The 144,179-nt window shown below is 43.1% G+C and overlaps 1 protein-coding gene across 1 annotated transcript; it reads left to right on the top strand.

Annotated features, from left to right (window-relative positions):
* Positions 1-24,416: 24,416 nt before the first annotated feature.
* Positions 24,417-103,869, top strand: LOC138293931 (vitellogenin-A2-like). Its single transcript, XM_069233209.1, has 35 exons — positions 24,417-24,456; positions 24,568-24,588; positions 24,702-24,853; positions 32,211-32,462; positions 33,161-33,322; positions 33,410-33,558; positions 36,731-36,881; positions 37,849-38,006; positions 38,087-38,252; positions 40,247-40,372; positions 41,125-41,343; positions 44,867-45,090; positions 45,195-45,292; positions 47,369-47,493; positions 58,925-59,026; positions 67,177-67,296; positions 67,387-67,576; positions 67,723-67,816; positions 72,991-73,176; positions 73,870-74,017; positions 81,828-82,053; positions 82,189-82,361; positions 83,654-84,187; positions 84,395-84,445; positions 85,611-85,712; positions 85,965-86,177; positions 86,283-86,425; positions 89,932-90,070; positions 90,160-90,295; positions 90,675-90,861; positions 94,868-94,956; positions 97,021-97,118; positions 97,209-97,368; positions 101,733-101,894; positions 103,572-103,869. Exons 1-35 carry the CDS (start codon positions 24,417-24,419, stop codon positions 103,685-103,687), a joined length of 5,412 nt encoding a protein of 1,803 aa, XP_069089310.1. The 3' UTR covers positions 103,688-103,869.
* The last annotated feature ends 40,310 nt before the right edge of the window (positions 103,870-144,179 follow it).

The raw sequence follows: 144,179 nt of genomic DNA, 5'->3' as shown, positions 1-144,179 counted from the left end.
TTTGATCAGGGTGGGCATCCTACATGATGGAACGTATGGTGATCATAATACATTCACAGTACAACACATATGATTGGCATGTGTGTTCAGACAATTTGTACCATGTACATGGTATTGAGAAGGTAAGTGCCTAGCCTGCCTGCTGATCCCCTAGGCCATGTACTTTGTCCATGCTACATAGGGCAGGACCGTATCTATACGGGTGCAACATATACTGTTTTTGCCTAAATCATGGGTCAATTGGTACTTCCTGCCTTTTGTACGTTGTGGATCTACTTTGCCATACTTACCTTTGCTAAACTGAGTCTGTTTTGACAGATTTTGTAATGGATCAGCTCATTTCAGCCTGACTTAATTGTGTAGCAGGTGTTTCAGTTGACATTCACATGTTGATGGAATGGGATGTGCTGTTAGCCAATTTGCTGGACTCTAGGTGTATATGTCAATCATGGGTACATTAGGAGTAGTTTATGTCAGTGTAACTTTAGTCATAAATTGTTTGGTTACACATGTCTGGACAGTTGCTAGTGATGTAGGTATTTTGATGTTGTCATATAGAGGTTTCTCCTCAGCATGAATAGTGGAATAGTATGTGGCCTCTATGCACATGATTAATATTCATTGTACTGAAGGTGTTGGTATGCTCCCTGTGGTTGTCTGTGGGTATATCCTGTGTGCTAAGTAGGCCTCTATTGCTGGACAAAACGTTGTTGCCTATGTGTCAATGAGTACGATAAGTAGGTCCAGATACTCTGTCTAAACCTTTGCTAAACACTTTTGATAGCTGTTTAGCTGACATGGTACATGAATGTATGAGCCTCACAATTTGGGTATGCCATATTTAGTGATTTCATCTGAGGTATTTGACATTGTGAGTCACTTTCATGGAACACGACTGCTGGTGATGGACTGGGCAAGTGTGGATTAGGGGTAGGCATGATATTGTGATATCAGTTAACACTATTTGCTAAGGATGATTTGTTGATACACAGTAATGATCTGTACAGGGAGAGACTCTTTAAGTTGCCAACTCATCTTGTGCATGATTAGTTAGTGCCACAGCTGAATTGATGGGATGGTAATGTAGTGGTCAGGTGGTTGGCTTATGTTGTAAGTGACACTGTTGTCATATAGGATTGTTGGAAGTATGTAGTTGTAACATGAAGTAGGCTCCAAATTGTTCCTACCTGTGGCTTTCTTAGACATAGATGTGATGTTACTGTTATTTATGGTGTAATGTATGTGTATGTAAAGAATGTGATGACGCTACCTCTTGCTCTGTTTCTCTGCGTCAGCATTGGCAGGTGAAGGAGATAGGGCACAGCCAAGTGGGGAAGTTGCAGGCCTCCAGTCATGACACCACAGACACAGAGGGAACCAGTGGCCTGGAGGGCAAGGGCAGTGCCACGGGGGAGACAGGATCCAGTTCATCATCTAATGAATCCTCCTTCAGTGGGCACTCCCTGGTGGTGGCGGACCCATCTGGGACCACCCCATTACCATCTAAATCCGCCACCCCTTATTACCTCCACCCTCCCTGTAGCTCCCCACCCAGTTGGCCGTGACCACTCACCCAAGAGGGTGGGTGTCTCCTTTGCCGCAGGCACCTGTGCCCCTTCCAGCCCTGCTTCCCTCACTGAGGAGGCTATTGACCTCCTGAGGTCCATCTCTGTGGGTCAGTCGACCATTGTGAATGCCATCCAGGGACTTACAACTCAGATCCAACAGAGTAATGCATTCCTGGTGTGCTGGCTGGCCTCAGAGATCCTTTCAGGCTCTGGCCTCCACTCTGATGGCAGCCATTTATCCTTTGTCTCCTGTTCCCCTCCACCTTTCTCTTCCCAATCCCAAACCTCTCTTCCCTGACCCAGCAGAGCACACAGACAGACAAGCATGCATCCACCTCAACATCCAAGGGTAGCTCAGGCAAACACAAGCACCACAAGACACACCACCGGCCTTCACACAAGCAACATACACCTGTACACACAGCAACAGTCACAACCGGCCCTGACACCCCCCCACCCCCCAGCATCACTGACAGCACACCTGACACACCTGCAAACACCACACAAACATTCACAGATCCAGCCACTACAGCTATCCCACACACAGACAGCACCACAGCAGACCCTCAGATATCCAGCCCAGTCACCACACCCACAGACACCACAACCACAGACACCTACATGCAGCATATCCACCATACCTGCAGTGGCCACCCCAACAGATAGTCACCCACCCACCACTGAATCCCCCAGCACCTCCACTCCCCCGCCTCCCAAGATAAATAAACAACCTCACTCACCCACCCAACAGACACCTACCACCCACAAACATACCTTGCATAAACATTCTCCCACCCCGTGATACCCTTAAACAGCCTTTGTCCCTCCCCAAGTCTGGCTGTTCCACCTCCAAAACCTTCCCTGCCCTCCCTGTAAGTACCCATACCCCTCACCCCGCCAAGAAGTCTACCCCTCCACAAAAAAGCCAACCCTCCCCTACACCTAATACCAAGCCAACCCCCCTCTCCAAAGCCAGATCCCAAAGGCCCCCCCCACCACCCAGATAACCTTTGAGGTGCCTGCCTGCCCCAATTATGCCCCTACCTATGGCGGTTATATGGCAGTTAGGAGTCAAGTTCGAGGTACACATCAGTGCACTGTGTGCATACAGACTATTTTGATGAAGGACTGGCCTATGGCCTTTGTCTTTTACAATAATTTTGCTAAGCAGAATAACTTAAACCAACATGTAGTTGGTTCCCTGGTTACAACTTTGTCATGCATTTCTTTCCCTAGTATGGAGTTGTTTGTGGCTGATATTAGTTGTGTGTTTCTATGTGTGTGTTCTGCTTGTGCTACATTTGTTGTTCAGGCAATATGTGAGGTTGTGTGCAGTGCTTTTGTCTAAAAGTGGTGTGGAGTGTGTTGTGTGATGGACATTTGTGTGTTCAAGAGTTATTGTTGTGTTGGTACTGTGTGTTGTTTGTATTGAGATGTGTTTGTTGGTGTGTCTTTATGTGCTTTGACTGTGTGTGTGTTATGTGCATGAAATGTTAGATACGATGTTCTGTGTAAGTAGATCAGTTAGAAGTATGATTGTGTATTTGTATGTATTTTTTGCCTGTTGCTGGTATGTTGTGATGTATGTGTGATTTGTACCTGGGTTATGTCCCCTGTGGGTCCCTGCCAAGAGATTGGAGATGGTGTAGTTGTGTTGTGGTTGTGGCGTGTTATGTGGTACCATGTGAGTGTGGGCCTGTGCAGTGTTTCCGTACATACCTGTGTGTGTTTGTGATGTGTTTATGTGCGTCTTTGTGTGGTGGCTGTAGTATGTTTGTTGTGTATACATGAGTGTGTGTGTGTGGCTGTATGTGAGTGTGTGTTAGTGTGCTGTTACTTGTGAGTGTCTCCCTCGCACCACCTTCCCGCATGTATGTTGTGTGAGTACACAAAAAATGACAATATACAACAGTAACAGGTAAGTGTGTTTTCTTACCGTTGCTGTTGTCATCGTTGTTGCAGATTCCTAAATCGTTGGGTGAGCAGGAGCAGCGGTAAAAAGTCTTGTTCTGGTTCCATGGCGGCTCTGGACGAGTATGGCTTCCTGAAGGTGGGTGTCTTCTTTTATGTAGTTGGTTTCCACCTGGGTTTCCGTGGTGGTGTGACCAAGGTGTAAACCTTGTCAGTGTGCAGTCTCATAATGTGTCTGCCAGAAACATGATCTCCACTGGCCTCCAGGTGGCTACCGACATCCGTGGCGGCTATACCGCACTGGCGGTGCCGGCGGTGCTTTGGCTGTATTCTGATGGGAATACTACATTGGTCATAATTTGGTGGTCTTCTCAGACGCCTGTTGACCGCCAAACTCGTAATAAGGCCTTTTATATTTAACATCAAAGGCCTTCTCACATCATTTCCTTAATCCTGAAAAATTAGCTTACATTTTTCTACGAGACTTGGCACCTTATGCGCCCTCATAATTTTTAAATCTTGGGAAAAATATGAGAAAACATGGCTTTGGATCTAACACTCCATATAAGACATTGCCCCAGATGCATCTTCTTTGTGCCCAGGGATCCTAATTATTCTCATGTTAGATAATCTGCAATAATTTTCAAGTTCCTCTTGTTTATTCCAAAGTGACATAATCTTTCTTGCGTAGTGATGTACCAGCCCGTAAATCTTTGTCAGTCTGCCCTAATAGTCTGTAATTTGCTATTCCATTTCATCCACTCTGTTCAAGATCTGTGGTATCTCATTGTCCATCCTCGCTAATTGCTCAGAGATTTATATATTAGTATCTTTCTGGCGTTACTTGATCTGTTAAATTTTCATCAATATTTCCTTCAGCATTGAAAGCACTTCTCTGTCCGTTGTCTTACTTTCCTGCATTGCAATATCCATTGTGTTTTTTACCTCAGCTGAGATGTAGACAGCTCAGTTTGACTCAGCAGAGACTCCATGCTGTGGGGTTACCATTGCACTGTGAGACATAGATTCACTAATACAAACTGAAGAGGCCTTTTCCATACTACTTCCCCAAATGATTTCCCAATTCCTGCTGAAGTACTGGCAAATTTGTTGTTATGAAACAATGGAAAGCGTTCCTCTATTCTCCTACTTTGAGGATTTTGTGAAGTAGTACCTGGTATTTTTGGCACTTGGGTATTGCTGGAATTGGCAACAGAGCTGGTATTTTGCACATTTAAATTTGAGAGATCAGAATTTAGGCCTTCTGCTTCTTTGAGAGCTGTCTTTTTGACACCTCTATTCCTTTTGCATGGGCCAGAGACGACTTATCATATTTAGCTATAAAGTTCCCTGTAGGCATGGCAGTGAACTAGTCAGTATTTCCTCACCTCCCAAACACAAATCACCTTCCTTCAAAACTTCCATAATACCTTCCAAAATATTGGATCCATGTTTGGGGCTGTCTCCAGCCTGCAAAATCCCTATACAGCGACCTTTATTCACAGAGGTTGTTGATTTAATTGCCTTCATACTTTTTGAAGGATTAGAAAGTGTACTTTGAATTAAGCTCCCGGAACCTGAGCCCCAGGGAGTCTTCATTCATTTGACCACTACTTGTTGGTGTCAAGGCTCTTTCATTCAATTATTTGTACACAGTGGCACATTAGCAATGCCAGTTCTGTGCCTTAATAATCTTGATGGCTTTTAACTCATACCCTAATAAGAGGGGCTAAAAATGTACCCCTATTGGTGGCGGTATTGATACCATCAGTCAGCAGATGCAACAAAGTTTGCTTACTGACTAAGCAATGTAGGTGACTCCCTATACTTTCTTGCTCCCAGGTAAAGGCCAAGGAGCAATGATGCTTTCTGCTATTGTACTATTGTGGCTCCAGCCCCACCATGGCATGGCTAGCAAGGAAAGGGATTTTTTAGCACACTCCTGACATTTAATATCCTCTGAAGCTGTGGAGACTGCTCTCCTTAATGTCTGTCAACCATGCGTCATGGAGTGCAGAATCACTGTGTCGATATTTCCGAAGTAGTCAAACAGGAAGGCAATTTATCTGGTGCATCACACCAAGCTGCGGCATACTCAGCGATGAAGAGTTCACAAAGAGCACTGGGAAACAGAAGCTATATGCAGGACTGTAATCGCTGAAAGAAAAGTTGACATGATAACAAACGTAGAACTGAGGTCAAAGTGCAGTATTAAAACCACACTGATATCTTTATTTTATTTTTAAAGTAAGAGGTTTTTTAATCCTCATTGTCATCCTCTGATAGTTACCTATGCTCCTTAATGTTTTCTTAAAGAGCACACCCAAGTGTAGGGTCCTGTATTGGGGAGACACCCAAGTTGGATGGTGCAGGCTGAATGCCTCCCTAGACTTCAGTCAAAAAAGGTTCCAGCTATAACCCTGGGTAGGGGTAGTTGAGACAGCAGAACTGAGACAATGTTTTTGTTTTGGCTACTCATGAGATTTAAGAAACAGTCTACTTTTCTTTTAAGCCCTTGTTGAAAATTTATGGTTGAAAGGTTAATGTTTTGTAAACTAATATTAATATGGGTGAAATGTGGTTTGATGTCTGGCCCTTGAGACTGCTCTTTGATGTTCTCTGCAATATCTGCAAGAGAGTTACCTGCCCCAAGCAGCTATATATTTGTATATTTAACGCTCTCTGTCACATTTTCTCAGGGCTTAGGTATCTCCGAGAGTGTCTCCTTCTTCGTCAGTTCCTCGATGTTGGTCTCCTGTGACATGTGGATGTGCAACTCAAAAAGTACTGATCGTTCTTTGGCATCCACAAGATTGTAATGCTGTCTTCTTTTTCTGGAAGGAGGTGTGGTACTGTACTTGAGACACTCCCACATCGTCTTGCCCTGTCCAAATTATCCATGATGTTTTATAGAGAATCTTCATCCAAAGAGTGAACAGATGGCTCTAATGACTCAACATGAGTGTTGAATGCAGTACGTGCAGTCTCTGGACCTAAACAATATTTTAATAAATTAACGGTCCAAGAATATTTAACTGTGCAGGGCCGTGAAGATATATCAATAATTCTGTTATTCTAAGATTGGTCCTGCTATGAGGCTAATGTAATGTATGTGCAGGTAATGCTCTCTCTCCATTGACCTAAGTAAGATTCCACACATCATTGAACTTTAATGAACACACCAGGTGTGCAGTCTTTGTCATACATAGTATTAAGGTTCTAGATATACAAATTAGCCGTTGTAAGAAATGAGGATATTGGTTGATAAGTGAAGGAATACCAACTCAGGTAACAACCACAATCCCTGTCAGGGTGAACCACAAAACCACAAAAGTCACTAAATTAACCTTTCCTTAATCGTCTGATAGCTTGGCACAAACCATTCAGGTTTAACTTAGAGATAATGTGCTAATGATTTAAGCAGCACACAAACAGTAATAAAGTGAAAGTACAACACATGAAAAGTCCCAAACCAATTTGGAAGACTAGAGTACATTTTAGTAAAAACATTATAACAGAACAACAAAGATCCAGTAGAACGAGAGATATTCAATTTTAAAGTTTCTAGTGCAAATAGTTTCTAAAAGCAAAAAAATGCAACTCACAGTGATCGAGAGACCGGGGAAAAGTCACAAGTTTATTTGGACTGTGATGGAGCACAGGTCGAATAGAGGGACCAGGTCAGTCCCACTGAAAACTTACCTTTAAAGTCCCGCACACAGACTTTCATTCATGTTGGAGGAGGGCACAAGGAGGAGGCTGAGTGTTGGGGATGTTCATCACTGTCATGCAAATTGGAGGTCTGGATCGTGGGCTGATGTTGCTGTAGCACAAAGTGCATGTCTCGCATTGCCCATCGCTACGGACATTCGTTGTTTACGTGAAGAGCAGATTTCATAGTAGGTTCGCATTGACTGGAATTGTGGGCAGCAGAGCCTTGGTGCACAGGGGCCCATTTGCGGTCAAGAGGGGACCAAAAGTCAGCATTTTCAACTTTTCTTCAGTAGGAGTACACTCTGATGCCAGGTAAGGGTCTAGGACCATGGTACTCATAGTACGTCCCGCGGGCTGCGAGCGGCCCAGCAGACCTTCCATGGCAGCCTGCGGACCTTTTTTCCTAAACGTAGACTCATAGAGTCTACAACTACGTCCCATTGGTAAACACAAAAGAGGGCCGCTGGAGCATGCGGGATGGCAGCTTTGCTGCACATGCCTCCCATTCCAGAGGCCCTCTTCTGTGTTTACCTCCCGGAGCCGGAGCCAGGGTGACATCACACGCTTGTGGTAGTGGGATGGAAAGACCCTTTAAAAGTCAGCTGACTTTTAAACGGTCCTTTGGAAGCTTCCCGCTACCTTCACCGCCTGCATCAATGTCTCTTCACTTTCCCTGATTTAAAGGTAAGCCCACATGATCTGCTCTCCTATGGGTGGTCGGAATCGGGGGTGGTCGGGGATGGGGGGGCAGGTCAGAGGGGCTGTATCGTAATCAGTGCTTAATTTGTAAATAAAAATGTGCCGGTGCCCAAATCCCTCCTCATAAACATGCAGCTGCTGCAATTAAATGTGCAAACACGGAATACTGAGGCAGCGTAATCCTGAAGCCATCTCGGGCATCTTCAATCCATATAAAGCCACTCCCTGCCCCTTTCAGCTCACTCTTGCAGCTTTCTGCTTTCTTCCTTTGTGACGTTTTTTGGTTTTCTCTTCCTCCGTCTTTCCATATGTGTCTTTTGCTTGCAATAAATGCTTGAGGCAGAAAAATTTGCGCTGGCCCTCAAAACAAAGTTCTGGTGCTGGTGCTCCACACTGGAAACAACAAGCACAAATTAAGCACTGATCGTAATTCTAGTCTGCCTAATTTTTATTTATTTGCATTCTTAGAAGCTGAAACCTAACTGTAGTAATGTTGGTTGAAGTGCACAGCAACTGCCGGGGTTCTAATGGGTTAAGCTGCCAGTTTCATGCATTAGGTTGCGCCTCAAAAAGTGTGACTTCTGTGTGTGTAATTATGTTTGAGTGTGCATGCCCCTGATGTGCTTACATGTGTGCCTTCATGTATGTGGAGTAGGAAGGGGTGTGTATTCCTGTGCCTAGGTTTCTGTGGGATTCTCGAGTACTGCATCTTTCCTACGATATTTATGTATAGTATTTTCCACCTGAAGTCCCATGAAAGCGGCAGCTCTCGAAGCATCTTTTTTGGGGCAGGCACCAGAAGAATTCTGGAACATTGTGCCTTCTGACAAATATCCTGTTCTTTTTAATGTGGCCGAGAAAGTAATTTGTATGTTTGGGTCAACATATGTTTGTGAAAGTTTGTTTTCCACAATGAGCCTGTTGAAGAGTAAACTCAGAAGTAAGCTAACAGACTTATATCTGGATCTCAGTTAAACTTGTGTTGAATATCCGCTTAGCGAGGATTAGCATGCAATGCCTCTTAAGAAAACTATTGTATAATGAAAGTGAATTGTTAAACAATCTAGCTTTGTACTTACATCTGGCTTCGAAATACAGCATTATCTAGTAATTTTTTTTACACCAGTAGCCCTGCAACTTACCCCTCCCCCTCACCCCCCCACAGGCCCATCAGTGCAGGCCTCGGCCACACACCAGACTGTCATTTTGGCTCCCGGCAAAAAGTTTGTGAGTACCCATGGTCTAGGACCTAGTGCGCACCATTGCAGATTAGAGACTCACTCCAGCAGAGGTCAGCAGGGCTCAGGCAGGTCCAGTTGCAAAAACAGGCAGATCCAGTTGCAGCAGGTCAAGATGGCAGTTGCAGGGAGGCTTTGACAGTTTGTTATGTGCCTCTAGCTCACACAGGGTGGTCAGCCAACTGACCCTTCAAAACACTCTGAATAGCCTAGAAGGAAGGCTAGCTGGTCCAATCTTTCTTCTCAGACTGCAAGGCATTCCTTTAAGCAGCAGGGCAGGCCTCTAGCGGCAGGGTGGTCATTCTTCTGTAACTTTCACAGGTTCAGGAATATTCTGATAGGTGACTCTGGAGGTTGAATATTTATATCAGGTGCCAGCCTTTGTGTGGGGTGACTCCCTGTTCCCCCCTACATCTGTTCTGGAAAGTTCTTCCCCATCACCTGTCAAGGCTCCAAACTGTCTTGGAGTGACAAAAGGCAGAACAGGCCTGATGATAGATTCCCTTGTGTGTAGATGAGGCAAAGCCATTTACAGAAGAAGAAGGGATGGGTATAACTCCTCAAAAGTTATCCTGCCAGGATGCCATATTGTTATAAATGGGGTTCCTGGTTGGCTCGGGCAGGCACATAAGCCTGGCAGGACCCACTACTCTAGTCAGAGCAAGAAAGCTATACATCTTAGATCACCCCTATCTCACCCCCTTAGAAGCTTGGCACAAGCAGGCAGGCTTATCCCAGAGTCAATGTGTAAAATGTTTGCACAACACACACAACCCTTTGGCACCATAAATACACCACAAAAAGAGACTTCACAACAAGTTATGCAAAAATAAACTATATTGAATAAAAATCATTAGACCAAAACAACCTGAACCAATAACACCTTGCCAAACAGGCAATTGTCAAAACCTCATCATCGAGATTGCTGGTAAAAGAAACATTTTCATGTTGCACATCATAACAAACACACCCTCCCGATGTGTAGAATGCAGATCCCCAAATATGTCCATTATCCTAGCCAGGTAATAACAACATAATAAATCACATCAGGTCACACAATGTAGCATACAAACATATGAGGGCACAATCATAAAAGGGAGATACAGAACATGAGGTAGGATGAAGTCGAGAAAGCCCCCCACAAGGTATGTGCACGCAGAGGGGATGGGGACCCACACTTCCCTGGTTTTCACAGAGAGACCTCCATAAACACCACTAGCTCCCGTACCAGGGGAATTACGAAACTCTGACCGAGCCTCTGGGCCCTGGAGCTACCCACAGTGGGAAGCTCTGTGCACTGTCTAAACCTGATCCCTCTGGGGCCAGGGAACTCCTGGTGGAGTGGGAGATGCGGTAAACCCACTTCATGCTCATACTAGGCCAGGATGCTGTAGTGACTAGGGTAGCTCCCAAGAAGCCTTCTCAACACGGGAGTGGCCATGCTGCATTCCTTCCGGGACATGGGGAGGCTGTATCTACTGCCAGGTCGGTCCTGCACAGGACAACCTCTCCGCTGTGTGGGACCTACATCGGGGCGAAGCTTCCTTCTCCAAGAGAGGCCCTGGCCTCACTGGATGGTAGTGCTGGACACACGCTGTCTGCTGACACATGGCATGGAGTGTGGGAGGACGTTCACCACACCCTCCTCATAAAGCCCAGTAGTCTTGCACCATACATCTTCTCGCAGTGCCACACATGTACCGGTTGCCAAGAAAGGGAGGTGCAGTCCACCCACTCGGCTTTCCGAGCCTCTCACACAGACAGGGGAAGAGATGAAGGTCCAAGAGTCCTTGGAGAGCACTGGGGCACCAAGGGCAGGAAGAAAATGAACAGCAGGCCAGCGCATCTAGCAGCAATGCAGAGTGACAGTCCCTCCAGCCACCCAACAACCAGTAGGTAGCAGACCAGTCCAAAAAGGCAAGCAGTCCCAAAAGTGATTCCTCTGCATTCATCTGTTCCTTCTGGCAGCATCTTGTGCCAAGTCCATGCAGTGTATAAAAACATGGGGAACAACCCTGTACTTGTCCTCATGTTGTCTTTGATCTCAGGGGGCACTTCAAAGGACCTTTAGAAGTGCACGACACTGCCTTCAACCCCAGCCCTGGCTCCAGACATCCGTAGAGGGTAAACAAGCCCTTTTCTTTATGTAAAGGCAGGATGCAGCCTATACAAATGTAAGAGCGCCTCGCCTTTCCCAGCCCAGGAAGACCATTCAGTATGCAGATGTAATCCTGCTATTCCTCCACTCTCCCTGTGTAATGGCTGTCTGTAAAGTAAGCACAAAGCCCAGCTGTCACTCTACCCAAGACATGGATTGGAGTCAGACTGCAAAGCACAAGAGTGATAAGCACTGTGAAATGCCCACTTTCTAAAAGCGACATTTCCACAATGGTAATAAAAATTCCACCTACACCTATAAGCATCACTATCATTCCAAACATACTAAACATAGCCACTCTACTCATAGATGAGAAATTACCACTTAGACATATATAAGGGAATTTCTAATGCAAACGTATGACAAGCAGCACTCGCTGTAGTGAAAAAAGAAATAGGCTTTTTGTTGCTACTGAGACATGTAACATGTAAAGATATATGTCCTGCCTTTTACATACATAGTACTCTGCCCATAGGGCGATCTAGGGCCTACTTTAGGGGTGACTTAGGTGTAGTAAAAAGAGAGTTTAGGCCTTGGCAAGAAGTCAGGGTGGTAGTAAACTGCACATGCAGGCTCTGCAGTGGCAGGCCTGAGAAAAGATTGAAAGACTACTCCTGTGGGTGTCGCAATCTGAGCTACTGGCCCAATAGTAGCATTTAGTTTACAGACCAGGGGTATATGGTATACCACTTTATAAGGGACTTACAGGTAAGTTAAATAGGCCAAACAGGTGTAAACCAGTTATAACAAGTTGTAAGGGAGAGAGCACATGTACTTTTGCACTTTTTAACAGTGGTAAATTGCCCAGAGTCCTAAAGCCAACAGAAATAGGATCAGAAAAATAGGAGGGGAAAGTCTGAGATTAACCCTGCAGAAAGGGCTATTTCGAACACAACCCCCCTCCAGCCTAAAGCCAGGGTAGACCAATCAATACCTTGATTGGCTCCCCTGCTTAGAATGATAGAATGTGGACAATGGCCCGCAAATGAAGGAGAATGTGAAGTGGCACTTACCAGTTCTACACCACTCTGTACACCCGTTGGATCCCTCTGTCTATGCTCTTCAAACCCACTACACTAGTCCATGGGTAACCCTTCTCTTCATCTGTGGGCCCCTTCTGGGAAGCACATAATTTTAACCTGCTCACAGAGGCATCCCAGTAGGCAAAGACTACCACCATGGCCAACAAAGTAATGTGGCCCATGCCACCCCCTTGGGTATGACTTCTGTTCCCAACCCTAAGACAACTCTGCCCATAAGGACAGCAACCACCAGAGGGCACTGGCAGCTATCAGTGGCAAAAGCCAGGTCCTAGACCATGTAGGTGTCCCTGCCCTCTCTGGTTTCTCAGAGTGGGGTACGGTAGCCACAGGTACATTGCATACTTTCTTCACTCCACCTCCCACCAGTTCAGGTGTGGTATCCTGAGCCTAGTCCTCCAACCCAGGGTCTGTATCCTTAGGCTGGACAAGGGGCAGGGATAAGGGTTCCCTCCCCATGCTCATCCTTCTGGGGTTGCATACCCTCTTTTTGGGAGTGGTACTTCAGCATCCAGAATTGTCAGGGTGTTTGCATCAGCCATCCTGCTCAGCTCTGCCACCAGTTCAGGGGTTCCACCCTGCAACTGCTCTCCCAACCTAGAGTCTGGACCCGTGGGCTGAACTGGGGTCAGAGGAGAGTCCTTCCTCCACCTGTCCCTCCTTCTAGAGTTCCGCACCCTCCCACCAGGATTGGTACCCCAGAAGACAAAACTGAAGCAATGCTTGTGACATCTGCCTCTTTCCCCAGGTTAGGGGTGATACCCTGAACTTGCAAGGGTCTGCACCCTTGGCCTGAATTGGGGTTAGGGGAGAGTCCTTCCTCCCCCACTCCTCCTTCTAGGATTCCGCACCCTCCGCTAGGAGTGGTACCCCAGAGGACAAAATGGTAGGGACGCTGGTGATAGCCACCCCTTCCCCCAGGTCAGGGGTGATACCCCAGACCTGGTTCTCCAACCCAGGTTCGGTACCCTTGGGCTGAACAGGAGTTAGGGGAGAGTCATCACTCCCCCTCTAACCCCTCCATCTGGGCTTCTGTACCCTCCTCTTTGGAGTGGAACTGCCAGATGTGCTGCAAATAGAAGTTCAAGTGGCAAAGGAAAAATGTGTTAGAATAACCTACTTGGTGTAGGTAACCTCTGCTTCCTTGCCCCTTCGACACCTAGTTCCTTCTCACCCACAAACTGATACTTTTCTTTGGTGTTTTACTTTTTCTAGACTAAAATGCCACCCAAATTAAAAAAAAAACATATCACTGTTTCCACTTATCTATTTTTTATTGTTTTTGTGTGGTTTGCCATTATTTTTTGATTGTTCTATATTTTAAATGTTTTTAAATTTTAATTTGTTGTTTTCTTGGCTTTAAAATTGTTGCTACTGATTCACTTTAATGCTACTTTTACTGGAGGGAATGGCTGCTGCTTTTGCCACAGTACCAGGGTTTGATTTTACTGAGAATAGTTCTGGGGCCTAACCCTGGTGTCAAGTTTTTGTCAGGTTTCTTATTCCTTGACTTAAGGAAAGCATGGAGATTAGATTGTTTTCTCTGCGCTCACCAGGGCTGATGGGAATGGGGTATCACATGAATTCTCAACCAACTTCCAAGTTATCAGTACTATCAAAGTATACATATCCATGCTTGAGATAACCCTGAAAAACCAATGGGTGCCTCAAACAGTGCTTATCTATTAGGGCTTCTATAAGCTTACTGGAGGCTCATCCATGGATGTTCTACAACCTGGTGCAATGTTTTCTCTCTCACAACATTGGAGCCTGCAAGCAAAGATATGTCATCTCTGCTCTACACAGGGTGTCCTTTGACCAAGGAGATAATAGACTGGACACATGGCTTTTTCAAAGTTGCACATGGTTGAGCTAAGGGAAAGAAATGTGATAGCTGACATTAAAACTTTGGTGAATCTTTGAGGAATAAGGGATAAGTAGCGAGTTCTATGAACATCTGGCCTAATAAGCAAAATGTATAACATATTCATTAGTCACGTTGCTTAATAATAATAAAGGGACAGCATACAACTATCAAGATGACATTATTAACTGGAACATGGTTGACATTCATGGACGGGTAAAAACGGCTGAGAGATTTCAGTAAAATATTGGGGCGTGAGTGGGTTCATATTATGATCACATCTTCCTCCTTCCATCTCTCTTACAGTCTGACTCAGCTAGAATCATAAGACCCTAACATTCCCTGAACAAGAGACATTCCATAACTAGAGATGGAAGAGGTACATACATTGTATATGAAGATACCACACACCTTCCCCCCAAAGAAATAAAGAAAACAGAAAACAAATCGAAAACATAAAACTATATACATATTCATAATGATATAAAACAAAACTACATTAAGAAAATAACTTAGAACATGAATAAGGATTACATTAGAAAGAAATCAAGCACATTTTTTTTTTTAAATTACAACACGACTGAGATTCCAAATCCTCCCATCTCTAACTTTTACAACATTTTTGAACAATTTCATTACTCTAAACGGGCCCCAGAACCTGCTCCCACTTTTGCCTAAAATGGGTTTCTTGACCAAAACGTTATCACCAATCTCAACCTTCACAGCACATGCACGTTTCGTTTTATCAAAATATTCCTTCCTTTTTTCCACAGATTTCTTTTCATACATGCTTCTACGCTCATCTTGAGACCAAGAGATAGCTTTATCCTTATCCCCAGTGACCCAACCAGGAACAAGCATAGTATTAGCCTTTCTACCTCTGAACACTCAAAAGGAACAGCTCCTGTCGATGAATGTGGAGTAAAGCGGTAAGCTATCAGAAATTTCTTTAAGCCTTCTTTCCAACATCTTCCTGCTGCCACTTCTAGCTGCACACACTCCTTTATGCATTTGTTGAATCTCTCAACAATACCATTCCCTTCGGGATGATACAGCGAGCACAACTTGTGTTTAATACCCAACTTCTTTAGATAATCTTCCATTTCTTTGGATACAAATTGTGGACCATAGTCTGTTAGCATAGCATTGGGGAAACCTTCTCGAGCAAAAATTTCTTCGAGCAAACTAATTATCCTTTTGGTCTCGACACTATTGACCAAACCAATTTCCACCCATCTGGAAAATTGATCAACCAAAACTAAGACATAACTACTCCCTCCTTTACTATAGATGGGTCCCACATATCCATGGCCACAACATCCCACGGTCTGTTTGACGGACTCCTTATACCCATCGAAGGCACTCTCATCTTATAGATCTTATCGCTGTTGCAACAGTCAGGACAATCCCTGACCACTCTTTCTATACTTAAATCCATACCTGGCCACCAATAGTTCATACGAATCCTAGCTTTAGTTTTACTAATGCCCTGATGTCCAGTATGTCCTAGTTGAATGACTTTCTAAATCAAAGCATTTGGTACCACTAACCTTCCACCTCGAAACAATAATTCTTCAGAAACAGACAATTCATCTTTCACCTTCCAAAATCCCTTCAAAACCTCAGAATTTCTTAAACTTATAAAATTCCACTTGTCCTTAAGGAAACCGCATACCCTTTGTAGAATTGGATCATTGGCAACTGCCTGCACCCATTCATCCTGACCAATAACTCCTTCTGTAACACTACACACACTGAAATTTTCTTCTTGCTTATTACACTCATCTTCCTCTGAAATTGATGTAAGTCTGGACAAGCAATCAGCAGTGTTATTGTACGCCCCAGGAACATAAAACATTCTGAAATTGAAATCCTGAAGATTAACTACCCACCTACTTATTCATGAAAACTTCAATCAAAGGTTTGTGATCAGTATAGACATGGAAGAGTCTTCCCCACACGAAATTCTTGAATTTGTTAATAACCCATGAAACTCCTAGTGCTTCTTTTTCAATAGTAGAGTAGTTCACCTCTGAACCTCTCAAAGTTCGTGAACAGTACACAACAGGTTTCCACTCATCCCTTTCACCTTTCTGTAAAAGTACACCTCCCAACCCCTTAGTGCTTGCATCTGTCATAATGACACACAAGTCATTAGGATTGAAAGATTTTAAACACCTTACATTGGATAATTCATTCTTAACAACTTTAAACTTGCTCTCACACCTCTCATTCCATATATATTCTACACCCTTTTTTAGCAACTTACGCATATTGTCAGTCTTCGAAGCAAGATTGGGAAGAAACTTTCCATGAAATTCAACCATACCAAATAAATCTTTCAACTCTTCTTTGTTCTCTGGTGAGTGTAGATTCAAGATATTCTCAATCAGGTCCCGTTTTGGGTACAACCCAGAAGAAGTAATTTTATGTCCCAAATATTCTAATTCCTCTTTACCAAAATGACACTTACTAAGCTTCAATGTAAGTCCATGATCCCTCAAAATACTCAAAACTTTTTTAATTCTCTTTTCATGTTCCTCCTTAGTTCGTCCAAAAACCAGGATATCATCCTGAAAATATCTCACACCTTCCTCAGAACCAAACAAATCATGCATTAATCGCTGAAATACCGAAGCAGCCGAGACCAGCCCAAAAGGCATCCTTACAAATCTAAATGTTCCAAAAGGTGTGATAAATGTGGTGAGGTCCCTCGAATCTACATGGAGCATCACTTGATGATAGGCCGAAGCCAAATCTAGAGTGCTGAAATACTTAGCCCCATGCAACAAAGACACCATTTCCGTGATATTAGGAAGAGGAAACAGATCACTCACAACAGCCTTGTTGAGATTCCTCAGGTCCACGCAGAGTCTGATCTCACCAGAGGATTTGCGTGCGACAACTATGGGAGAGACCCATTCTGAGGCTTCAACCGGTTCTATGATGCCACTCTGACATAACTTGTGCAATTCTCTCTCTACATCATCTCTCACCGATATAGGTATAGGTCGTACTTTACACGCTACTGGTACAGCATTTTCTTTGAGTTTGATACAATGTACATATTTAGTGAGACACCCCAATGAGTCTTTGAACACATCATTGAATTCATGTACAAAGTTTGGTATACCTTTCTCATAGACATCAGCAGAAGTTTCACCCACAATATTAACACTTTTCATAAAATCATTCCTCAGCAACACAGGTGTTGAATTGTTTGGATCTAAAATAACTTTGAGATCCTTCTGATGTGGCCAGCTTAAAACACTATCTCCTTTTACCGGAACATAAATTTTCCCCACCGTCAAATTAGATTTGAAGGTAATCTTAGATTCAAAGTACCCCCTTAACTCTATAGCTTGACCACCATAACCCCCCGGAATTACATCAGGGTCTTTCAATTTCACACTTTGACTCAAATATTCCTCAAACATTTCATTAGAGATCAAAGTTAGCCATGCTCCTGAGTCAAAGAGCACTTCACATTTAATACCGGCGATGGTCACAATGTCTTTGGGATATTTTTTCTTTGCACCTTGCTCATCCACCATCAAAACACAATCTTGTACCATTTTGACAGAAGAAGAAAATGAATCCTTTTGTGACCTGCAGCATTTCGCAAAATGGCCACGTTTCCCACACAATTTGTAAACAGGCACTAACGGCAGGACATTTCTTATACGATGCAAAGTGTCCCAAATTTCCACACCGAAAGCATTTAGTATCTTTATACCTAGATTTTTGAATTTGTGTCAACTTAGCTTCATCCTTCCCTCCATCAATTTCCAAACAGGTGTTTTCCTGTAGATCACTCTTTGGAAATATTTTATTTACTGAAGGACATTTGTTTTTATTCAATTCTCCCACACAGGCCAAAGTGTGCTCCACTCCCTTAGCAATTGTCACCACCTCTTGTAGAGAAGGATCATCTTTACTCCACAGTTCTTGTCTAATTTTGTCACTGGAACATTTCAGCATAAATTGATCCCTTATGCGTTCTTCAAGAGTTACTCCAAATTTGCATGTCGCAGCTAGTTTTCTTAAGGCTGTTATATACTCCTCTATAGATTCATTCTGTCCTTGTTCCCTCATACCAAAATGATATCGTTCTAAAATCGTACTAATCTTTGGAAAATAATGAAGATCCAGTTTTTTTAAGCAAAGCTCAAATTCATTTAAATCCGTCCCATCATCATCCGCTTCAGGTAAAGTTTCAAAAATTTCCAGTCCTTCACAACCGAAACAATGCATGAGGAGTGAAACTTTTCTTTCATTAGATAAAGAAGAACCACACACCCTTGTATAATGAAGAAAGGATTTTTTCCATTTAGACCATATGATAGGTGCTTCTCCTGGTACAGTCAAGAAAAAAGGAGGTGGTGGAATATTCTGCATTTCTGTCAGTTCAATACAATATATTTTTTATACAATGAATATTGATTTAATCTATTTTCCTGTGTTTTCTTTTTTTTTTTCTTTGTATAAAATTGTACTTCCACCTTTCTTTAAATATCACTAGTTATTTTGTAGAACAATACCATCCTTTTAACAAAAGCGAAGCAAAAATGTTGTTTTTCATAAGGAGTTCGCCTTGTTTCACTGTATTTCCTAGACTGGCTTGAAAGAAATGTTGGAGGTGTCTGCGGTTAATATGCCCAAGGGACCGCCCTGAACACTTCGTGTCGAATGAACATGGTAAGTAAATTATGACAGAGCGCACTTTGTTTGTAAAAGCTCTCCGCTCCGCTCAAGCGCTTACGGTTGAATGCGCGCTCTGCTCCAAAACACAGCGCGCGAGAAATAACACAAATGCTCACGGCTGTATGCGCGCTCAGCTCAACACACACAGCGCGTGATGAATGCGAGTAGCGCTCGCACCTGCAAGCACAGAGTTTTCAATGCAGTTCAAAAGTACACAAACGTCGAGTGGATGCACGCGCTTTACTCGAAGTGTGTATTCCAAAAAAAACTAATACAACACACATTAGAAGTGTGTAATTAAAGTCCAGTCATATCATCTTCCTTGTATAATATATATATATAATTTTTCCATTGTTTTAAAAGCAAATTAGCTTACAGAACTTGCAAGGAAAGACTTACAGTTGCAAATTCTGTTCAGGATTGTGATGAGCTTATAAAAAAAAACTGTAGAATTCTTCTCACCTCCTCATGTATATTTCCATTTTGATATCTTGATCCAAAAGATACTCCAGATTAAAAAAAAATAGAGAGACCAACCGACATTGGAGCTCCAATGTAGCCATCTGTTCCGTTGAGATATCCTAATGAATGCATCCCATCCTCGTCGCCAGTGTAGAAATGACTTCCTCAGATGTTTGTATCAAGATATTCTTTATTAAGTCCAGTATAGTTATCTCATCCACAAAGATTGGTCCAACAGCTCTCATCACATCTTCCTCCTTCCATCTCCCTTACAGTCTGACTCAGCTAGAATCATAAGACCCTAACATTCCCTGAACAAGAGACATTCCATAACTAGAGATGGAAGAGGTACATACATTGTATATGAAGATACCACAACATTCATGGACGAGTAAAAACGGCTGAGAGATTTCAGTAAAATATTGGGGCGTGAGTGGGTTCATATTATGATTTGATGTCTACACACACGCTTCGTGCAGTCAGGCTTTGCACACGTGCCTTTAAAATGCCAAACAAGAGAGAGGGGTTACATTGTGAGACTACATTTTGGACAGACATAGGGTTTAATGATTCAAGCCTCAATTTACGACTCACGAGAAGGAGAAGTAGTGACTAGTTAAGTATTCTTGAGGACGCTTCTGGAACGTCCATCACAAAAATGATAATTGATACATTCTATTTCTAATGACAGAAATGAACGTTTGCAAGGCACACATTTGAGCTTGGTGTGGCCCGCAGGAAAGATAGTGCCAGAGACTGGGGTGAGTCTGCGGTTATGTAGATTGGCTTAGTGAAGCTTAGCTTTGCGGATCAGATGTGCCTTTTAGTGACCTTTATATCCGTTTATTTCCCAGTTATGGCATCTTTTTCCTGCAGTACTCTATTGTGCACAACTAAACAGCACTCTGTTTTCCAGTATTTATATCGAGTAAGGGACACACATATCTTGGCCCACTTCTCCCCTCAAGGAGTAAACTGACATCAATTACTAACACTGGAACGCGACTTTAAACAGCCACAAATTTTATAACTATTAAGCAGCAAGTCAGATTGTCCCCGGCAGAGACTGGGGTGGGGCGTTTGTTAAGCACGCTTTTTAAACATAAGCCCACACCATTTACATACCCAGGAGCATTATTTCACCATAGCAGTAAATAATGTATACTTCCCTTGGGAAAGTGTTTGCTACTTATTGTAGTGAAGGAAAATTGAGTTAACACTCCTAATCCCACCTGTACTTACCTGGAAGAGGTATATACTGCTTAGGTAGAAATACGTGGAGTTAAATATAGAAAACCTAACTTAAATGGCGTCTATTTTTTTTTACTATTTTGACCTAGACAGGCTGTACGATCGATATTCAGGGGGTCAATATTCAGGGTACACATCATAACCACTGCCTCATGGTTGCTTAGGAGTTACGAAGGGGGGGAGGGCGGTCGAATTTTTTTAGCTCAACCATTCCTGAAACAAACCCTTGGTGATGTCAAACCTACCAAGGGTCTTCCTCGTGCTCCATTTGGTTAGTCCACTCTGCACCACCCACCCCCTCCCACTTTCAAAAGGAAAACAAAGATTAATTTGCCAGCTGCTGACAACTGCACATGCCATTTACCCATCACCCACTGGCAGTGAGGCCATGCTGAATGCTTTGAGGGGCATTAGGCATGTTAGCACGTCGGTCTAAACTTATAAGGGGACACGTATAGGTTGATGAAACTTTTGACTCATTTGAGATGTTCTTACCATAGCTCCAGAACAGAAACAACAATCAATATATAATATTCAATTATTATTAGTCAAATCAATAATCAATGGAGTCAATAATTATCACGCACCATGGCTTTTCAGCCATGAATAACTACACCTTTAGTAAAGTTTAGTAAATTTATTTCCCTTATATTAACAATGCTAAAGTCCTGTAGCTTAATCTCAAGATCAAATGAAACGCATATAGGAACAATACTGGTTGACCAAAATGACGGAAGAAACGCAATCTAAACAAAGCTTGAATCATGACACATTCTAAGGCAACGGTGCATATCAATAGCAAAGTCAGCTGCAATAGAGATATATGATGCATAAATTCAGCAAGATAGCTCATCAAACATTAGTCCCTGTAAATTTTCAGTCGTCATGTGAATAGCCTCAACTAAACCAGATTAGCATCAGCATATGGGGCTTCATGCAAAACAAGTTAGAACACAAATTTAGGAAAAACATCTAGTTAAGGAAACTATCAAAACAGCGCAGTTGGTTCCTAGAAAGAAAAAGGCATAAAATTAAAATTCTGTCATATTGTCATATCTACCTATCCACGGAATGGGTCAGCAAACAGAATCAGTCGTCGTCCTCAAGTCATCAATTGATCAGCAAAACATCAGGCTCTCAGTCAGAGAGTATAAGCCCAATGACAGAATCGCGAATCTTTTTGAAAGTCTCTTCTTCTCTCAAAATCCGCATAAGTCTGAATAATTCTCCTCTGTCGCGTTGTTATATTAAAGTCACCTAAACTATCCCCTAATTCCCTATTGGTTAGTTAATCGTATATTTATACACTACCCAATAATATTTCTATCCCAAATCTTTGAATTCTAATATTTTGCTCCTCACACAAAGTTGATTGGTCTGCCTTACGATGTCCTGATCATCCGGCTCCTCGTGTAACAAATTTGTTGCATCTTCATCTCCAGTCAGTGTCTTCATTGTGCACGTCCTGGGAAAGTACATCTCAGACACATTACACACATTTCGATACATTGCGAGGGACATCATCTCCTGTCCGTCAGTTCCCATAGAAAGCTTTGGTTAACCACTTTTACCAAGACAATGAACATTTCACAGTTTAATTCACTCTGTCAGCATTTTGTTAACCACTAAGAAATACAACTTCTGCATTAGGCATGGCAAAACTAGGACAAGGCACTCACCAAGTTAAGGCCTACAATTAATAAACTAGAGCATACTTCAAAACCCTAAATATGACATATTACTACATTAATCTAATACATTTTCAATATTTCCTAAGTATTAACCAATAATTAGTACATTTCGTGAAAACTGGTGGCCATTCTCCGAGGTCACATTTTCAAACGTGAGCATTATTTTTCTCTACGTTATTCATTTTCTACATAATTTATTATTCAAAATACATAAGCATTCATTAATAATTTCTATTTAAGACACCTGCTTCAGCAGGCACATTTTGCTGGAATTGCACATGTGGCAGTATTGCTTTGTATGGACCAACCTTATACACAGATGTTAAGAACCCCTTTCCAGTTTATGATAATGATGATGATGATGATGATGATGATGATGGTGGTGATTAGGAGAATAGTGCCCAGCAATCAAGAATGATGTTCTGGTTCTAAGGCACAGATAAATTAGCTCTGTTTTGGGGAAAAAAGGTTTTTAAAAGACATTCTTAATCCTGAGAGTTCCAAACAAGCCAGTGAGCACGGATGAAAAACAGTGCACAGTACATAGGGATTCAACTTTTCCTTAAGAAAAAGACGTGCAGTACAATAAATGGCACAACGCCCAACAAATTGTATCAGAAACTAGCGCCTTTAAATGACGGAGGCTACTGTAAACGAAAAGCAAGTGTGATGTGCGATCAAACTGGCAAACTCTGCAAACGAGACCAGCGGTGGCATTTTGCGCCAACTGAAGTTAGGTAACAGGACCTTGACTACTTTAACAGTACAGCCAGCTACAGATTACTGCTGTGCCATAATTACCACATCGTGGAATTGCAATTATGGATAAATTCCGGTGGCTCGGACATTGCTGCCAGGGGAAATCCTTCTCAGAAAAAATACTGCTGGCTGTACAATATAACCAGCGGAACAAATATATCAGTGCTTTAAGCAACAGAACAAATACAGTCGGTGATAAGAATTAAACCTGCGATTGCAGATGGGCAAATTTCAGATGGCTAAATCAAATACTTTGATGTCCCGGGCGGAGAGGGGAACAAACACTCCACCATCATTGCTTGAGTGATCACACATAACCATAGCTTAGTACTGCAGATTGGTGTGTTTTACCCCTTTGGGTGGTAAATCCTATGAACATTGGGCAGTATTTTGGGCAGTTTGGGGAATATGCAACAGTAATGCAGTTACCATCTGGGATAATTCATTTAACACTACTGGTATGTTCACACTAGGAGTAACCGGGTCAGCAAATTTTTATTGGTGGCTAATAATTCATTCTCCTGCAATCTGCATATTTAGCACCAGCTGTAATCCTACTGCTTTTCTTAACAAGACCCATGGTGTTTATTTCCAAGCAGTGTATGTCACAAGTTTCAATTTCCCTGATACGTGCAAAATATTTTCTTGAAATATTGGAACATTCCACCCATGAATAAATCAAGAAATTGAGGTAACATTACATTGTTTAGCTTGGTTCTTTTGTAGATGCCATTCTGTTGTAAAATGCTTGATAACTGTCTGCATTCAAAAGAAAATCTTTATTAATGAAAGATACAAACAGTTTGCTCCTTCTCAATGCAATTATTTTTGAATAACATCAGCATCCAGAGTTCATGTACAATACATATAAAATTCAATAGATTAGAAATAACACGTAAAAGTGTTGCCTCCGGTCAAATTGTCGCCATTTCGTGAGTTTTCTCAATTACTTGGAAAGCTCATAAAACACACAAGATATCTCCTAGGTCATGTCACAATAACCGGAACAAAGTTATTGTGCCTTATCGATCCATAGTGAGTATGCCAAAATACACGACCCACTTCCAACAACAACAGATAACATTGAACCACCGTAATTATTTCATGGTTTTTACAATTTAAAGGTTTTCTAAAAGTTCAATTAATTAGAAACCTTTCTATAAACATGGAAAACGGCACTCTGGCAGGGTAAGGTGTTGCAGAATACATGTCAAATGAAAGCTAAATGTCCTTGTGAATGAAAAAAAGCTTGGCCTCTCTGATAAAAAACATATGATTTGCCAAAGCTCTACGTCACAGGTCTATTGATTCCCTATAAAAGCAACTGAATCTTTTTTGGGCTCCATTCGCCATTACTATGAGGGGAATCATCCTAGCTCTTCTGCTCGCCCTTGTGGGTACGTTCAAAACTTTTTTTCATGAGTTAAGGTGTATTGAGTAATGATATCTTCTGTACATGGAAATTACTTCTCAGTTCTAACATCCCTATTTGATAATTCCCCTTACAGGCAGCGAGCAGTACAACTATGGTAGGTCTGTCTCCTGTTATCTGAAGTGCGTTTTAAACTGTGTGTAGTATGCTGAGAATTAGTGCAGAATCAGGAGAACAGTACACTTTAGTAATAGTTTCTCTACCTTTCAGAACCCATCCTAAGCCAAAGTAAGACCTATGTGTACCAGTATGAGGCCCTAATCCTGAACGGACTGCCGGAGAGTGGCACAGCCAGATCTGGAGTGAAACTGAACTGCAAGGTGGAAATTAGTGGTATTGCACAGAAGGCGTATATGCTCAAGGTATTGGAGTACTAGTATACTTAGATTACTTAAAGCTGTGGTTGTGAGTTTTTTGAAAAGTAAAACACATTCGATTTTAAAACCGGAACATGAAAGACATTCATAGAATATCATGAACATTTTGTTAGGTTTGGTATTCATGAAGCAACATCTCTTACAAAAGAACTATGAAGACATAGCCCCCTGCTGAGTTGGTTGAGGCTGGTTTTAGAGTTGATACATTTTGTTAAGTTTTTCAACAAACAGCCCTAACATCATATTACAAAGTCATAAGGCTGTCACTAGAGCAGACATTCGTAGATGGTGTCCACAAAACTAGTAAAGAGTTGCTCGTGTGAAGGTGCGAAGTAGGGGGGGACAATGAGACCTCATCGAAGCGTCACGTTGCTCATTATGGCAAAAGTTCTAACACTGCATCTGTCTAGTTGTGGTGTATCTAATGCTGTAACGAATGCAAACTAGCAACAAATATTAGCAAATGTATACAAGACAGCAGGTGAAATTGAATCAGCAGGCTAATATCATCTATGAATGAGTAAAGAGACTGATAGAAGAGGGAAGAAATTAGACAAAAGTTGCTGGTCAATTGGCATAGTAGATCAACTTTGACAAACAGAGCAGTAAGAAAATGAGTGTATGTAATTCTCGAAATATACAGAGGCAGTATTAAGACCCCCTATGACATAGGCGTGATCTAGTGGCTGAGTTGCCGAATTTCGAACCTGGGAGCCTATCTTTTTTCGTGGCCTCGACACTTGACTGAAAATGCTATGATTCTGGGCACATCTCTTAATTTCCCTCTGCCTAATAATTGCAGGTGTGTGAAAAGTAAGGTAGTTGCAAACATGGAAATGTAATGTAACTATTTATTTAAAAATCTTCAGATCAGCACTTTATGTTGCTGTCTCCACAAAGCTGTATTATTAAGCTGCCATCTATATGTGCAAAGTCACACATTCCCAGCCAAAAAAGAAGCAATGAGATCGTTTAGGGTTTGGAGGAGCATAAGCACGTCACTAGATTTCCTTGCCTGAGACTGCTATGCAGATCTTGGTGGTCTCAGGTAAATAACTTGCTCAGTGGCCACCATAGCAAAGAAAAAACTCCCTGTACATATGGGCATTGTTGTTGTTTTTAGCGCAGTCTTGCACTTTTGGAGTTTATTGTTAAAAAAAGGGGGTGCTGAAAGGGAGTAGTAAACCTGATGCCCCCTTGGCATTGTTTTAGGTCTCCAGAGCAACAACTACATTAATGGGGAAAGAGGGAACTGGGGGTTTCTAAATACAGTGGGTGGCCCTTTGCATGGAAGTGGAGTGCCAGATGAGCATTTGAGGGTATAAATGAACCTGCAAGTCTTTTTGTTCAACGACAATAACAGGGGTATCAAAGTGATATCTACTAAACAGCCTTTATTGTTTGTCTTTGCAAAGGACACCTCCAGCCCACTCAGTACTACAAAACTGCTTCAGTTATAAATCCGGATACCTTTTTTTAGTGGATTTTGATTATATATGCATTATTAGCAAGAAATCCATTCCATTTCCAGGAATGGGTAGAATCTAGTCTTGCGAGGAACTTCTCATTCCCCTACACACACTAAAGAAAGCGGACGGGGTGCAAGAGACCAGAGATCGCTTCCAATGTTTTCCATAAGCCATATGAATGTGAAAAGGTCCCACAATATATGTTACAGAAGCAGCTGTATTTAGTGTCCCTTGCATTTAATTTGTGAGTGGCAGAAACCTAATTCAGTGCAAGTATCGAGTGACTGTAACTTACTGGTTCTTCTATTGATCTGTAGTTGGGTTTTTTAACATTGGTTTAGTAGTGGTGGAATACTATTTGGTTTAGTAGTGGTGGAATACTATTTGGTTTAGTAGTGGTGGAATACTATTTGGTTTAGTAGTGGTGGAATACTATTTCTCTATGCGCATAGGTTCTCTATTGAGATGCAACAGGTACGTTGAGGTGGAATTGAACACAAACTTGTCAATTTCTAAATTTCTAAAAGGGGCCTCTGAAGATCACCTTTTTATTGATATTGGATATAGGATTATAGGATGGAGGTATTGCACCTGCAAAGATATCACCAATATCATGATGTCCAATGTCTATACTCAAGAAGCAATTAGTTCACTTGCTTAAACTTACATGAAAATTGTTTATCTTTTTTTGAAGTTCAGATGCTCTGCATTGGCTAAGATAATATCCACAATAATATTAAACTGCATTTGAACTGGAATGGGTAAATACAGGGAATAGGATGAAAACTCAAGAGGGAGAGCTACTCTCTATTTATTTCATATTATGAGACAACAGAAAAGAAGAGTATGACTCTGGGGAGTGGAAGCATAGGCCAAGAAATAACTCTGACAAATAGTTGAGTCATTCGTGTGTGTGCTGAAAGTATTCCCTGTTCTCTCGCAGACATAATTCCCTAGTAGAGAGTTAACCTTAATATACAAGTAATAATACAACTAAGGTAACAACAGTAAGAACGAGCAGCCATGTTTTCTGTACCATACTGTCTTTAAAAAGATGCTGACTTGCTGGCCCACTTCTATTTAATGTACGCATCCTAGAAATGTAAAATGAAATGATACATGTGGAACTAAGGGCCCAGTAGCACACGCATACAATTCTAGATTCATCACAAGCTAATGCTTTTCAACAATATCAGTGCACCTTATCGTCTCAAAACAGGTGGCTGCGACTGCATCTTTAAGGATGGAAGACACGCTTTTCTTAACAAAACCTATAACTGAAAAGGGCGATGCAGCGTCACTGCTGCAAGGTTACCAGATTTTGGCCGCAATGGTCTTTCATTTTCAATGTCAAATGGCGATAGAGTGATAATTCCTGAAATGTCAGGTTGGTCACCTTTCAGTTGATAAACAGGAATATCTTTAGTTCTTTCAAGGAGCCGAACAAACTTTGTCTAAAATGTGTAATGACAGCAGGGTTAACAAGTGGGCAAATAGTGAAATGTAAGTGCTTTTAAAAAATACCATGACAGATGGGGCTGCACTGTGGCAAGTGATCCAGCTTATATCAAGGTCGGGGGTCCCTGTTTGGTGTATGCGAGTCTGTGATTGACAGTACAAAATGAGCATGACATGTCGGGTGTCTTAGCTGTCGATGACATGATCAGCTCCAATATTAGACCTAGAAGAAAGTCAAAAATGATTTCAGGGCCAAATCATGTGATAGGTCTCTGCCAACTAACCATTACATAAGAAGGAAATTCCATGATTCATGTGAAGGAGATCTTTGAGTAATAGTGCAAAAACATCTCTGCAACTTCCCCTCCAGTAAATGAAGAGAGAAACTGGGTAATTCATTATTAAACTTGATTATAAACTAAGTAATCGCAAATACAAACCAAAGTTCAGATATCACTCCGAACAAACACATTAATTTCAACCCAAGTGAGACCGTGTAGAGGAGAATCTCTGCATATCACGTTGAAGTCCAATGTCACTTATGACAGGCTGTATCAAGCTCTGTTACTTTATGAGAAATAGCCTCATATCTACGCTAATCTTGAACAGAGGCGCCTGTTACATACAGGGCCGGTTTTAGGACTGTGGTGCCCTGTGCAACAGTTTATTGTGGCGACCCACCCAATGACCTCCTCCTCGGTTTCACTCTCTACCACCCGGCAAATGTGCCCCTCATCTCTCCATCGCTCCCCTTTCACATACATTCATGTGTTTCAAAGCACTTGTAAAGGTTGGCTTTACTAAACTACTCAGCTAGCCACATAACATATAGGGGCATATTTAAGAGCCCCTAGTGCCATTCTAACACCACATTAACATAATTTTTTTATTCTAATGTGGTGTTAGGAGGCCAAAACTTCTGTGCCATATTTACAAAGTGGAACAATGCATGCATTGCACCATTTGTATTCCTTTGCGCTACATTATGCCTGCGCCATGCATAAAGTATGCAAAGGTGGCATTCCTCTGTTAGGGAGGGCCAAAAAATGCAAAAAATGGCGAAAATAAATCTGACAAACTTCTTTGCATCATTTTTTTCCCGCACTTTTAATGCCTGCTTAGAGCATGCATTAAAAGGAGGCGTCTGTTGGTTACAATGGGCCTCTGGGTGCTTTCCAGGATTAGCATCAAAAAAATTTATGCTAATCCTGCAAAGCGCCAGACTAGTGTAAAACATTCTGACACTAGTCCCCTAACTACCGCCATGTTGCACCGTATTTTAAATACAGCGCACACATGGTGGTGTTATGGGAGCGCTAAGGGGTGCAAGAAAAGTGGTGCAGCACTGTGTGCAGCGCCACTTTTTTCAAATATGCCCCATAGGGGAATATTCTAGAGCCCCTAGTGCCATTCTAACGCCACATGTGTACATTTTTTAAAGCTAATGTGGCGTACCATATTTACAAAGTGGCACAATGGAGGCTTTGGGCCACTTTGTAACCCTTTACGTTACATCATGCCTGCTCCAGGCATAATGTATGCAAAGGGGGCATCCCCCGTTAAGGGGGCCAAAAAAATGTTGCAAAGAAATCTGACAGATTTCTTTGCGCCATTTTGTTCCAGCACTTTTAACCCCTGCTCAGAGCAGGCATTAAAAGGAGGTTTCCATTGGTTACAATGGGCCTCTGGGTGCTTTGCAGGATTAGCGTAAAAAAATAATTATGCTAATCCTGCAAAGTGCCGGACTAGCATAAAAAATTCTGGTGCTAGTCCCCTAAGTACTGCATGGTGCTAAAGGACGCAAGAGAAGTGGCGCAGCACTGTGTGCAGCGCCACTTTTTTCAAATATGCCCCATAGGGCAGTGCTTAATTTGGAAATTAAAAGGTGCCGGTGTCCAAAACCCTCCTCTGAAACACGCGGCTACTGCAATTAAATGTGTGAACACGGAAATCAGAGGCAGTGTAATCCTGAAGCCATCTCAGGCCTCTTCAATCCATCTACAGGCACTCCCTGCCCCTTTAGCTCACTCTTGCGGATTTCTGCTTTTAACCATTGTGACGCTTTTTCGTCGGCCCTGGTTACATATAATCTTGGGCTACAAGATGGGCTGCCTTCATGCCTTCAGTATACTGTCATTGATAAAATAAAATACTCCTTTAATATTAAATGCTATCTCTTCCGAGGTTTCATATTGTGCCCGCTTTATTATCTAAATATGCAAGACAATGTTTTAGATTTGCAAAGTGAGAAAGGTCTCACATCATGGCAGGTTTTAGTTTCTCAGGGCCTCATTTAAGGTTCAATGCAATGTCGGGAGTAAGACTGGTATAGCGGAGGCACCATGTCTGCCACCACAATGGTGGCTAGCCCCCTGAAGTCAGAGTTCCAAGCCATATTAGAGTACCTTATTCTACTAACGTGACTCCCATCATAGAGGTCGGTGCCACTTCTAAAAATATAAACATGCTTTCAGGTACCCCATTTCATGGCATCATGACAGACTTACCTCCACTTATGTTACTTCTGAAGACAGGCACCAAACCGGAGGTCTTTCTTCAGAAATATTATAACTATTATTTATCATGTCCTGCAGCTTTCTTTTATCATGTGAGAGACATTTTGGCACATTTCTGCCCAAAAACACTAAGGTTGACTTTTTTGATGCAAAGAAAGTTCACACTTGTGGAAAAGTAAGAGTTGTGTCCACCGCAAGGATTTCCGCAATGGCGGCAGCGAGTTCTGACATCAGGAAAATCACTGTCGCGTAACCTCTAAATCAGGAAGGGGAACTGAAAGGAGGGTGTACAGGACATTCCTCGGTTTTTGGACGATATCCTTTTACGACCTATATCTACATGCTGCCCTCAGTGGTTACACAGCTTTATGGATTTTAGAGAAATACCCTGACCCCAAGAACCTTTCAATAAGTTATCGTTTAAGACTTAGGTCCATGTCAAAATGTATGCACACACTCAGAGACTTTTTAAGGAATAGGCAAAGTGGACTCTGGCCCAGGCCCCAGCCTTTCAGGGGGTCCCCTGATAAAGCCACCTCTGTTCTGCAGAAAGTCTTGCCCTGATGACCTTAAATAATTCTTAAACAGACTGTTTTAAAAACCGTTTTTCAGTAATGTATTTTAATGTGGGTGGTGTGCCAGGGTTTATTACAGACATTTTGAGGAGAAATGTTGTGTTTGTTTCATGCAACATCCATAAGAAAGGTTTCTTTTGGATCAGAACAGGACCACACATGAGAAATGGGAGGGTGTTACTGAGATTATTTTCAATAATATGAGTGAGCTGCTGCTGTGTTACAATATTAAAAGAACATGCCACACTCCCTAAAGGTTAGATGTAAACACTTATAGAATTAGGACGAGTGTGCCTGTACACTGTCAGTGATCTGCCCAAAGAGGGCATGAAAGAGCTCAGATTGGATAATAAATTCGATGCTGTTCCGAACATGAGCCCTCTAAATACTTTTGGGCCATGGCTCCCAAAATCCATAAGATGTCGCTGCACACGCTAAGGATGCTTGAACAGTCTAGTGTACAATTATCATCAGTATTGTTACCAACACAATAATAATTAAAGGGAAATACACTACAAGTACTGCTAATACTAATGATTTTAATTCTGTTATAATCATAATGATAATAAAGGCACATTGCTACTCAAAATGTCGACTAGAAGGTTAAGTACTCTATAATTTGTACTCCTCTGTATGCGTTGAAGTACAACCAAGCTGTGAAAAACTTAGTGGGGTTATTTTGGAGTACTTTGAGTGTTATTTACAAATGGTTGTGTAGGAGCCTGCCCACTTCTCCACAATCTTCCACTGTGCCTGTGGACTTTTGCAATTGTAAGTACATTGATGCAGTGCTTTGTTCCACGTCGCTCCACACAATCACCCTAACAAAACTTTAGTAACTAACCATATATGATTCTAGGAACAAGCAAGCTCACAAAGTAGTTCCCTAAAGCAGTGGTTCCTATCCTTTTGATTTCTGTGGACCCACCACTTTATCATTACTGGAACCCGGGAACCCCCACTGAATCATTATTGGTATCCAGGGACCCCCCAATAACTCATTACTGAAAGCTGGGGACCTAATCTGTTATATTATTACATTTTCTAAGCAGTCACAGACCCCCTGAGGAGGCTTCGCTGCCCCCAAGGGGTCCCCAGACCACAGGTTGGAAACCGCTGCCCTAAACCATGACCCATTTCTAAACTAGTGGTGGCACATGTGCTACCCTGTATTCATTGCAATGAACAAATTCATGAATTAAATTAAAAATACGTTGGTGAAATGAATTAAAGATTAGCTATAGTAAATCCCCACTTGTGCAGCCAAACATATTGGCTTCAAATATATTTATAAACATGATATTTTTTCCAATTTTACTTATAGATAATAGCTCCAGAAATCAAAGAGTACAATGGCATCTGGCCCAAGGATCCATTCACTCGCTCATCAAAGCTGACCCAGGTTCTCGCTGCTCAACTCAGCAGACCTGTGAAGTTCGAGTACAGCAATGGACGAATCGGTGACTTTTATGCCCCGGAAACTGTTTCTGAAACTGTGATGAACATTTACAGAGGGATCGTGAACATGCTGCAAGTTACCATCAAGAAGTCGCAAAATGTCTATGACTTACAAGAGGTTGGTAGGAAATGCGATGGTGAAAGTAGAATTGAGAAATCAATGTGATACCTTATAACTATAATTAATTTCTTCTGATCACTGCTACATTTGAAATTAGTGACAATTGTAGTTTCTTCTTACATATAATCAGTGCCTGTGTATTGCTGAAACCTCCGAAAGGCATTGATTATATTAAGCCAAATGAGTCTATGATTGAAGGGTCAACCATGTTCTCCAGCGCTTTTGTGGTTGCTAGCCCAGTAGGAGGGGCACTGTGTCATTAAACCATGGGAAGGAATATACCCAGAGAAAATGTCAGTTTCTTAGACCTTCGCAAAAATTCCACTCTTTAACGATTGTTTTGTCGTTCTAATCATATTTTCGTACAACCAGCCACAGTTGTATGTTACGATATTGAGGTCAACAAAATCCACATACAAATACCACATCCACTTCACCTACTGCTATATCAGCAGTTCACATATATGAATATAAATTTATATTTACTCTTCTTAACTCTACATCCGCTTACATTGAAGATATACTGGCAGTCCATGTAGGTTTGATATTTTTGTCATGTGATATATTACATGCCATTCCGGGCCCCATCTCAGACCTTTTGCCACACTTTCCATCAACTGCATACCACTGTTTGGGTACGCTAACAATGGATTGCTCAGAAGAGAATTGTAATCTTTCCCTGTTGATTTCCTCAGTCGGGAGTCACTGGTGTCTGCCACACGAGGTATGTGATCCAAGAGGACAAGAGGGCTGATCGCATTATTGTTGTGAAATCCAGGGACCTGAACAACTGCCAGGATAAAGTGGAGAAGAACATCGGCATGGCTTACGTGGAGAAATGCGCTGCTTGCCAGCAGGTTTGACCACTTCTCTCTCTGTACTATGCTATATCAGCTCTCCATTTATGGCACAAACATTTATCAATATCAATGGTTTTTAAATAGAAGTCAAAAAGTTTAAGAAGAGCAGCAACGTATACATACAAGATGAAATACAGCGACGGTGGTGCTCTGATCACTGAAGTGACCGCGAGACAGGTGTATCAATTTTCCCCATTCTATGAGCTTTATGGGGCAGCTATTATGGAAGCCAGGTAAATATTCTCCAAAATTATCAAGTTCGTTCAAATATTTAAGCTATAATATATTTACCAACAAGATATATTTGAAATCAATCTTTAATTTCAAATTCTATAAGACAAATCATAGCGCTTACCCTTTAAAAATAGAGGGCCAGATGTACAAAAGCTTGTGTTTGCGATTACCAAATAGCTAATTTTTGCAATTCTCCATTGGATAATCGCAAAACATATTTAAAGTAGTATGTTGCACATGTTTTGCGATTCCCAGTGTGTCGCAAATAGATCTACCTCATTAATATTCATGACGTAGGTCACAATTTGCAACCCATTAGGAATGGCAAAAATCAGAGGAATGGTGGCCTACTGGGGTCAGAAGACCACCAGGTCTGTGATTGCTTTTAAATAAAGCAACCTTTTTTTTAAATGCAGTCCGTTTTCTTTAAAGGAAAACAAGATGTGTTTCAAAAATAAAAATAAAAGGTTTCCTTTTCATTTTTTAAGAGTCGGCAGTGTTCCCTAGGACCACTGCCGACTCTTAAAAAATAGTTTACAACCATTCTCAAAGGGGAAGGCGTCCCTTGGGGACCCCTTCCCACTTGCGAATGGGTTACCACCTCCTTCAAGGAGTCGGTAAAATGTGAATTTTTTCCAACCACAGTTCGGTCTCAAAACATTTACACTTACCAGTAAAATTCGGTATTAGGAAGGGATGCCCCAAGCAAGCTCCTTTCTTATACCGAATCACAAACCCTATTTGCGATAAGGTACTAGGTTACCAAATCGCAAACAGGGCCTCTGTACATAAGAAAATGCTTTTTGGTCTCAAACGGCCCGGTTCTTTGAATCGGTCCGTTTGCGACTGCTAAAAGGTTTTGCACATCTGGCCCACAATTAGCTGCTTCTGGAGTGTACATGTAGAAGAGTCACCTCTGCAGAAATGCAATCACATTGCATACTAATGCTAGAAAGTTACTTTTTGGCTCACACTGCGTTCTGCCTCTTTGTTCTGCTTTGGTTAGCCATTGCAACATTTTATATAGTGTATGTCATTGTAACTAGAAACAAAGCTGAACCAATATACAAATATCCATAAACTAATTCTATGGAACAATAAACATTGTATATATTTAAAATTGTGCAAACATCTTGAGAAATTGGATTGCTGCAAATTCTCAGAAGCATTCTAGTCTTAATCTTAGATTTTCTCTTTTTATTTCCTTCCGTCGATATACATAAACTGGTGCTAGTCTCCCGTAGACTCATATGCCCGCAGGAGGCATAGCAAAAGCGGGTGAAAGGCTAACGTTGCGGAGGTTATTGGCCATTTTTTTAAAGGATTATAATGTTTCAAAAACTGAGTACAATTAAGTAACACATTTTTAACTACTTGAAGCAAAGTAAACAGGTTTGCCTGAAAGGTTGTTTTACTTAGCCAAAAATTTGGTAGACTGATTTGCCTCGTGGTTGATGTGGTAGTATGTGAAAATATCAAGGAAAGGGGTTGCTGATGAAAATATTCTATTACTAATTTTAATTTTTATTAGCTAACATATTTGATAGACTGTTTTCTGCTGGGGTACATTTTTCCAGACTATTTTTTTCCAAACGGTGACAGAGATATAAAGACCCTTACCAAATTGCTTTGTTCCTACTTTTCCTTTATATATTTTTTTAACTTCACAGTTTGCTATTTCTCTCTTCCTCAACCTGCACTCGTCGTTATACGTTTTGCTCTTCTGGCTGTTTTCCTCAATAGTGCTTTATAGTGTAATAAATCAGAGATACACGTTTTCTGTTTCTTCTCTTCTGTCAAGTTACATACATTTTAACTCTGAAAATATCACAAATTAAATTAAATTATTGTGGATGTTTTCTAATTATAATTTTTATTGTCAAGATTTTGATTTGGTATTGTTTGCTGCTTTGTGGGATCGAACAGAGTTGAGGAGCTACATTAGTGGACGTGACTGAGCTTCATAAGGGGCTACATAAGCGATCTAACTGCAGAAAATATTAAGGTCCCACACAGTCCTTCCATCAAAATAAAAGTGACCCACTACTCCCACATTTGCTAGGGCCACACATGTGTAGACTCTCCAGTCCACAACTTTGCTTTCTTGGGCATGTAGAGCCAGATCTACAAAGCTTTTTTTAAAATATTTTCTAAGGGTCAGAATCAGTATTTCGGGCTGTTAAGAAATGCAAAATGGCCATTTCTGATATACAAAGGCCTTCAGGAAATCTCATTTTGTGATTTCCACCCTGAAGAAATTGCAATTAGCGATCCCATGAATAGGAACTCACAAATAGGGATTACCCATTTGTGATTCCTATTCTGATGTACAAAGCATTTCCTAAATGTGATTTGGGCATTTAGGAAATGCAATTACCATTGACTTGAAATTGATGGTAACTACATGCAATTTAAAAAAAAGCACCCCAAAATGCTTTTTTAAAATTGCAATAGAGCACACACATGCCCCTTGGGCATGTGCGTGCTCTACATGTGCACCACAATTTTTGGGGTGCACCCAAGGGGGCCTTTTCCCCATTGCCATCGTTCGTTTTGTATTTCCCAAATAGGAAATCGCTATTTGGGAAATGCAAAACTGGCCTATTGACACGAATGCAATGGGATTCCTGATTTGTGATTTCCTAATAGCAATTCCTACTCTGCAGGAATTGCTATTAAAAAATTGTTATCTCTTTAAATAGCGTTTTGCATTTCTTAAATAGCGATTTCTATGATGTCGCCATTTCGGAAATGCTAAATTTCATTTTAGTATTTCTGGCAATTATTTTATAATTGGGTCAACGTGACTCCAAATTATTGAATGCAAACAAAACAACCTAAACTGGAGGAACTACTCAGGCCTGCAACTGGGAAAGTTGAGAGCTCGTAATGATCCTATTTAGAAGATAATGTAAACTCGCAAATCCATATCCCACCATAGATATTTAGGCCCATATTTCTACTTTTTTAGTGCCGCATTTGCGTCATTTTGTGATGCTAAAGCGGCGCAAACTTACAAAATACAATTGTATTTTGTAAGTTTACGCCGCTTTTGCGTCAAAAAGCAGTTCAAATGCGACACAAAAAAAATATAAATATGGACCTTAATGCCCAATGAGAAGGACTTTAAGTAGTAAATGTTATGTGTTTGTTTGCTATATTTTCTTTCAGACAAGTGCTCACATTTGTTGAAACTAAGAGCAATCGAGTGAACACTCCTCAGATGGCGCTCCAGAACCGAGGTGGCCTTCATTACCAATTTGCTTCTGAAGTTTTGCAGATGCCAATTCAGCTAGTTAAGACTAGAAGTCCTGAGGCTCAGGTATGTACAGCTCAATTAAACCTTATCCATACAAGAAGGAAATAGCAATTCAACCTTTATTGTGAAATTATAAATGATTTGCACAGTTACACATAACACTAGAACTGATGGAAGACTGAAGAAACATAACTTCTTATTATTTCACGTCCTAACTTCAACCATACTGTACATTTTAGTGACTACAAAAACTTAACCTGGCCCAAAGAGTATAAGCAACATTAATACATTTGTTGTACTCTGAGTTTATCGTTACTCGTATTGTAAAATACATGTACAATAACAATTACTCATGACAATATTAATAAAGCTATGTGATCATCAAGTAAGAATTCTTCCACATATTTCAATAAATATAACCTCTTCTCATGTGAAATTCAGTTCCATTGCGAAACAGGTTGGTACCCATTTTTCAATTAACAGAAGCATTTAGCAGATATGTCCTTTGGCTTCCTGTGCCTGGGAAAAAAAGCTTAACAGCCACGTGCATCCTCCAAATAGCTCCCACTCTTCCGATGGGTGTTATGTGCATTGGACCTAGGTCCAGGTGCCCAGTTGTCATGAACTAAAGCCTTTTAGGAGTCTGAAATGCAAAGAACAACATTTCTGAACACACACTGCAATACTCATTACTGTATGTTTCCTTCAAAAACTCAAAATGCTTACTTTCTTGTGGTACTCCCTCTTTGCTCGTGGTGTATATTTGCTGGAAGTTATCCTTCTCACTATCATGGAAATCCACAATGCCAATTCATTCAAGTTTTATCCTGAGTCCAATATTAGAGCTAAGTGATCCTAGTTTTACCTGCATGGGTTAACCAGGAAGTTGGCTGTCTTTCTAAACACGTCCTTATTCTACCATGACATTATGCCTTACACCTCGAACATTGCTGCACCTTATATGTTTGCTTATCCTCTTCAATACCATTTTCTACCACAGACTAATGTGTTTGATGTGTGCTTTATATAGATATCGGAAACCTTGCAGCACTTAGTGCAGAACAACCAACAACAGGTGCACGCTGATGCACCGGCCAAATTCCTGCAGCTCGCCCAGATTCTGCGCACCGTGGACTATGAAAATATCCAGGCCATATGGAAACAATTTGCAGATAGACCTCAATACAGGTAAATGGTGCTCACAAGTTCATCTTGAAATGATGGAAATGTTTCTTTGTGACTCAGAGTCTTTGTTTGTTGGACTGCAGGCGTTGGTTGCTCAACACTATCCCAGTTGTGGGAACTATTGATGCATTGAAGGTTATCAAGCAGAAGATCCACAACCAGGAGCTAAGCCCCCGGGAAGCAGCCCAGGCTGTCACTCTGGCTGTCCAGTTCACCAAAGCAGATCACCAAACCTTACAAGTAGCTCAAGTAAGTAACTTCATAGAACTTTCTCAGATTTGTCAAAGCTGCGGGTTCTAGAGAAATAACACCTGACGTAAATTTACTGTCTTAAATACTGTTTAAAAAAGAAAAATCATCCTACTGGGTGTATATTGTCGATGATATTTAGGGCACTGTATTTATACCAAACTACGATATTCGGACAAATATATTCTGGTGCCACACCATTCTGAATCCATGAACCCAAATTTGTATCTTCAAATCTGTCAAGTAAAACAGTGCTTTTTTGTTTCTAACTTTTGGGTGTCGTTGCTTGCCCCTAGCAATACTTCACATTTTTGGAGTCTGTTCCTACTCACCCTGGGAATTACACCAAACTAATTTAAAGCACTCCTCTGAGTACAAAGATCCAGTGTCATGAAGAGGGCGAAGGAACACCTGACAGATATCCTGTATTCCAAATTTAGAGATGCCCATCGACCCATAGACATCTCTCTACATTGACAAGAGCCACCATCATAGCAGTTCCTTTCAAAGTAGGAAACGTTTGACAGATGGTACAGTCAGACTTGACAGCCAGCTGTCCAACATTTCCAAAGCTTTTGTTTTTCAAAAACAATCTCTTAAATCGGGAGTTTGTTTCTGAAAAATAAAAAAGCCTATGCCCCCACACTCTGGGAGTTTTCTCCCAGGGTGTAGTGTTCATTATTAGCTTTTCCTGTCCTTCACCATTAAGAGAGAAACAGGAAAAAATAAATAATGAACAGGTCAAAAACACCTAATGCTAATCTAAATAGAGTGGATGGTGTGATGTGCTTCCCATGACAGCCCGTACCTTTTTGGGCCATTGAAGGACATATCCCCTGATGGAGTCAACAGGGGCTCCTTTGACGAAATACTTATGGTCTTACTGACTTTAAATGAGACGAATAGACCATCAGTTTAGTGGGTAGGAAACTAGATGATATTTGTGACGGTGTACCCTTTCTGCCAAATTACAAATCATCCTCTAATTTTGTTGTAATTCCATTCATTGTTTTTGCTGCTACAGCGAGCAATGTATCTTATGCATATGTGCATTATATATATTCCTACTGAAATTATCTAAATCTGTGACAACAGAATTTTCTAGATACAATGGATAGTTCCACATTGTCATATAATTCGTTAGCTGGTGTACATTGAATTAAAATTAGGTTTCTTTCTCAAGTGAATCCTTTGATAAAGTCACTCTGAGAAAGAATTTCAAGGTGCTATAACATATGACAATGTTGTAAAAAGCTACCAGTCAAAAGTTGGACAAAACAAGGGAAGCCATTAGAGCATCTAGAGAGACGCTTGGACTGAAAGTAGATACAATTCCAGTAGACCTGGGGCTTGTTTGCATACATTTGCAGAGACATTGACAAACATAGTAACTTCACTACATGCCCAACAGCCCACAATGACTGACCTGCAAGAACACTTCAAGAACCTTTCAGAGCTGGTCTACTTTCTACAAAAGAGAGCAGAGGACACTGAGGGTCATTCTCGGTGCAGCAGCATCTCTATGGATACCAATGTAGACATCCACTTTCCACTTGCACGGTTTAAATACTAGTCACTTGTTATGTTTTACATAGGTTTATATGTAGGCGGAGGAATGAGTTCTGCAAAACGAATAGGCCAACATAGACCATCTGCGACAAACATCGTTCAGGAGTGGGTTTTGTTGAGACATTTGAATTTGTTAAACACAAATAATTTACAGATGAGCACCAAAATACAATGTAAGACATAATGATGTGGTAGTGTCGTGGGAGATGTTGGACCTGCGATGCTGTGATTGTTGCTGAAAAAACAAGTACAATTGTTTTAAAACAGTCCTTTAGCATGTTTTGTCCAGGGTAGTTTTAAGACAAGATAATTCCAGCCATGTCGACATAAGGCCCTTGGTCTGTCCATGCCTCATTCTTGCTGAGTCCATGTCTATACAGAATACATTTTATGCTCACCATTGCTCTCTGTCTTTGTTCTTGCAGGATCTAGTGACCGTTGTCAAACATCAGAAATACCCTGAAGTATTCAAAGCTGCAATCCTGGCATACGGATCTATGGTGAAAAAGTATCATAGTGCACACTCCTCTGTTCCCGAGGCTGCCCTTTCTGTGAGTAATACAGTTCAATCCCAAATACTATGCAATCCGTTTATGTTGGTCAAACGTAAGTCAAATTAAAAATGTTGGCTTAAGAAACATTACAAATTTGGCTATTAGTTCCGAGATGACGTTCAATAAAGAAGGATTTTTTATTTCCACTTATAATGTGTGCACACGTACATACATATATGAATTTACAGTAATAAAGGATTTTGTTAACTAAATGAAGGCATTCATTCATGACTACTTACTTATAATTTTTATTGCACATGCCTAGCATCACAGACTAACTTTAACCCTTGTGAGTCTCCCATCTATACGTAATGCAGAGGGGATGGGACTGGTCCTCACAGTGTTAGTAACCCTGACAACAACCATCTTTCCGAGAACCGGGCCCAGCACCTGTAGTGTGGTTAGATTCTTTCAAGCAAGTGTATCAAAGAACTAGAAGCACAGGGATATTTGCTTTGGTCCCTGTATAACCTTCCCCAGTATCAAGGCACAGAAGGAGTTATAACAGCAAACCCACGCTGTATTGCTATCAAAGGCGGTGCCTGCATACATAGGCATGACATGCTGTGAGTGTGTTTTCATAGTTCTTTCGAAGCGTGCAAATAAACATAATTGCTGGGATTAACAAAAAAGTACTACATAATTTGTGATTGAGTGGATGAAGATCTGTGTTTCTTCAGTGATTGGCATGAACGCTAGGTTGCATAAATGTGAAAAGCAGGAATATTAATTGTGTGTTTCCATTCTAGCCCCTCCACGAGCTAGCAGCGGAGGCAGCGAACAATGCCCATGAAGAGGACATGTCCCTGGCTCTGAAAGCTATGGGTAATGCAGGACAGCCGGCCAGTCTCAAACGCATCCAGAAGTTCCTGCCAGGATTCTCCTCCAGTGCACTGCAGCTTCCGGTCCGGGTTCAGACTGATGCAGTGATGGCGCTTCGGAACATCGCCAAAGAGGATCCCAGAAAGGTAAGAGAGCAAGAAAAGAAGGACAATAACTGCCCTAGGAAAGACTACCCTAGATTGTCAACTGCCTCCTTCAATGTGCCTCAGCCAGTCTCCGTGAAAGATCTGACTCAATCTTTGTAGACACCATTTGTTTAATATAACCGTAGAAAAGAAATACTGCTTCTGTCTTCCTTATTGTTAGGAAATATTTGTTGACGTTGCATCACTAGTACCTTTTTTCATCTTTGATGGAAACGTTTGATTTCTATTTATTTAAAATGCATGTGCTCTATAACCGTGATATTGTCACATTTAACCTTTTATTGGCTATTGAGGCAATTTCCAGCCTTTCTCCATTTCAGGACTTTAACCTCTATGTGCCTGAGTTGACAAAGATATCTATGACTGATACCCCCATCTTCGCATTGATGCAAGTCTCCCTGCTCATTAAACTGGAAGACACCTATTGTTCCATTGCTCCTTTCAGCTTTGAATAGAGTCTTAGAAGGCGCCCATATTCATTCTCCACTTTTCCGCAACATTTCTTCTCACCTGTCTTTCACTTAGTATTTCAATGGGTACATTGTCTTAGATTCCCCATTTTCAGCCGCAAATAAGGATCTTAGCAATAGGCCACTAACCTCCACTAAGGTCCAGTTAGGTCTCAGTAAATTAACCCCAGCTCAATCTTTGGTAGATTGGCAACGAGCGTCAAGGCTTAACTTCGGAGACAGAGTGTAAAGCATTCAAATATCACAAAACAGTATTTAAATAAAACACAGGAAACAGTTTAAAAATCCAAAACCAATTTATAAAAATAGATTATATTTTTATCTTTAAAATGACACCAAAACAAATAAAATCGGATGAGGGGAACCGGAGATATGAATTTTTAAAGAATTATTATTTTTTAGCGCCTAGAAACAAAAGCGCCAATCGGGTCATCTGGTTGCACCTCGACCGGGGCAAAGTCAAAGTTTAAGGCCGACCGCGATGGAGCCCTGCTCGGCTACAGGCCGCGGGAGGCCTCGGTTAAATGTTTACCTTCACACTTTTTTTTCAAAGATTTTCTTAAGCGGGACGAACCTGCCAGTCCAATCCGACCTCCTGGAGCCCTTCTCCAGATACGCGATGCTGGAATCTTTGGTGGAGATTTTTACCTTCGGATTTAGTCGTTTTTTTGAGGTGAAAATCCTTCGACCGGGATAAACCTGGATCTTGATCCGACGTTCATGGAGCCCTCCTCGGATACGCTGGCTGGGAGGTCCCGGTCAACTTTTTACCTTCGGACTTAGTCTCTTTTTCTGAGATTTTCTTTACCGGGACGAACCAGCAAATCAGGCCGGGTCGCGGTTGAGGCAAGCCGGCTAGAGTTGCTGCGGCGGGTCGGTCCCTCTATGGAGCTTTTTTACAAAAGTTCTCCAAACTTCTCCAAACTTCTGGGGCTTCTCCCAGATGTCCTTTTAAGGTTCTTTTGGGGACCACAGGTCACCCCAAGGGTCCAGAAGTTCTGAGATGGTCCTTGGGGGGTGCGGACTACAACTCCCAGAATGCACCTGGCGCAAACTCCTTTTTGGCCACTGGACAGTGGTCAGCTGGTCGCTTTCTTCAGGAGTTGGTGCAGGGGATTCTGAATAGCAATTTTTCACCTGTAGCAAACAGGGAGTCCCTCCTTGAACCAGTTGAAGCCAGGCAAAGTCCTTCTTGTGGTGAAGCCCAAGTGTGCAGCTGGTGCAGTACTTCTGAGTGCAGGTTCCAGGTGCAAGCGAGGGGTCCAGCAGGGCAGTCCTTCTTCTTCTGTTGTTCTTCCTTGTTGTATGTGGTAGGAAACTGAGGTGTGGGTGCAGGTCTGCCAGTTTTATCCTTGCTCCTGGGTGAAAAGCAGGGGGGTCCTGGTTCTCCAATCAGGTGCAGGGTCATACCCCCTGTGATGACCACTTCCTGGGAAGTGTGGCAAAAATCAATCCCAGGAGGCAACATTCTCTAAAAATCCCTCATGGCTGAATCTGATTTTTGGACGTTACATCTGGCTGAGCCCACCCACTGGTGTGGCTAAAAATCACAAACACCCCCCTCTCCTGCCCTCTCCTAAGCTAATCAAGGGGGCACCTAGTTGTCTGGGGTTGCAGGATGTGGGGGTGTTGCTGGTTGCTCCAAATGTCCTTCTCTGCCTTTGAAGACCAGTTTGGCAGCCCTCCCCTTTCATGCCTCACCATCTGCTGAGGGGAGATTCCCTCCCACAGGCACATTCCTTTGTGTGAAGCCAGGCCACTTCACACCTCATCAAGGTAGCTTGGCCAAGCTGCTAGAGGCTGGCCAATCAGAGCACAGCAGCAAAAACAATGCAGGGCTGAAATGGGCAACTTTTCAGGTAAAGTTTAAAACTCTTTACCTGAACAAGTTATATTAAATCCCACAACTGGAAGTTGTGGGATTTATTACAACAATCAATTTGATACCAAACTCTTGGTATGCATCATTTAAGGAGACTTTAAAAATTAAAATAAAGTCTCCCCATTCTAGCCTATGAAGGCCATTTACTACAATGAGGGAAAAACTAATTTGACTGTTTTTACCTCACCAGGGCTTATAAAACGATTTTTATAAAGTCCCTGCTTATAGTTACATGGCACCCAGCCCTAGGGGCACATAGGGCACATCTTAGGGGTGACTTATATGTAAAAATAAGGTAGTTTAAGACTTTGGAACTACTTTTAATTCCAAAGTCGAATTTGCAAGTAACTTTAATTTAAAAGCAGCCAGCAAGGCAGGCCTGCCTTTAAAATGACACTGGGTACCTCCGCAGTACACCTATGGGTGCACCACCTATGCTGTGGTCCCTAAACCTACATGCCCTACCATATACTAGGGACTTATAGGTAGGCTAACTTAGCCAATTATAATTAGCCTAATTTGCATATCCATTTTACACAGAGCACAGGCCCTGGGACTGGTTAGCAGTACCCAGGGCACCATCAGAGTCAGGAAAACACCAGCAAAAAGTGGAAAATGGGGGCAAAAAGTTAGGGGGCCTCTGCAATCAGCCCTGTTTTCTCACAGGCCTGAAATAGTGTACCCTCTTGGCCTAATTCAGGGTCCCATATTGCATTAAGGTCCCCTCCCAATATGATATCACTTTCACTGGAACCCATCAGCTAATCAAGAATCTTTGTGTGGAAGGGTCTTGAGCTGTGTAAGGGGTGTATATATTAATCAGTCCAAAGTTCTACCACCCTAATTGTATATACACTTTCAGGTGTTGCTCCCCTCGATCTTTCTCGGCTCTATTTTTTCCCAATTTCGTTGCTTACATAGTATTGCTAGTCTTGTGGTTTTCAAAATTATGTCAGGTATTGTTTACAGCTCATGTGAAATTGGTCTTTGTGTAACAGTTGCTAACAGCTACAATCTGGTTGGCACCGTCCTTGCACCAGCATTCTTGGTCTCATATTAGTCACCCCTACTTCACAAACCTCATTTTGATAGAGACAGAGTGCTGCAAAGCAATCTTGGGGTTCCTCAAGTATTTTAATTATCTTCATAGGTTCAGGAGATTCTGCTCCAGATCTTCATGGACCGCCGGGTTCGTACTGAAGTCCGTATGATGGCCGCAGTGGTTCTGTTTGAAACTAAGCCTGGCATCGCCTTAGTGACCACCATCGCCAACATCGCATCAAAGGAGAGCAAAGTGAACCTGCAGCTTACTAGCTTTGCTTATTCTTACATGAAGGCCTTGTCCAAAAGCCGAGTCCCATCTCTCCACCAAGTGTAAGTGTACTAGTGCCGGTAATAATGGACCATTTCATTGAACGTGTACCATTCTTCTAATGTGTAATGAAATACTCTAATTATATTGATATTCTTTTGCTCAGGGCCGCTGCTTGCAGTGTAGCTGTTAAAATACTGAACCCAGCACTTGACAGAATGAGCTATCGTTACAGCAAAGCTCTTCATATGGATTCCTTTAAGTGTGAGTATATATGCTGTATTCTGAAGGTTTTACTGTTTTTAGCGAAATGGATGGAGGAGGGATTCTCTGGTGCTTTTAATTTCCCAGACTTTTGAATGATATTGTAAATTTGACTTCGGAATTTAATTTCATTTATGATGAACGCAGTAAAAACAGAATAAAATAGAAGTTGATGGTTATTTTTTATTAATAATGTCCTGAGTGCTGCGGATCGTGTACCATACTAAATGTATCAAGGTCGCCCTTATTGCAGAACATATCTTACCAATGTTATGGCTGAAGCAGTAATGGCAGACAAAGTGATGATTGCTGTATAAATTCCATGGCAACTGCCTGGAATCTACAATAGATATGTGGTCTGTTCGCCACGTGCCTGCATCACTCCCACATTTTCTCCATTGCTTTGAAAATCGGTCCAATAAGCAGTGCTCTTTCAAATGCTAAGCCTCGGGAACCAAAATTCCTGGGGGTCTCTCTGCGAGGTGTTCCAGTGCCCTTCAAAATACTTTCCAGAGTAAGATCACGTTAAGTCCGGCTTCACTCTTGCAGTTTTTGTGCTCACTACGGACACTGCAGTAACAAAACAATTATGTCGGTAACGAGGCAGGTGCTTTACATGGGCCTGACAGTCATTCAGATGAAGTCCACGCTGGAAGGCTTAACTGAGTCGGTTGTAGAGCAGACAAGAAAATCCTGTTCGGCGCAGGCCTTTCTCCGCCCATTGGTACTCAGGGCCGGCTTTACTGCATTAGGAGCGGTGCGGCCGCACAGGGTGCTGACCTTAAGGGGGCGCTGTGTTTAGCAAGTACTTACGAAACTTGCGATTTAGAAGCACCTGCTGAAAAGTTCATTGTGCATACAGTCTTCTGGAAACAATGAAAATGTCAAGATATTTCTTGCGATTAATGTTCCTGCTAGGGAGAGAGAAAGATGGGAGTTTTGTCGAGCCAGCTTTTACTCGCCATTAAGTAGCTTAGTGGGTTAATATGCCTGTTGCAAAAAACAGATCTGTATTCTATGTGGACAGCTGAGTTGATTAGTAAAGCCAGCCTTTACGCCTGCTTTAAAACAAATTAATGTATGTGAGAGAGGCTACGGAGAGATGAGTGGCACATTTTCCAGGTGGTAGTGAGTGAATCTGAGGATGTGGTCATGGGGAGATTGGGGGGGGAGGCACCAAAAAAAATAATATTGCACAGGGCCCCACCAGTGCTAAAGTCGGCCCTGTACGTGATTGCCATGGCTAGTCAAATCCACTTGATTTTACTGTTCAGCTTGGTCCATAAAATGGAAAGAATAAACATCACTTAGGATTATCACTGCCCTAACATTGTTTTACACGTGTCTCGTCTTCCGTTGTGAAGCATTACAGTCCCAGTTCCAAAGAAATTTGATGTATGTGTACATAATAAATATGCATGTCACTTTTCGAGTGAAAACCAAGCTTGTTCATCACAGAATGAGTGTTTTCACTTGTAAATAGATTTTACAAGTGAAAACTCCCTGTTCTTTTGTCTGCCAGTCTAGGGGAGCGGGTGCTCTATTGAGGGAATGGCTCAAAGGTGTGGAAACATTCATAAATGCACGTTTGTGGATTTTCACAAACGCGTTTCACCCCATTCCAGCGAAGAAATAACCGAAGCTATACTACTGTCAAGAACAGGAATACATTTGTGTCCAGAGTGGGAACTGAAAATAACACCCGGACTTTGTTGGGGTTTAGTCGAAGAGTTTCCTCCATAGGGAAACATATTACTCCATGCGAAATAAATGAAAAAGAAGCAATAGTACCCTAGGAGTACTAGAAAATATTTGTTACATCAATACAATTAGAAATGTACCCCGAATATAGGAGGAACCCTGCAGGAGTAAATTTCTGTTGTTCTTTCTTTTTTTGTGAATTGGATGTTGTGAGTCTGGCAGGACATCAAAAGTGATATGTTTATAACTTTGGGGAGTCACCGAGTGATGACGTGTGAATTGCTGGCAGGCTCGTTTTGTTAGTCAATTTAAGTCAGAAAATCCTCGTAATTGGCTGTAAAATGATGGAACATTTACCATTATGGTTGTTTTCAGATCCACTGATGGCCGGCGCAGCAGCTGATATATTCATGATGAACAGTGCCACCACCTTTCTACCCGTTTTAATGCTTGCTAAAGTTCGAGGATACTTCACTGGTGCAGAGGCTGATATCCTAGAGGTAACAAACTGCAAATCTGCAAGAGCAATAAAGTCTTACTTCATGGATGCATCACTTGTTTGCAAGCTATAAGATACTGATTGTTTTTCTGAGATGCTAAAACATGAAAAATGCAGTCTCACTCATTTTCCTTACGTAGGTTTTGTGATAATGTCATTCCAGAGCACACTTATTTTCCATGCACACACGTTTGAGCAGATGACTACACTAATTCACATACTGCACAAGGTCCCAATTTGTCAAGGTCTTTCATACGTGGATACCAACTGAAGAAACATCTTATTTTCTAAGTACGTATTTTATAAATACTTTTGTAAGGTTCAAAATTAGACGTTGAGAAACACTCACTCCCTCGGCTCCAACCCTCTGGTTTGCCTTGTTTGCCAGATACTTGTCTTGTACAGCCCTGTTCATTGCCAAACTTCACTTCTGTTCTCCCCTATCTTCAGCCCACAAGGTAGGGTAATTATCAAATAGGTCAAATGGTGTACTATGGGACGGAGGTTTATCCACAGAACAAGCAACATTGTCAATTTGAAGAAATCATTGGAGAACCTTTTCCACCATTTTAACATTTCAAAGGTAACCTTTTGCCTACAGACTGATCCTCTAAATCTTTAAGTATGATCAAAAGTCAGTGAAGCTATATATTCCAATGCATCCCAATATAAACCCTTCTTTAAATGTTTAAAAAGGTGACCTAAGTGAGGAAATACAATCAGGTACTGGGTGAGATTGAAAGGTATATATTAATGACCATGTCCTAATTGTACATTAGCCACTGCTTACCTCTATGATGCTTGTTAGAAATGGGGTCTCTAGTTGGTAGAGGTATACACCCTTGTCCAAGTAGGGACCACAATCCTAGTCAGGGTAAGTCACACACAATCCAAAGTTTCGTGGGCCCACCCTCTGGTAGCTTGGCACTGAGCAGTCAGGCTTAACTTAGAAGGCAATGTGTAGAGTATTTCTGCAATAAGTCATGCAATAACACAGCGAGAACTCCACAGAAAGACACCACACAGATTTAAAGAAATATACAATATTTATCTGATTAAATGCAGGTCAAAACAATCAAGATTTGATAAGTACACACTGGAATATCACTTTTGAAATGATAAAAAGAGTCTTTAGTTCTACAAAGCAACAATTGTCTCTTGCAAGCACAAGGTACCTGGTTTGCATCAAAATTACACTCATGAAGACCACAGGGGAGGAGATGCGTGGAAAATGAAGGGTGTGCGTCGGATTTCCAGGCACACACAGACAATGTGTTGATTCCTTTTCACGCAGCAAGGGCTTTGTGTCGAATTCCGGCACACAGGCTTGAATCTTCTTTGCGATGCGGGGTCTTTTAACGCCCAGGGATGTTGCATGGAAATCCTGGGCATGCCGGACGAAGTCATAGGTGCTGCATTGATCCGGTGGGCTATACGGGGATTCTGCCACTCAGCTGGAGCTGCGCCAATTCCTCTTGTAGGAAGTCGGGCTGTGTTGCTCCGGCTCGGCGATGCGTTGATCCGGTGGGCTGTGCGTTGAAGTTCCAGCCACAATGCTGGTGCTGTTTCGCTCGCCACTCGGGGAGCCGGGCTGCGTCGTTCTGGTTCAGTAATGCAGTGATTTTCTCACCGCTGGGCAGGAGGTGTGTCGATTCCGGCAGGCTGTGCGCCGATGTTCACCACATAAGGAGTTTCTTTGCAGAGATGAAGTCTTTTTGGCCCTGAGACTTCAGGAAACAGCAGGCAAGCTCAATCCAAGCCCCTGGAGAGCACTTCTCAGCAGAGCCAGAGGCCAGCAAGGCAGCAGGGCAACAGCAAGGCAGCAGTCATTTACAGCAAAGTAGTCTAGGTGAGTCCTTTGGGCAGCCAGGCAGCTTCACTTGGCAGGTTGCAGGTTCTGGTGCAGAATGTCTTCCCAAGAAGTGTCTAAGTTGGTAGGGTCAGGGACCTAGTTTATGCGACCAACGGTGCCTTTGAAGTGGGGGAGACTCCAAAGAGTGGCTTAGAAGTGCACAAGGTCCCCTTTCAGTCAATCCTGTCTGCCAGGGTCCCAGTAGGGGGTTTGACAGTCCATTGTGTGAGGGCAGGCCACTGTCCTTTGAAAAGTAAGTGTCAGCCCCTCCACCCTTCCAGTCCAGGAAGACCCATTCAGTATGCAGAAGGGTGCAGGTATGACTGAGCATCCTGTGTTTGTGGTTGTCTGGGTGAAATGCACAAGGGAGCTGTCAACCAGCCCAGCCCAGACGTGGATTGGAGACAGGCTGCAAGGCAAAGAAGGATTTTAAGTGCAGAGAAATGCTCACTTTCTAAAAGTAGCATTTCTGAAATAGTAATACTAAATCCAGCCTCACCAGTCAGCAGGATGTTGTATTACCATTTGGTCCAAACTAAATATTACCTGTTTACCCCTTTCTAAGCAGAATCTACCACTCAAACAGTTTATAAGGGTAGCCCTAATGTTAGCCTATGAAAGGAGCAGGCCTCACATCAGTGGAAAACAAATTTAGGAGTTTTCCACTACCAGGACATATATAACACACAGATATATCTCCTACCGTTTACCTACACAGCACCCTGCCCCCTGGGTTACCTAGGACCTACCTTAGGGGTGACTTCTATGTAAAGAAAAGGGGAGTTTAAGGCTTGGCAAGTATTTTAAAATGCTAAGTCGAAGTGGCAGTGAAATTGCCTGCACACGTCTTGCAATGGCAGGCCTGAGACATGGTTAAGGGGCTACTTATGTGGGTGTCACTACCAGTGCTGCAGGCCCACTAGTAGAATTCAATCTAAAGGCCCTGGGCACATGTAGTGCACTTTACTAGGGACTTATAAATAGATCAAATATGCCAGTTGGGTGTGAACCAATGTTATCATGTTTTAGGGAGAGAGCTTATGCACTTTAGCACTGATTAGCAGTGGTAAAGTGCCCAGAGTCCTAACACCAGCAAAAATAGTGTCAAAAATATGGAGGGAGGCAGGCAGCAAAAAAGTTAGGGGTAACCACCCTAAGGCTGTCAGGTCTGAAAAAGCTTTAATCTCATGCAGTTCTTTATCTCCTATGCTATCTTGTACATCCCTTCCCCTCACAGTCACCTCCTGAACACCGACTTACTGAAATGCAAGGGGTAGCATCAGTTACACCATGCACCCTTGACCCCCCCAAAACATCACAGGATTGATGCAATGTCCTCCTTAAGCACCACAGCCGCCTCCCATTCACGGCTAAACTCAAGGTTGTTCTGAGGAGTCATCAGGGCATTTTCTCCCTTTTAATCTGTTTTTCACAGGTTTTTGGTGACATTCAACAACTGTTGGTCCTGAGATACCAACAGTTGCCAGAATGGCCATGGCAGTGAAGCATTTTGGCCGGTCGTAACTATTATGTCAAAATGTGGTATGTTTATTTTAACAATGCACAAGGTGACACAACCAAGTAAAGAACATTGGCCACCTTAGACACATTTTTAAACTCTAAAATACACACAGTCCAGTATCTTAAATGAGAGAGGACAACGGAAACAAAAGGGGTGGTAGTGACATATCGAAGAATACTTAAACTGACTAGGATACAGCTTATTAGGAGACAACACAACTGACTCTTCAGAAGAACAATGAGTTGCAAACAAGGAAGAGTATCGTAGCCTCCCCAATGCTCTCACTTACAGGTGCACATCTCTGATGACTAGCATGGGGCACTGAATGAGTTGCTCAGGTTGACCCAAGGTTGCCCCTGTGAGGTACGTAATTTTAGCAAACGCAGGTAATCTTTTAACTCATCTATCTACTTCAAGAAAGCATACATCATAGGTGTGGCATTGGAGCATAATACAGGTCAGGACCAACCTCCTTTGCTGACTACATAGGAAATGTCACAACCATTTAAAAAATAATCAGTTTGTATATATGTACATGGGCAATTCTTGAGGTAGTAACAAGGGCAGTGCCAACAAAAGCAAAAGGTCTAAGCCGGGTATAGCAGTTGCTATCTCTGTTGACAGCTAATCAAATCTCATGGTGGTGAAGGTAGCCCAAGTTGGTGCTGGGCAGGCAGGTGTAGCTAGGAGTAAGGGTGGATGGGGGAACAGCATGGAACAAAGACAGGATAAGTACACTTATAAGGGATAAAAACAGAGAAGGGGCTGGCCTTGCATGTGGTTAGTCTGTGACCTTTTAGTGGTCACGGGCAAGGAAGAGATAGGATAAATGAACTCGGTGAAAGTGCAGGGAAAGAAGGAAGTAGGTGGGAAGCATCTAAAAAGAGGGGGTTGTACAGGTCTCATGGTTGACTCTCATTCATTTCATTCTCAGCGTCACTGCTGGACTGGACCCTCAAGGTGTCAGTTTTCATACATCAGCTATGACAATGTGATACTTCCTCCATAACATCACTCTGGCGTATTTAAGAGCTGCTTGCATGTGCCCTGTACACTGAATTCCTTTAATGAATAGTAACTAACATCTACTACAAATACAGAGACAGCATTTTGGAGAGGAAGTGCTTGAATGAATAAATGAATGAATAACAGCAACTTCGGTGGGCGTGGTCACGCCGAGCAGCAAGATGGCCGCTCCTCAGAGGGCTTTGCCGGCTGGCTGAGATATATCTGTCAACATGTGGCTAAAATGTTGCTCCCGGCGGCGTAGCGCTATTATAACCAGTGACTGCAGCAGTGAGTGATATTTGCGACAGCGGATGCCATCTGGACTGTGCCCCCAAGGACTGCGCGGCGGGACGAACCAGGGCCTACCTGAGTGTGGCAGTCGGGGATAGGGAACCCGAGGGGACTTCCAGGCTCTGCTTGGCAGATCTGGAACCAGGTGATTGGGGGGCATGGGTGTGGGGGGGGCTGGGAGAGTGGGATTGGGCCGTTGGCTGTCTGCGGGGCTTGCGCTGGAAGAGGGCCTGGGGCCGGCAATGCGTGCCACTGCCGAGTGCAGGCCTGAGATGGTGTGAGTGTACTCCCAATAAAAGACTTGGGATCTGCTGCACTGCGCCCCCCTCACTGCAGAGGAGAGGGCACAGCAAGCCGCAGACTGAAATCATGCCACCTGGCTGCCGCACGGCTGAGAACATCCTGTGTGCTGGGCCGGCCTCCCTGGCCATCCCTGGAGGCGCATTTGGGGCCTGCTCATGCCCCCACAGTGGCCTGGTGGCGGGGTGAGATGGGACCTTCCGATTTGCCGCAGTCAAGGCGGTGGTGGGCTGCATTACTCACCTCTCCTTGTGACATGTGCTTCCGAGAACAGTGTACCCTGGGTCAACGCGACGATGGGCAAAGTGGATTCCAAAAAGGCAAAACTCTCCTTTGACGGGAAAAGGCACGTACAGCACAGCGAGAGAGAGAATTCATGGCTCATTGCCCATCTCCCCACTTGTGGAGGACCCCGGCATGCCGGACCTCAAAGAAATATTGTTGGAGGTGAAAAACAGTCTTAAAGCCATTGACGGCAAGTTAGACCTCCTCACTGCCCGCCTTGACCAAGTCAAAAAACGAGTGGACACACATGAAGAAAGGCTAGACAGCCTGGAAACTCGGATCTCTGCCGTGGACGACCAGCAAAACGACTCTAGAGAACAAATGTTGAAAATGGACAGAATATTGGATGCTATAAAAGCTAAAAATTAAGATTTGGAAGCAAGGTCTCGCCGCAGTAATCTGTGCATTGTGGGCGTACCAGAATCTACTGCTTTAACCAGAATGGAAGACTATGTTGAAGATTTGCTACAAGACTTGTTTGGGGAGCACTTATCCCCATTATTTATAGTAGAACGCACCCACAGATCGCTAGGCCCCTGCCCTCCTCCGGGGGTGCAGGCCAGACCAATAATGAACTAAACTCCTTAACTACAGAGACAGGGACACGATCTTGTGCTTGGCCTGTGAAGAAAGTCTACTGAAAGATCATGGTAATGCCATCTCCTTCTATCCTGACTTCACGCTCGCTGTGCAGGCCACACATTGAGAATTCCTTCCCGCCAAAAAACTTCTACAGAAAGCCAAAATTTCATACGGATTGCTGTACCCTTACAAGCTCCGGGTCATGGCTAATGGGAGGGCGCATATCTTTGCAGGCACCTGGGCGGCCCTGAAGTTTTCCAAAAGCATCACCAACAAATGAGGTCCATTGGGTGGCTTGACTGGGGCCACTGGGAATGCTGACTTAAGTGATAATGACTAAGTTACTCCAGAGGATCCCTGTTTTAATAGCCTAATATTCACACCATAGCAGTGGAACCACCGTGCCGCACCGTGTGGGGCTTCTGAACCAGACAGCCGGCACCCAGCCATTTGGCTGGGATATTCCCGAAGTCACCTCACCCCAAGGGATGGTTCTTTCCAGTCAAAGTTGGCCATATTGGGTGGGGAGTTGGAAATCTTATCTCAGCCAAATTGGGGGGTTGGTGTGGGTGGGGGTTGGGTTAGTTTGCTGTTTAGTTATGACTTATAGCAGTTTGTTCCAGTTTATATGGATGAGGTGTGAGACGCCATTTATCTCTTGCACAAAATTTGACACCACACTCCAACATCTGGATAAAAGATCAAAGATCTACGGGATGGAACATAGCGCAATGCCATGACTACCCTGAAATGCCTAACCTGGAATATCCGCGGCCTTAACGATGCTAGAAAAGCCTGACTGGTGCACTCCTACCTGATCAGGCGCAGAGTGGACATATGCTTCCTGCAGGAAATGCACTTAGCTGACCCCAACTCCCTTCGCCTAAAAGCTAGAGGCTGGGATGCGCCAAACTCATCTGTATACTCAGCATATCCTTAGAAAGACAATCTGGTTGCCGTATACGGCCCTAACACAGATGACCCACACTTCCTATCCACATTGTGGTCAAAGGTACAGAGCCAAGGCGCGCAGATTATTTTTTTGGGGGGGGACTTTAATGTCATACTCAATGACAGCCTTGACAGATCAGGGGGATCCTGGGAACTCCACCACAAACCTCCAAAATGTTGAGCGCGATAATGTCTGATAACTCATTGGTGTATGTTTGGAGGCTATCCCATCTCTGTGAGCTTGACGGTACCTGTATATTGACTTACCATGAGTCGTGGTCTCGCACTGAATTCTGGATAGTATCGCCGGAGGCGCGGTCCTGGCTGTTAGAGGTCAAACATCTCCCCACACTCTCTCAGACCATGCACCAGTCCTACTGGAACTCCAGATTCCCCACACCATAGCCGTTTTCATGGCATCTCCCACCTAGTGCTCTACGCGACGCTGTGTTTTGTGATGAGATCCGCAAGGAGATCGACAATTTTTTTGTACACAATATCAACTCAGTCAAATCGCCCTCAACTTTATGGGAGGCCTTCAAGGTGGTAATAAGAGGAACCTGTATCACAAAACAGGGAGGGGTATTAAAATCCATTCGCTCAACAGTAGCTGGTCTTGAGAGTGAGATTCAGGCCCTTGAGACTCGATTTTTCCACTCAATGTAAACTTACTTGCTAGCAGACATTAACTCTAAACTGAAGGAGTTCTGAGATGTGGCCACTTGTGAAACTATGTACTTACAAAAATAAACTCAGGCGTGTAGGTATGGTGAGGGAGATAGACCAGGCAGGATCCTGGCGAGACTAATAAAACACAACCCTTATTCCTCTTATATAGCGGAAATCATGGTTACCAGTGATAACTTAGTTACCACTACACCAGAGATAGCACAAGTATTCTCTACTTTTTATGCAAAATTATATCAAGCCACATCAGTGACAGATGAAATAGATCTTATCACATACTTTGATACGATACAACTGGTGTGGCTTGACTGGGCTCATCGTGTCTACCTAGAGACCTCCATCACAACAGAGGAAACAACTAAGGTGATTGCTGAACTCTCGGGTGACAAAGCCCCCAGAGCTGATGGACTCACCACCTTATTCTATAAATAATACACTCCTCACCTCCTGGCTATGTACCAAGACTCACTAGCTTTGGGACACCTCCCGGGCTCCCTGCGAGAAGATATGATAATTGCCCTACTCAAACCGGACAAACCAGCAATTCGTTGTGACTCTTACAGGCCGCTCTTACTCATTAAGGTTGATAACAAAATCTTTGCTGAGGTCTTGGCTAATTGGATTTTGCCACTTTTTCCCACCATTATTCACCCTGACCAGGCTAGTTTTATAGCAGGTAGGTCCACATCCCATAACATCCGTACAATCTTCACCCTCATGCACCACCTGGCCCCACATGTTCAAGCAATGGCGGCATTATTAGATGCGACAAAGGCGTTTGATACACTAGAATGGGTGTACCTCTTCCCCCTACTGGTGAAAATTGGACTAAGTCCTACCTTTATAAAACAAATTTGCCTTCTATACACCCTCCCTATGGCAAGAGTGTGCATAAACGGTGCCCTTTTGGAACCCTTCCAGATCACACGTGGAACTCAACAGTGCTGCCCACTGTCACCACTGCTGATCGTGGTCGCGATGGACGCACTGCCGGTGCACCTCCGACAACACCACATGAATAGCTGTATTAGCCTTACCTCCAGAGCCCTAGTGATCTCCATGTACGTGGATGATAGAGTGCTCCTCACCCATGATCCACACATAAATCTGACCCCTATGGTACAAGAGGTGATTCATTTTTTAGAGCAATTAGGGGTGCAAATAAACCGGGGGAAATTTATGCTACTCCCTCTCACGGAGGAGACCCTGCCATCCCCTCTTGAATTTACACTTCAATGGGCAGGGGAACCAGTCTGCTACTTAGGTATCTGGCTTAACTGCAACATTGGTACTCTGTGGAAAGCGAATTATGGAAGGGCAATGACTTGGCTGGAGGACAGAATTCCGATATTGTCTCGCCTCCCGATTTCCCTTACGGGTCGCATCTCTCTTGAAAAAATGGTGGCCCTTCCTAAATTCCTCTATCTGTTCCTCAATATACCCCTCCCTCTGACTGTCAGCTTTCTTAAACGCTTACAATCTGATCTGTGCACCCTGGTCTGGGCCGGGAAGCAGCCCAGGGTGACCTGGTATTTCCTCACGCTGACGCCAGTGAGGGGGGGGTTTGGGTGCACCGGACATGACCCTCTAATCATACTGCGCACAAGCACAATGTCTCCACTCCTGGGTGCGCCCGACCACCTTTCAACCGCACACTGCTGTTGAAGCGGACAGAGCCGCACCATGCCCCCTAAAGATTGCACTATTTAACCCCTACAAGACACCCAGAGCTGAAATAAACATGGTAGCCTGTGTGAGATGGGCATTGGAGGGCATACGGAAACAAGCTGGCCTGTCCCTACTATACGCACCATCCACCCCTCTACTCGAGAACCCAATGATTCCACCCCTTCAGCAATGTGGCGCCAGGCAGCCAGCTCTCAAACTTATACTCGCTGTATTTGCAAATATATACCCTGATGATCAATTCCTGACGCAATTACCCGAGGCGTTGGGTGCACACCATACCCCACTAGACGTTCTGCTATTTTATCAGCTGCGGGCAACATCTCGAATATTTAGACCCCAAAATCCCTACTGCACCACCCACACTACCACCACTGGAAGTCATTCTTACGGTATTCTCCCCTAGACGGCTGATTACTTGTCTTTACACTTTCACCCAGGCGGCCGCCCCGCCCCTGACGTTGGGGGCCCGTGTCAAGTGGGATGCGGACCTCTCCTTAACACTATCAGACACACAATGGGATTACTGCTGTGGCCAACACAATTATCTCTCTCCCAACCACAGACTGCGCCTCATACATTTCAAATACCTGCACCACCTCTACCGGAGCCATCTGCAGCTCCTTAAGATGGGATTGCTACCAGAGGCAAAATGTACCAGATGCGGGATGTTCAGGCCTCCCTTTTTCACCTGGCATGGTTATACCCATGGATATTTGCATTCTGGAAAGCAATCTTTGATACCATACAGATAATAACTGACCACGCCATGCCGAGAACACTGTTAATTGTATTACTAGGATACGTAGCACAAATACCGGCCAAATGCAGGCATCTTACAGCTATGCTACTCCTGCTAGCCAAAAGAAGAGTGACCATACACTGGGGCAGGCGCTCATCCCCCACTAAAGCAGCCTGGATACAAGACATTACATACTGCCAAGAACAATTGAATTGTTGCCGCCTAGCTCCAGACCCAAAGACTTATGGGGCCCATTCGGACCCTATCTCTTCATTCTAAACAGTTCCACCACCCCCACGGCCAGGTCACCTACCACCATGGCATAACCGGCAGGCAATATCAACATGGCTATTGTTATGCTCTAACCTCAGATACACCTCCTGCCACTACAAGGCTATGGTGACGCCATAATTTGCACCGGCTAGAATTACTTTAAGATGCGTAATAACCTGTTCTCCATCATACTCCCACTATATAACACTGGACCCTGACGCAGCCGGGGGGTTTCCTGGGAAACATAGAATGTATCTTGTGTCATCTTGTGGATAATGCATGGATGGTCGACAAATAACTGCAAATTTGTAACACACCTCATGTTGTTTGTTGTAGATGTTTCTACCAGTTACAAAACACACTAAAAAATAATAATAACAGCAACTTCTAAAGTGTGCTGCTACTCACATTTGAGTTCCTAGTGCAGGGAAGAATGGGCTAGCTGAAATGAAAGGCTAATTCCCTATTTTAATAGAAAATTATTTAAAAAAAGCAAATGTCTCTGCCTCTTTCTGCTGCAAGACTGATCATTCCATATCTTGGGTGCTAAAATGCAAAGCACATGCATCCCTTTTATACTCAACACAATTCGGGTACTTGGAAACATAAAGGCAACATTTTGTGAACTTTGTTAATGAGCTTTGCTAATTCTTGGCTTTTCAACAGCCGAAAGCGAATCATGCAATTCAGTAAACAAAATTCACTAGAGTATTTTTTGGCAGTGTGATGGAGAAAAAGAAATTTAGCCTTTTGGTATCAGGGCAATCTTTCTCAGCATAGAGAGGCCAATAGTATTTTCCATCTCTCAAAATAAATTTTAGTACACATTAATCCATCCAAATGTACACCGAAAAAAAGATAGGGTATGGGCTCAATTTATCGTATTGTTTACTTAAAGGCACAACTTCTGTTGTACCCATATGATTTTATTTCCAGATCCCTTCCAAATAAATAAATATTTTATACGTATTTGTAAAGAGCCTTTATCGGTTTTTCTAATTATAAAAAGAAACGTTTGCATATAATAGAGTTCCTGCAGTACAGGGTAATTGTGTGTTACGTTAATCACATTACAGTGAAGACCACAGCCAGGAGCCCCAGGGCGACAACAACCAATAGCTGAGAGAGGACAGCCATATCAACAGTGTTCCTAAAATCACAAAAGAGAACTTATATTGATACATCAGGAATGTACTTCATGGTTTTATGTGACTCCAATCAGCTCAACTGAATTGCATTTTTTATGTCAATAGGTTGCTGTCCGAGCAGAAGGCCTGGAACAAACTTTAAGGAAGCAGAATATTCCATTTGCAGAGTATCCAATGCGCAAAAAGATTGCTCAAGTTGCGAAAACAGTGAGTGTTTCTTTCTTGTATTTAACTACACCTCGGAATTATTATTGACAAGTATTGGCAAAACAAATAGGCCTCGATCTTAAAAGGCAGAGTGTCTGGCTATGCCGATGCTAGTTTGCATTACAGTTGACTAATGGAACATAGCTTCCGGTACATCAGGACACAGTATGGTGATAGTGGAGGAGCAAGCATATAAAAAGAGCTGCGAGTATGGATATCATGAGAAAAAAGGAACCACATGCACTCTCGTGGAGTGCTGAAAGGGGAAAAAAGAGTCCACTCAACTCAGCAGTGGAAGGATGCAACACGTGCAATTAGAACACTGTGATACTGAAATACTTCTGAGCAAGACAAACATAAAATTAGGGAGGAAACAATTCAAATCAAGATCATAGACCTTGAGAACTAAAAGAGAACTGAAGTTGTTGCTTGAAAAAAATAATATAAAATTGCGAAAGATCTTATAAACAAATACGATGCCGCCATTATTTACCTTTACAGAGCTCACAATAAGGCACCTTGTGTTTTGTATAAATACAAAAGGGGGGTGGGAGGGACCGGGAGATTATATGGTCCAGTGTACAGTCTCCCAACTATAATCCTGTGAATTAGAGTACACTGTTCCAAACTACTCTGACATCCTGGGGGACCTGGGGTCTCAGGAGCAAGAGCCCTCAAGCATCACAATGGATGACTAGCATCATCATCGGGAAATGCTCCTCACCAGGCCGGCACTGCAACGCCTAGTGGGCTCCCCGAGGGGGCTCTTAGCCGTGCTGTTCTACTTAATTAAGTATGTTAACCTACAATCGGAGGAGATTTAGAGTTGGTGAGAACAGAAAAAGGGGTTAAAATTGGTTATTCATTGTGCCAAAACATCATAATTTTAATCAGTATGGGGTGGATGAAGACCAAGACTAAAACAATGTATCGGTGAGAGGCACGCAAGAGTAGAATGATCAAGTGACTCTAAAAAAACAAAACCTGGGGGACTATAATTCATATAGGACCTCTATACCAAGGTCAACATGTTTCGCGTCCTATTGGTCCAGCCGGATCCATTGACGCTTCATCAGGACCAAAAAAGGTTAAACTTCTTCTCCAAAAATACTATGTACCCTAACTTTTTTAGAATTAAAAGCAGTCACTTACATTCAAGTCAACTGGTAAAGTCAGGTCGCCCTAAAAGAAAAAACAAACAGATAAATAGGCCAGAGAAAACTATCAAATGGTAATACAGTGATTCAAATATAAAGACTGTAAACTTATCATGGTTCAAGCGTCAAAAAAGAAGAAATGATAAGACACACACACACATAAGGCTTACCATCCCCAAAATTGAGACCAGGCTCCTTAGGACGCACGTTCTATGGAAGCTAAAGACCACTGTGCATAATCAATAAATAAACAAAATCATCAGCAAAGTATGCATGGTGTTCCACAATTAGTTAAAGATATATAAAAAAGCCCTTGTGTCATGTGTAAACAAAATAGTTGTTGATATGTAATTGGTACTTAGACATTAAAGTATAGTTCAGTAATGAAGTTAGAAGGATAAGGTAACATTTCCCAAGCAACTGATTACTCTAAAGTCTGTATGTCAAAAAGATGAACGCACAGGATTTAAAAATACAGCGATCGTTCACTTCACCTGAATGTCACAAAGTGAGGGAGTTGAGGCGTGCTCAAATGTGCTCGGGGTAGTTCACAAAATTTCTAACCCACAGATATAGCAGTAAACTTACGATTGTGTCTTCGGTCCCGTGTAGTGGACCTACCCTCAAGACGGCGTCCTGCTTATAATGTCAAGCGGGCGCTGTCAGAGTCTCTTTTAAAGGGACGCCGCAGGAACCGGGGAGGGAATTCCTTCTGGCTTGCGCGCGTCTGGAACAGTAACAATAAAAAAAGGAGATGCGTATGGAAGGCCATAAAAATAGAAAAGGGGCTCGGAGCCAGGAAAGTACATGCTCTCGATTCGGGGAGTAATACAAAAACAAATGTGTTAGCGAAACAGTGTATTATGCATGAGGAGCGTCTTATTATAAAAACTAAAAGGATACTGCCGTTATTATTGTTGACCAACAAGGTGAATAAAGTAAAAATGAAATAGAATAATATGTGGTGATCAGCTTGTTTTAGCCAAGGGTGGAAATAAACAATTGCTAATAATTAAACCAGTGTGGAGGTGTCTGGACCCTCAGTGCATAAAATAAGTCGAGTCTATCATGACCTCTGGTATTATAAAGGAGGTCAAGGTGACTTCATCGGTTATTTGGACATTGGACAAACAGGAATTCAAGGTCACAGTAATGGTATAAATCATAGATATTAGGATAAAGAGGTCCATGGAATTTCATTGTTCAATCCATGGGTGTTAGTTCCTAATTTAAATATCCATCTTTGTTCAATTTTCAAGAGACCAATTGGGTCATTAGAGTTGATATTGGGAACATCCAAAACCACCCACCGTAGGTCATCAGGTGGATGGGGTGTTTCGAGAAAATGAGCACAAAGTTTTGTGGTAATTCTCTTGCACCTGATGTTATTTCTGTGTTCGCTAATGCGTATTTTGACAGGTCTAGTGGTCATGCCGATATAACGCAGGTCACAGGGGCATTGAATCATGTAGATGCAGTTTTTTGTGTTGCAATTAGTGTGTTTTTTAAGGTACCAAGTACCTATAGGGTTTAACTGCAACGTTTTCAAGTGACTGGTGAAAGGGCATACATTACAAGTGCCACAAGGATGATGCCCCACAACTGGGGGAAGATCCCAGAGTGTCCGTTGACTTGATACTTCACGTAATGGTCGTGGTCGGGTGTGTACTACAATGTCCTTAATATTAGCTGTGCGTTTGAAAGCAAAAAGGGGTCTTGGTAGTTCGCTACCCACACATGTGAGTATTGGCCATCGTTTACTTATCAGTCTCTTGATCGAGTTTGACAATGGTGTGTAAGTAGAGACACATGTTAATCTTGTCTGAGGTGTCTTTTCAATAGTTGTGAATAGGGCATTAGTGAGTAGGGTTGTGAGTAGGGTTGTTGTTCCTAGCTCTCTTACGTGCCTGGTTCACTATTTTGGAGGGGTAGTGGCGTTTATAAAGTTTTCTTCCCAGCATATCCACCTGAAGATCAAATTCTCGGGGTGAACTACAATTTCGTCTTAGCCGTAGAAACTGGCCTATCGGTAAATTGTCCCGAAGGGATTTGGGATGGTAGCTCTCATATAACAGAAGAGAATTCCGGTCGGTAAGTTTATGGTAAATGGTAGTTGTCAATTTACCATTGGTAATGGTGATCATCAGATCTAAAAAAGGTAGATGAGTGGCAGACACTGTAGCAGTAAACTTCAAGAAAGGATCAAGGGTATTGATCGAAGTTATGAAGTGATCTGCAATATCTAATGGACCCTGCCATATGATTAAAATGTCGTCAATGTAGCGACGCCACAATCTAATGGAGTTTGTGAAGGGATTGGTAGACGGTAATATGTACTTTTTCCCAAAATCATACATGTATAAACATGCTAGACTTGGTGCGAAAGTGCTTCCCATCGAGGTTCCTCGTATCTGATGGTAGAATTGATCCTCAAAAAGGAATAAATTTTCAGTTAGTGCAAGTTTTGCACAATGTATGATGAATGAAACGGGAGTAGATAATGTTGATGATACTTCCTGAAGAGCTGACTCAATCACCTGTAGAGTCGCTATTTGAGGAATGTTTGTATCAATCGCTTCAACATCCAAAGTAATGATACCTTGAACCATTCCTGAGTCATTGGTAGTTTCTATTAAGTTCAAGACATCTTTGGTGTCTTTCAGCTAAGTAGAAGAGCTGTGTACCAATGGTTGTAAAAAATGATCACAAAAAATTGAAAGGGGTTCCAAGATAGAACCCAACCCTGATACTATAGGACGTCCGGGGGGGGGGGGGGGTATAATACCCTTGTGGATTTGGGATAAACAGTAGAAGTATGGAATCCGGGGATGAGGAGTATCAAGGAATTCAGCCTCCTTTGGTGAAATCCACTGATTGTTCCTGGCTTCTTCAATAAGGCTTCTAATCTCGATCTGCAGTCTTCCTGTAGGGTCACTCATTATTTTGGCATAGTAAGTGGTATCACTTAGAAGACGTAGACATTCATGTCCATATTTGGTGGAATCCATGATCACAATGGCCCCTCCTTTGTCTGCCTGCTTAATAGTAATGTCGGGATCTGAGGCTAAGGCTCGTAGAGCCCTCTTTTCTTTAGAGGGTAAGTTGATATAAGAATGGTTCGAGCTCAATTTGTTGATATCCGCTAAAACTGCTTTTTCAAAGGTCAAGACTTCACTGGGCATAGTTACTGGTGAAGGGACAAAACTGGAAGTTTTTTTTAAACCTGAATCAATTGTTTGTGGTGTCACGGTTTTGTCCTTGAAGAAAAAGTGTAAGCGAATCTTACGGAAAAATTGGGCAAGTTCAATATGGAGACGAAAAAAATCTTCATCGGGGGTGGGAACAAAACCAAAACCTCTATTCAACACGTTTATTTCCTCCTCTGTGAGATGATGGTTAGACAGGTTGACAACTAAGTTCTCACTTGGAGATTCTTCACTTGGCTCCTGGTGACCATCTGTGGTTGTTCTCCGGACCATTGAATATGTCTGCCTCTTCCTCTCCTTCTGCCTCTGCCTCCGCCCCAACCGCGGCCTAAAAAAGGCATGTAGGGTACAAAGGGGCGTGGTTGGAAGTAGGGGTAAGGAGGATGCCAAGGTACTGGTTGTTGTACAGGGTATGGAGGTTAATTATAAAAAGTTTGTGGCTGGTTCTCATCTGTGCTCCACCCGTCAGATGAAGATCCACTATTCTGGTTACGTGGTTTTCTATAGGATGAGGTGGATTCATCTGATGACCGAGATTGATTATCCACATCATAGTCATCCTTTATGTAAGGATATACCTTTTCTCTGCTGAATTTAACTAGGTCTTTCTGAAGTTTAGTAATCTTTTGTTGAGTTAGAAACTCCTTGGTTTCGTTCAGCTCAGCATTAATTTCAGAAAGACGGTTTTTGAAAGCTGTCAAGGTGACTGTGGTTTTAAGAGTATTCTCTATAGTACTGATTTGAATTGTAATAGTGTCAGCTATGTGTTTGGAAGTGTTGATAATTAAGACCAGCCAATCTCTGGTACACTTCCAAGCTATCTGTGCCCAATCTTTTCTGAAACCCAGATACTGTAGGAATATCTGTGGTATGTTGGAGACAAGAAGGCCATTGGGTTCAAAGTTTGCACGTAGATATTCCGTCATGATGGTCCCGTGGATGACTGTTTTTATCAATTCTCTTTTAAGAGTTGATAGTTTGTCCCAATCAGCCTTAAGGCTGCTCGTGGGGGCTGGCCCATCACTGCTCAGGATGGAAGGTGTCTGCAAGATTGCTGACACCATCTCATCGTCATAACTAAGAACCTGGAAATCATCCATCTCAGGGATGAGTGAGAAAGAAGATATATTCTATTAATACGGATAAATAAAAGGCCCCACAGCTAGCTGCTGTACATCAATATTAATACAAAAGGGGGGTGGGAGGGACCGGGAGATTATATGGTCCAGTGTACAGTCTCCCAACTATAATCCTGTGAACTAGAGTACACTGTTCCAAACTACAGTGTAGTGCCAAGACTGAATCGATATTTTATATTCATGATTTCAAGTTATTGAAATTATCACCCTTTTAAATGGAAACATTTTTCTTGAATACAGTGCGAGGATTCTGTAACAAGAATCTTATATTATTGAAGTTTGTTATCCATCTGAAATAGGAGCAAATCCCTGTCACTTGAAAACAGTGTTTTAGGTCATAATTACTAGTGCATCTGACGGGGGCGAAGTGTTTACATGCTGTCAGCCTAGGGTGAAGTATTTACTGGCTGCGGTGATTACTTAAAATTCAGAGTTTATCCCCTGAAAATGGGGAATTACATGCAGAATTTGGAACTGGTGTTCTGCATTACATTCTACGTGTACTTGGAATTTACAAGGCATTTTGTCCCGGCAAATTTCAGTGGGTAAGGTGTTTATATTAGAATTCTGATTAATGCACAGATATGGGTTTACATAAGCATTGGCATTTGCAGATCCATTCTTAATAGAGGTCTCTGTGTTTTAACTGTCGTTTTCTAGATTACTGATATTTTGTCCATTCAAAAATGACTTTGTTACTAAAAGCTGCTGTTGCACTTTAAATCTTTCTATGGAAGCAAACATCTGGATAGGGTGACACACCTGATCATACTAATATAACGACACGAACCACTATATGTTAGTAAAACATCCTACCCACAAATGAGTATACAATCCTAAACACAAAGTTGCACAAAGGCATTCTCATTCTAAATCCACCTCCATCATAGCTCTGCAACTCTGAGGAGCAAACGAGGGAAGGAGAAGCAGAGACAAAAGAAAGTATCACACTAAACCCCGATTAAGCCTCCTCAATTCCCCTGGGGAGAATTCCCAGTGACTCGTGGCACTGGGGACCAACATGTCGCTCGGCTCCCCGATATTCCCCGTCAGCTGATCCTGTACCACCACCCGGTAAAGTCAATCCACGGTCCGGTCTAAACTGTCCACCTGAGACAACAGGTTTTTCTTCCCCGGGTAGTTGATTCTCGGTCGTACAGGAAAGCCCATTGAAGCTTCCATCCCGCTTATTTAATTCCTACTTAATAGACACTGATGCTCGCTTTGTGGTTGCAATTGATGGCCTCAGATCTGTTAGTGACAGAAGCCTGCTCTCTCCCTCTTCTACTAGCCTTTTTAAATGGCAGCCCTCAAATTCAAAACCTAAGCCATTGCGGGGGTGGGAGCTAAAAGGGGCGCCGCTCCCCACTCTCTTCACTCTGCTGCTTCCCAGCTCAAGACAGGTGAAGACCCTTTTCAAACAATCTGGCAGGTTGTCTGAGATGCCGGTTCATCAGATTGGCTGTAACATTGTTACACAGCAGGTTGATGAAATAGGCACTTTCCATCTTGTGGCTATGTTGAGTATTTAAAGTGCACTGGAGTCCTGTTGCACCAAGCACGTTCCCTCCGATGGACAAAATGGCAAAGAGGGTTTGGGCCCGTCCTGCAGTATTCAGTGCAAAGCTATTTGTCCAATCCTCATTATACAAGATTGTCTTACAGGATTGTTAGCCGCCTTCACACAACGCATATTCAACAACATTGCTAGAGTTGAGACAAAAAAATCCACAAATCACTAATATCATTGAAGAACATTCAAAAGGGAAAACGTAGATGGAAAATCCAGCGTACAATTGCTTTTGAAAGAAGATATTTAATCACTGAACAGCAGAAATGTTTCTGGGTCCCTGCACCTTGGTGTCACAAATCTTAGAGCGAAAACTAATCCTGAAGCTATGCAAGTCATGGGGTCATTGCCACCCACACTGCTACTCTGGCAATAAGTGGGCGACCTCTGATCAGAATCATGGCCTAAGTCATGTGAGGTATGAGTCTTTAAATCCACCATGTATTAATTCCAAAATCTCACCCTTTATCAGTGCAGAGCATGGAACACACTCTTAAAAGAGGCTCAATGACACCAGTCCGGTTGGTTCAGTTACCCACGTTCTTCACTAACCAATTCAAATTACACTGTTTTTCGCACCATCATATCAAACACCATACATATTTGTGTTCCTACCTAAATGACATCTTTTGATTTATGCAATAAATTAACACACATATACTGACATATATGTTTTGTGTATATTGTCTTCTAAATAAAATAAAAAAGTGAGCGCAAAAGAATATTTTCATAGTTCAAATAGGATGAAAACATTTTAATCAGTAGTGAGCCTTACACAGGTCATGCTACTTAAAGCCAGAGGTTGCACTGGGCTTCGTACTCATGGTAGTAAGCTCAAGGGTAATGGATAAATAATGGAAACTAATGAAGAAGTATACTAAAATAGACCTTAAACTATTTTTTTAATAAAGTATCCATTTTCATCTTTGAGCATGGAACAATGTTTGGATTATCAATGCGTGGAGTACAAGCACGATCACCATAATGTACAAAGAATGCTTGCTTCTTCGATTGAAAAAGGTCCAGTGAAAATTTAAAATTATACATTTATCATTGTTATGTTTTTCACATTTCATAGCTTCTGGGCTGGAAAGCATTGCCTTCTGAGACCCCCCTAATTTCCGCTAACATTAAAGTTTTTGGCCAGGAACTGGCTTATCTTGACATCAACAAGGAATCTATCCAGAACGCAATCAAGGTAAAGCTTGCCACATTTTTTCTTTTCTCTGTCATAACTTAGCCAATACTTCAGATTTGATCATTTTGCTACATTTGCACTTATTCATAGGCTGTCAATGAACCAGCAGCAAGGCATAGCCTGGTGAAGACTGTTATCAACAAACTTCTTAATGGTGTTGTTGGACAATTTACCCAACCGGTGGTTGCTGCTGAGCTCAGACACATCGTTCCCACCTGTGCAGGTCTACCCATGGAATGGAGTTTATATTCCGCTGCTGTGGCCAATGCTGCTGTTAACAGTGAGTAGTTACTTATGTGATCATAGTTTGCTATCTAAAATCGTGGAATTGCTAAAGTTTTGAACTTGTTTAGGGCAATGTTTAGTAAGAAATCTCAATTTTGGAGCTGCTTCTCTAACTCTGATGTTCATGTTTGTCTTTTAAAGCTGATGTAAAGGTGACCCCCTCCCCATCATCGGATTTTAGTATTGCACAACTTTTGGAGTCTAATCTGCAAATACATGCTGATGTAACTCCAAGGTGAGAAAATTGCCTCTTCTATTTAGGTTAATGTGCTGCAGCGCTACAGGCTGTTTAATAAATTGCCATGACTGATTGACTTATTGCTCATTAAGAAAATGAATGCCTAGAATAGGTACAGGGCACAGTTCCTAGATATTATGAAGATTATATGAGGGCTTGATCATAACATTGTAAATAGTGGGCATGGAAAATACCAAGGAGTCAAAACAGAAGGACATGTTAAGGTCTAATATCCCATACACTCAAATCTTGGGCACACACTAGATCATATTTGACCTCTATTGCTGATGGGTAATGTTTAGTGATTAGGTGTGGTTGCCACCCAGACGTCTGGAATGTTGGTTGAATTGTTTACAGACTATCGAAATGCTTCTACATTTGAGCTTGGCAGAATGAAGGATGAGTGATGGCTAACCTGGTCTAAGGTATCTAAAAGTTTCACTTATGGTGGCCAAAGAGAGCAAAAAGAGAGGTGTTTGATTCTTGCAGGAAAGAAATAGAATAGCAAAGTGTTTGCTGGACTGGGATATGAGAGAACACGGTGTCATCGATCGCATGCAGTCATAACATGGTGTGTTCAGCCTCAAGCAACAGTAATAATTGAGTTTCAGTTTGACCAAGAACAGGCTTCTGAGGCAGTTGTGGTTGTGTGGCTTTGGTGTGCAGCAATATCCTGGATCATTGTGATTAGTGAGAGTCTGCACAGTCTTGCCTCTGTGTACGAGTGATCCCCTATTGGAGGGATGTTCCCTGTATCTAATCCATTTTCCAGCCAGGACATTGTCATTCAAGAAAAGCCCCTTTTCTATAGTTTCAAATTAAGTTGTGCAGCCTTTCTTGCTCTATTTCTTTATCTCTGATGACCTGTTCCATTTAAAGCTATCATTAGCACCCTTAATATCTTCTGAAAGATGATTTGAAAACCTACTGAATAGCATATAGACCCTTGTTCTATAAACAAACGTCATTTTTTATAGCTAGTAATCCAGTGTATTAGTGGTTTTTAGGGTAGGCGATGTGATCTAGCTGCTGGTTGTTGGCTGTGAGAGAAGAACCTGAGCTCTGGTAGCAGATTCCATTCCTAACGAAATTATATGTTTCTTGGCAACTTAGTGTATACGCCAGTTACTTATCTACCAAGATTTGTGGTCATTTAGAGAAGGGCTGTCTCCTGCATTAAAATTCAATAAACAGAACAAAGTCCCTCTCAGCTTTGTTTAAAAGTGTTAAAATGTTCAGGGGGACTATGTGATTATAAATCTCTGCTGCTTTGGCATTGAGCTTTGGCACTTAGTGATTTAATGGCCGTCCGTAGGGCCAGATCTTAAGAAGAAGACCTGTGTCTTGCATGGATATTGACAAATACATAATCATAAACAGACTTTATTTGCATTAGGGTTTGGACCATTTAGCTTTGAATAATAATGATGATAATAATCGTATTATTATTATTATTATTGTTATTATTATTAATGATGATAGTAAAACCATGCAGCTCGATGACCTCAGCCAGAGGGCTGACACAAACATTAAAGAGCATCAGACTCAGTGATGGTCAACTGAGACACTCCATGTTGCAGGGAATGAAACAATGACTGAAAAGGCTTTTATGTCACCTGAAATGTACGTTCCTGCAGAAAGGAGGTCAACCACAACAGAGATGTGCCACTAATACCACCGTTCCACAGTTGCTTGGTTAGGATACTAAGAGACACAGGGTGTTATTCTAACTTTGGAGGAGTGTTAATCCGTCCCAAAAGTGACGGTAAAGTGACGGATATACCACCAGCCGTATTACGAGTTCCATAGGATATAATGGACTCGTAATACGGCTGGTGGTAAATCCGTCACTTTTCCGTCACTTTTGGGACGGATTAACACCTCCTCCAAAGTTAGAATAACCCCCACAGTGTGTAATGCAGCAGTGAGGTCGAGCATGGAAAAAGTCACTGTTTTACCCTCGCCCATGATCTGCCTTGTGGATTCAACTGCGAGCGGCAATGTTGACTCTGTGCTGAAGGATGGACAAAAACCTGATTGAGTATTGTGCAAGATCTCGTTTTCTTCCAGGAAACTTGAGTGTTGTTTATTCAGATGCTTTTCTGCTAATTTGCCCAAAAGAGGTAGCAAAGATATGGGCTGATAGTTTTCAGGCTTGGACAGATCCAATAGCAGTTTCTTCAACAGAGGAACCACCATAGAGTGTTTCCATTGTTGTAGAACCTCGCCAGAAGACAAGGAGAGTTTAATCACTTCACCGACAACAGGTGGGAGAGAATATATCCGCAAGTGAGCCAGATTTGACAATAGAGCAGAGAAAAGCCAGATCTGTAGGAGGAACTGGGTAAAATATTTCTAGCTAAAGGTTAGTAGCTGGTGAATCAGACAACAACTCCAGCTGTGGATGACACATGGCTTCGGGGGGGAAGGAGAGATACATTTTTTCTACTTTTTTCACATAGAAGGAAGCAAGTACATTACAGCTCTTTCCAGAGGGCAGAGAAGAGGGTGCCACAGAAGATAGAAACATGAGAGTGTTTACCGTCTGAAAAATTTCATGTGCTAAATTATTGTAAGCAAAATTCTTCTGTGAGTAATATTTTCACAGTGTCTGAGAAATAAGCTGAAGACATTTCTTTTGAGCCACTCTATATGTTTTCTTACAACAGGGATCAGGGTTTTGACTCTAAATGCACTCCAGTCTTTTACAATTCGTTTTTAACATAAGAAGTTCATTATGGAACCATCCTGCGAAAGTATTTTGTCTCTGAGCAGCTTGTTCAGTCAGGGGGGCAATCTGGTCAAGAGTCTTCCTTAGCCATGAATACAGCTGGGTACCAGCTTTACTTACATTGTTATTCAAGCAGTGGTAATAGCTTTGTTAAAGTAGTGGTAGGGTGTGGGGAAGGGTGGGCTCGAGTAAAAAATAAAAAGAAAAAAAAAAGTAACTTATCTGAGAACAGCTGCCGCCTTTCCTCCGTCTTCTTTTCTTCCTGGCAGCACGATCCGGCAACATACAGGCTCCCAGACTCCCCTAAGCCAAACACAACGCTGCTGTCGCCAGTGTGACAGCAGCATTGTGATGGATCTGAATGGCCCTCTTTGGCGCTCAGACAGCAATACAGCCGGTTGGATTAATGCAAAGTGTGCATTTCTATTTGGCCAAAGACAGACGGCCAAACAGCCATGCACACTTAGGGTGCATAAACCACTCCTCCTTCAGCCCTCCTCCAGGCTCCAGCCCCCTCCAACCCAGCCCCGCCCCACCATAACCTGGCTCGCAATGAAAAATAAAATGATAATAACATGGTGTTATTATCATATTTCTTCCTTTTTTTGACTGCTCAGAGCAGTGGGGCAATGCTCCTCTGTTTTAGAGGAGGCCCCACCGCTGTTTACTTTCCTAAATCTGTTTAAGCTTTATAGGAGTCACTTGAGAACATTTTTTAGCCCAAATAGGGGCGGGAGCTGAGATTATTGATTTCCTGGAGTAAATTAAATTTATGGGACTGGCCAGGTGATCCACACGAATAAGCATGCAAATTTCCATCATTGCTTTATTGGTAAATTCAGGGTGCAAAATATGACCCATTCTATGTGTAGGATTACATAATCGCTGCTAGAGCTGTAGACTTTCTATGTTGCCCTTTAATGTTTTAGGTACCGGACAGCTGGGATTATCAAAATAAATATTAAAGTAACCCTAAAACCATCAAGTGAGAATATTGCAGAATAAAGGTGGGATAGTATGTTTGCTAATGGAGCAGAGAAGCTAGACTCCAGCCCTGGAGGGCGATGAATAACAACCCCTGACACACCAAAGATTTTTAAGACAGTCAAAGTGAAAAAGAAGCTGCAGATCGCTCAACAGGGAGGGCCAAAAAACAGCATTTAAGCTCAATTTGGAAAAGTAATGGAAATTCCTCCCCCACTCAGTAGTGGCCTATGTTGCCTAACAACCGATAACCCTGCAGAATGGCCTCAAGTATATCCAGGGAGAAATCCCATTCAGCCATGTTTCATGTAGAAAAACCGCATGTGGTCTAAGTTCCTCTACAAAATCATGCAGTTCAATCTTACGCTTGACCAGCAACCTCCCATCAAGAGAGAAACATGTAAATAAGTAATATTCTTGTGCTGCAGGGTTAGTCCTAGTTTATGTATGTAAGAGGGTTAGGGGCGGGAAACCGCAGTGGCCACAGTTGGTGTCCAAATTTCTCAAGTTTATGGACCCATTGCAGGCATTGGAAAGATCAGGACTGAAGTTGTGTAGCTGATAACATTCGGCCCACGAGAACAGGGGTCCTGGCCCCTGGTGCCTTCCAGGGGCCGATGGGTGCAGATGGGCCTGCCCGTGGCGCACCCCCTGCATGTCCACACCCGCGCTTTTATGTTCAGCCTCCATAACCACGGGAGCGCTGACGAAGGTGCCGCTTAAACCTGCTGCAGCTGTATGTTTTAATAAACACTACTACCGACCAAACTGCGCCTTCATGCCGCCTCCGCTCTTCAAAGGAAAGCCCCACGCTACAAAGCAACCGTTGGAGCTCTGAGAAAGGAAAAAAAAAACCATCTTCGGAGTCGCTCTAATAGGCGATCTCCCGAAGACTAAAAACACCTTATAAACAGTGCTTAATTTGTGCTTGTTGTTTCCGGTGCGGAGCTCCGGCACTTATTTATGATGTCCGGCGCTTATCTTTCTGACTCAAGCATTTACTGCGAGCAAAAGACACACATGGGAAAGACGGAGGAAGAGAAAAACGAGAGCATCTAATGGGAGAAAGCAAAAAGCTACAGGAGGGAGCTGAAGGCGCAGAGAGCGTCTGTAAACAGAGGCCCGAGATGGCTTTAGGATTACCCTGCCTCAGTATTCAGTGTTTACGCGTTTAATTGCAGCAGCCGCGTGTTAAAGAGGAGGGCATTGGGCACCGGCACGTTTTTATTTACAAATTACGCACTGCTTAGAAACATCTTCAAGTCAATAAGAATGGCAGCAATAAGGTCAGAAGCAAGTAAAATAGCAGCAAAATAACGCACAGTGTCAAAGTGTTCAAGTGTAGCAGATTTACTGTAACTAGCAATCATATGATGTTAAACCACCCCCACGAAATTATCTAATGAATGTACCCAAGATAATCATACTACATACGTGCATCTGATTTCTCTTTTAGTGTGTCCATGCACACAGTCGCTACAATGGGAATCAACACCCACCTTATCCAGGCTGGAATTGAGTTGCATGCGAAAATGCGCACAAATCTTCCATTGAAATTCACAGCCAAGGTCGACATGAAAGCCCAAAATATCAAGGTTGAGACGACGCCCTGCCAGCAGGAGAATGAACTCTTACTAACAAGGTGGGTATGCATTACACCATCATTTTAATTAGTAGCTGGCTCACGCCCATTTATAAAATGTCACTTGAGCTTAATATTTCGGGTGAAGGGCCACTATTTAACCACACTGTTCGTCTCCATTTTCAACGTGGTGGTACCTGTACGCAGGAGAAAGCCTACTGATTCCTCTTGAAAGAGCCGATGTTTGATTCTAGGCGCATGAATTGGTGTTTAATAGAGTTATATAGTGCCTCTTCTGGCTGCAGCTCACCCAGCGGAAAACCAAAAAACACAATAATCTAAAATAAGGCTATTTATTTAAAACTAATCGCAGTCCTTCACTAGCATTGAGAAATAATGCACCCCTGTTTACCCGGACTTGGCCTTGCTTCATGACTATTGTTCGCAGCCTTCACAGCCTTCATGAAATACTCTCTCTGCCTGGTTCCTTAAACAATTGCATCGAATCCAATAGAAGACGTTTGCTATTTAGCTTAGCACAGTTGGCTGTACATTGGCCTCCCAAGAGATCTCTAGCTAAATTACACCCACTCTTACTGCCCTCCATTTGCTCCTCTTCCAAGAGAGATCACAATAGGAAATTCTTTCTTTAGGCTGTGATTATCCGGAAAATATGATGACCACAAGCTAGCAAATATTGTGTCCACCATCCCTACCTGACAGCTCAACAGTATTTCATCTTTGTGCTTTCAGGGCTCAGGTGTTTGCTGTCACAAGGAATGTAGAAGACCAGGATGCAGCCAAAAAGACCCCTCTTTTGCCACAAGGAGCTGTACCAAGAATTCTTAAGAAACATTTTGAGACTACAGGAAAGTCATCGGCTGAAGCTGCCAGCATGATGGTTTGTACACTAGTATGCTTTCACGACATGGGTGTAATTTAAAATATAGTGGTAGTGGAAGTAAATAATAGACCTTATACCCTTCATTGACAAGACAAGCTCTTAAATAGTGTTATCACTAAACATTGACTCTGATTATTCGCTTCATATGTTTCCAGTCACTGTTAGTCAAAAACTTCCAGAAGACAAAAACAACTAACTACTAAAACTAACAACGGTTTAAGACATACTTTTAGAACATTGGGGACCATCTGACGTCAACAGTTATTTGTTAGTGCTACTTGAGTGTGTCAGCATTATTGCCCATTTCATGTAAACGGATTTGAGTCAATGGCATTAGAATTTGATGGCATTAAACACCGTGTGTAGTAGTGGATTCTAATCAGGTGTGGAAAACGTTATTTACACTATTGAGGAAATGACAAACAAATTAGCAGTTGCCATATGGGGTGAACATCGCACACTGCAATATACAGACAGGGAATGCAGCCTAATCAAACCTGTTTACCTAATACAATCAACACCACCAAAAAATTCCAAGAGTGCTGACACAAAAACATATGTATAATCAGGCGATAATGCCATTTTCTTCATTTGCATAAAGAGGAAACTGTTTAGAATTTGCTATAATTCAGAATTGTGAAATGAACAAGATAGTGGAGAGGACCAGAGGATTGTTGAAATGTATTTAGGTAACTCTCAGTAGCAGAATAAACACATTTTTGGTATTTTATCAGGGTAGATAATAAATAGCATGTTCTGCTGCTCACTGCCAGATGCTAGCTGCTTGCCCTTTGTCCCTCTACTTTCATAGTCATGTATGCCTGTGCACATATGTCCATTTCTGTAAGCACATGCATCTTACTTGTATTAGGAAGGAACAATTAACAAATTATCAGGCAGTGTGGGCTGAAATGATATTTATATTATTAATTTTATTTCTTTACGCGTTCGTCTATCGCCACTCAACCAGAAAGTAAACAGTGCGCTTTACATTGAAATATACTTTTAAGAGGGTGCTCATAAATAATACAATTAACAAACATTTATGCAGGATTTGAAACAAGACTAACCTGAAACTAATCCTAGATTCTGAATATTTAAAAGGACATACATTCTATACCAAATATAATACTGTCAGGCTGAGTTTAACATTATAGGTAAATAATGAAACGAAAGCCATGCAGGTGTTAACCCCTTCGCTGCCAGGCCTATTCCCCCTCAGGTGCTACACCTTTTTTGGGCTATTTGGCGCAGTTCACCCTTAGGCCCTCATAGCTTTTTGTCCACATAAGCTAACCATGCCAAATTCGCGCCCTTTTTTCCTAACATCATAGGGATTGTAGAGGTACCCAGAGTTTGTGGGTTCCCCTGGAGGAGACCAATACATTAGCCAAAATACAGCGAAAATTTCATTTTTTTTAAAAAATGGGGAAAAAGGGCTGCAGAAGAAAGCTTGTGTTTTTCCCCCCAAAAATGACATTGTAAGGAAATGCCTCCTTGGCATGGTTACCCCCTGACTTTTTGCCTTTGCTGATGCCAAGTTATGATTTGAAAGTGTGCTGAGGCCTGCTAACCAGGCCCCAGTACCAGTGTTCTTTCCCTAAACTGTATCTTTGTCTCCACAATTCGCACACCCTGGCATTCAGGTAAGTCCCTTGTAACTGGTACTCCGGGTACCAAGGGCCCTGATGCCAGGGAAAGTCTCTAAGGGCTGCAGCCTGTCTTATGCCACCCTGGGGACCCCTCACTCAGCACATGCACACTGCTTGCCAGCTTGTGTGTGCTGGTGAGGAGAAAATGATTAAGTCGACATGGCACTCCCTTCAGAGTGCCATGCCAACCTCACACTGCCTATGGCATAGGTAAGTCACCCCTCTAGCAGGCCTTACAGCCCTAAGGCAGGGTGCACTATACCACAGGTGAGGGCATATGTGCATGAGCACTATGACCCTACAGTGTCTAAGCAAAACCTTAGACATTGTAAGTGCAGGGTAGCCATAAGAGTATATGGTCTGGGAGTCTGTCATACACGAACTCCACAGCACCATAATGGCTACACTGAAAACTGGGAAGTTTGGTATCAAACTTCTCAGCACAATAAAGGCACACTGATGCCAGTGTACATTGTATTGTGAAATACACCCAGAGGGCATCTTAGAGATGCCACCTGAAAACATACCCGACTTCCAGTGTAGGCTGACTAGTTTTGCCAGCCTGCCACACACCAGACATGTTGCTGGCCACATGGGGAGAGTGCCTTTGTCACTCTGTGGCCAATAACAAAGCCTGTATTGGGTGGAGGTGCTTCACATCTCCCCCTGCATGAACTGTAACACCTGGCGTTGAGCCTCAAAGGCTCACCCCCTTTGTTACAGTGCCACAGGGCATCCCAGCTAGTGGAGATGCCCGCCCCTCCGGCCACTGCCCCCACTTTTGGCGGCAAGGCCAGAGGAGATAATGAGAAAAACAAGGAGGAGTCACTGGCCAGTCAGGACAACCCCTAAGGTGCCCTGAGATGAGGTGACTCTGACTTTTAGAAATCCTCCATCTTGCAGATGGAGGATTCCCCCAATAGGATTAGGGATGTGCCCCCCTTCCCTCAGGGAGGAGGGACAAAGAGGGTGTAGCCACCCTCAGGGCTAGTAGCCATTGGCTACAATCCTCCCAGACCTAAACACCCCCCCTAAATTGAGTATTTAGGGGCCCCCAGAACCTAAGAAGATAGATTCCTGCAACCTGAAGATGAAGAAGGACTGCTGACCTGAAGCCCTGCAGAGAAGACGGAGACACCAACTGCTTTGGCCCCAGCCTTACCGACCTGTCTCCCAACTTCAAGAAAAACTGCAACAGTGACGCATCCCCCAGGGTCCAGCGACCTCTGAAGCCTCAGAGGACTTCCCTGCATCTACAAGGATCAAGATACTCCAGAGGACAGCGGTCCTGTTCCACAAAGACTGCCACTTTGAAACAAAGAAGCAACTTTTAAAGACCACACGTTTCCCGCCGGAAGTGTGAGACTTTCCACTCTGCACCCGACACCCCCGGCTCGACCTGCGGAAAACTAACTCTACAGGGAGGACTCCCTGGCGACTGCGAGCCTGTGAGTAGCCAGAGTTGACCCCCCTGAACTCCCACAGCGACGCCTGCAGAGGGAATCCAGAGGCTCCCCCTGACCGCGACTGCCTGCTTCAAGGAACCCGACACCTGGTAAAGACACTGCACCCGCAGCCCCCAGGACCTGAAGGAACCGAACTTCAGTGCAGGAGTGACCCCCAGGAGGCCCTCTTCCTAGCGCAGGTGGTGGCTACCCCGAGGAGCCCCCCCCCCTTGCCTGCCTGCATCGCTGAAGAAACCCCTAGGTCTCCCATTGAAACCTATTGCAAACCCGACGCCTGTTTGCACACTGCACCCTGTAAGTGCTTTACTTACCTGTGAACCTAACAAATACTTACCTCCCCCAGGAACTGTTGATTTTTGCAGTGTCCATTTTTAAAATAGCTTATTGCCATTTTTGCCAAAACCGTACATGCTATTGTGATGATTCAAAGATACCTGAGTGAAATACCTTTCATTTAAAGTATTGTTTGTAAATCCTGAACCTGTGGTTCTTAAAATAAACTAAGAAAATATATTTTTCTATATAAAAACCTAATGGCCTGGAATTGTCTTTGAGTGTGTGCTCCTCATTTATTGCCTGTGTGTGTACAACAAATGCTTAACACTACCCTCTGATAAGCCTACTACTCGACCACACTACCACAAAATAGAGCATTCGAATTATCTCTTTTTGCCACTATCTTACCTCTAAGGGGAACCCTTGGACTCTGTGCACACTATTTCTTACTTTGAAATAGTATATACAGAGCCAACTTCCTACAGACATCAACAAAGGGTTTATGGTGGTAAAATCACCAACTTCCCAGCTTTCAGGAACAGGTAGACTTGAATCAGAAAACCATATTTGTCAACAAAATTTTGTCATTTTACTGGGACATACCCTATTTTTACAGTTTTTTATGCTTTCGGCCTCCTTCCAGTTAGTGTCAGAAATGGGTGTAAAACCAATGTTGGATCCCATACAGCTAAATATTTCTTAAAGGTAGATAAAATTCTGAATTCAGCAAGCGGTTATTTGTGTAGATCCTTCAAGGTTTTCTTACAGAAAGTAACAGCTAAAATAAAAAGAATATTGAATTTGTGGTGAAAAAAAGAGCCATTTCTGTCCATATTTTCTTCCTTAACTTTTATCCAGCTATGGCAATATACCATTACGCCTGGTGGACTCTTCTGGACGTGGAGATATATAGGGCTTGTAGGTTCATCAAGAACCCTAGGTACCCAAAGCCAGTAAAGGAGCTGCACCTTGAATGGGTTTTCATTATAAACTGGGTATACAGCAATTAATTTGGTGAAATATAAAGAGTGAAAAATAGGTATCAAGGAAACCCTTTTATTTCCAAAATAGGCACAAGATAAGGTGTTGAGAAGCAGTGGTTATTTGCACATCTCTGAATTCTGGGGTCCCCATACTAGCATGTGAATTACAGGGCATTTCTCAAATAAAAGTCTTTTTTACACTGTCTTACATCTGGAAGGAAAAAATGTAGCTTAAGAAAAGGGGCAATACCACCTGTTTTTCTATTCTGTGTTCCCTCAAGTGTCAAGATAAAAATGGTACCTCACTTGCATGGGTAGGCCTAATGCCCACGACAGGAAACACAACATGGACACATCACATTTTTACATTTAAATCTAACGTATTTTTTGGAAAGTGCCTAGCTGTGGATTTTGGCCTCTAGCTCAAAGACACCTAGGAAAACCTATTAAACCTGTGCATTTTTTATAACTAGACACCTATGGGAATCCAGGATAGCGTGACATGTGGGGCTCTCACCAGGTTCTGTTTCCCAGAATCCTTTGCAAAACTCACAATTTGGCAAACAAAACACTTTTTCCTCACATTTCAGTGATAGAAAGTTCTGGAATCTGAGAGGAGCCACAAACATCCTTCTACCCAGGATTGTCCAAGGTCTCCCGATAAAAATGGTACCTCACTTGTGTGGCTAGGCCTTTTGCCCAAGACAGGAAATGCCCCAAAACACTGTGTGAGCACATCAAAATTATCAAATACAAAACTATCTGTTTTTGCAGAGGGCACCTGCGTTTTTGGTCCTGGGCTCAGCAGCCATCTAGGTAAACCTCCTAAACCCAAACATTTCTGAAAACTATGCACCCGAGGGAGTCCAGGGAGGTGTGACTTGCGTGACTCCCCCAGTGTTTTCTTACCCATAATCCTCTGCAAATTTCAAATTTAGTTAAAAAAAAACCCACATTTTTCCCACATTTCTGTGTGTGATCACAGCACTGGCACACATTTCCTATCACCCAGCATTCCCCTTAGTCTCCCGGTAAAAATGATACCTCACTTGTGTAGGTGGTCCAAGTGCCTGTGACAGAGAAGAGCCAAAAACATGTAAAAAATGAAGGGGAACCAAAGCGGGTCAAAAGGGCAGTCTGAAAAAAAGCGTTTTTAGACTGACAAGTGGGGCAGAATTTTTATCGGTATAGATGCGACAATGATGAGTGGTAGGAATTTTGTGGATTCCTGCAGAATCTGGAAGGTTCCAGCACAAAAAGTTTGGAAAAATGTGTGATTTCAAGCAAAGTTGGAGGTTTGCAGGGCATTGTGGGTAAGAAAATGGTGCGGGTGCATGTGAAGCACACCACCCTGGACTCACCCAGATGTTTAGTTTTCAGATGTGTCTAGGTCTCGTAGATTTTTCTACATGGCAGCGTCCCAAAGTTCAAAAAGTGCAGCCCTCACCATTCCAAGTGGGACGATTTTCAGAGTTAGACAAGCTCTCATGGCACAAATGTAAAACCAAAACCCAAAATATTCAAATGCCCTCTTGCTTGTCATGTGATAAGATGTTTTAGTGTGCGGGGGAGAGCTGAAAGACTGTTACCCCCTTCAATTGGGGTGGGGGCATAACCATGCCCATACTGGTTGGTAGCCACCACCCCACTATGTTTTTTTATTTTATTTCCTGGCATTTAGTAGGCTTTCTGCCCCACCTCGGAGTGGATCTGGGATAGTTGCGCACCCCATTTGCGCACCGGTGGGCAGAAAAACTTTGTCCAGATTTATTTGAGGTGGGGTTATGGCCATACCTCCACCCTCACCCTCTTTTTAAAAAATACATCTTCCCTGGTCTCTGTTGGGCTTTCCATCCCCCTTGGGGGCAGAAGGGCCTTACAAAAATAGGCCGATCTGCCCCCAAGGGGGGCAAAAATGGCCAACAGTAATGTGCCCCATGGGGAGCAACCCTTGCCCAAGGGGCTGCCCCCCAACAAAATACACACACACCAATCCCTGGTGCCTAAGTGGGGTCTGCTCCCCTTGGGGGCAGATTGGCCTAAGAAAAATAGCACAATCTGCTCCCAAGGTAGGGAGAAGTGGCATAACTTAAAATTGCCCCCCAGGGGATCGACCTTTGCCTAAGGGGTCGCTCCCCTTGTGTGAAATTGAACTAAAAAAATCCATGGCGTTTAGTGGTTTCTGCCCCCTTGAGAGCAGATTGGCCTAATAAAAAGAGGCCGATCAAATGACCTAAAAACTATTTGCTCTATAGGGGAGCGACCCTTGACTAAGGGGTCGCTTCCCACATGTAAAAAATGAAAAAATGTTTTATCCCTGGTGCCTTGTGGGTTCACAGATCGGCCTAATTTACTATTAGGGCAGTTCTACTCCCCTGGAGAGTGGCCCTTGCCAAAGGGGCCACTCCCCTTATGCATAAATTAAAAAGAAAAACAAATAAAAACATCCCTGGTGTCTAGTGGGCATTTCTGCAGCCCGGTCGCTTCACAATCACAATGCAGAAATGCTCAGAGAGACATCAAAGGAAAAGAAAGGCCTTTCCTTTGATGTCTCCTTGCTCGTTCCCACCCCGATCAGAAGAGAAATGCAATGCATTTTTCTTCCGATTGCACAGGAAGCTGAGCTTCCAGCAGGATGGGGCGGATTCTAATGAGGTCTGTACGCTATTGCGCGCGAATGTCACCATACGTCACTGGGGGAGGGGTCGGAGGGTTCCGGGGTGGATTCCCCTTCCATCCCTGCCCATGGGAGGGAGGTGGAAGGCCCATGGGGGAGCGTTAGTGCTCCCCCCATGGGCCAGGTGCAGGATATAATGGTTATGTCCTGGGCACCCAAGTGGTGCTTCCCAGGACGTAACTGTTACATCCAGGGCACCAAAGGGGTTAAAGGTTTGTAGATGGGAGGGGTAAAGAGGAAGCATCAGAAGAGAGAGTAAACAAGGTAGGTAAGATGAAGAAGAGAGTTGGTAGATAGGAGTAAAAGTGGAGTAAGATTAGTAGAAGTTGGAGGGAGCTAGCATTCAAGGTGGAGTGGTAAAGAAGCAAGTAGTTGAGAGGGGTAGGCAGGGAAAAGGGCAGATGGAAGAGGTCAGGGTAGGTCAAAGATCAGATCCAAGAACGAGATGGGGATTTAGGAGGATGGAAAAGGTCAGGGCCTAAAGAAATCCAAGTTTAGAAGTATTTGAAAGAGTTGTCGCAAAGAAGGTACATTTGTCAAAGGAATAGGCAAGTGAGGGGAAGACATTTTGGGTGACTGCACTGAATTATCAAAATTGTATTTGTTCATATTTTTAGGTTTATGGAGTATTTCAAGGAATATGAATAAACATAGCAATGTGGTATGACCTATCAATGTAGGTAGTAGTTTGTTCACACTACCTTGAACAGAAAATGGCTAAAACAAGTGGTACTTTCTGTACTATGATTGCAGGATGTGTCTTCCGAATTGATGTCCAAGAAGTATGCATACCCTGCAAATGAAGGTATTCGCCCCACTGCTGCAATGAGTTCAACCGCCTACCGCTCTTGTGCCAAAGCCAAAACCTTTGGTTTCCAAGTCTGCTTTGAATCCAAATCCCAAAATGCTGCGTTCCTCAAAAATACACCTCTCTACAAAGTAGTTGGAGAACATGAAGCAAAAATAGTGATACAACCAGGTAAGATAGCTTTTAAACCAGAATTTGTATTTACTTAGGCTATTTAAAACTGTAAAATGTAAAGTATGAAATTAGGTGATAGTCAAAAACATAGAGCAGAGCATTCTATAACACATTGCTTTGTGCTGTTTGCAGCACATACTGACGCGGCTATCGAGAAGTTGTTGTTGGAGATACAGGCTGGGCCAAAGGCAGCTTCAAAAATTATCACAATGGTAACTGTGGAGGAAAATGAGGGTGAAGAATTTGAAGAGTCAGTGGTCCAAATGAAGCTAAAGAAGATTTTGGGAATTGATGAAGAATATAAGGTATAAATGTCAAATACCTCCCTAAATGGATTTTGAGTATTCAAGTATGCTATTATTAATGTACTCCATTATTTGATTCAATGAACAGTCATGCACATATTTATCTAGATCTGTTGTGATCCAAGGGGGTCAGATCCATGACAGATGTCTAGAAGAACAAGTAACAACTCCACATTTGGGTTTTCCATTGACATTCATTCTCTATAAATATATCCTTTTGAGATACTCTAGCAAACTGGCGTAGTTCTACAGTTTATACACCCCTGATCCAGTCCACCTTTTACAGACCAGTGCTGCAGGACTATGGAAGTGGTTTAGGTAAATCAGTTTGTAAAACACACTATTCATCTTCTAGGTCAAATTTCTAAATCTCACCAAGTAAGCCTTAGCCTTTCATGTCCCTTATTTTGAAAAAAAATTATGTGTGCCAATCTTGATTCGATGAAGATAATTGTTTCTAACTGCATTTGTAGGAAAGAATGGGGATAGACTGGTTTGGAGTCTGGTTCTTTTGTTTATTTGAAGTTAAAGCATTGGCGCTTTGAAGCAAGTACTGCAACATTGAGCACCTTAATTTTTCACAATTCCAGGCCCTATTAATAGTGTTTTCTTGCACCCAACCATTTGTGGTGTCAAATACCTTCATTTTACAGCTGAAAAATCCCTTAGACCTTTCCTTTCAGACAAAACCAAAATCCCCACCTACTCGCTCAATGCATGTACTGGGCCCCTTCCTTATATTTATTGACCACTCTTTAGATACATCGCAAATGTTGTCCTTCTTTCTTTACACCAAGACGCACTCTGAAGCATTCAGTCACATTAAGTGCAACACAAGACTTTACTGTATCCCACAGTTCAATCCAAAATAGGCAACAGCTCTCACTAAAGCTCTTTCATTGCATATATGTGTAGTATGTACTGCCGGATGGTATCTTTCCAAGCTCCTAAAAATAACCATATATCTTTTAATGATGTCTTAACCATGAGCATCAGAAAATGTAAAATGTGGTGTATATCCTTAGTTACTGTACTCAATTTGATGTTTTCTTCCACTTTTTCATTTGTTTTTACAAAACATTTTGCACATTCAATTTATGTGTGTTTTTCAGAATATACATGAAGTGATTATGATTTTGATTATGTAAAATTTTAGTTGGTTGACAAAAATTGCTGGGACTTGTATCTGAACAATTTTAAGTTTAGGTGCATGGAATCAACATCATTCTGTGAACCAAGCACAATTATCAATATGCACCAAATCTTACTCTCACATTGATCTTTTTTTGTAGGTTAGGAATGGAAGCTTAAGTAAAAGACATAAGAAGCACCGAGACCCCAAACTACCCAATGAGGACAAACCAAATGTTGCAGAAATCTTGAGACCTAGAAAGAGCAGATGCTCATCCAGTTCATCTAGCTCATCTATCTCATCTAGCGCCTCCAGCTCTTCATCTTCATCATCTTCTTCATTGTCCTCATCTCAGGCTTCAGGAAAGAGACAGCACCGTGGCCACCGCCATTCAAGCAGCCAGTCAAGCAGCAGCCAGCAACAAAACAAAAAAGACACAAGTTCAAAGAAGAACCGGCATCACATTACCAGCAGCAGCAGTAGGAGCAGCAGCGCCAGAAAGAGCAGTGTCAGCAGTAGCAGTAGCAGCAGCAGCAGCAGCAGCAGCAGCAGCAGACGCAGCCAGACCAGAGGAAGTAGAACAAGTCCTAAGAGTGCTCATCGTGGAAGCCAACAGCATCACCAACAAGACCGTACAAAACAGTGGAGCATTAGCAGCGCAAGCAGCAGCAGCAGTGAATCATCCAGGAAAAGGGTAAATCCTATGTTAGCACAGCAGGCTTGAGTGTTTTTTATTTTTGTGTTCTGTTGGTAAAATGTTAACTTGAGAAAACATTTCTAATGCTACAGCTTGGGAACATATATATTCTTATGTTATGTTGTTATGTTATGTTGATCAACTATACCTCAGGCAGTTCTACCCTTGTTCCTGTAACATTATATTTTTCACTTTTTCATGTAGTCAAGTCCTGAGATTTATCAGCTTCGATTCAACCCAACTAACAGACGGACAGTAAGTATTCATTTATAGTGAATTCGATTTAATAAACTAAAATACGGGATTTAAAGTCCACTTTGAAGGATGCACTGATTAATGTTGTTACCTCAGCTCCACTGATGGTGAAAGTAAAATGAGAGTGGAGTCTGCCACTGTCAAGTGGAGGAGACGGATCACACAGCAGGGTTGTATCTTCACGAGCAAGTGCCACAGTGTGAGGCAGCATCGAAGAGCGTTTCAATGGGGAGAATCCATCAATCCTCTGCGGACAATTCACAAAAAATTAGTAAATCCACACCCGTAAAAGCACTCTTACAAACAGGTGCAGAAATAGTATTTTTGGAATTCACAAACATTCCCATCAGTAACCCTGGAAAGCTGTCTAAGCCCAGTTTTCCATGCATACTACTGGGAATGTAATTTGACATAGTGACTGCAGAGAGTAATTCTACGTGGTGTAGACCTAAAGACTGGGGAAATTGTGGCTGATGTGTAAATGTATCTCATTAACGCAAGGTAGGTCTCCACTTCCAAAAAATGACTTTAACTCCATAAATTTGGCGCTAGACGGGTCTAGCACCAAAGTATAAATATGGAGTTAGTTTTGCACCGAATTAGAGTAAGAAAAAATGACACTATTTCGGTGCAAACAGAGTATAAATATGCCCCTTAGTGTGCACTTACTGAAACCTATTTGTCTTTGGGTGACACTATCAGTGCACAGCGCCAATCAAAACTTTGGCTTCTCTAGTACTTACCTACTACCCACAGTGCACCTGGCCATCACCTCCTTTATAATACTCCTGAAGTACTGGAAGAAAGACATTCATGGACAGGAGAAACTTTAGTGTCTGATAGCCATCATGCCCCCAAGGCACCCAAGACCTTTGCTGTAAGATACCCCCAGGTCCCACTCAATGAGTTAAAAAAATGTATGCAGTAGAGTTAAATGGGTGAGGCTTCTGTGCCATTTTGCAAAATAACAGGAAGCCCTTTATGAGAATATGGCAACACATGTTAATATAATGCCTAACAAATTTCTCAACATATACATATATATGTTTTTTTAATAATGTAGCTCTGCATACCTTAGTAAATACTTACCTTTAGTAATATAACATACTTTAAAATAAGTAACAGTGTGTAACCATCAATGTTTTAATTTTTTGTTTTTAATTAGAATTCCAACAAGAAAGCGTCGGGCCACAGATCTTCCTCGCAGTCCAGCTCTAGCTCTTCAAGTAGCAGCAGCAGTGGGTCTAAGGCCAGCCGATCTCAGAGGGTACGTCCACCCTGTTACTTGATAACAGGATTATATTTTTACAGATGTGATTGAAAGTGACACTTTTATGTGTTTCTATTGTTGATGGAGACTTCTGATGGCTGGATACTTGTAAACGCGCATTAATTATTGGTTTAATGCATTCACCTGTGCTTCTAGTCAATAAATTATACATCACATTAGTCTGATACAACTGGATCTTTAACAGATTGCCTTAATATTTTTTTTTGCCACTGTCTGTCCTGCTTGTAGCCTGCATTCATGGGCGACAACAAGCCCCCAGTGCTGGCAGTTACTGCTCAAGCTGTGAGAAATGACAACAAGAAACAGGGATACCAGGTGATCGTGTACGCAGACTACCACAGCTCCAAGCCCCAGATCCAGGCCTATGCTGTGGAAATCTCCGGCTCCAGCAGATGGCGCGCGTGTGCAAATGCTGTTGTACTCAACTCTCATGAAGCGCAGGTGGGGCAGCCGTGGATATTTATAGAGAACCAGAATCATACTGTTAAAAATCTCCTCTCCCTATATACGATCTGGTGTAATGGTGCGTTTTACATTACCATCTAGGCCTCTCTGAAATGGGGTCAGAATTGCCAGGATTACAAAATTGCAGCTAAGGCTGAGACTGGTCACTTTGGAAATCAACCGGGCTTGAGGCTGAAAGTGGAATGGCCAAGAATCTCATCCAAACTGAAATCGGCTGGAAAATGGTAACTCTTCATCATTATTTGTATATTTCTTGATTCTTTCACTTTTATAGTACTTCACAAAAATGCATAAATAGTTATTTCTTAAGAGAAGGAAGTTAACATAATTATAATGAAAATTCCAAGGTCCTTACATACAGAAAAATCAATCTCTGTCAAAACTAAAGTCCCAAAGAGATTGATTTCCGTGTATTTTCTAAAGCACATTAACCATCTTTCGTTTATTTGTTTGTGCCAATTTTTAAACGCTATTTTTCTTGGTACCTGGTTTAACCACCACTTTCTACCTGCGTCCACGGCTGGCCAATAGCAGACCAGGTGGAATAGCTGCTCTCTCCTCCCTTTGCAGCAGGCTCTCCTATAGCCAAGCGGATACAAGATTTTCGTCCAGGGTGCACATTTTCCATTTGTAGACGCTGCAGAAAGTGTTACCTAATTGATAATAGCATGTGTCTTCACTATTTAGCAGTGTGCTGAGTGCTAAGAGACTCTCTTGTTTACTGAGAGGCACTAGAATGTATAGTATGCTTCCAGTAGCCGACTCACAAAAGCTTGTATGGCTATAGAAAGCAGAACTAGAGGAATACTCTTTCACGTACTTTTGCATGTGCTTGCATATCTTTGTGACTGTGCCCTGAAGCGTTCATCTTCGTGATAGTAAAAGTACACAGGCCATTCAATTTGTAATAACAGTATATGCATATGTCTTTTTTGTCGAATTTATTCCCGTTTTAGACGCTGTAGGATCAATTCACAAAGGCATGTAGGACTAGGTAAAAGAGTTCTACTGAAGTACAACTTGCTTTCTCCAAAATGCCGGTGCTGCTCACTCAGTCATTCTCTCTACAGCAAAGAATCCAACTGTGTTGACATTCTTTCATTTATTCTGCGTCATGCCATCATCTCAGTTATCACAGTCTTGCTTGCACAAATCTTAATGTGGACCTTATAATTGTGGTTCAATACCTAAACATCGATCCTGCTTCAACCTCCAACTACACTCACTGCCAACATCAATCCACAATGACCAATATGTCATTTATCCCCATTGCATAATACCAGTTTACGTGCAAAGTTGCTATTTGCAGGTTACTCAGTTTGTCCAGGTGAGTGTTGACACATGCCACAAAACTGTTGGCATCCATGCCAATGAAGTATTTGATTCAGTTTAGTTACCTTTATGCGAAAAAGTAAAGACCTAATTGAAAATGAAGCCAACATTCGTATCCTTCCTGGCTTAACTGTCCACCTTAGGAGCCAGGAGTCCAGTCACATTGCCAACCAAGCTGCAGTGCCACATCATGTGATCAGTATTGTAGGTGTACTTGGTTGAAATAACACATCAACTTTATAGGCATTTGGGTGTTGTCCGAGTGAAACTAAAATTTGAACTACCTGATGAGGTTTAGCAGTATTTTTATACAAACATTCAGGAAGCCAAGCGGGCAAAGGCAAAGTCTGCCATTGGATGGATTCATATGGGTTGATGTATGAGACCCTAGTTTGATTCTCCGGCAGTGCAAACGTAGGTCCAAAACTATGCAGTCCCCAGTGCAAATTACACAATTCCAGGGCACTTATTTTAAACTGGCTATACACGTTTTAGTAATAAACCTATCTTTAAATAATGTACCTACATATATATCAAATACATGTGACTCGTGCTGGATGTAGTGAGTCACCCTAAAATGTATATTTTAGACCAATTTTTTGAGGCGCTTCTCCAGTTGTCTCACATCAAAGGAATTAGATCTTTAGGTTCTCTGCAACGGGACCTCACTGTCCCTCATTTTCCAGCCAAAGTGGTAGTTGAATACATACTTTATAGTGAGAGTTCGCATTCTACGGGTTATGTGACCTGCATCATATCTTGATCCAGTACCTTTTATTTAAGCTGCCTATCTTGTAAGCTGCCTTTAAAAGACACATACGAAAAGGACTGTCAATTTGTGCTGTGCATATAAGAATGTTAGTCTGCCTACATTTTCTGTCAAGTCAAACTGTCACACTGTTACTGCATCATGAAAGAAAGTACAATGAGAAGTGCCATAATGGTGGACTGAATTTTTAATATTCTTTTATGAGGAGAAAATAATGCATCAGTGTCAGAATATTTTTTGTTTACTGGGTTATGGAACAATAAAACAGAAGATGTTTTTAATTTTTTTTAAACAAATGGGTAGCTGTAAGACAAAGTGAAGGGTAATCAATTCTGTTAAGATAAAATATTGACAAGCATTTGCAAAGCCACAAGTCTGGCATTGGTGGCAAATGTTTTGGCTTTGTCAATGCTTGTTTGTTTTTTGGTAATTTGGTCTTGGTGTTTGCAGACCTTTATTGTTGATGGAGAGGCTGGGCTCAGGATAATAAAAAAAACATTGGCTAAAAGCTAAAATATTTATTTGGTCACAAAAAGCTCAGATTGCCCTATTAGTCCCTGGCACAGAAAGAACCTACTTTGTGTGTGGATGTGCTTCTTGTGCAAGAGAAGATTATCACTCTCAGAGGAGTTAGCCAGTGACTGAAGCGGACTGATCATTGGTCGCATGCTATATGCTGTAATTGGCAGATGAAACTACAGGCCATTACAGCAGACCAATGCATGATGACTGCTGACTGTAATTGGCAGATTAAACTACAGGCCATTACAACAGACCAATGCATGATGACTGCTGACTGAAAGTCTCTATAAGTAAGTCTATTATACATAATGTCAGTAAAATTGAAAGGTTTTGGATAATGTCAGACCTAAAAAACGAGCAAAATATTGCTGCAGGGGAAAGCATTCTTTCAGAGACTCCTTACATTAGCAGAAAGCTGAAACAAGCCCACAATTAACGTTAGACCATCCCTGACGGTATTTTGTCAAACGTTGTAGGATATTCTCTACGCATATTTATCCTCTCCATGGAAAATTTGTTTACTACCCTGGCTGCAGGATGCACGGATTGTAGAAGAAAGAACCCCAATTTCTGGAAATGTAACCAACTACAACCTAAATGGAGGAGTGCCATTAAAAGAAGTTGACTTCTATGAAATTGCTGTGCATCATATAGAATTTGCAACAATATAGTGTGAATAGGCTCAAGGGAATAGTTGATTTTATACTTAACAATTGTGTAAAATCGTTTTTTTTCAAATCCATAAAACAAAATCTGCTTCTCTTTTGTTCTGTGTTTTTTTGGACTGTACCGATTGCCTCAATATAAGGAGGTTCACCAAGTAGAAGATGCTCTATAAATGTTTAAAGTGGGTTTAAACTACAGCCCTAATTCCATTTACTCATGCTTCAATTGATGCGCTTCATAAATTCTCCCTGCTCTTTCCCGATTAACATTTATCTAGGCGGTGGTGAAATATAAACATTCAGATCAGATCTAGAATCATTCTATACAAGTACCATATACAATACTTCCCATTCGTCCTTGACCATAAATATTCTTTTACCATTTAGGTAATATAAGAAACGGATGTCCATTTGCACTCAGCAGATTTATTTTTCTTTTCAGGATTGCTCAATTTGTTCCTGGAGCTGCACTTATGGCTGGATTTTCCGAAAAGTTACAGAAAAATCCATCAAAACAGGGAAAGGTCATTCTATCACTAAGCTCTCCAAGAACCATTGATGCCCTGATCCAAGTGCCAGGAGTAAGTACTGGAACCAATGGCCGTAGTAAATTATGTTTGCAAAGATTATTTCGTTCCACTTATAATGTTTTGTTCTCCTTTCTCTGCAGCTCACTTTGTATTACAGAGCCGTCCAGCTCCCATTTGCTATCAGTGCTGGTCGCCCAACCCAAGCCTCATCCATTCAATATCCAAGCTGGAATATCTTTACTGAAGCCCCACACTATTTCCTGGACCAACTGAGAGGTGAACATTTGACAGTAACCTGCATTTCATTTCACATGTATTGCAGCTGTTGGATTGTGTCGAATTTGTTGTAAATTAAAAATGTGCAACTCACGTGTAAACGTGGTGTGTTGTACTACACAACGAAAAGGTAATAGAGTGATGGAAATATACCTTTATGCATAAAGAGAATTTTGTTCATGAAAATCAGTGGTTACAGCCTATGAAGAATTGGCTATGTTGGTCTTTAACGGTAACCCTTAATAGTGTCAAAGATTGGATAACTAAAAAGTTATTTACATTTATTTTCACATGAGGCACACATGAATATTCAAAACATATACACATCATTTACTAACAAAATGCATTTGTCTTAAAACAATGTGTTGTTTCTTCATAGGTCACTGCACAGTGTCACATAATAAAATCACCACCTTCAACAATGTTCAATTTAACTACTCGATGCCTGGAAACTGCTACCATGTTCTGGCCCAAGACTGTAGTCCTGATCTTAGTTTCCTGGTGATGATGAAGACAGCAGAAGGGTCTCCTGGCCAGAAAGCCATCAATGTCAAACTTGGCAGTTAGTAAGTGCATGAAGTTTTTTATACATGTCAATTTCTAACATACATTGTGAACTTATGTGTTGTGGTAGCACTCCCACTCCCTTCACAGTATTGAAATACGACTCCCGTTCCCTTCCTGCTTGGGTCTTCCACTATTGTCTGGTATAATTCGTGTCTGCAAAGAGTGCAACGCTCATGGTCTAGATGAGTGGTTCTCAACCTTTTGACTTCTGTTGACCCCCACTATATCATTACTGAAACCCAGGGACCCCCACTGAATAGTTATTGGAATCCGTGGACCCCCACCCCACTGGGTCATTACTGAACGACGGGAACTCCGGCCTAAACATTGCTGACAAGTTGAACCACAAAACAGTACAGAAAAAATACAGAAACAAGCATTCATCAACACATACACAAATGATAACACATTTTACTAAATTTTTAAACAAATGTAAGTAAATAAATTAAATGTTTAATTTTAATAGCAAGGCTGGAGCTTTTTTCATTTAATTGAAGCCACACACCATCCATACTATATTCTGTTGGTTGTGCCTGCACTCTTCTCACAAACCAATCTGAGGACAGTCATGTAATTTGTAGCCTGTAATTTCAACATCCTTGACATTTAAAGCTTGTTTTGACACTTTATTAATCTGTTAAATATTATTTAATTTTCTAAGCAGTTGTTGACCCCCTAGGGAAGCTTTGCAGACCTCCAAGGGGCCCCAGACAACAGGTTGGAAACCACTGGTCTGGAATTTACATGAACTGTTGATTGTCCAAATGATGGAATTCAGGAATGCAAATGCAGGCATGCCAAATTCCATCCTATATATTTGCCAGACAAATATAAGATAATTCACTTTACTGTACTATTTCTGAAAAAAATATGAAATATGGAATGATAATTATCATAGAATATCCATTGTCTGAGCTGGATGTCAAAGGCAATTTTAGGTTAATGTGTTCTGGTGTCTTCAAAGACAAATATATGATGCCATAACGTAAATAAGATAACATTTTTGCATTTTAAAATATTGGCACTAAAAATAGAAATGTCAGTTTTTTCACTTTTTTAAAATATTTTTTAAATTGATTTTCACTCAATACATAAGCATCATTCTGTATGTTCCAAGACAAGACACATAAAAAAACAAACAAAAAGAAGTAAGAATACCACACCATTAGACCATACAATGACAAAGATAAAAATCCTGTCTTAAGGCAACATAAAATAACTTTTCTGTCAAACCCCAAAAACTACTTGACGCAGGGAAACCCAGTGCATGACAGTCTAGTGTCTAAGCCTAAAAAACAATAATAAAATAATTTAATTAAGTTTGATAAAGTGCTGGATAAAAGTGCAAGTGAAGTTAATATAATATAGCAGAAAAAAAGGCCCAGTTCTTCACAGATCATGGATGACTCGGAGGCGCTATAGTCTAAATAGGTTCAATCGAATGCTTCTATCTGTTAGTGAGTACTCAGGTCCTCCAGCCATCTGGTAACTGAAGTGCAGATCCTGGTACCTCACCATTGTTTCCTGCATCCTTTGAGTAAAAAAATAGACATGTCATTGATGTATTACCTGCCTAAAAATACTTGTTTAAACTAGCTTAAAGATCTAACAGAGAAAAGGCAAGATTTTGTTGTTGTGTTACTCTTCATAATCTAAAACTATGAAATGCAAATATGAATATGCATTATTTTTTTTCTTTGTTATAGAGGTATGATTAAACAATATGGCACATTATACTTTGCCATTATAAGACCCTGTTCTGCTTTCCTACTTATCTCACATCAGAGCTTACAGAACCTCTCTGGAATGCATTTCTGAGTTCAAAGAAGACCTTTATTGTTGTTAATTCTTCCCCACCCACTAGTTCTTGAGAGACGAATTAATAGATTTCAAGCACACCTTCAAAAGAGTAAAAGTAGTCGCAGCAATGAAAGCAAAATATATCACAGTACTTCTCAGTTACAATGTACACAGCAGATATACATAATATATGATTATAGTAGCAAAGCATAAAAGTCAAAATTCATCACCGTTTGAGCAAGGCGGCAGGGCCTACATACTCAGCTTCATCTTTCTGGGGTCTGCAAGTTGATGACTCCGGTCAACTGCGAGAAAGAGATTATCTACCCAAACAGGAGACTGGCAACTGATGCCTAGTTCCAGCCTGAAGTCAAGCAGATTCTAATCTAAATCCCTGTAACCCAGAGTCATTCTTACAAAAGCGTGCCCCCTCCTCTCAGACTTGGGAAAACTATGCAAGCCTTTGGAGACTGGCCAGATCTCCTAGACTTCTCCTATTCCCAAGGATGAGCAGAAAGGAAAACACCAAATGTATTCTCTCTTATCATGTCTAGTCTGGTGTGAAGAAAACAGCTTGGTTCATCTTGTGGAAAAACACAGCTTGGAAAAACACAGACATCTGCGATGTTTCAACTGCAATGTCTAACTCCACGTTAAAGCCAATAGGCAGCTAACCTAAATATCAAATGTAATGTCTAATATCCTGTCAAAGCCAATAGGCAGCTGAGCTGAATACAAAATGTAATGTCTAATATCATGTCAAAGCCAATAGGCAGCTGAACTGAATACAAAATGTAATGTCTAATATCATGTCAAAGCCAATAGGCAGCTAAGCTGAATACAGAATGTAATGTCTAATATCATGTCAAAGCCAGTAGGCAGCTAAACTGAATACAGCAGGTCAAAGCCAATAGGCAGAATACAGAATGTAATGGCTAATGCAATGTCAAAGCCAATAGGCGGCTAAACTGAATACAACATGCCAAAGCCAATAGGCAGAATACAGAATGTAATGGCTAATGCAATGTCAAGCCAATAGGCAGCTGAACTGAACAAAATATATAGGGCCTGATTCTAACTTTGGAGGACGGTGTTAAACCGTCCCAAAAGTGGCGGATATACCACCTACCGTATTACGAGTTCCATAGGATATAATGGACTCGTAATACGGTAGGTGGTATATCCGCCACTTTTGGGACGGTTTAACACCGTCCTCCAAAGTTAGAATCAGGCCCATAATGTGCTACTGGTGAACATTGAGCAACTAATATGTGCAGTAGTGAAACACAAAGTCATTGGTCAAACACAATTAATAGCATCACAGGCCCTCACTAGCAAAGTTGCTCGTAATCTCGAGTGAACCCAGTAACAGGTGTTATTAGACCCATTGGGAAAATCATTTTTTCAGAAAATTCTAAACTCAGTTTCCCCCTGGAGAATCCTGCTGTTTAAGGCAAGCAAAATCTCTGGGTGAAAATGCTGCAGAGAATGAAAAATAAAAAAATAATAACCAGAGGAATCAGATGTGTTACATCCATGTTCCCAGTTGTTCATCATTTCTTAGTAGACCCTCTGGGTCCAACTCATAATGGTGCAGTTTTATGTCCCCCTGAAGTACTGTTCCAGCCATAAGAGATAACACCAGCTGCTGTAATTACTGGTCCATCTATTAGGGACACCATACTTAGGCCTTATGTGTCTCTCATAAACTACACAATTAAACTGACTATTACATAAGTGAAAACAATTATTCAATTTTTCTTCTGCTTCAATGATTGTATATTTAATCCTGTTGTCAGTGCTTTAAGCATCACATCTGCAAGCTGCAAATATGCTTATTCACTCATAGTTCCCCCTACTTCTAAATTGTGTTTCAGCTTTGTGGAACATATACTCTGATAATCTGAATCCCTCAGGTTACCCAAGACTAATTTGAGTTAAAGAGCCTTTCAGTATACTTTGTTGTTCTTATGTAATGCTTGTGGTATAACATACAGTTGTATTAGTCTTATTAATGTAATCAATGTACTGAAAAATTCATAGAATGACTGTATGTACTCAGGTGGCTGTTGCTCAGTGGAGATAGTGGCCTTAATATTTAAATAAATGTATTGCTAAAATCATGACCTCACAAGACTTTGCTTTAACTCCCCTTCAGACATACACAAAAGTTTAAAACAAGATTGTGTTTTTCTCCTTTTTAAGTGACATTGACATGTTCCCATCGGCGGAGTCCTTAAAATTGTCGATAAATGGGATTGAAGTGAACAGCTTGCCATATCAGTCTCATTCTGGTAACCACCAATAATTAACATGCATCTGCTGTAATTTACTGTTTAATATGTATTTGAAAAAACATAAGCAACATTGAAATGGACTATGTAGAGTAGCAAAAAAATTTCTCTTTACTTATTCCTGCATCTCTAACAATCATCAGCAATATGCATTGCAAAGTGTTCCTTTGTCTGATTGTGCTCTGAAACATAATTTGCAATCATTCTCCTTATGTTCCTTCTAAATTGGGAGCACTGAGGAGCTCCCCATTATGTTTCACATTTCTATATGTTAGTTTGTTGATACCTGTCAAAGAAATACCAACATCTGACAATTATTGGAACAATTATCTGTGGAATCATGAAGTGTTCTCACTGAAGTTAACTGTTAGTTATTACGTAAAATGCGTTCTTACTTATCTCACTCTCAGCACCATTTACACTGCATTTCCAAGTCATTTGGTTATCTTAATAGTCCCTAAAGACATTCATTCATATTGGGACGTTTTTTTAACTCCATCTCTATCGAACATCAGAAATATTGCCAATGCTTTTTCAGTGAGTTTTTGACAAAATGTCTATCTCCTCAGTTCTGCCATTATGGCTTTTTAGAACTGGAGAAACGTGATATACCGTTTTTAATATAATGTAACAAATAATAGCAAAAGTTGTAATCTTGGTCTTGAAAACATGTCATGTCAAGAATCATATTCTGCGTCATTACATGAATAGCCTTCGATTCTGTGAAAGTGTACATTCACATTTAGAATCTCAGAAGGCAGTCTCAGAATTTAATTCATAAATAGACCACCATATATTGCATACCCCACTCTCTCTATGAAGTCTTGCATATTGTGATAGATGTATTTTGTTGCACACATGCCTGTGTTAAAGTGAATTTGTTTCCAGCTGAGATAAAAAGGCATCATTTCAGAAGGAGTAACAGAACACTTCTGGCCCCAAATATCAGCTAGTTCTCTATTCACTCATTGACTGTATCATTGCCTTTGACCATGTTCAGTGCTCCACAGCCTTTTGCTTAGGTTTGTACTTTACAAATAACACACATATAAAGCCACTGCTCCAGGGGGGTTTCAGAAAGGGAATTTTACCTTTACACTATTCTCAAGAACAGGTGTTTGGTAATCACTAATTTGAAATCAATGAGCTATTAGATTTAAAATATGCAGAGATTTGCATGTAGATTGGTAGTGGGATGTTCTCAACAAAAACAAAGCACCAAAATATAGAGATCTAAATGACCCTGGCAGATGGAATGCCTGAGAGTGGAGGCCATCACCTCCACCACCATGGTAGAGGACTGGCATCCCTGTTTAGATATTCTCGTCTGCATAGCAGTTCCCATCACTGCAATTAAAATTTGATTAGTGGTTGCCACGTTTAAAGCATCTACTCAACTTTGTTTTTAAAGAAAACAAGCTGCCAAAGCAGGAGTTTATTTTCACTAAGGAAAAAACAAATGGGCCAGCACAATCAAAGCATTCTCCCAGTGTGTAGAGAGCTATTCTGCATTGTCTCGGCTTATGTCCTCCATGCATTAAATGGCAGACACAGGCAGGGAATATGAGTGGCGGTCATCCTTCCTCAAAAGGTCTGGCTCACCAACACTGTGACCTGCCAGCCATTTGGTGGACAGGGTAAGAGGTCAGGGGTTTACACCGGCAGAAATAGGGGAAACTCTGTGGGTGTAAACCTGATGCTTCAAGTCTAAGCAGAGTGGGGGAACCACATATTTAGTGGGACACTGCCAATTTACAGCATTGCTCCTGCTCCATCATAATCTACATATGCCCTTGTTTCTAATCAAACCCATGTTAGGTAGAGGGATTGGTTTCTATTATTGGGCAACACCTTTCTTTCACTTACCTGTTAGCACAGATATGAGTTTCTTTGGTGAGGCAAATTACAGAACAAATGTCTGCACTCACTAATTCACTCACTCAAATATATTAGTACAACACCACACCTCAAATATATATTCATGTCCATATACCTGTCTCTTCTACTGCAATATACAATACTGCATCTCTATGAATGTAGACAATGTGCATCATTTCATTATAGATCTTCATGTGATGATTGGAAAGGAAGGTGATGGGCTGTCACTATCAGCTCCAGAATTTGGCATTGAAAAACTTTTCTATGATGGAGTAACATGCCAGGTACTATTGTGTACTATCTTTACCCCCATATTTGCTCAACACTATACATTTATTTACAGATGAGTTCTCTTTTACTTTGTCCTGGCATAGGTTGGAACATCTTTGTGGATGAAGGGCAAGACATGCGGAGTCTGTGGTCACCATGATGATGAGAGGGAACAGGAATACCAAATGCCGGATGGATTAATAGCAAAAGATGAAGAGAGTTTAGGCCACTCCTGGATGCTTGAAGAAGAGTTCTGTTCTGGAGGTATTATTACTTGCTGCTGCTTAGATGCCTGAAAATCAAGGTTTTATGGTCTGACTTGACAGCACAGCTGTCACCAGACAATTAGGTGAGAATCACCAGGAGAGAGGCTTTATCTCACCCCACATGTTGGGAGCCAGGAGTACATGTTTGGCTTGAGCAGACATTGTGTATGTTCACAAAAAAAGTTTGCCCTCCACACAGTTGTGTCCATTTGTTTATCCAGCTGCCTAAGCTTGAACTTTCAGGGAATCGCACATGACACTATAATGTTAATTAAGTACTTAGATAACTATGAAATGTATGGTGTTTTCTTTGACAGTGCACAGATGAGAGGATGGCAGTCATTAACCTACATAGATGTTTAGGTCTAGTCTGACAATGCAACTGTCAATTGGTCTTTTAACTTACACTAATATTATTATACAGTTCTTTCTTCCACACAGACATATAACCATTCCCATGCTATTAAGTTGTAATGCGTAACATTACCATAAACCTTAATTTAAAGGCAGACATATTGGCATTTCCAATGCTTGTTAATATTGTGCTTGCATAATAGCACAGAGGAATTATCAGTGACCTAAATATTGACAAGCTAGGTCTATAAAGGTATGTATGAATTTACTATCTTCATCTCCACACCTTCTTATTTTGAAGATATGTATGTATAGCTTCAAGGTACACATTTTAGGAGTTAAGTATAGTAGGCCTACTTCCCTTGTTGAGATTTTGGTTGTCTGTAGTTCAACTACGATATCATGGTATAGAAGATTTGATAATCTGGGATTGTACCTTTGATCCCACTACAATAGAATGAAACCTTTCTTCTAAAAAATATAGTCCATACAAGGAAAACACTTTTAGCATTATATGGAGGCAAAATCAATAGTACAGTTCCTAAATCATATTCAGAAGTTCAAATGTTTCTCTCCTCATTGCTCTAATCACCTGTGGGGTTTCACAAAGGTCCACTCTTTCTCCTAAACTGTTCCATTGCACTAGAATATGTGCTTATTGCAACCTAGGATATCATTTGTATGCTAATGATACCCAGTTCCATTTCAGACTTGATGACAGTTCTGACACCTCATCAAAATCATCCATTGCTTACCCAGTACTACTGTTGGATAGTGAAAAACTGCTTCTGCCTGAATGGTGAAAAAGTTGAAATTCTTCTAGTAGGGTTCTCATCTGTGGTCCATCTTTCCTTTCCCTGGCCTAATTCCTTGGGCTCAACCTCATAATCAGGCAAAAAAAAACGTTTAGCTTGGGTGTGCTGTTCAACAACAGCCTCTCAGTTATTCTCTGAGGACTTCTCCCTACTCCATCTCAGATAGATAATTGGCACCTTACTCTCTGTGGTGATATCCCATCTTGATTATTGTAACACCTTCAAGACCAGCCTTCACAGAAATAAACAGGACTAACTTTCAGTTGAACCAAAACCACACTGTCCTTCTACTCTGTACTGATTTGCCATCCTTACTTCTAACCTGCATCTACACTGTAGTCTCCCCACTGTCTTAAAGTGAAGAAATGTGTCAACATAAATTTCTATGTTTCATCCATAAAGCTCTGCATGATCACTCACCAGACTGCCTGTCTAAATTGTTCCTTCCCTAGCTCCCATCCAGAAAACTCAGGTCTGCCAACCATAAATGACGGTTGTTAGACTTGGCACCCTTGGTGTGGTTTCCCCTAACTTTTTGCCCCTGGTTGTTGATGTGTGCTGGACTCTGTTTTTGCTGTTTTTGATACTCTGGGCATTCTACCACTGCTATCCGGTGCTAAAGTGCAAATGCTCCTATGTAAAATGTATCTGTAATTGTCTTTTCATGATTGGCATATTTGATTTACTAGTACGTCCCTAGTAGAGTGCACTAGAGGTCCACAGGGCCTGTAAATCAAATGCTACTAGTGGGCCTGCAGCACTGGATGTGCCACCCACATTAGTAGCTTTCACAAACATGGCTCAGACCTGCCAGTGAAGTGTCTGTGAGTGCAGTTTTAAACTGCCAATTTGACTTGGCAAGTCTACCCATTTGCCAGGCCTAAGCCCTCCCTTTTCCTGCATGTAAGGCACCCCTAAGGTAGGCCCTAGGTAGCCCAATGGGCAGGGTGAAGTGTTTGTTTAAGGTAGGACATTTACTAATGTGTTTTATATGTCCTGACAGTGAAATACCGCCAAATTCGGTTTTCTCTGTGCAAGGCCAATCTCTCTTATAGGTAAACATGGGGGCTACCTTTAAATATTATTGAAGTGCAGATTCCCATTTGGAGCAGATAGAAATTTGGAGTTTAGGGTCTCCAAACTAACAATTTATAAGTACACCCTTTAGTAAGGTTTGTTTTTAGTTTGTGCGTTTGAAAATGCCATTTTTAGAAAGTAGGCATTTTCTTGCTTAAACCATTCTGTGACTTTGCCTGTTTGTGGATTCCCTGTCTGGGTCAGTTTTACAGTTGGGCTGTTTGCACCTCCCTCTAGACAGTGACACAAAGGGAGCTAGGGTGTAGCCTGCATATCCTGATGAGCCATCTGTGCTGAGAGGGGGAGGAGTGGTCACTTACAACTGACAAGGCTGTGCCTGCCCTCACACAATACAGTCTCCAACCGCCTGGTGTGTGTCTGGGGCCTGGCCTAGGCAAGGCAGGATCTTGAACACAACATAGACTTCTCTTTGAAGTAGGCCTACTTAAAGGTAGAAAGGGGAATAAGAAGAGCAACCCAAACCCCTGAAGATTAGATCACTTCTGGAATCAAGAGGAACTTCTGCCAAGGAGAAGAGCCGAAGAGCTGAGAAGTGCTGCCCCTGCCTGTGACTGTGCTTTGCTGGGCTATCCTGCAGTTGCTGCTTCTGCCTGTGAAAGAGGACAAAGACTGGACTTTGTGGTATATTTTTGCTTGATAAAAATCTCCAAGGGCTTGGACTGAGCTTGCCCCCTGTTCTGAAGTCTCAGGGCCATCAAAGATTCCCCTACCAGCACCTGGGCTCTCTGCTGAGACTCCTGCCCTGGCAAGTGGTGCTCTATCTAGTCTCTGGGCCTTTGAAAGGAGAAGCTGGTGAAAATCCAAGAAAACTGACTCTGGACCGACGCCGCTGCCGAATCCTGTGATGCCGCCTGCATGGGACTCCGTGGTCCTCGCTGGAGTGTGGCAACCCTCGCAGGCCTGACATCGCTGCAGCCCCAACGAAGACCGTGTCTCCTTGGAAGTTGTCGCACCATGTCGTGACCGCTGGCTATCGTCTCCAACCGAAGTGCGTGGATTTAATGCTAAACACCAACACTGCCTCATCTCCACTGCCCTGCAGCAAGGACCTGACGCCTCTTCGTGATGCCTCGGCTCGTTAGGCCCGCAGCTATGGAACCAATGCCGACTCACATCCAACGACGCCATGATCCCCAACTTTGTGCAACGGCTTGTTTTCACATTTTACTAAGGTATTGTATCTGGGGGTCAGCGTGACTCTGTACCTGGCGCCATTGCCATCGGATTGTTGGGAACGACTCCGTCACAACACCGTGTTATCACCTCAATGATGCATTTTGTGTTTCTAAGTGCTATTTTTCAGTTTAATCTTTAAAAATTCTTAACTTGACTTGTGCATGTTCGATTTTTGACAGTCCTTGCTTGGACAGAGGGGTAACCTGACTGCCAACCAAAGACTCCATTTCTAACAGCTGTCCATCTGACAACACTGCTATAAGACGTTTGGTGACAGAACTTTGCCCTGTCTTTTTTATCTTCCCCCCTGAATGCACTGCATCTAAGGCTTGAACTGGATATCATCAAATTCAGAAATCAGCTAGAAATAAACCAATTTAAAACAAATCCTTTCCGCTGCCAGTGACTACTCACCAACACGGACTGATTAGAGACTTAAAACTACCCGTCCTTTGACCACTTGTGTTTTATTAATTGTAATGCTTTATAATCTGTTTATCATTGCTTCAGAATTTAGAAGCTATTTAGATGGCTTGTAGTTCTCTATAAATCATCCAAATAAATACACAAATAAACAAACATTCCCAAATTGCACAAGAACCACCCTGTGTGAATAACATTTTCTTTATAATGCTAAATGTTTAACATTTTGAGTTAATATTCGTGGTTTTCTGCTCATAAATGTTATTCACAACATTTTACAAAAGATGCTGGAGTTCGTGACCATTATAAAGTTTCCTTGTAAACTTGTTAAGGTTAGTTTTTAGTTCAAACTCTGCCATCCTCATTGCATTGCAGTGTAAATCACAGTCTAATAGAAATATTGTAATGTTACCATTTTTATAAAGCACAAAACGTGTAATATTTGCAAGGCTGTGTCTCATAATATCTAATAAAAATGTTTTCTGATTACTTGCAGCTTGCAAACTACAGCGTACAATGGTGAAACTTGAAAAACCTGTCCTAATTAATGGCGAGAATTCGAAGTGCTATTCTGTCAATCCAGTTTTACGCTGTGTGAAGGGATGCTCACCAATCAGAACTGCTCCTGTCTCTGTTGGCTTCCACTGTCTAAAATCCGGTAAGTTTGAAAACAAAGCATGCTTTCAAAAGCACTTAGAGCCTGATTTACAAAAAGGTGAACTTACACTTTTGTGTAAGTTTACTATATTTTTTCTATTCACAAACTACGAGTTGATAGTAAGGTTATGACTGCGGAGACTCCAGTCAGGGCACAGAACTTCGCACTTAAAAAGATGCAACAGGCTTATCTTTTTATGTGCAAAGTTCTCCACTCCGAATGATCAGTCGTAAAACTTACTATTGACTCATGAGAATAGCAAAAATATAGTAAACTTACACAAAAGTGTAAGTTTGCCTTTGTGATTCAGCCCTAACATCTATTAAGACACTGAAGAAAGAAAAACGCTATTGATAAAAACGCTGTTTAATTTCACAAATATCTAACCACTACAAATGTTGTAGTTCAATAGGTACTTAACAATTTTTTGTGAGGCAAATTTAACAACCTACAAATGTGTAGGCACTTAAGAAGAGTATTTTAGGGTAGGCATATTAGATAGATTTTTTGTGTGGAGCCTTTCAGGTCACCTGAATAGTGTGAACTTCACAGTGTGTGTTTCATGTAAATCTAAGCAATGGTAAAGACAACACACCTCGCTTTCCAATTGCTTATTTGCTGTTCGTTTTGACTTTTTCAATGTTTATATAATGATGGTGCTAGCATTGGCAAGAGGGTTGCAAGCAGAAGGCAGGGCTCTCAATGGAATGGTGCCAGGAGCTTGAGGGAGGTTGTGTGCAAGGAGGGAGAGAGAGACACAGAGTGCCATCAAGAGGAAGTGTGAGGTGGAGGGACTGACTGGAGGAAGGTGCAGAGATTGATAGAGACGCTGTGAGGCCATGCCTACAGATGTCTGAAAGACAGGTTGGGAAAGACAGGGAGAGAGAAAACATGAATGTCAATCAAGTGCTAAAGTTCAAATATTAGAGAAAGCTAATAAATGAAAAAATTTTCCCTGACTGTAGGACCAAATAAAATGCAGAGTGAAACTAGAACGCTCCTTTTATGGCAAACGTATGAATATTGAATAAAAAAAACATCAAAATTAGGAGCAGGGAATTGACATAGACAAGAAAACCATCTATTTATAATCAACGGGCAGACCCCAAACCGTCCAGTGGTAACCAGCCTCCAGTGTGCTCCAATCTTCAGTTTTTTCCTGCTTGAATTTATTTTTTCAAAGTGGAAACCCAAACCACTGCATGCATTTTATGTAAGCATCCCGAAATTAATTTTAACACTGTTGTGCTTAAATCCGTTTTTAGAAAGATATGACTCCAGGAAAATGTCGTTAATGTGTTTCATATGTATGTTTTTACATTAATAGTCCATAACACAATTGGTTGTTTAGTGGGCTTTCGACAAAGCAATTGAAGAATGCACTAGTAAGAGTTGCAGTAGAAAAATTCTCAAACTATCAATAGTTGCAAATTTGTTTCTGGATAGCGCTTCCTACAACTCTTCTGTTCTTTCTAAATACTGTGAAATAAAATTTTCTGTATTAATACGCACCACTGATACCTGACACTTAAACCAGAAATTTACTCTTTTTTAGTCCAGTTATTCATACACAGATCACCTTTTGTGCTAATAAAATGACAGCCTTTTTGCATAAAATGGAAAACATTCAAATTTAAGTATGGTTTTGTGTTCATAAAATATCACCTTTCTTTACAGATGCTTCTCTGGATCTGCCTAAAGGACAGGTGAAACTGGAGAAGGCAGAAGATGTTGTGGAAACTGTTGATGCACATATTGCTTGCTCTTGTGGAGCACTGCACTGTGCAGCATGAAGCACAAACTGATACACTTGACAATATTAGTCCTCTGTTAAGTGTAAACGTAGGTTTTACAAACTAAAATCATAATCAAAATGCTCTTCTAGAAACTTCATTTAACAATTGTTATTTAAAATTGGTGACATAAGCAATTTTATGACCTACTCTTCCAAACAGCAGTCTCCTGAATAAATGCTTTTTCATGCAGTCAAAATTGTGTGTTATCATTATTTAGTGCAGGAAGATCATAATTTTATGATGGGTTTTAAGCTTCATTTGATACAAAAACCAGAGATCATTACTGTAAGAAATCGAATTATAGGTTGAGGCAAGCTCAGTTCAAACCCTTGAAGCCCCACTCAGGCAACAACCCCATTCTTTGTCAGGGTAAGTCACAAAATACATTAAATTAACCTGTGCTTAACCCTCTGATAGCTTAGCGTAAAAGCAGTGTGGCTTAAAATAGAGACAAAGTGTTAAGTATTTATGCAGCACACGTACAGAAGTAAAGTGAACACACAGCACAAGAACAATCCCAAACCAATTGAGAAAACAGAGTAAATTTGAATAAGTAAAACGATACCAGAATGACAAAAAATACAATCAGTGGAATGGAGATATTCAAATTTAAGGTTGATATAGCACCTAAAAGCACAAAACGCCACTCACAGTCATATGATTGTGTGAGATGAAGAGATAGTCTCAAGTTCAGGCCAACTGGGATGGAGCACAGGCTGAATACAGAGACTATGTTAGTCCTGCCGAAAAAGTTACCTTCTCAAAGTCTGGCGAGAAGAGTTCCTTTCATGGTGGGGGACGCCTGCAGGAGCAGGGGCAGTATCATGGATGGTGTTTCACTGTAGCGCAAAGAGCAGGACATGAAGCATGGGCTGTCATCGATGTAGCTCAAAAAGCCAGTGTTGTGGATGGTAGATGCTGGAGCTTCATGTTTGTGGTCACTGCAGATTGTGATTGCTATAGTGCGAAGTGCAGATCTCACGTTGATTGTTGTTGCTGGTGCTCACCGTGGCGCTAAGAATCAGGATCACCAGAGCTTCACATTGGCGGTCGTCATGGGTGACAGAGACTCTGCACAAATGGGCCTGCTGTGGCAATCCTGTCAGGAAGCTGATAGATTTGCAGCAGCAGAGCTGCATGTCGACACAGCATGCATCCCACGATGGTCATGGCTGGAAGAGCATCTGCCCCTTCTGAGTCAGTGCATAATTTGTATAGTAAACCACCATACAGTGTTGGAAACAGAGCTCTGATGCAATGCTATGTCTAGGTGTTGGAAGCTGTCTCCTGAACTGGCAACACGAACTAGGATGGCATGTATAGTGTTTCTAGCCTTGGACAGAAAGTACTGATTACATGCAGTACAAAGGCTAATTAAACAAGCAGCTCGTTCTATATATTACTAAAATAAAAGTAGGCTGACAAAAGGATGTCAAAAGTCATCTCTAAAAAGCCATGCTAAAAGCAGCGCAGCTAAAACGTTTAAATGAAAAATATAAAACAAAGCTAAAAATAGGGGGAACCTATTGGGGTCCAAAAGGTCATTACAACACCCTCCCCTTGCCAGTGAAAAAGGCAGATTCTAACACTATGCAAAAAAAAAAAATAACAGGGATAAAATGTTCACCCTAACAAGCAGAGCAAACAAAAAATAAAAAATGAGCCAATTAAAACATGTTAATTTTTTATGACAACTAGGGCCAGATTCTAAGAGTCAATGGAGGTGCCCTTGATATCATCTATATTGTCAGTGGCAAAACAATTCAATATGGAACCTGCATCTGTAGATCACAGAACCATTAAAGCCTCAGGGATTAAGTCAAAAGAACAGGCATGATCAAGTGCCTCAGCCACAGTTGTCCAGTGCAATACTGTGCAATGCCTGCAGTGAGTGAGCCAAAAGAAGGAAATCCTAGAGCCGTAGCATTCATATCTGTTGGACCTTGCCCTTTTTGCAGGGTCATACCCAGACTTTTTACCTCCTTCCTCCTACTTTTTTTTCCTTACCTGTCCTTGTTTGTTTTAGGACTCTGGGCTCTTCTCCAGTGCTAAAAAGTGCTAAAGTGCATATGCTTTCTGTCTAGATGGTATTGGTGTCTCCATGATTTGCAAATTTGACATACTTGCAAGTTCCTAATAAAGTGTACCAGAGGAGGCCAGGGCCTGTACACCCAATGTTACTAGTGGGCCTGCAGCACTGATTATGCCAGCTAGATGAGTAGCCCTGTAAACATGCCTAGAACTGCCACTGCAGTGTCTTTGTGTACAGTTTTAAACTGCCAGTTCAACCTGACAATTGCACCCACTTCCCAGGCCCAAACCTTCCATTTTACTATATGTAAGTCACTTTTAAGAAAGGCTCAAGGTAGTCCCCTGGGCAGGATGTAGTGTATTTGAAAGGTAGGAAATGTACTAGTGTGTTTTACATGTCCTGATAGAGAAATACTGCTAAATTTGTTTTTTAACTATTGCAAGGCCTATCTCTCCCATAGAAGAACAGGGGGATTGCCTAGAAATATATTTTAAGTGCAGTTTCCCATTGGGAGCAGATAAAGAAAAAGAGTTTGGCGTCTCTAAACTCACAATTTAAAAATACATCTTTTGGTAAAGTTAATTTTTAGATTACAAATTTGAAAACACCACTTTTAGAAAGTGCACATTTTCCTGCTTAACTATTCTGTGCCTCTGCCTGGCTGCTGATACATGTCTAGGTAAGACTTACAGTTGGGCTCACAGAATCACCATCATCTCGTACGCAGACGACACCCAGCTCGTCATCTCCCTCACCAGGAACCCTTCCACAAACCTCCATGCCGGACTCCTCAACACTGCCAAATGGATGACAGCAAGCCACCTCAAACTCAACTCCAACAAAACAGAAATCATCATTTTTAGCCCCAACAAGACGACTCCTGGTGGACCCCCGCCCTAGGACCACACCCAACACCCTCCACCCACGCACGCAACCTCGCATCATCTTAGACTCATCTCTCTCCATGGCCCAGCAAATCAACACCATATCACCCTCCTGTTTCAACACCCTTTGCATACTATGCAAGACCTTCAAATGGATTCCCATAGAAACCAGAAAAACCGTCACCCATGCACTCATCAGCAGCAGATTAGACTACGGAAATGCCGTCTACGCTGGTACCACAGCCAAGCTTCAGCAGAAACTCCAGCGAATCCAGAACGCAGCCTCATGTCTCATCCTCAACCTCCCACACCACGAACACATCTCCGCTCACCTCAGATCGCTTCACTGGCTGCCCATCAGCAAAATAATAATCTTCAAAGTCCTCATTCATGCTCACAAATCCTTTCACAACACTGGACCAGCCTACCTCAACGAACGAGTGAACTTCCACGCACCCACTCGAATCCTCCGCTCTGCTGACCTTGCCCTCGTCACAGTCCCCCGCATCCAATGCACCACCTCCAGAGGCAGATCCTTCTCCTACCTTGAGCAGTAAACGGTACACCCCCTTCTCCCCCCCCACAGCGCCTTGAGACCCTATTGGGTGAGTAGCGCGGTTAATACATTTTTTGATTGATTGATTGATTGATTGGGCTGTTTGTGAATTCGCTCTAGACAGTCACACAAAAGGAGCTGAGGTGTGTCCTGCATATCATGATGGGTCTTACTGGGCTAGGGTGAAGGGAGGAGCTGACACTTGCACTTAAATACGGCTGTGCATGTCCTTACAAAAAGCAGCCTACAGCCCCCTGGAATGTGTCTGGGACCAGGACAGGACAGGGATAGGCAGGGTCTTGTGCACTACTTCAAAGGCAGTTTGCCTACTTCAAAGGCAGAAATGAGTATAAGTAGTGGACTGCTGATCCCACAGCTTAAGTACTCTTCTGGACTGAGGACATTCTGCCAGGAAGAAGAGCTGGATGCTGTAGGAGGAACTGTCACTCTGTCTGTTGCTTTCCTGTGCTGGCCTGCTACTTGCTATGTCTGTCCTGAGAGTGAAAGGACTGGACTTTGCTTTCTACATTCTGCTTTTCAAGGTTCTCCAAGAGTTTGAACTGAGCTTGCCTCCTGTTGTGAAACTCCGGGACATCATAAAATTCATCTGCTAGTGCCAAGGCTCTTCTGCTGAGTGTCCTGACTTGCCAAAGTGGTGCCAAATCCAGTGCCTGTGCTCTTGGATGTGGAAGTTGGTAACTCAAGTAAAAATCCACTCACCAAGGCTGATGCAGCAGAAAAGTCGAAGGAGCGCATGCACCGCGGGTGAAATATTTCAGCAGCACCTGTCTCGCAGCTTTGAAATCAAAGCATCACCTGTTTCAGCACGGATCCATCACTACAGTGTGCCTGGACCTTCTATGCATCATCCCTGGGTATCATTTTCTTCATTGACATTGCTCCTCAACCAGGAATCAAAGCATCACTACTCTCGCAGGAAAATAATCCACGCTTCACCAACCAGGTATGTTAGAAAATAATTGACTCAAGCTGGGTGTGAAAAAAATCCACTCATTGCCTGTCCAGCGTGAAAGTAATTGACGTATTGATTGCTTTTCCGATGCATCACCTCCTTTGCGGCCCACATCATCTATGTTTTGATGCTTCCAAAGGTTCTATGGGGGTCATTACGACCCTGGCGATCGGTGGTAAAGCAGCGGTAAGACAGCAAACAAGCCGGCAATTTTTTATTATTTTTTTGGGTGAGTTGGTTTACAAATACTTTATACATTGCCTCTGAGAGAAGCCTGAATGTTTGTGACAAGCTACCAAGGTGGTGAGCAGGGGTGATCTTAGGTGTGTGACTCCCCTACCCTGACTAGAGTGAGCGGTGCGGTCTCCAGCCCGGCGGTCGTCACTAGACCGCCAACGGTATCAGGACCCTGCATACCTCCATGGATCTCAGGTGGTTGGGAACCGCCATGAGATCCATGGCGGTAGGCAGTATCAGTGCCAGGGAATTCCTTCCCTGGCACTGATAGGGGTCTCCCCATCCCCTGCCACCACCCATGAATCCTTCCCCCACACCTCCCTGTCACCCCTGAAAGGTGGCATAACCCCCCTCCCCACCCGACCCCGAACATGCACATATACACACCCCTACATGCACACACCCCCAACATGCACATATACACACCCCTACACGCACACATACACCCAACAACACATACCGGCACACATACAAACAGACATGCACACCGTCTGACCCGCACACATTTCCCATACACACTGCACCCCTCGCACGCATACACTCACTCACTCACCCCTCTACACTCTCACACGCACACCCCCATGCACGCACACAACACCCCACCCCCTTCTCTAACAGACAATCAACTTACCTGTCCGTTGATCCTCCAGGAGTGGACGGGATCCATGGGGGCAGCTCCGCCACCAGAACAGCGTCACCAGAACACCCCCACACCGAATCATGGGACGTGATTCAGTGGGCGGTGTTCTGTTGACGTGGTGGTGGAGGTTGAGCAACCTCCACTTTCCCGCCGTCCGCCAGTATGGCTGCTGGCGGCTTTCCGGACGAAAAAGGACGGCGGCCTGCCAGCGGTCATAATAAGTGGCGCTGAAGACCCCCACCACTGGCGGTCTTCAGCACGGCGGTACCTCGGCGGTCTTGCGAAAAGACCGCCAAGGTCGTAATGACTCCCTATGTGTTATAAGGATACAACCACTGTTTTTTCATAACTAAGACTCTTTTAAATCTTTTATAAGTGAAATCCCTACTTTTGTCGTTTTGATCTTGTTTTACTCAGATAAATATTGTCTATTTTTCTAAACTGGTGTTGAGTACTTTTGTGGTGTTTTCCCTGTGTTACTGAGTTGGTGTACAAATACTTTATACATTGCCTCTGAGAGAAGCCTGAATGCTTGTGACAAGCTACCAAGGTGGTGAGCAGGGGTGATCTTAGGTGTGTGACTCCCCTACCCTGACTAGAGTGAGGGTCCCTACTTGGACAGGGTGTCAACTGACTACCAATTAAAGACCCTATTTCTGACAACATCCAAATATGATGGCTCATAGAAGGCGTCCTGAAGCAATCATGGTCTCATAGGCCATCTCCGTAAATGAGCCCTCAATGCGAACGTTATTAGATTCACGTCCATAGATTGTGGAAATTGCATTGCGAGACACACTTCCAGTGCACACTTAAAACCGCACAAAAGACAGTGGAACACAGGCTGCACACAATAGAATCATACTGGCCAAAAAGACAGAGACCAGTTGTTATTTAGTTTCTTCAGCAGGAGTACACCAAAGTACTGTGTGAAGCGTTCACAACACAGTTGGACTTGCAGTAGTGCTGTTACCATTTGGTAGACGAGATGGGACATGCATTGTGGAGCAGAAAGAGTAGTAATAAGATGCCACCAATTAAGAACAAGACAAGCAGTATGCCTCCAATTTCACTTGAAAACAAGGAATGTATAAAAGATGGAATTATTCCCAAAACTGTCTGGAAGGTGCTGACAAACCCAGACTCAATCCCCTTAAAGAAGTGGACAACACTAGTGGTGTGTGTTCACATCCCAGTCATCAGACACAACACCAGGTGTTATCACTTCATCCATCGGAAGATTAAAAACATACGGAATTGTAATAATCTTTGTAGGACCAAAAATATCATATGCAATCTTATATAAAGCAATTCTATCAGGAAATGGAATGGCAGAAATGTTCACAAGGGACAGGTCTCTTCGTACTTTATGGGAAGACAAGTGTGACTTCTGTACCACGTCTAACAGTTCAACAGCAGGGTGTTCAGGAAGATAATGCCCATTTATAAGCAAGAAGAAAACAGTCACAAATCAAATCCACAAGAAAATAGCAAACAGTGTGAGTATAATCCACAAAAAGGACCATGGGCGGATCAGATAAGGGTGTTTAAGCTAGTGAAAAAGCTTATGCATCCCATGAAAAGAAATGGCAGTCGAATCTAAAGAAAAATCTACAAAGTACCCAGAAGCAATGTGGGCAACAACAGGAGCCACACCAGGTGAAAGAGAATTAGTAGACATCTCTAAAGGTGGTTCATCATAAACAGCTCAGTTGCCTTGAGAAGTGGTAGAAAGGTATAGGCTTAAACTGGGTGTATTTCATGTGTTTGTAGCGGTAACTCGAATCAACAAAAGTTCATTCTCCATCCTCCCCAACCTAGGGGAAACCATGTTGGTATTGTTCAATGCTTGAAGAGGTATTTTGGTTTGGTCGTGAGAGGGGTTAGGGAACTACTAGGAGTCCTTGTGTCCTACTGCGTAGGATTGGCCATATGATCTAATTTTACTTGATCAATGAAGACAAAGCAATTGGTTTTATAACCAGCAAGCGGTGGCAAAATCACAATTCTGGTATCTCAGATTCCAAGGACTGGCACTGGTGCATAATATGATGGGCCAAATAATTTCTGCACCGTAATCATTTCTTGAACCAGATCCCCAACTTTCAGAATCCAGCCGGTGGGTGCTGGTATATCCCTTAATCCAGCAGTGGCAGCATATGAGGTGGAACTCTCATTGTGGACATTTTGGAGGTCCTGCAAGACAGTGAGACGTCTTTTATGACATTTATGTCACAAGGTGTTTCTGCTGCTACTGCACCAGGACCATCAAGATCTGAGACATAAATCTGGATTGCAAAAAGAACTTCATATGAGGTTTTGCCACCCAAAGACCTTCTAGGCAGATTCTTTAATGCTGTCTTGACTCCATAGAGGTAGAGGAGCCAACTGTGGCTTGAACCTAATACTCTAGCTGTTATTGATCACTTTTAGTCTTGTTTTTTCCTTTCTACTATCACATTTCCCTTGGGATGATAAGGAGAAGAATAATACACCACTGCACCCAGGGTTTCCATCGTGTTCATGTATGCTTTAGAGGAAAAAGAAGGACCCTGTCGGAACGGAATGCAACTACTGTTTATGTCCTGCTGAAGGCTTGCAAATATTTAATAACAATGAAAGCGTCAGACGATCACTGTGGCCACACCCAGAGTACTTTGGAGCAGGAATCTACGGCAAGTAGGATGTACCTGAATGCACCATTGGAATTTAGGGAGCCGCAATGGTCTAGGTATACTCACTGAAATGGTTTATTTGAAACTAGGAAGGGTGTCTGTGGTGGCTGTTTGATGGTGAAACCTTTAATTTGTTGGCTAATGTCACAAGTAAGGACATATTGCTTTGTCTGCTTGTACAGACCATGCCACCAAAAGCGTTTTTGTAGCAAAGAAACCTTAGCTGCCATACCTGAATTGGTAGATGCTACCCCTTGTGTGCTGCTTTAATAATTTCTATCCTGCAGTCTTCATTGGGGATCACCTGATCACTTATGCCTGGAATGGTTATGTAAGGAATGTTTTGGAGACTTAAGTGGTAGGAATATTTTGCTGGATATGCTTTTGGTAAAGTGACGTTAGCCAAAGCGTTCACAACAGCCAGTATTTCCTCATCTGCCCTTATGTGAGAATGAGCAATCGCAGAAACAGTAGTGGTAATAACTGCAGATGTGGCTGCTTCATCAGAGTGAATTCCTTACAACATATATTCTGACACATTGGTAACTCAGTGTATGTATTACATGAGCCTGTCTTTGAGTTCTGCATTGTTCCCCAAAGCACTTTATGCTTAATAGTATTTTCTTTAGAGTATCAGAATCCATTTAGGTGCCAGTAGTGCAAGTTTTCTTTAAAGGACTGGACACAGTAGTATGAATCACAAACTATAAGGGTGGGGAATTTAGGATCCATATGTTCCAGTGCCAGAATCAATGCTTTAAGTTCAGCTAGTTGTGCAGTGCCGTCCACTCTTGACTTTGTGAACATTCCCTGAGGGATTTTGAGTTCCACCCCTCATTACTCCATAAACAGCTGTGTAAACCATCAGTTTATATGACATAATTATACTGATGAAGAGGCAAAATGTAGGGGCCAATTGGTATTCCAGTTCATACTGGAGAAATTCTTGAGTTTGTAATTTAGGGTCAAACACATATCTACATCAGCGGCAATCAAGAATGTGTCTCATTGTATACATCCATGATGTAAGGCATTTGCATTTGGAATGTCAGCCGTTGTGTCAGCCTCTAGGCTGGAATGGGAGTAACAACAATAATGCAATTTCCGTGAGCCAATAGTCTTTTCTTAATGACAGCCATCTGAACTGCAGTCGGTATTTTTTCAGTGGACACAAAATGCATTTCAGCATTGGAATCTAAATATGATTTATATGCAAACAGCTTTGTCTCACCTTCATTGAATGTGACTGAGGTAAAGCCAATGGTACCCAGTATGATATGGATGACCAGATTTGTTTTGTTCACACGAGTGTGTACGTGTAGTACTTCAAGCACACCAGCCTGTAGTGATCTGAGTATTTGTGTGTGTTCTGGTGCCTAATGTTTACTTAGGAAATCTGGGTGAATTAAATCATATAATGGTTTTATGCATTGTGTATAGTCTGGTATGTATGTTCCGCCAACATTGAAAAACAATTGTAGTTTTTTATGGTATTTGGTGGTTGGAATTGTGCACACTTCTCAAGAAAGTGTGCTGCCAGGCTCTTCCCTTCTTTTCGTAACTCATGCTGTAGGAACAGGACACTGAGGAAGGCAATTTATGTTTTTTTAAAACTGAGTTTGTAGCCATCTTATGTAAATCCCAAAATGATGTGATCTGCTCTGGCTCAAAGAGTGTTTAAGTCATCGTCCGTCAGTATGACATTGACTTAGGACAATGCTTCTGGATAAATAGCATGTAATATTGCTGTTACATGAGCAGAGAGCAACTCTGGACTGTTCTTATACCCTTGTCGGAGCTGGCAAAAATTGCACTGCGTACAGAGTGTGGAAAAAGCAGTTAGTGCCCTGCTTTCAGGGCCTTTATTTTGGCAGAAAAATCCTCTGGAAATTCCAGGGATGTTTTATATTTTTATGGACAATATTGTTCATTAATACTGCACTATGGGAGTTTTGTATAGTGAATATACGTGTGTGGCTTTTTAAAAGTCTGAAATCCAAGACTATTCAATAGGAGTGATCTGGCTTAGCTAGTGGAAACATGGGGTTGTTTATGGGAGATACACAGGGATCTATTACTCTGTGGTACTCAAGCTGTGAGAGAATTGTTTCAACTGGAGCTTTTGCTTCATGTTTTATTGGATATTGGGTTTGCACTAGAAGGCTGGACCTTATGGGTATTACATGATAAGGGACAGTAAAATCACATCTTCCTCTTGTGTGAGGGTTCTAACAAACTCTGGTGGGCAATCTTTTTCAACCAAGAGAATGCCATAACTTAGTGTTAGTGTTTCCCAGAAAATTAATTCAATTGTGTGCATTATGTACCCCTCAATTTGTATGTTTAGTTTGTGAACTCTGTCTGGAGGGCCACTTCACCTACCAGGGGTTTTGACTCTATGTGGTCGTTAGTTGCTTTCACATCCAGAAATTCTTAAAGATTCTGGTAAACTATTGTGATTTCTGCCATGCTGTCTAGCAGAGCCACTGCCCACGTCTTGTTCAGCTACCTCTTTTTGAATTGAGGTTTTTGTTGTGGAAGTTTCTCTACCTTTTTTATGATGATGTTAAATGAGCATTGTGTTTTTTTTTTGTTTCATGTACTGTTCTTCTCCGCACTTTGACCACCCTGCTCTCTCAGACCATTTGTCGGATGAGTCTTGAAAGGAATGAGAAAAGCGCATATCAGTGTATTGATACCTGTCAGGCTGTATTTTCTATTTTGCTAAACTATTTTCATAAACTGGTGTGGAGTACGTTTTGTGGTGTTTTTACTGTGTTACTGTATGAGTTATTGCACAAATACTTTACACATTGACTTCTAAGCTAAGTCTGACTGCTCTGTGCTAAGCTACAAGAGGGTGATCACAGGATAATTTAGGTTGTGTTGCCTGACTGGATTGTGGTCCCTACTTGGACAGGGTGCATATCTCTGTCAACTAGAGACCCAATTTCCAACAGGTTCCTACTAAGATAATAGGACTGGGTATTAGGGCAACAGAACTTCAAGATGTGTGGGACTGAGTCCATCCACATCATCAGAAACTGTTGGCCCAATTCATGGCTTGCTCACATTGCGCCTTAAGCTACCAGGGTGCAGGATGATTTTGGCAACCAGAACATGACACTCTAACTCATCAAGGAAACTGTAGCAGGACATCTTACCCTTTCATTCTATTATTCATGTATGCTCAGGCAAGACACAAAAGATAAACAAATTAAGTTTTCAACACATTTATTGAAACAATCAAAATCTCATAAGAGCTGCAATTATCAGGCAGATGAAAAAAAACAGAGTGACCAGTATTACAAATATGTTGAAGACAATGAATATTCCAACTTTCTAGAATCATATGTGCCTGTAGGAGGGGGAATTACTCTCACAAGGGCTGGCATCAGGTATAAATATTGGACCTCTAGAGCCACTCATCAGAACAGTCCTGGACCTGTGGAAGATTTAGAAGACGGTCTGTCCTGCTGCTTGAAGGATTGCCTTGTTGTCTAAGAAGGAAGAATGGAACTGGTTTTCTTCATCCCAGGAAACTCAGAGTGACTCCAAGGGGCCAGTTGGCTGACCTCCTGTATGAGCTACAGGGACAGTATAAGCTTCAGGAGCCTCCCTGCAACTGGCTAGCTGACCTGCTGCAACTGGATCATCCTGGATCTGTAACTAGACCTGCTTGAACCCTGCTGCTGCCCTCTGTTGGAGTGAGTCCTGATCCCCATGAGGTGGCCCCCGGCTCATGGAACCTTGGCTGGCATCAGAGTGTACTCATCAATCAATCAGGAATTTGTAAAGCGCACTACTCACCCGTGAGGGTCTCAAGGCGCTGAGATGAGGAGGGGAGTGGGGACGATGCTGCTACTGCTCGAACAGCCAGATCTTGAGAAGTCTCCTGAAGATAAGGAGGTCTTTGATTTGATGCAGGTGGGTGGGAAAAGTGTTCCCCGTCATGGCGGCGAGGTGCAAGAATGATCTGCCGCCAGTTGTAGTCATGCGGATGTGTGGGACCGTTGCGAGGGCGGCGCAGAAAAGATGCCGGGTCAAGTGTACAAGGAGAGCCGTGTGTTGAGGTATTCTGGTCCAGTGTTGTGCACTGCTTTGTGAGCGTGGGTGAGAAGTTTGAAGGTGATTGTCTTGTTGACTGGGAGCCAGTGAAAGTCTCTCAGATGGCCTGTGATGTGTCAGTGGCGGAGGATGTCCAGGATGAGGCATGCAGAGGCGTTCTGGATGCATTGCAGCATCTTCTGGAGTTTGGCCGTGGTTCCTGTATAGAGTCCAGTTTGCTGCATACAAGGGCTTGGGCGATTGTTGTTCTGGTTTCAATGGGGATCCATTTGTAGATCTTTTGGAGCATGCGGAGGGTGTTGAAGCAGGAGGAGGAGATGGCGTTGACTTGCTGAGTCATGGATAATGAGGAGTCCAAGATGAATCCTAGGTTGCGTGCGTGGTCACACCTGGATCCTAAAGAAAAGGTGAAAATCCTGAAGTGTTGGATCCATGCCACAGTGAATGGGCCCATTCATGCCAAGACCATGCCGCCTGTGACAACTGGTAGTGTGAACCTCCGGTGAGACCTGCTCTTTGTGTTGACAGCAATCAACACCGATGACTGGCGATGTGAGACCCGCACTTTGCACCACAGCAAGGACAGCCCACAAAGACTGCCAATGCAATAGTACAACAATGATCATCCATGACACACACGCAGATCTTCATGCTACAGAGATGACCATCTGCGATGCCCAGCATGCTCTTCGTGATACAGCAAAAACTGCCCATGATGCTCAGCCTGACCTTGCAGCCTCCTCCACCACGAATGGAACTTTTAGCACCGGACTTCGAATGTGATTTCTTCAGAAGGGCTAACCTGATGCCTGTATCTGATTTGCACATGGTCATTCTGAACATGTGACTGTCCCCAGGTCAAGTGCAACTAGATAACAGCAAATGTCACTTTATGCTTCCAGGAACAATTTTTACTAAAAACATAAAAACATAAAAATTGAACATCTCTGTTCTACTGATTGGATTTCTGTCATTCCTATTTACTAAAATTTACACTAGTTTGTAAATTGGTTTGGGATATTTATTTTCTTGTGTTTTCACTTTGTCACTATTTGTGTATTGCATAAATACATTTTGCCTCTAAGTTAAACCTGACTGTTTTGTGCAAAGTTACCAGAGAGTTAAGCACACATTAATTTTGTGACTTTTGTGGTTCACCCTGGCAGGGACTGTCATTGTTGCCTGAGTGGAACTCTCCTCTTCCCCACCCCAGTAAATACAGGTAGGAGCTTTGATACCAGAACTGGATTGACATTTCCCTTAGCACTTCATAGGAAATTCTCAGACGAACAGTGCTTTTCATAGGCCTCAGCTATTGGCATGCTCAGTTTCAAGAAATAGGGCTGAAAGCTCATGGGGTAATTGTGGTCTTGGCTGTAGCCTGGACGTTATAATCGGTTGCACCATCAGAGCCTTCAACATTTCCTGACTAGGAACTCAATTTACTGTGTTAAACTCAACCAAAAAAATAAGTTAATATAGTAGGCTGAGTTCTTTGCGGCAAAAGTGGTGACCCTAAGCCAATTGCCCCTCCTATGACCCCATACTTTTTCATCAGCGGCTTCCAACAACTAATGCACATTTTTCCTGCCCCTCTCTAATCACAAGGAATAAAATCAGCAAAAATAGGCCTTCAAACATGTCTGGGGTATATGAGTCATGGAAAAAAGATAGAGGATGCAAGAAATGAGCCAAAGTGGGTCTGAGAGGCAAGAGACAAGCTTTGGGTGCTCACCAGAATACCAGCATGATAGCATTTATGTTGTGTAAAGTATGTACAACTCAGTTTCTGAGAAAAGCTCCATGGTGAACAAGCAATAAGTAGTAAGTTCTCTTGGCACCACCAGCACTCAGTGGTTACAATTCCATGTGGGGCGGGGTTAATCCTGTGTATGCTGCGGAGACCGAGCCAAACAGAAGCACTCCAGAGCTACAGTGCACTGCTGCAGGTATCTACATAATGCCACAAGTAGAACCATGTTCCACACATCAGACAGCAAATCCTTTTGTATGGGTTCATGCATGTGTCTTCCTCTGCAGCACCTCCAATGCAGATTTGCCAACCACAGGTCTGTTGAGTTGTATAGCAAGAGCCTGGGTCAGCTCTGAGGATTTGGTAATGACATCTGTGGCCCAGTTGTCAGTGTATTTTTTGATTTCTGGAGATATGGTATAAACAATGCAGATATGCAATTTCCGATTAATTCCTTTACGGAGATGCTTGAATTGACTGAGGTGAAGTTTGCATCGAAGTATACACAAATTTAACACATCACTTTATTAGCAATCCGAAAACATACGAACACCTACATTATTGTGCAGCCTTTTACTTACAGCCAACATTTTGTTCAGATTTATAAACCTTGTCTTAGGCGGTTTTATCAGGATATCTTGCTTGCAATGCCAAAGAACAACTCAGCTCAGCATACACTTTCGTCCAATACATATATGCATATTTTACCCGTGTTGTTTAAATTATTTCTGGAAAATATACCTTAAAGATTTCATTGATCATGATGTGGCCCACTGTTATATTATTTGAAACTCAAACCTGGCTTCATCTCCGGGGTTATTATTCAGTAGCTGAGAAAGCAGATGACCCTCAATTGCACCTCAAGAATACCGTTTCAGCAGAGCTTCAGTGGATTTCTTTTGTGATCATTAGTCATAAATTTAAAAAATAAACCACTTTCACTCTGGTTAAAGGTTCAAATTAAAATAATTTACTGTGATTCCTAAGGCTGAATTCCACACCTATACCATTTGTACTTGAATACCCGTACCTTGAGGAGATATGCATTCTGAGTATACCATTGAATCTCCAGCTCAGGGGTCACTTTTACGTAAACTCCAACTAGGCAACTCCTGCCAGCCACTTCAGAATCAGTGCCTTGGAGAGTTTCACTTCAGTCTAGGTTCTTCTGAAGATTTGTAGTCAAAAGAAGACATAGAAACAACCATGATGTGAAGAGGTCACTTGCCTTGGAAGCTGGATTCAGTGTAAGTAGATAACAATGCACACACTACTACGATGAATTACCGGAGTTGTACTATTCACTGCCTCTACGTAGAGATGTCAAACCGACATGTGTGGAATGGCTTCTGTTACAGCTAGGTATGGAGCCCAGTGTAATTCAGATCTCCTTTATTGCTCTCCTGCACAGCAGCAACATGAATAGAAAGTTGTGAAGTTCTACTACATGTAATTTAATGTTGTGGGGTTGTTCTGGTTACTGATTCATCTGTGATTAAGGTTCTTTTCTCTTGAGTGAAAGGCTAGTTGTGTCTTTTGAGTGTTACTAGGGGCCGTATTTATACTCTGGTTGCGCCGAATTTGCGTCGTTTTTGTCGACGCAAATTCGACGCTAAACTAACGCAAACTAACGCCATATTTATACTATGGCGTTAGACGCTTCGGGCGCCAAAGTGCCCGGAGTGTGCGTCATTTTTTAGCGTGAACCCCTTCCTTGCGTTAATGATATGCAAGGGAGGCGTTCCCGTCTTAAAAAATGACTCCCAGGCCTTTACGTGGTATTTATACTCCCGGGCAAAAATGACGCCCGGGAGTGGGCGTGGCCAAAAACGGCGCATTTGCGCAGCTTTTTAACGCCTGGGTCAGGCATGGCGTTAAGGGACAAGTGGGCTCAAAATGAGCCCAGAGTGCCCTCCCCTGCCCCCAGGCCCCCCCCCTGCCACCCTTGCCCACCCCAGGAGGACACCCAAGGACGGAGGGACCCACCCCAGGGACATTCAGGTAAGTTCAGGTAAGTATATATATATTTTTTTTTTAATAATTTTTTTTGGCATAGGGGGGCCTGATTTGTGCCCCCCTACATGCCACTATGCCCAATGACCATGCCCAGGGGACAGAAGTCCCCTGGGCATGGCCATTGGGCAAGGGGGCATGACTCCTATCTTTACAATGATAGGAGTCATGTTGATGGGGGATGGGCGTCGTTAAAAAATGGCGCAAGTCGGGTTAAGACGATTTTTTTGCCTCAACCTGACTTGCCCCATTTTAAGACGCCCTAACGTCATTTTTTCCCAACGCCGGCGCTGCCTGGTGTACGTGGTTTTTTTCCACGCAAACCAGGCAGCGCCGGTCTGCTTGCGCCGGCTAACGCCATTCCATAAATACGGCGCCCGCATGGCGCTTCAGAATGGCGTTAGACGGCGCTAAATTTTTTGACGCTAAACTGCGTTAGCGCAGTTTAGCGTCAAAAAGTATAAATATGGCCCTAGGTGTTTGGACTTCAATCCGATTTTTTTCATACAACCTGTTTAGATAGTTCTGTTTTTAGGTGGTGTAGCCGGTTATCGGCTAACACGGCTACGGACTCCTCCGACTGGCGCTGTTCGCACACGTCAGAGAACAGCGGCTGCCGTTTCCATGGCAACAGGGGGGTGGACCCCTAAACCATGACCCCAGATTTCCGGGTTCCGGCGGAGCAAAACGTCGACGACGGACTCCATGAGGTAGAGGAGGAGATTGATGACGGGACGGGAGACGCGAGGAGAACGTAAGAAGAGACGGACGCCGAAGGACAACGCGGAGAAGGAGGGGCTGGGAACTCCGACGTTCCCAACCAGAAAATGGGTCCCGTGAGGACAAACCGCAGCGAGGAGATGTGCAATCACCGCCATGTCCCTGGAGGGACGTGGCTGAACAAGGTACGGTCCTTGTTTACAGGACAAAGTAAAAGAAATACGGGGACAGAGGGGAGGAGCGTGGGACGGAGAGGGACGGGTTGATGGGGGGAACAGCTGAGACGCCTTGAGAGGGGAGTAGCTGGGACAAACGAGAGGTCCAGGAAGGACAGAGAAACGGGCACCAAACCGAGATTCAGACGCTAAGAAAGTTTGAGATAAAAGACACAATTTGGGGAGCACCGAAGGGTGTTTGAGTGAACTGCACCTGATTTCCTCCATTTTCACACACAACCGGATCCCTCTCTCTCTCTCTCCCCCTCACTCTCTCTCTCTCCCAGACTCAATCTTAAGACAGAGATATTCAGACACCTTGACTTACCTTCCCTTTTGTTCCTTTTTTTCCCCGTACAATTGGAAGACCACCAGGGAATCACCGCCTGTCAAGAAGGGAACCTGGGAGGAACAACAAGAGAGACATTACCGAAGAGAAACGCACCAAGACACCAACTTACTATTGTAAAGAACACTTAAATAAATTATCTCCTACACATACTCGAGTCTCAGAGTCCTTCATATCACCTAACCCACCCCGTAACAATGGTGTCAGAAGTGGGATTTTGAATAGGTGATACGAAGGAGACACAGAGCATGGGGGAAAAACCAACGCTGGAGGACATAATTCAGCAACTAGCTGAGGGCCAAAGGCACCTTCAGCTAGTATGGGAGGCACATCAGAGGGAGGCGAAGGAAGATCGGGAAGCCTTACAAACTGCACTAAAAAGCCAAGCCATCATCATGGCTAACAATCAATTGGTGCACGAAACAGCACTACAGAAACTGACGGATACCATTGCCGCGAGTAAAGTACACCCAAATGTCCGTAGCTCTGTCCTCCAGAAGTTCCAAAAAGGGGAGGATCCTGACGCGTTCTTCATGAAGTTTGAATGCGTGGCCTCCTCTGCACAAAGGCCGGAAGAGCGGTGGGGCCAATATATTGCACCACTCTTTACAGACATTCTACAAAAAGCATATCAAGCCGCTTACCCAGGAGGTACCACACCCTATAAGGACATCAAACGCAGTATTTTAGAAAGGGTAGGCCATGACTCCGAGTATTATAGAATGAGATTTTGGAAGATCAGGTGGGGACAGAACGAGGATCCCAGGACCTTCTATTTTAAAGTTAAAGACCTCGGATTGAAATGGCTAGGTCCCCTGGGTACAGAGAGGGAAGATGTTATCAAGGCGGTAATACTGGAGCAATATCTAGATTCCCTTCCAGCCCCCACTAGGAGTTGGATAAGGCAACATCCAAAAGTGGACACAGAAATGGCAGTAGATTTAGCCTGTGCCTATCATAGGTCGGCTGACTTTAGGAACCCAGGACCTAAAGCAATAACCAAACCACCTGTTGTACCTTTCAAATATGTTCCCCGAAGAATACAGGAAAAACCAGGACCTAGCCGTAGTGGAGATGTTCCCCCCATGCAACAACCACAATGTTACAGCTGTGGGGAGTGGGGCCACATAGCCAGAATGTGCTCGAGAAAAGGAGACAGAGCAGAGCCCATGGAAATCGGGTCACTAGGGGAAGAGTTCTGTGCACTGGTAAGGGAAACCTCAGGTACAAAACAAATGTCAAAATAAACGGAAAACCCATCCAGGCTCTCATAGACTCCGGGTGTAGCCAGTCGGTGGTACGAGAAGACATATTAAGTTACTCAGACCAAACATACAACCAATGGGTGTCCATCTGCTGCATCCACAGGGACAAAAACGATTACCCTTTGGCCCTTGTACAAGTAGAGTGGGAAGAGCATCAAGATTTCCTACCGGTTGGGGTTATGGATCGTTTAGTAGAGGAATGCGTTATAGGTACAGACTATATAAGATTTTCCGAACTTTTAGACAAGGTGAAATCTCCCTCATTGTCCACCAACTGGTGGACTGAAGCACCCTTTCATGACAGCCATATCGAGAAAACACCAGATCGTATAAAACTGACAAGACAGGAAAAATGGCAAGCAAAACAAAAGTATCAAGCCCTGGGACACAGACAGGTCACTGAGAAAATGGTGGCCAGAGCAACTACACCTTCTCTCTCTTTCCGAGCTAGTCCGTGAGAAGATCCCACACTATGTCATGCGTGGAGGACTGCAAAATCGGAATCCACGAATGAGGTGGGTCCCTACTTTCTAGTCCAAAAGAACCTACTCTATAGAGTCATCAAATCCAACAACGGGGAAAAGAAACAACTCGTAGTACCTGAACCTTATCGTAATCAAGTCCTATTTCTGGCACACAACCAACCAGGGGGTGGGCACTACGGCTTGGAGAAGACAGAGGAATACCTACTAAGACGATTTTACTGGCCTGGGGTCTATGCCCAACTCAGAAGGTATTGTGCCCAGTGCCCTCGGTGTCAAATCATAGACCCAGGACCACTAAGGAAAGCACCCCTTCAACCACTCCCCATTATTGATATTCCCTTCTCCCGAATCGGTATGGATCTGGTGGGGCCCCTATTACCCTCCACCAAGGGACACACGTATATATTAGTCTTAGTTGATTATGCCACGAGATACCCTGAAGCTATTCCTCTCTCTAGCATGACCACGAAGGCAGTAGCCCAAGCCATGATCACCTTCTTTTCTAGAGTGGGTTTTCCACAAGAAATCCTGACGGATCAGGGAACACCGTTTATGTCCGCCCTCATGAAACAGGTCTGTAAAACCCTTGGGATCAAGCAGTTAAGAACCTCGTCTATCATCCTCAAACTGACGGCTTAGTTGAACGCTACAACTGTATTATTAAGACTCTGCTTCGAAAAACTGTCTCTGAGTCAGGAAGGGACTGGGACCAGAAACTCCCTCTAGTCCTCTATGCTATACGGACCCATGAGCAGGCTTCAACCGGACACAGCCCCTTTGAACTGGTGTTTGGAAGGCAGCCTCGAAATATATTAGACATGGCAGCAGAATTGTGGGAAGAGGAGGGAGAGGGAGAGAAACCCCTGTTAGAATACGTAAACAAATTAAAAACCCAACTCCAATCTGTGTGAGACGATGTCCGAAGACATCTAGAGAAAGCCCAGAACAGTCAAAAAACTTAGTATGATCAAGGAACTAGACTCCGTTCCTTTCAACCAAATGACAGAGTCCTGATATTAAGACCCTCCTCCGAAAACAAACTCTTAGCTAGGTGGCAGGGACCGTATAAGGTCTTAAAATCCATTTCCACAGTCACATATCTGATCGAATTATCCCGACACCCTAAAAGAACACAAATATATCATATCAACTTGTTAAAAAAATGGGAAGAACCAGAGGAGACTACCACAAACACCGCTACTGGGTTTTTAGTAACTCCAGCGACAGCTCTGGGTATAGAGCTATTTCCTACAAATCTGGAAGAGATAGGTGAGATCCCCCATATTAATAGCGCTCTTACAGAGAAGGAAAAAACCCAGCTTGCAGACCTATTAAACGCACATTCACAGTTTTTTTCAGGAACCCCTGGAAGAACCAACCTAATCCAACACCATAGTAGAACCCCAGAGGGTAAAACAATCCGGTTACGACCCTACCGTATTCCGGAGGCACGTAGACACCTCATCGAAGAGGAAGTACAAAAGATGCTAAAACTCAACGTTATTGAACCATCCACTACCCCATGGTGCTCTCCTGTAGTCATAGTACCAAAACCGGACGGTTCCATCCGGTTTTGCATTGACTTCTGCAAACTTAACAACATATCCCTTTTCGACACCTATCCCATTCCCCGGGTTGACGATTTACTCGAGAAATTGGGGAAAGCTCTGTAAATGTCAACCCTAGATCTGACAAAGGGATACTGGCAGATTCCACTCGCACCTGCAGATAAAGAGAAAACAGCATTTTCCACACAATCGGGGCTATTTCATTTTACAGTTCTTCCTTTAGGTCTACATGGGGCTCCGGCCACGTTCCAACGCTTAATGGACCACCTATTAAAACCATTCCAATCGTTTGCAGCGGCATATTTAGACGACATCGTAATATTCAGTAATACTAGGGAAAAACATCTACAACATCTCTCCAATATTTTCCACACCTTACACAAAGCAGGCCTCACGGCCAACCCGAAGAAATGCAGTCTAGTGAACAATCACATCGCCTATCTGGGATACTTCATAGGAGAGGTTTTACTACGACCCCAAAAAAATAAAGTAGAGGCTATCTTATAGGTACCCGTACCCACTACCAAAAGAGGGCTCCGCTCCTTTTTGGGTCTTGTGGGATACTATCGTCGCTTTATTCCCCAGTATTCAACGCTAGCTGCTCCCCTCACTAATCTCCTTAAGAAACATTACCCGTCAAAATTGCCTCCTTTTTCGGAATCACAGTTTTCTAGTTTTCACCATCTAAAAACTGCCCTCACGGTGGAACCAATACTCCGTTGTCTTGATCTCTCCAGGACATTCCATCTGTATACAGATGCTTCCAATGTAGGGCTGGGTGCTGTTCTTACTCAACCGGACGATGAGGGCCAGGACCAACCCATTGTGTATATTAGTAGGAAGTTACTTCCCCGAGAATGCAACTATCCTATCATCGAGAGGGAGTGCTTAGCTATCAAGTGGGCCATCGAAAATCTGAAATATTATCTTCTGGGTCGCCCTTTTGTCCTCTTCACCGACCATGCGCCCTTAATCTGGTTGGCTTCACATAAGGATTTCAACCCCCGGGTGCTGCGCTGGTTTATGGAACTCCAACCCTTTTTCTTTCAGATCCGACATATTCCTGGTGCTCAACAGGGTCCGGCCGACTTCCTGTCCTGCTTTGCCGATTCTACGGTACTCTATCAGTCCCGATCATGGGATGGGGTATGTAGCTGGTTATCGGCGAACATGGCTACGGAGTCCTCCGACTGGTGCTGTTCGCGCACGTCGGAGGACAGCGGCTGCCAATTCCATGGCAGCAGGGGGGCGGACCCCTACACCATGACCCCGGATTTTCGGGTTCCGGCGGAGCAAAACCTCGACGACGGACTCCACAAAGTAGAGGAGGAGATTGACGATGGGACGGGAGACGTGAGGAGAACGGAAGAAGAGACGGACACCGAAGGACAACGCGGAGAAGGAGGGGCTGGGAACTCCGATGTTCCCAACCAGAAAACAGGCCCTGTGAGGACAAACCGCAGCGAGGAGACACGCAATCACCGCCATGTCCCTGGAGGGACGTGGCTGAACAAGGTACGGTCCTTGTTTACAGGACAAAGTAAAAGAAATACGGGAAACGGGGACAGAGGGGAGGAGCGTGGGGACGGAGAGGGAAGGGTTGGGGGGAACAGCTGAGAGGCCTTGAGAGGGGAGTAGCTGGGACAAACAAGAGGTCCAGGAAGGACAGAGAAACGAGCACCAAACCGAGATTCAGACGTTAAGAAAGTTTGAGATAGAAGACACAATTTGGGGAGCACCAAAGGGTGTTTGAATGAACTGCACCTGATTTCCTCCATTTTCACACACAACCGGATGTCTCTCTCTCTCTCTCTCTCTCTCTCTCAGACTGAATCTTAAGACAGAGATATTCATACACCTTGACTTACCTTCCCTTTCGTTCCTTTTTTTCCCCGGCACAATTGGGAGACCACCAGGGAATCACCGCTTGTCAGGAAGGGAACCTGGGAGGAACAACAAGAGAGACATTACCGAAGAGAAACGCACCAAGACACCAACTTACTATTGTAAAAGCACTTAAATAAATGATCTCCTACACATACTCGATTCTCAGAGTCCTTCATATCACCTAACCCACCCCGTAACAGGTGGCCTTTGGGAACAATTCTATTCTGTTTGATTGAACCTTTCTCCTATTTGGCCTATAGGCCACACAGCCTCGCTCTGTTAAAAGGAAATCAGTTGTAATGAGATACAGCATGAGGAAGCTAGGGACATAAGACCACGTTCAGTTGTGGCATTGTGGCATATAGGGCCAGATGTAAGTATAGTCTTAATTGCAACTCGCAAATTGCGAGTCAGAGAAACTCGCAATTTGCGAGTCGCAATTCAGAATGTAGGATGGTGTTCCTGACACCAACTGTGACTTGCAAGGGGGTCGCAAAGGCCCACCTCATTAATAATAATGAGGTGGGTCGCAATTTGCGACCCCCTTGAGACTCACAGCACTCACAGAGATGGTGGCCAAACACATCAGCAATCCTGTAATTATCCATGTAGCATGGTCTGTCCCAAAAGCGGTAACCAAACCGCCTCAAGGCGAGACAAACAGAAAGCATTTACCAACAACATTCATGGATTTTGAAAAGGCCCACTAACAAATCAAAGTGATGGGACTGAGGTGGGCATTGCTAAACCCCACAGATACATGACAACACCAGAGAGCAGCACTTGTGCGCTGCTCCGCTCGACCTTAAAATGACCCAAAGCTGGCAGAGTTGGCTAGCAAGGAATAAGGAGACTCCTGTGAGGGCAAGTTGTTTGTAAAAGGTTTGTAAAGGACATGTCTAAATACATTGGTCTTTTTAACTCTATTCAGAATGTACAGAAGAGCATAACACGGTATTTAGAAAAAAGATTTTTGGAGAGATCAGGAGAATATTGGGACAACTCCCTGGCCAAGGACAAGGAATTACTTGAGCCTTCTTTACAAGAGGGCATACACCTTTTGGAGTTCAGCTGGGCCTAGGAGATTTCTTTCCCCAAAGGGAAACATATTGACATGAAGCACAAGTGTGGTCTGAAAGGCAAGAGGAGGCAAAGGAATGCTCAAGGAAAGACCATATTTCTCTTATTATAGGGCTGAGTGGCAGCTTTGCCCAGTTTGTAGAACAATGGAGAGACATACACACAGGATGAATGGGTACTGAAGATTGTGTAGGGATGTTAGAGATTGTGTAGGGATACTAGAGTTCCTATAAGAGTGTCATGACATGTAACAACCAAAAGAATTAAAGTTTAAAAATAAAAGTCAGGAAGTAAGAATTGTAGAATGATAGTCCAGTAGGTTAAGGCATTGTTTCAGATAGGAACAATAGAAGTAGTGACGGATATGTCAGATGGGTTAGTGAGCAATATATTCCTGGTCAAAAAGAAGGACAATGGCATGAGCACATTGATATGTCTCAGCGATTTGCACGACTGGGTACATATCATCATTGGGTGGAGGGGATTCTTCTATTAGGGAAGTTCTTGAAAAAATGGGGCTGGTTAACTTGGTTGTACAATATTTATAATAGATGCTTATAAGATATTTATTTAACAGTGCCAGTGTGCCAGAATCATATAGATATTGTGAGATTCTGGTGGAGAGAGAGAACATCTGGAGTTTTACAGGCCTCCAGTTGGGATTGACCTCATCACTGTGATGATTCATAAAGGTTATGAGGCCTGTTGTGACTAGGCTGTGAGGGAAAGGATGTATGCTTAATTGCATATTTGTATGATATGTTGATCATTCCCCAGAACAGGGAGCAGTCAGAAGGAGATTTGGATTTGGTGGTTAGGATAATAGAGGATTTAGGATTTGTAGTGAACAAGTTGAAGAAGCTGGTGCCAAAGCAGGAGACTTCATTTTTAGTTTCTCAGACACATACATTTGAATATGTGTTGAGACTACCGAAAAACAAGTTGAAACGATTTGCTGGGAAGTCAGGCGAGTGATGGTGGCAAAGTCAGAATCATTGTACCATCTATGACTCAAGTGATTGGAAGTTGAAAAGTGACTCATTCAGGAAGGTAAATAAAAGGGAGGTCTCTTTGGAATAGACCTGTTTGCCAAAAGGTTGAATGCACAGATGTAGGAAAGTACCATCTTGCCTGGCATGTAACTCCCATAGTTACTTGTGTGTCAGTTTGTTTTTGCCTGTCTCACTGGGATCCTGCTAGCCAGGACCTCAGTGCTCATAATTTGTGGCCTAAATGTGTTCCCTGTGTGGTGCCTACCTGTGTCACTGAGGCTCTGCCAACCAGAACCTCAGTGCTTATGCTCTCTCTGCTTTTTGTCACTGCAGGCTAGTGACCATTTTCACCAATTCTGATTGGCACACTGGAACGCCCTTTTAATTCCCTAGTATATGGTACCTGGGTACCCAGGGTATTGGGGTTCCAGGAGATCCCTATGGGCTGCAGCATTTCTTTTGCCGCCTATAGGGAGCTCAGACAATTCTTACACAGAACTGCCTCTGCAGCCTGAGTGAGTTATTTCACAGCCATTTTACACTGCACTTATGTAACTTATAAGTCACCTATATGTCTAACCCTCACCTAGTGAAGGTTAGGTGCAAAGTTACTAAGTGTGAGGACACCCTGGCACTAGCCAAGGTGCCCCCACATTGTTCAGGGCAATTTCCCCGGACTTTGTGAGTGCGGGGACACCATTACACACGTGCACTACATATAGGCCAATACCTGCATGTAGCATCACAATGGTAACTCCAGATATGGCCATGTAACATGTCTAAGATCATGGAATTGTCCCCCCGTGCCAAATCTGGTATTGGGGTGCCAATCCCATGCACCCCAGGAGCTCCAGCATGGACCCCGGGTACTGCCAAACTAGCTCTCTGGGGTTTTCACTGCTGCCAACCCACAGACAGGCTTCTGCCCTCCTTGGGTCTGGGCTGCCCAGTCCCAGGAAGACAGAACAAAGAATTTCCTCTGAGAGAGAGTGTTACACCCTCTCTCTTTGGAAATAGGTGTTAAGGGCTGGGGAGGAGTAGCCTCCCCCAGCCTCTGCAAATGTTTTGAAGGGCACAGATGGTGCCCTCCTTACATAAGCCAGTCTACACCGGTTTAGGGATCCCCCAGCCCCTGCTCTGGCACAAAACTGGACAAAGTAAAGAGGAATGACCACTCCCCTGTCCATCACCACCCCAGGGGTGGTGCCCAGAGCTCCTCCAGTGTGTCCCAGACCTCTGCCATCTTGAATGAAGAGGTGTGAGGGCACAATGGAGGCCCTTGAGTGGCCAGTGCCAGCAGGTGACGTCAGAGACCCCGCCTGATAGGTGCTTAACTGGTTAAGTGGCCAATCCTCCTCTGAGGGCTATTTAAGGTCTCCTGTGGGTTTCTCGTCAGATAACGAATGCAAGAGCTCAACAGAGTTCCTCTGCATCTCCTTCTTTGACTTCTGCCAAGGATCGACCGCTGACTGCTCAAGGATGCCTGCAAAACTGCAACAAAGTAGCAAGATGACTACCAGCAACATGGTAGCGCCTAATCCTGCCGGCTTTCTCGACTGTTTCCTGTTGGTGCATGCTCTGAGGGCTGTCTGCCTTCTCCCTGCACTGGAAGTCAAGAAGAAATCTCCCGTGGGTTGACGAAATCTTCCCCCAGGCACCAAACGTCTTCTTCACCGGTCCTCTGGGTCCCCTCTCATCTCGAAGAGCGTAGCCCCTGGAACACAGGAGCTGGATCCAAGTAACCCCAACAATACAGTGGTCCTTCTGTCCAAATTTGGTGGAGCTAAGTCTTTGCCTCCCCACGCCAGACAGTAATCCTGTGTACTGCATGAACTGCAGCTGCTAGGGCTTCTGTGCACTTTTGCAAGGAATCGTTTGTTCACAGCATAGCCCAGGTCCCCAGCACTCTGTCCTGCATTGCTCAACTCGCTGAGTTGACCACCGACTTCGTTGGACCCTCCTTTGTAGTGTTGAGACGACCGCCGTGCTTAGATTTCTTGAACACCTGTTCATGTGCTGTTGCGGGTGCTGCCTACTTTTGCATGGGCTCTCTGTGCTGCTGAGCTCCCCCTCTGTCTCCTCCTCCAATGGGCGACCTCCTGGTCCTTCCTGGGCCCAGGCAGCACCCATTTTCTCTAACCGTGACTTCTGCAGCTAGCAAGGCTGGTTTGCGGTCTTTCTGAGTAGAAACAACTTTGCATCCTCCAGCACACCATGGGACATCTTCTGTGCAAAGGAGAAGTTCCTGGTGTCTTCCGTTGTTGCAGAATCTTCAGCTTCTTCCACCCAGAGGCAGCCATTTTGCACCTTCTTCCGGCGTTTAGTGGGCTCCTGCTCCCCCTGGACACTTTCGTGACTCTTGGACTTGGTCCCCTTCCTTTACAGGTCCTCAGGTCCAGGAATCCGTCTACAGTGCTTTGCAGTCAGTTGCTGCCTTTGCAGAATATCCCATCACAACTTTAGTGTGTTTCTGAGGAAGTAGGGTAACCTTAATCCTACTTTTCAGGGTCTTGGGGTGGGGTATCTTGGACACCCTTAGTGTTTTCTTACACTCCCAGCAACCCTCTACACACTACGCTAGGCCTGGGGTCCATTCGTGGTTGGCATTCCACTTTTAGAGTATATGGTTTGTGTTGCCCCAGGCCTATTGCATCCTATTGTATTCTACAATGTTTGCACTACTTTTCTAACTGTTTACTTACCTGATTTTGGTCTGTGTGTATATTTTGTGTATTTTACTTACCTCCTAAGGGAGTATATCCTCTGAGATATTTCTGACACATTGTCACTAAAATAGAGTACCTTTATTTTTAGTAGCTCTGAATATTGTGTTTCTTATGATATAGTGCTATATGATATATGTGGTATAGTAGGAGCTTTGCATGTCTCCTAGTTCAGCCTAAGCTGCTCTGCTATAGCTACCTCTATCAGCCTAAGCGGCTAGAACACTACTAATATACTAATAAGGGATAACTGGACCTGGCAGAAGGTGTAAGTACCATCAGGTACCCACTATAAGCCAGGCCTCCCTCCTACAACAGAGTCTAGAGTTCTTAGTTGTAGACTGGACCCAGAAGTGCAGTGTCTACCTAACTTTGCACAAGTTTGGAGTGGAAGAGCTCTTTGTGCCCTCTCATCCATTTGTGATGATACCACAAGTTTTGTTAAAAGTGAGAAGAGAGAGAGAGTGAACTTAGTACAAGTGTCTCTATTTTGACCATGCCTGTCATTCTTTCTGGACATGATGGAAATGTTGTTTGGGGGTACAGTATTGTTTTCTTGGTTTCCAAGGAAATGTCCAAGGAGATTTTAACATGTTAGTTATAGCAGACATTGACAGCTGATATTGTGGTGGATGTTAGCTTCAGAGCCCTTCAAGCGTTTCTCAGTAGCAGCAAAAGCAAGGGCAGGAGAAGATGGGCAATTGGTGTTCTGAAAGAGGTCTGGAACCCGCTTTGGCATCTATGTTTCACAATATGAATTTTTTGACAGATGTGTGTGGAGCAGGAGTTTCTTATAGTACTCTGAATTTGTATAGCTCAGCAATTTCTTTCAAAGAGATTGCTCAGGTATGTGTGTGTGGAGGCTCCTATGACAGTAAGATATACATTTTTATGGGATGTGATTATGGTGCTGTTTTTGGTGCTGAGTTGGGGCTGACAATACAAATTTGCAGTTGTCTATGTTCTTATGCCTGGTTTCATGCAGATATTTTAGGAAAGTAGCACCTTTCTGACATAGTTACCCCCACTTTTTGCCTGGTGTCCATATGTTTAGACTAGTACGCTGGGATCCTGCTAACCAGGACCCCAGTGTCATTGTTCTCTCCCCTGAATTTAGTTGGTAAGAAACATTTACACCCCACGATTGGCATACTGGTGCACCCATGTAAGTCCTTAATATATGGTACTTAGGTACCCAGGGCATTGGTACACCAGGGGTCCCCCATGGGCTGCAGCATGTATTGTGCCTTCCATGGGGGCCCCTACAAACTGTGACTACAGGTCTGCCCATGCAACCTGTGTGAAATGGTGCATTCAGCTTTCACCCCAGAAATAAGGTTTGCCTCGTATCTTGGTCACTGCACTCTGACCCTATACGACATCCCTAAAGTAGGCCCTTCAGCCGAAGGGCAGGCTGCTTAGTTCTTAGTGTGAGGGCACCCCTGCATGAGCAGGGGTGCCCCTACAAACTCCAGACTCCATTTTCTGGGCTTTGTAAGTGCGGGGAAGCCATCTTAAAGTATGTAATGGACACTGGTCAACACAAGACATCCAACTACATAATGGTTTCACCGAACCTTTGATAGAAAAATGTTGGAATCATGCAACTACACTGATTCCAGTGTTACCTGCATGATACCATGTACTGCCTGTACAGCCTTGCAGGGTCTGAATGCCAGCCTGTGCTGATGCTGACACCAGACACTGTTCTTCTCTCCTGCTGCTGAGCCGAACTCAAGCAGGGGAAGGCAGAACAAAGGATTTCCTGTAGAGGAGAGGTGTGACCACCTCTCCCTTAGAAATACGTGCCACTGGGCTGGGGTGGGGGTGTCTCTGAGTGTCACAAGACTGCTTTGAAGGGCACATTTGGTGCCCTCTATGCAAAATCCAGTTTACTTCAGCGCAGGAGCCCCCAGCTCCCACTCTGGTGCAAAACCACACAAAGGACTGGTGATTGACCAACCACCTGTCCAGATTCTCCTCTAGGGAGGTGCACAGAGCTCTGCCAGGTGGCCACTTGATTCTGCATCTTGGAAATAAGATGAGCAGAGGCCCCTGGGAGCATCTGACTGGTTAGTACAGCTGGGTGACTTCCCTAATGCCCCTCATAATTGGGTCCCTGCAGAATGTGTCCAACCCCATTCCTGGATTACTGAAGGGCTCTCCTGAGGGTGGGACCCTCGATTTGTCTGCAAGATTTCAAGATCTGTCTGCAAGTTTCTTCTGCAAGACACTTCTGCAACATGGACACCGGAACCCCTGCTATTCTGAGAGCAAGACTATAACCAGTAGGAGGGCTCCTACTGCAACTTTGTTTCCAAGTTCTGCATGACTTCTGCATCCTCTGTTGCCGTGCATTTTCCAGAGTCACAAGAACTCCGCCTGCACTTAGGAAAGCTGGTAGGATCTTCCTTGGAGTGGAGTCAATCCCCTGCAACCACAGGCACCTCAACTTCGATGACTGGTTTTTGGATCCTGCTGTCACATGGACTCTTCAAAGCTCTACAACACAGGTGGTGGCTCTGTGGCTCTCCAAAGGTCTGACGTGTCTTCTTTGCAACTGAGAAGAGTCTGTGGTCCCTCGCTGGAGCTGCTTAAATGGAACCCTTCTGTACTGCATCTGTTTGTTGTTTCCAAAGCTTGTTGGCTCATCAGTCCGAAGATCTCCAAGGCCTGAGAAGCCCCAGCCTCCAGTACTCTCCAGCTCTAAGAATGACATCCCCTCTGCAACTCCTGCAAAGTGGGCATCCTTCTTTGCTGTGTTGCTGAGGACTCCCTGTGACTCTCTGTGCTTACTGCCAAAGGGTCCTGCTGGGGGCTCCATTGATTCCTCCTGGCTCTCCTGCTTACTGAGGGCTGGCATTGACCGGCCTACAAAGACTGGGTCACCTGGACCTTGCTGGTCCCAACAAATCTTGTAATCTTTGTTCAATGCTTCCGTTCATTTGCCAAAGCTTGTCCACTGACCCCTCTGCTATCCGACAGCCAGAGTGGGACAGCTCATAGATGACTCCACGGGTCTTCCTGCATCGACTGGACTCCACAGCTGCACTTCTTTGACCACGTTCAACAGGAACGCATCTCCAAGAAGGGTGGGCATTGCCCTCCTGCACCGCCTGGGCACCTTTGAATGGTCTGGACTCTCTCCCATCTTTCCCTGGGTCCTCTTCTCAGGAATCCATGCCTGGGTTCTACCGACCTGGTCTATGGATTATGACAGCAGCTGGACAACCCAGAACACCATTGACTTCAATGGTAGGATCTGACACATCTTCACCCCTATGCACCTGGGCTTCCTGGTGTAGGTACTCCACTGCTCTGGGTATCCATGGGTGGGGGCACTAGCCAACCTTCTTTGTTCCAACGGGCATCCTCAGGACCCTCTGGGAAGGATACTAAATCTACAAAACTCCAACTGTGATTTCCCCATGTTATCCTATGGACACCTAACCTGGGTTTACATCTCTGCACATGGGCACCTAGGGAGTCCTACTTACTTGGATGTTCCTGCGCTTACCCAGTCCTAATGGTTCTTGGGTGGTAATTTGGGTTGGGAGTGATTCTCGCATTCCATTTACTTAGAATCTGGTTTGCCCCACCTCCACAATCGTGGCACCTGTAATCAAATGCCTGTACATCCCTTTTTCTAAGTATATTTTGCATGATCATGTCTCCAGTTAGGAGATATACCAAAGGTAGTTATAAAGCGTGTGTTACAATAAATATAGAATATTTTTCCAACACTGGTATAGTCCTTTCCTGTGTGTACATCACTGACCTGTGTGGTATTTGCAACTGCTTTACACCCTCATGAATGAGCCTTAGCTGCTCTCCACAGCTACCCCTCTGAGAGCTCTGGTTATCTAGAACTTCCTACTCTATCACTACAGGTTTGCTGGACTCAGTGCAGGGTGCCTCACCTATAGGTGTACAACATATACTGAGCCAACCTCCAACAGGTATGTGTTGGATGCCCGTGCTTAGAGGTTTTGTTCGGGTGGTATTTCTGGTAGGTGTGTGTTTTTGTATCCAAAAAAGAATCGAAGTTAAGTCGAGAACTATTTTTATCTGATTATGGCAGGCTATCAGACTTTCTCTATGTAAAATATGATATCAGAACTGAGAACCTTAAAAGTGCAACGGACATCCAGTTATTAATATGTTTAGGCCACAGTTTAAGAAACACTCTTTTGTAACATCGTCCAGGTCAATTAAGGAGATTACGAGTGAAGTTGGTGTGAATCTAGAGAACATTCTGCACAAGGGGGAACAACGATTAAGAGGCCGATTTAGGATTATGGAAGAACATTCCCTCTGACATCATGACAGACTACTTTTAGTCAAATTTAGAGATTATCATCAGCCCTGCTATCATCTGTGTACATTGAGAGTATGTTGAAAAGATTCAGTGGTTTGTCACCATCGGTTTTGATGGCCATTCATCAAACTTTTCAAAGGTTTTTTGTTTTGCTGAAACAAATTTCACAGTGGGAGTTTGTTTACTAGTGACCCCCACGCCCTGGCAGATTCCTCCTAGGGTATGGTGGGCAGTATTTTTTTTCTAATCCTCACCCCTAGTTTTTTTCCTGGCATTGATGGTCAGGGAAAAAAGACATTTCACCTTCCACCCTAGAAAGGGCAGGTGGTGTAATGTCATTAATTCAATGGACCCTATTCCATCAGGCTGCTTGATGCAGTTTGCTTTTGAGGGAGCCAACAGGAGCTGCGTCAACAGAAAACGTGAGGTTCACCCATTTCTACCTAAGGTGGAAGGACCAAGGGTTTGGCGGACAGGGTACTCCCTTGTGTACAAGATACTCGTTTCCAAATCTAAATCAGGCCCTTAGCTTCTGATGGTCAGAGTCAGCTTGAGTGACACTCTAAAATGTGCAGGTTGATCAGGAGATTCCACATTTCAAAGAGATTTTACTTTGAGTCTATTTAGAGTGTTGTGGAAAATGCTACGGCCAGGCTTAAACATGCATAATATTGGCCTCCATGCCTTGCCATAAAACGCAGATGTTCACAGCCAGGTTAGAATAAAAACACAATTACATAAAATAAATTAAGACAGTTATTATCCCTCCCAAAGGCTTCTCAACCTATACTTTTTTTCTCTGTGGTCCGGACAGATCTAAGGATAAGATTTGGTGGAAATGTGGACATTTATCAAGATGGTTAAAATGGAGTTATTTAGTTCAAGCATGTCTGTCGTTTAATGCATGTCCTGCCATGTTCAGTGTAATTTACTTCTATGAGCTCTAGCTTTGTTGCTGCTATGTATGAAAGCAATAAAGGAGGTATGCATAAAGTTAATCTTTGTGTCTTAATTACAAATGATTATTTTATTTCCAGCAGGCTGTGGAAAATCTACATTTTTTCACTGATCAAGTATGTTTTAGTGCTTATTTCCATATAGGTTTAACGCCATTGTGCTCTGAATGAACAGGTTCTGTTCATGGTGCTGCTCTATTGTGTAACACGTTTAAAAAAAATATTTACCGTATTGATGTTTCAATATAAAGCAAATTAAACAATACTAAAGCAGCGTGTGCTATATTTTGTTGAACTTATCATGTTGCTTAGCAGCTTCCACTGCTCATCTATTGAAGGCTGAGAAAAACGTGCTTGGGCCATTCTGTCCCAACCAGAGAGATAACCTATCTTACTGACAAAGAGTCAATGGAGGTGCCCAGAAATTCACCTGTGTCAGCAGTTTTTAAGGTCTATTTCTAAATGATCTGTTTTAGAATATTCACAAAGGGTAATCATATTTTGTTCTATTGTTTTTGCTCATACTTCTGAAGTAATATGGAATTCTTAACCTAAATATTACTCACAGGCAAATAAAACACAGTTAACAAAGGACAAAGAGAGTTTTTTTTTTCCAATCGAGTGCCTCAGTAAACATTTTGGGCCTGATTACGACCTTGGCGGAGGGGACTAATCTGTCCCAAACATGACAGATATCCCGTCCGCCATATTAGAAGATCTATTTTATTCTATGGAATTTGTAAAATGACAGGCGGGATATCTATCACATTTGGGACCGAGTAATCCCCTCCACCAATGTTGTAATCAGGCCCTTTATCTTTCTTGGGAAGTTTGGGTAGATAGACTTTGATTCACAGCTTTGATACTCGGGATGCACACACACTGATTATGTCTCTGGCTATCCAATCAGTTCACATCAAACGTCTTTGGGCCTTATGATAACTTTGGTGAACGGAAAAGCCCGTCTGCCGAAATCCCGACGGGTAGGTTGCTGCCAGTTTGGCAAGCTCCCCGCAGGGCCCATTACAAGTTTCCAACTGCGTCAGTGGGCAGAAACTCAGTTTCTGCCCGTTGGCTCAGCGGGAAACAGCCAACAGCATTGTCTCTGGCTCGTAATAGAGCTGGCAGCAATGCTGTAGTGCATAGGGTGCACCAGCACCTGTCGCAATGTTCACTGTCTGCAAAGGAGACAGTGAACATTGTGACGGGACTGGCCAGGAGGGCTGTACTGCCCGTGCCAAGTGCAAGGCAGTGCAGGGGCCACCCTGGGTCCTCCTGCCCCCCGCCTCCACCAGCCTTTTCATGGTGGCGTTACCACATGAAATTGTTGGTGGAGAAGGGGGTCGTAATCCCCAGGGCAGCCCTGCCCGCAGATTAGGACCGCAAGGCTGATGTTAAGTCACGGTCTGGTGGTGTTGGCGGTCCGACCGCAGCGCTATCACCGCGTTTGTAAAATGGCGCTTGGACTGCCCCATTGGCAGTGGTCCGCCCGAGACCGTGACGGTCATTAGACCCCTAGGGTCGTAATGATGCCCTTTGTCATTGCAAATGACTACCAAGAGTTGTTTTAACTTAATAAAGCAGGACAAGCTAGAATGCCACAGGGCCTATCATAACAACCTATTTCATGATTTTGCACATTCTCCGCTCAAAACCTTCCCTCTGGTCTAGAAGGTCCTCTTGGATGTGGGAAATGTTTTGTGGTGCAAAGAAATGTTGCATCTACATATTTTAATTAAGGCTTACTCACACATAAACACAAATCAAATGTGTATACTAGTAATATATCGTCCTTTGGCTAATGACTGAAGGATAGTAAAATCATATGGTAGTATTCACAAACTGCATTTTGTAGTGCATAAAGTAGTACTACTAAAGAAGTACTACTCATGTATGACAAAGTGCTGTTCACAAACTCACAGGATGAGACTGCCTTCTTCACCACCTGTATTTTCTATGATGTCTGCAAGCATAAGTATGTATTTCAGTAGTAATGAAGGAGGGACAATTTAAAGTGGCTGGAAAATATGGAATACTTACTATTAAATCTGAGGAGTTTAGGGACATTTATGAGTCACACATAGGTGTAGTAGTAAATATACACATAAGTAAGTATGTACATGCCTGGATAGGCCCCAAGATAAATGTAGTGTTACCACACCTCCTACAATGGAAATGGCACAGGAAACTGGGTATTTTTAGAAGAAATCTTGTAGAACAATTGTTTTTGATTTTAATCCTTTGTTGACAGATACCAAAAAAACAAATCCAAATACAATGAAAACATAGTTTCTGGTTTAGAACACCATGGGGTATCAATTGGTGGATAATATTCCTTCCTTCTCCTAATAAACAGTAACAAAACCCTATTGTTGAGTGCACATTTCTATGTTTTCATCCAATCACCAAACACAGAGTGAACCTCTGTTGCCTCTGTTGAACAGGAGTTGGGCAGTTTGGAAAAAGGGCCCATATGTTGATTACCTGGGTCTCTTGTATGAGGACATCCCCAAAACAGTTTGATTTTCAAATGCCTTCATCAGTTTTTGGGTCTTCACCACATAGAGGTGATTTTCATTAAGCTAGGTGCTTCCTATGTCTGAATTGGATCGGGTCTTGGGCACAAACACTTTTTTCACTGGTAGATAAACACAGTGGCTTTTCTTTTGCGTTGTTGTTCTGTGCTTCATAGGGGCCACTTGTTTATTAAATATCTTGAATTCTTTGATCAGACCTTTCATGAAATCTATCCCAAAGACACATCAATATACAGCAAAAAGAAATGTCCTTGTTATTCTTTGGTTAAGCATACCTATTCCTCACAGATTTTCATTTCACTTGCACATACAGTGGCTTTAAAAACATATGTTATACTATTATGGTTGTGTTAGACGTTTATGTTTTTGATTTGTTTTCAATATTATTTTTGATATGAAACATAGGATGGTTGTTGTGCATCTCATGAACAATACATGTCTAATTAATCTCATTGGACTTACTCTTTCTGTATAGTGTAAACCAGGCCTCTCCAACATTTTCTTTGATAATAGAAATCATCCTGAGCTACTACAATCATTAGTGTAGTAATAGTGACCAAATCAGACAAGATTATTAGTGGCTACCTTATGTAAAATTACCTGCATGGACCACCTCTGCATCAGGCAGAATTGTCATCTCTAATGTAAAAAAAAGCTTTGTCAATTGGAAATGCCTTACATGGGGAATACATAACAGCCATACCTGAAATGCCCCTGGAACCAAAGTAATAATATGAGTACTACACCTCCTGAATGCCATATAATTTATCTCTCTAATATCAGTTTTAAATATAGTTTGGAAATTCAACAATCAGGTTATCAGTTCTGAAACTACACATTTTTATTTTGAATACACATTTTTTCAATCTTGGTGTACATGTAATTATTCAACCCAAAAAAACACTTCTAATTTAGTAGGCTGGACTGGACACAGGAGAGCTACTATTAGATAGCTGGAGAGCTACCTCTAGCTCACAAACAACTTGTTCAAGAAGCCTGGTGTAAATGGTATCTTCATGGTCGTTCGGAAATTGTGACAACTTTTTTAAACTTTCTCTTGTGGACATGTGATTGATTCATATATGTTAGTGACATAGGGTTCTTTCAAGAGGGGGGATGGCAATGAATATATTGCTCTTCTTGGCACCAGTTGATTGGAAAGCGTTCTTATTTAGGTTTGGAAAGAGTTCCAGAGTTTGGTACCAATAAGGCAACCTTCCTATGCATGGCCTTCAGGGTCTGAAAAGTTATTAGAGGTGAAACTCTATCTCCCTTCTAAGCAAGTGCAGCATCACAGCTTTTAAAATGTCCTTAGCCCACTGATGTTCTTGAACTAGCAAGTATTAGGTTATCTGCTTTTAACTACTTTTTATAATACTGAGGCCCTCATTTTGTCATCGGCGGTCTTTTTTTAAGACCGCCGAGGTACCGCCGCGCTGAAGACCGCCAGTGCAGGCGGTTTTCCGTGCAGCGTTTTATGATTGTTGAGAGCCCTCTGTCCTTTTTTGGACAGACAGCCACCAGCAGCCATACTGGCGGTCGGCGGGGAAGTAGAGGCTGCTCCACCTCCACCGCCACATCATCAGAACACCGCCCACTGAATCACTTCCCATGTTTCGGTGTGTTGGTGTTCTGGTGACGGGGTGCTGGCGGCAGAGCAGCCCCAATAGATCCCGTTCCTTCCCAGAGGATCACTGGACAAGGTAAGGTGATCGTCCGTTAGTGGAGGGGGTGGGGTGTGTTGTGTGTTGTGTGCATGCATGAGGGTGTGAGTGTGAGTGTGTAGAGTGCGTGTATGCTTGCGGGGGTGTTGTGTGTTTGCAAATGTGTGCATGTCTGTGTGTTTGTCTGTGAGTATGTGTGTGTGTATGACTGTATGTATGTGTGCATGTATGACTGTGTCTGTTGGAATGTTTGTTAGTATGTGTGCTGGTATGTGTGGTGGTAGTGTCTGGGTGCGTGAAGGGGGGTGTGTGTCAATGTGGGGAGGGGGGTACTACCAACTTTGGGAGGTGGTAAGGGGATCAGGGGTGTGGCGGGAGGACTCTGGGTGGGGGAGGGGGTGAGGTAGACCCCTATCAGTGCCAGGGAAGGAATTCCCTGGTACTGATAGTGCCTACCGCCATGGATTTCGTGGCAGTACAAAACCGCACAAAATCTATGGCGGCATGGAGGGTCATGATACCGCCGGCAGTGTAGTGACTGCCGCTGGTCTGGAGACCGAAGTCTCCAGCCCAGCGGTGGTTACCACCCTGGCGGTCGGAGTGAAGAAATGGTGGTTTAGCATGGCGGTCACCGCCATGCTTGTAATGGCTTTTTTTTTCCGCCGGCCTGTTGGGGGTATTACCGCCATTTCTTCACCAACCGCCAGGGTTGTAATGAGGGCCTGAGTGTCTTTAATGGCATAGTGGCTCTTTCAATATGTTTTGAGTTCTGCTCTGAATAGAAGCTGTTAGAGTTTTCATCCTTGGTGTGGTCTCCCTTAACTTTTTGCCTCTGTTCCCCAGGTTGTTGATGTGTGCGGGACTCTGATTTTACTGTTTTTGTTACTCTGGGCACTTTACCACAGCTAACCAGTGCTAAAGTGCAAGTGCTCCTTTACAAAATATGTATGTAATTGGCTTATCCATGATTGCAATATTTGATTTATTAGTAAGTCCCAGGGCCTGTAAATCAAATGCTACTAGTGGGCCTGCAGCACTGGTTGTGACACCCACATAAGTAGCTCTATAATCATGTCTCAGACCTCCCACTGCAGTGTCTGTGTGTGCAGTTTTAACTGTAAATTCGACTTGGCAAGTGTACCCACTTGCCAGGCCTAAACCTTCCCTTTTCTTCCATGTCAAACACCCCTAAGGTAGGCCCTAGGTAGCTCCAAGGGCAGGGTGCACTGTATGGTCAAGTTAGGACATATAGGTGGTCATTACAACCCTGGAGGACGGTGTTAAAGCAGCGGAAAAACCGCAAACAAGCTGGCGGACAAAAAAAGGGAATTATGACCCTGGCGGAAACCGTCAACAAAGACAGCCACTGTAACACTTCGCCCACCACGGCGGTACAGACAAGCAGCGCGGCGGTCACCGCCAACAGACGGCCGGAAGGCAATCTACCGCCCACAGTATTACAACCCGCCAATCCGCCACCTTTTCCGGGGCGGATTCTCCGTGGATAAAAACACGGCGGAAACTGCTTTTGCTATGGGAAAACGCTCACCTGAACATATCCCACGAGGAACGAGGAATCCATGGATCCGGAACTCCAAATACTCCCTGCCCTTGTGTTTCTGCTCCTCTGCGACCAACAGCTACGTAGGCGCCGCAGACAGCGGTGAGTACAGCACCTACGACACGGGGCAGGCGGGAGGCAAAAGTTAGGGGGACACTCACCAAACACCCCCACCCTCGCATATTACAACATACACACCAATGCATTCACAAAAATCACAGTAACAACCCACAATCCCCCCGGAAGAATGAATACACAAAGCGAAAATAGGTCAAACATTGTAATGTGCCAATATACATGTCATACAAAAATATACAGATATATATATGAAAATCAGTCATAATTATATACAATACGAGAGGTAGTGCATTTAGGTATATAACAATGTCCGTGCACCATCAGTCCAAAAATGCATGGGCGAGGCCCACAAACGATACCTGACCACAATCGGAGAGAACACTGCCGGGGCATCAGATTGAAATACTACAGGCACCTCAGGGGTAAGGGAAGGAGGGGCACCTCAGCCGGATGACTGCAAAGCCAGATCTACGACGGGGCTCCATGCCCATTGATGTATCCTCAGGTCTCTCAAGTCTATACAGTGGGTGGTTTGCCCACTGTTCAATCCTGGGGAGTGCAAAGCCACAGTCTCTCAAGTCTCTATAGTGGGTGGGTTGCCCACTGTTCAATCCTGGGGAGTGCAAAGCCACAGTCTCACAAGTCTATACAGTGGGTGGTTTGCCCACTGTGCCATCCTGGGGAGTGCAAAGCCACAGTCTCTCAAGTTGATGCAGGTCTCTACTGGTCCTGGGGGGGACTGGTGCCCAGACTGGATGAGTCTCCCCGTGAAAGGTCGTGTCCTGTCACTGTCCCAGCTGCACATGGGATAAGGATGCCTGATGTGGCGGTCCATTCATTCCTACCCGGTGCATTGCCCTGTTCAGCGGTGCTTTGCCATGGCGGTCTTTGCCTTGTTCAGCGGTGCTTTGCCATGGCGGTCTTTGCCCTGTTCAGTGGTGCTGTGACATGGCGGTCTTTGCCCTGTTCAGCGGTGCTTTGCATGGCGGTTCAGGACTGTTCAGCGGTGCTTTGCCATGGTGGTTCAGGACTGTTCAGCTGTGCTTTGCCATGGTGGTCTTTGCCTTGTTCAGCGGTGCTTTGCCATGGCGGTTCAGGACTGTTCAGCGGTGCTTTGCCATGGCGGTCTTTGCCTTGTTCAGCAATGCTTTGCCATGGCGGTCTTTGCCCTGTTCAGCGGTGCTTTGACATGGCGGTCTTTGCCCTGTTCAGCGGTGCTTTGCCATGGCGGTTCAGGACTGTTCAGCGGTGCTTTGCCATGGCGGTTCAGGACTGTTCAGCAGTGCTTTGCCATGGCGGTTCTGATAAGGACATTGGTGTGTGGCATGACATTCTCCACATTGGACATTGGTGTGTGGCATGACATCTTCTACACTGGACATTGGCGTGTGGCATGACGTTTCATCATTGCCCAGCGGGGCTGTGGCAGCCGGGGCCCTCCAGGGCACTGTCTCCGGCGGTGGTCTCCTGACCAGTGTAGATACTTGGGCCCTCCTGGGCACTGCCTCTGGCGGTGGCCTCCTGACCAGTGATGATACTTGGGCCCTCCTGGGCACTGACTCCGGCGGTGGCGGTGGTCTCCTGACCAGTGACGATACTTGGGCCCTCCTGGGCACTGACTTTGGTGGTGGTCTCCTGACCAGTGACGATACTTGGGCCCTCCTGGGCACTGACTCTGGCGGTGGCGGTGGTCTCCTGACCAGTGACGATACTTGGGCCCTCCTGGGCTGTGACTCTGGCGGTGGTCTCCTGACCAGTGACGATACTTGGGCCCTCCTGGGCTATGACTCTGGCGGTGGTCTCCTGACCAGTGACGATACTTGGGCCCTCCTGGGCTATGACTCTGGCGGTGGTCTCCTGACCAGTGACGATACTTGGGCCCTCCTGGGCACTGACTCCAGCGGTGGCGGTGGTCTACTGACCAGTGACGATACTTGGGCCCTGCTGGGCTATGACTCCGGCGGTGGCGGTGGTCTCCTGACCAGTGACGATACTTGGGCCCTCCTGGGCTATGACTCCAGCGGTGGTCTCCTGACCAGTGACGATACTTGGGCCCTCCTGGGCACTGACTCTGGCGGTGGCGGTGGTCTCCTGACCAGTGACGATACTTGGGCCCTCCTGGGCTGTGACTCTGGCGGTGGTCTCCTGACCAGTGACGATACTTGGGCCCTCCTGGGCTATGACTCTGGCGGTGGTCTCCTGACCAGTGACGATACTTGGGCCCTCCTGGGCTATGACTCTGGCGGTGGTCTCCTGACCA

Source organism: Pleurodeles waltl, chromosome 4_2 (assembly GCF_031143425.1).
Source record: "Pleurodeles waltl isolate 20211129_DDA chromosome 4_2, aPleWal1.hap1.20221129, whole genome shotgun sequence".
Lineage (NCBI taxonomy): Eukaryota > Metazoa > Chordata > Amphibia > Caudata > Salamandridae > Pleurodeles > Pleurodeles waltl.
This window is presented reverse-complemented; position numbering and strand designations above follow the sequence as displayed.

Coding starts and splice junctions, on each gene's coding strand:
- LOC138293931 (XM_069233209.1), top strand. CDS start 24,417: ATGAGGGGAATCATCCTAGCTCTTCTGCTCGCCCTTGTGG. Junction 38,007..38,086: donor GCAGATAGACCTCAATACAG/GTAAATGGTGCT, acceptor GTTGGACTGCAG/GCGTTGGTTGCTCAACACTA. Junction 67,817..72,990: donor CATGCTGATGTAACTCCAAG/GTGAGAAAATTG, acceptor TTTCTCTTTTAG/TGTGTCCATGCACACAGTCG.